Here is a 141,925-nt window from a genome sequence, read left to right as displayed (position 1 = left end):
GATCTACCCTACTTTCCTGAAATAAAAAGGACAAAGCGCCTAAAAAAGCTACCAGAAACAGATGTCATGGTGGTGCAATGGTTAAGACAGGTTGCTCCCATCCAAGAGGGCAGGTGATCAAAACCTGGTTGCAGCCTACCTCATTCTTGGATTCTCCCATTGGAGATGATTTTGTTCTAGCCAAATGTACTGTAATGGAAAGGACAAACCCCCTAAAAAAGCAAAAAGACAGGCAGATGTCATGGTGGCATGGAGGTTAAGACAGGTGACTCCCATCCAAAAGGTTAAGTGATCAAAACCTGGTTGTGGCCTACTGCATTCTGGGATTCTCCTATTGGGTAGGATTTTGGTCTATCCTACTGTCCTGAAATAAAAAGGATAAAGCCCCTAAAAAAGCAGTCAAAGCCAGACTTCATGGTGGCGTAGTGGTTAAGAGAGGTGTTTCCCATCCAAGAGATTGAGTCATCAAATCCCAGTTGTCCCAATCCATACTTGATCTGGAAGTCTCCCATTGGACATGATTTTGATCTACCCTACTTTCCTGAAATAAAAAGGACAAAGCGCCTAAAAAAGCTACCAGAAATAGATGTCATGGTGGTGCAATGGTTAAGACAGGTTGCTCCCATCCAAGAGGGCAGGTGATCAAAACCTGGTTGCAGCCTACCTCATTCTTGGATTCTCCCATTGGAGATGATTTTGTTCTAGCCAAATGTACTGTAATGGAAAGGACAAACCCCCTAAAAAAGCAAAAAGACAGGCAGATGTCATGGTGGCATGGAGGTTAAGACAGGTGACTCCCATCCAAAAGGTTAAGTGATCAAAACCTGGGTGTGGCCTACTGCATTCTGGGATTCTCCTATTGGGTAGGATTTTGGTCTATCCTACTGTCCTGAAATAAAAAGGATAAAGCCCCTAAAAAATCAGTCAAAGCCAGACTTCATGGTGGGGTAGTGGTTAAGAGAGGTGTTTCCCATCCAAGAGATTGAGTCATCAAATCCCAGTTGTCCCAATCCATACTTGATCTGGAAGTCTCCCATTGGACATGATTTTGATCTACCCTACTTTCCTGAAATAAAAAGGACAAAGCGCCTAAAAAAGCTACCAGAAACAGATGTCATGGTGGTGCAATGGTTAAGACAGGTTGCTCCCATCCAAGAGGGCAGGTGATCAAAACCTGGTTGCAGCCTACCTCATTCTTGGATTCTCCCATTGGAGATGATTTTGTTCTAGCCAAATGTACTGTAATGGAAAGGACAAACCCCCTAAAAAAGCAAAAAGACAAGCAGATGTGATGGTGGTGTGGAGGTTAAGACAGGTGACTCCCATCCAAGAGGTTAAGTGATCAAAACCTGGTTATGGCCTAATGCATTCTGGGATTCTCCCATTGGAGAGGATTTTGGTCTATCCTACTGTCCTGAAATAAAAAGGATAAAGCCCCCAAAAAAGCAAGAGAACACAGATGTCATGGTGGCGTAGTGGTTAAGACAGGTGACTCCCAATCAAGAGGGCAGATGATCAAAACCTAGTTGCAGCCTACCGCATTCTTGGTTTCTCCAAAAGGAGATGATTTTGGTCTAGCCTACTGTCCTGAAATTAAAAGGACAAAGCCCCTAAAAACGAAAGATAAGACAGATGTCATGGTGGCATAGTGGTTAAGAGCAGCAACTCACATCCAAGAAGTTTACTAATTGAATCCCATTCCACCCATCAAGATTTGATCTGGATTTCTCCACTTGGAAAACATTTTAAACTATCCTCAAGTCCTGGAATGGAAAGGACAAACCCCCTATAAAAGCAAGCAGACCGTGAGGAATCTTTTTTTTCTGTTAACTCTTTTGCACAAAACACCAAGTCAATTTCCAGTATGGGCAAATGTATTTGGCAATAAAACCCCCTAAATTGATATTTAGTATCAGTGGCGTAGTGGATAAGACCACGGTCTCACAGCCAGTAGGTTGATTGTTCAAATGGCTGTGGCCTACTGCATTCTGGGATTCTCCTATTGGGTAGGATTTTGGTCTATCCTACTGTCCTGAAATAAAAAGGATAAAGCCCCTAAAAAAGCAGTCAAAGCCAGACTTCATGGTGGCGTAGTGGTTAAGAGAGGTGTTTCCCATCCAAGAGATTGAGTCATCAAATCCCAGTTGTCCCAATCCATACTTGATCTGGAAGTCTCCCATTGGACATGATTTTGATCTACCCTACTTTCCTGAAATAAAAAGGACAAAGCGCCTAAAAAAGCTACCAGAAACAGATGTCATGGTGGTGCAATGGTTAAGACAGGTTGCTCCCATCCAAGAGGGCAGGTGATCAAAACCTGGTTGCAGCCTACCTCATTCTTGGATTCTCCCATTGGAGATGATTTTGTTCTAGCCAAATGTACTGTAATGGAAAGGACAAACCCCCTAAAAAAGCAAAAAGACAGGCAGATGTCATGGTGGCATGGAGGTTAAGACAGGTGACTCCCATCCAAAAGGTTAAGTGATCAAAACCTGGGTGTGGCCTACTGCATTCTGGGATTCTCCTATTGGGTAGGATTTTGGTCTATCCTACTGTCCTGAAATAAAAAGGATAAAGCCCCTAAAAAAGCAGTCAAAGCCAGACTTCATGGTGGGGTAGTGGTTAAGAGAGGTGTTTCCCATCCAAGAGATTGAGTCATCAAATCCCAGTTGTCCCAATCCATACTTCATCTGGAAGTCTCCCATTGGACATGATTTTGATCTACCCTACTTTCCTGAAATAAAAAGGACAAAGCGCCTAAAAAAGCTACCAGAAACAGATGTCATGGTGGTGCAATGGTTAAGACAGGTTGCTCCCATCCAAGAGGGCAGGTGATCAAAACCTGGTTGCAGCCTACCTCATTCTTGGATTCTCCCATTGGAGATGATTTTGTTCTAGCCAAATGTACTGTAATGGAAAGGACAAACCCCCTAAAAAAGCAAAAAGACAGGCAGATGTCATGGTGGCATGGAGGTTAAGACAGGTGACTCCCATCCAAAAGGTTAAGTGATCAAAACCTGGTTGTGGCCTACTGCATTCTGGGATTCTCCTATTGGGTAGGATTTTGGTCTATCCTACTGTCCTGAAATAAAAAGGATAAAGCCCCTAAAAAAGCAGTCAAAGCCAGACTTCATGGTGGCGTAGTGGTTAAGAGAGGTGTTTCCCATCCAAGAGATTGAGTCATCAAATCCCAGTTGTCCCAATCCATACTTGATCTGGAAGTCACCCATTGGACATGATTTTGATCTACCCTACTTTCCTGAAATAAAAAGGACAAAGCGCCTAAAAAAGCTACCAGAAACAGATGTCATGGTGGTGCAATGGTTAAGACAGGTTGCTCCCATCCAAGAGGGCAGGTGATCAAAACCTGGTTGCAGCCTACCTCATTCTTGGATTCTCCCATTGGAGATGATTTTGTTCTAGCCAAATGTATTGTAATGGAAAGGACAAACCCCCTAAAAAAGCAAAAAGACAAGCAGATGTGATGGTGGCGTGGAGGTTAAGACAGGTGACTCCCATCCAAGAGGTTAAGTGATCAAAACCTGGTTATGGCCTAATGCATTCTGGGATTCTCCCATTGGAGAGGATTTTGGTCTATCCTACTGTCCTGAAATAAAAAGGATAAAGCCCCCAAAAAAGCAAGAGAACACAGATGTCATGGTGGCGTAGTGGTTAAGACAGGTGACTCACAATCAAGAGATTTAATGATCCAAACCTGTTTGTGACCTACCGCATTCTTGGTTTCTCCAAAAGGAGATGATTTTGGTCTAGCCTACTGTCCTGAAATTAAAAGGACAAAGCCCCTAAAAACGAAAGATAAGACAGATGTCATGGTGGCATAGTGGTTAAGAGCAGCAACTCACATCCAAGAAGTTTACTAATTGAATCCCATTCCACCCATGAAGATTTGATCTGAATTTCTCCACTTGGAAAACATTTTAAACTATCCTCAAGTCCTGGAATGGAAAGGACAAACCCCCTATAAAAGCAAGCAGACCGTGAGGAATCTTTTTTTTTTGTTAACTCTTTTGCACAAAACACCAAGTCAATTTCCAGTATGGGCAAATGTATTTGGCAATAAAAACCCCTAAATTGATATTTAGCATCAGTGGCGTAGTGGATAAGACCACGGTCTCACAGCCAGTAGGTTGATTGTTCAAATCTTCATGTCTCCTCTTTGAAATAATTTTAAACTGGTCAAATGTACTGTAATGGAAAGGACAAACCCCCTAAAAAAGCAAAAAGACAGGCAGATGTCATGGTGGCATGGAGGTTAAGACAGGTGACTCCCATCCAAAAGGTTAAGTGATCAAAACCTGGTTGTGGCCTACTGCATTCTGGGATTCTCCTATTGGGTAGGATTTTGGTCTATCCTACTGTCCTGAAATAAAAAGGATAAAGCCCCTAAAAAAGCAGTCAAAGCCAGACTTCATGGTGGTGTAGTGGTTAAGAGAGGTGTTTCCCATCCAAGAGATTGAGTCATCAAATCCCAGTTGTCCCAATCCATACTTGATCTGGAAGTCGCCCATTGGACATGATTTTGATCTACCCTACTTTCCTGAAATAAAAAGGACAAAGCGCCTAAAAAAGCTACCAGAAACAGATGTCATGGTGGTGCAATGGTTAAGACAGGTTGCTCCCATCCAAGAGGGCAGGTGATCAAAACCTGGTTGCAGCCTACCTCATTCTTGGATTCTCCCATTGGAGATGATTTTGTTCTAGCCAAATGTATTGTAATGGAAAGGACAAACCCCCTAAAAAAGCAAAAAGACAAGCAGATGTGATGGTGGCGTGGAGGTTAAGACAGGTGACTCCCATCCAAGAGGTTAAGTGATCAAAACCTGGTTATGGCCTAATGCATTCTGGGATTCTCCCATTGGAGAGGATTTTGGTCTATCCTACTGTCCTGAAATAAAAAGGATAAAGCCCCCAAAAAAGCAAGAGAACACAGATGTCATGGTGGCGTAGTGGTTAAGACAGGTGACTCACAATCAAGAGATTTAATGATCCAAACCTGTTTGTGACCTACCGCATTCTTGGTTTCTCCAAAAGGAGATGATTTTGGTCTAGCCTACTGTCCTGAAATTAAAAGGACAAAGCCCCTAAAAACGAAAGATAAGACAGATGTCATGGTGGCATAGTGGTTAAGAGCAGCAACTCACATCCAAGAAGTTTACTAATTGAATCCCATTCCACCCATGAAGATTTGATCTGAATTTCTCCACTTGGGAAACATTTTAAACTATCCTCAAGTCCTGGAATGGAAAGGACAAACCCCCTATAAAAGCAAGCAGACCGTGAGGAATCTTTTTTTTTTGTTAACTCTTTTGCACAAAACACCAAGTCAATTTCCAGTATGGGCAAATGTATTTGGCAATAAAAACCCCTAAATTGATATTTAGCATCAGTGGCGTAGTGGATAAGACCACGGTCTCACAGCCAGTAGGTTGATTGTTCAAATCTTCATGTCTCCTCTTTGAAATAATTTTAAACTGGTCAAATGTACTGTAATGGAAAGGACAAACCCCCTAAAAAAGCAAAAAGACAAGCAGATGTCATGGTGGCATGGAGGTTAAGACAGGTGACTCCCACCCAAAAGGTTAAGTGATCAAAACCTGGTTGTGGCCTACTGCATTCTGGGATTCTCCTATTGGGTAGGATTTTGGTCTATCCTACTGTCCTGAAATAAAAAGGATAAAGCCCCTAAAAAAGCAGTCAAAGCCAGACTTCATGGTGGCGTAGTGGTTAAGAGAGGTGTTTCCCATCCAAGAGATTGAGTCATCAAATCCCAGTTGTCCCAATCCATACTTCATCTGGAAGTCTCCCATTGGACATGATTTTGATCTACCCTACTTTCCTGAAATAAAAAGGACAAAGCGCCTAAAAAAGCTACCAGAAACAGATGTCATGGTGGTGCAATGGTTAAGACAGGTTGCTCCCATCCAAGAGGGCAGGTGGTCAAAACCTGGTTGCAGCCTACCTCATTCTTGGATTCTCCCATTGGAGATGATTTTGTTCTAGCCAAATGTACTGTAATGGAAAGGACAAACCCCCTAAAAAAGCAAAAAGACAGGCAGATGTCATGGTGGCATGGAGGTTAAGACAGGTGACTCCCATCCAAAAGGTTAAGTGATCAAAACCTGGTTGTGGCCTACTGCATTCTGGGATTCTCCTATTGGGTAGGATTTTGGTCTATCCTACTGTCCTGAAATAAAAAGGATAAAGCCCCTAAAAAAGCAGTCAAAGCCAGACTTCATGGTGGCGTAGTGGTTAAGAGAGGTGTTTCCCATCCAAGAGATTGAGTCATCAAATCCCAGTTGTCCCAATCCATACTTGATCTGGAAGTCTCCCATTGGACATGATTTTGATCTACCCTACTTTCCTGAAATAAAAAGGACAAAGCGCCTAAAAACGCTACCAGAAACAGATGTCATGGTGGTGCAATGGTTAAGACAGGTTGCTCCCATCCAAGAGGGCAGGTGATCAAAACCTGGTTGCAGCCTACCTCATTCTTGGATTCTCCCATTGGAGATGATTTTGTTCTAGCCAAATGTACTGTAATGGAAAGGACAAACCCCCTAAAAAAGCAAAAAGACAGACAGATGTGATGGTGGCATGGAGGTTAAGACAGGTGACTCCCATCCAAGAGGTTAAGTGATCAAAACCTGGTTGTGGCCTACTGCATTCTGGGATTCTCCTATTGGGTAGGATTTTGGTCTATCCTACTGTCCTGAAATAAAAAGGATAAAGCCCCTAAAAAAGCAGTCAAAGCCAGACTTCATGGTGGCGTAGTGGTTAAGAGAGGTGTTTCCCATCCAAGAGATTGAATCATCAAATCCCAGTTGTCCCAATCCATACTTGATCTGGAAGTCTCCCATTGGACATGATTTTGATCTACCCTACTTTCCTGAAATAAAAAGGACAAAGTGCCTAAAAAAGCTACCAGAAACAGATGTCATGGTGGTGCAATGGTCAAGACAGGTTGCTCCCATCCAAGAGGGCAGGTGATCAAAACCTGGTTGCAGCCTACCTCATTCTTGGATTCTCCCATTGGAGATGATTTTGTTCTAGCCAAATGTACTGTAATGGAAAGGACAAACCCCCTAAAAAAGCAAAAAGACAAGCAGATGTGATGGTGGCGTGGAGGTTAAGACAGGTGACTCCCATCCAAGAGGTTAAGTGATCAAAACCTGGTTATGGCCTAATGCATTCTGGGATTCTCCCATTGGAGAGGATTTTGGTCTATCCTACTGTCCTGAAATAAAAAGGATAAAGCCCCCAAAAAAGCAAGAGAACACAGATGTCATGGTGGCGTAGTGTTTAAGAGAGGTGACTCCCAATCAAGAGATTTAATGATCCAAACCTGTTTGTGACCTACTGCATTCTTGGTTTCTCCAAAAGGAGATGATTTTGGTCTAGCCTACTGTCCTGAAATTAAAAGGACAAAGCCCCTAAAAACGAAAGATAAGACAGATGTCATGGTGGCATAGTGGTTAAGAGCAGCAACTCACATCCAAGAAGTTTACTAATTGAATCCCATTCCACCCATCAAGATTTGATCTGGATTTCTCCACTTGGAAAGCATTTTAAACTATCCTCAAGTCCTGGAATGGAAAGGACAAACCCCCTATAAAAGCAAGCAGACCGTGAGGAATCTTTTTTTTTTGTTAACTCTTTTGCACAAAACACCAAGTCAATTTCCAGTATGGGCAAATGTATTTGGCAATAAAACCCCCTAAATTGATATTTAGCATCAGTGGCGTAGTGGATAAGACCACGGTCTCACAGCCAGTAGGTTGATTGTTCAAATCTTCATGTCTCCTCTTTGAAATAATTTTAAACTGGTCAAATGTACTGTAATGGAAAGGACAAACCCCCTAAAAAAGCAAAAAGACAGGCAGATGTCATGGTGGCATGGAGGTTAAGACAGGTGACTCCCATCCAAAAGGTTAAGTGATCAAAACCTGGTTGTGGCCTAATGCATTCTGGGATTCTCCTATTGGGTAGGATTTTGGTCTATCCTACTGTCCTGAAATAAAAAGGATAAAGCCCCTAAAAAAGCAGTCAAAGCCAGACTTCATGGTGGCGTAGTGGTTAAGAGAGGTGTTTCCCATCCAAGAGATTGAGTCATCAAATCCCAGTTGTCCCAATCCATACTTCATCTGGAAGTCTCCCATTGGACATGATTTTGATCTACCCTACTTTCCTGAAATAAAAAGGACAAAGCGCCTAAAAAAGCTACCAGAAACAGATGTCATGGTGGTGCAATGGTTAAGACAGGTTGCTCCCATCCAAGAGGGCAGGTGATCAAAACCTGGTTGCAGCCTACCTCATTCTTGGATTCTCCCATTGGAGATGATTTTGTTCTAGCCAAATGTACTGTAATGGAAAGGACAAACCCCCTAAAAAAGCAAAAAGACAGGCAGATGTCATGGTGGCATGGAGGTTAAGACAGGTGACTCCCATCCAAAAGGTTAAGTGATCAAAACCTGGTTGTGGCCTACTGCATTCTGGGATTCTCCTATTGGGTAGGATTTTGGTCTATCCTACTGTCCTGAAATAAAAAGGATAAAGCCCCTAAAAAAGCAGTCAAAGCCAGACTTCATGGTGGCGTAGTGGTTAAGAGAGGTGTTTCCCATCCAAGAGATTGAGTCATCAAATCCCAGTTGTCCCAATCCATACTTGATCCGGAAGTCTCCCATTGGACATGATTTTGATCTACCCTACTTTCCTGAAATAAAAAGGACAAAGCGCCTAAAAAAGCTACCAGAAACAGATGTCATGGTGGTGCAATGGTTAAGACAGGTTGCTCCCATCCAAGAGGGCAGGTGATCAAAACCTGGTTGCAGCCTACCTCATTCTTGGATTCTCCCATTGGAGATGATTTTGTTCTAGCCAAATGTACTGTAATGGAAAGGACAAACCCCCTAAAAAAGCAGTCACACAAAGTCAGCATGTTGGTGTAATGGTTAGGAGTAGTGACTCTTATCCAAGAGGTTGAGTGTTCAAATCTTGGTTGAGGCAGACCTAGGTTACATGGAAGATCATTTTCAACAATCCTAATGTCTTGAAATAATAATGATAAAGCCCCTAAGCTAAGACTGTGAACACAGTCTTGGTGAGGCTCATGCTGGCCCTCTACTGGCATACTCAGACACCCATACAAAAAAGACCACTCGTTAACATCATTGATTACAGCTGTGTTGTTTCCTCTCCACAAGTCAGTTGTCTGCAGGGAAGCAGTTGCGAACAGTCACACATTGACTCTCAAGGCAATTAAGGGAAATACAGTAAAACAGAGTGATATTTTCAAGCTAAAGAAGACAATGAACTGAATTATGAACCTTGTCAAACTTCTTCATCACTACAAATAACAGTAAGTGAGCATATCAACAAAATATGCTGGATACTTCAGCTAGTTTCCTGCTGTTGCTAGTAGCAGCTAAGAGTTGAATATGGAAGGAAAAGCTGAGTTATACTTCACAGTGGCAACTGCAGTGGGTCTTAACTTTAAGACACGGACACGTCGACACCGTTATAGAAAAGAGAAAACTTTCGAGAAGTAAGTCTGATACTTTTTCCTTTTTACATTTTATGTCTCTCTAGGTAGCCTATTTGTCGTTCTACTTGGTGGCTTGTTTGCATCCTGATGGCTAACTTTCTGAAAACTGTTTTCAAGGAACGATTGAAGCTGCTACGGGACATGATATGAAAACGTTGTTGCCATGGAAGGAAATCACTTTAAAATGTGAGTCAAATCAATTAAGTGTTGCACCTTCTGTCTCAGTACTAGCTTTCTTCTTGATGACTAACATTCTTAAACTGGTCTTAACAGGAACAGACACCATTTTGCCATGAAAAAAACTTCCAAATGTGAGTCATTTTTCTATGATTTATTTTTCTGTCTCTATCTTCTCTGTCCAGTTTTCTTTGCTAAACCTGATTGCTGCTGTGTTTGTTTGTGTATGCAACTGCTGGCTGTGCTCTGTTGATGATTTGGAGGTTTTACTATGTGATGTGTCTTGTTCTTTATTTCTGTCTGCTGTGTTTTTTTCTGCTGCCTGGGTAGACACTGTGAGTAAGAAAGTCCGCCGAGGCTTTTAAAGTTTTAGAAACTTATTGAACTTTGCATTCAATGGTTGTTCAGAAACCTGTTTGCTGTTTGTGTGGAGGTCTGCTTGCTGTTGGTATGCAACTTCTTCTTGGCTTGTTGGTTTAAATGTAACTTTTCATAAACAAAGCTTCTGAGTTAAAGTTTACTATTCATGCTTTTGACATGGTGGGCTATATTGATAATTTTTGCTTGTCTTTTTACATTGCATGAGTTGCTTGTGAGCTTTTGAACAGCTTGTTCACCACCTTGTTTGTGTGGTTGTTTGTAGCCTGGGTACAAAGTTTGCTTGCTGCTGGAAAAGCTCCTCTTGATTGGTTTGCTAAACTTAGCAGGCCCTGGGTGCTTTTTTTTCTGAATACTACGCTTGTTGTTTTCTTTAAGACTTGATATGTGTATGTTTGTTTAAAATTCCACCTTGAAATTCTCCTAAAAAGTCTAGATGCAATTCATCAGAACCCTGAAACTGTAGCCAAGACTGGACTAAGAGAACTGGATATGACAAAAATTGATGTAACAATACCTCGCTTTTTTTTAAACTCTGCTTTTAGCTTTTGTTATGGTCAGTGTCACCAAGGACAAGGACATTTTCTATTTTCACAACACAAATGAAATAGAAAGAAATATATATATTTAACAATTTGTATTTATTAACTTACTTCAATTTTAATTTAGTAAAAATTTGATAATAACAATCAATCATAAATGTAGGTAATCTTTACATCCCTCCTACCTACTTTGTATTATTTTTTTCCCATCTTTTGCTACTTTTTTCTCTTTCTGCTTTAAATCTCTTTCTGCTTGATTGCTGATTTGCTTCCTCATTACTACCTGCTGTTTTAAATAGGGGATAACAGTAGTTAAGAGGAATGTGGAAAACATATTCAACTGTTGCCGGCATTTGTCTATATTGAGTTACATTAGTATGCAAATATTAACAACAAAAGTGCATATTTGACAATATCAGTAACAGGCTCAATTTCAGGACCACAGGTACAGCTACAACTATCTTCTTTGGTGAGCAGTGTTTCTACTTTGCACTTCTACTCTAGTACCAAAAGTGCTGGAAGTGGTATGGCTGCAGAGTGTATATCCATGGCATGTATGTTGTGGCAGTGTTTTCAGATTGTAACAGGTAGGTATACCAAGTCTATCATATGTGAAAACCTTAGGTCGCCTGTGTTGTCATCTCAGCCACATTACCTCATCATTGCTGGAAACACTTGGAAAAGGTGAGGGGACAGCATCCTCCACAGGTGGATCATCAATGTAGTTGTCTTGTTGATTTGTAGGGTATTGTGCTTCCTCCAATTCAGGTATGTTTTCCCCAGACTGAATACATTCAAGCCCTGGCTGTGTGGTAGTGGACACAGGATCCACTGTCTCAGGTGAGCATGCTGATGTGGCACAGGATAATAATCATCCTCACCGTCCTCTTCTGATTGTTCTGCTTCCTGAACTGTTGCTGTCTTGAACTGCGTTAGTTTTTCTTCTGAGATCGACAGGTGTTCTGTTAGGAGGTTAACTTGTAGTTCCTCTTCCAGGACTTCTTCATTCTGTCCATACCAGAATGTCATCCATAACATTCACAACTCCTTCCAGGTCCTCCAGTCTCTGAGCAATGCATTTCTGGAAAACCTCTGGAGCAGATGACACGCCAAAGGGAAGCCGCTTGAAACAGTACCCACATAAAGGCGTGTTAAAGGTGCACAACTTTGAACTGTCTTTATCAAGTTGTATTTACCAAAACCCATGGTTTGCATCCAACACTGAGAAGACTCTTGCATTTGGCATCTCTTCCACAACCTCCTCTATTGTCCTCAGGGAGTAATGTTCTCTTTTTATGGCCTTGTTTAGGTCATGGGGATCGATGCAGATTCATATTTTCTTGTTTGGCTTTTGGACAGTGACCATGCTATTTACCCAATCAGTGGGTTCTGTCTACTTTTCAACTACACCAAGTTCCTCCATCCTTTCCAGTTTAGTGTTGATTTTGTCTTTTAGTGCTAAGGGCACTTTTCTTCCTGAGAGTGAATAACTGGAGTTACTGTTGGATTCATGTTTCTTCATGCAATGCTTTTCAGGTGGCTTTGTGTAGCCACCTGAAACAGCTTTACTTAATGATAAGTCAGGTTCTCTGAGCAGTCTGGCTCTAACCTGATCATTAGCAACTCCACACAGGATGCGGTCTCTTATAAGTGAGTCTGTGAGGTGGTCAAACTCACAGTCCTTGGCCTTTTTTTTCAGGTCAGTCACATACGCATCAATTGACTCACTCTTGCCTTGGATCCTTGTAAAAAACATCTAGTACACATCTAGTGGTTAAGCCTAGTTTGCCACACATCACAGAAACCAGTCATTTGATAACTGCCAAAGGCATTTGGGACAAACTGTCTGCATCGATATTTTCCTTACCAGGGCTGTATTTGATACCAACATGGAAATCTACCAGTTCTGCTACCCAGCGACACCCAGTCGCATTCAGCTTGGCAGTATACAGAACATGGGTAAGTGGGTTATTGTCACTGTATACAGTGGAGAATGGTGCACAGTAAAGGTAATCACGAAATGTCTCTTTGATTGTCCATTTAAGAGCTAAGAACTCTAACTGCTCGAATGCAGATGGTAAGTCTTCTGAGCTGCAGTTAAAGTCTGGGATCCATAAGCAGTCACATGAAGCTTTCCATTTTGCCTTTGGTACAATACAGCATCCAGTCCCTGGTAAGATGCATCAGTGTGAAAACTCTGGGAAGGAAGGAACAGGAGGTTGAACAAGACAGTCTTTCAATGTTGACTATGTTAACATCTTTCCACTCAATCGGTGTACTGGATGGAGTTCTTCTGCCAGTTGTTTTTTGTTTGCCACTTTCTTTTCTTGTTTTTCGGGGTCTCAGTCTTTACAGGGGCTTTAAGCAGGTCATACAAGGGGCTGGCAATAGGTGAACAATATTTTATATACTGCCAGTAATAACTCAAAAGTCCGACCATGGCTCTTAACTCACCCACAGTGCCTGGCCATTTGTCTTTCAGAGCTCTTACTGCAGAAGTATCTGCCGGATCCATCCTGCTCCCAGCTGCAGACGTAATCCTCCCCAGGTATCTCACTTGTGCTTTAAACCGTTCACATTTTCTTTGTTTTAGTTCATCCCATGCTCCCTCAAATGCTGCAGCACCTTCCGGACATGATCTTCAAAAGTTCTGATAAATACAAGGACATCATCAAGATATGGCACACATATTTCAATCCTTTAACCCACCAAGCACTCCGTGCAGCGCTGAGATGCTGCCAGTGCATTCATGAGTCAAAACGGGATTCTGATCCACTCGTACAGACCCCAAGGGGTCACAAAAGCAGTTAGGGGTCTACTGTCTTTGGCCATGATGGTGGTCTGTCTTACCCTGGTAGAGCATTGAAAAGAGTGTTTCCTCCCAGATTGTCAAAAATGTCCTGTTCTCTAGGTATTGGATGGCAGTCTGAGTGAGTCTTCCTGTTGAGCTCCCTGTAGTCAATACATAATTACAAAGAACCATCCTTTTTTCTAAGAAAGAAGATGGGGAAAGAGTAGGATGAAGTGGACTTTTCTCACCAACCTTGTCCTATCAAGTCTTGTAAGTAGTCGTTCAATTCTTTGTTTAAGGATTATGGAACAGAAAAACACATTTTTGAGACTGATTTTCAACACAGCCTATGTCGTCATTATTTCTGGAGAATGACCCTTCTGCCTGGCATGTGGTTACGGTTATGTCAACCACTTTGACACAATTTGGAATATTCCTGATTTGTACAAATATGATAATCTCCATCCCAACCATATGGGAATTGCAGTCCTGGCCTCAAACTTGTCTTGCCACATATCACAATTGCTGGCTGCCCTGTATTACCTACTTTGAACCAAACTCTCTCTCCCTGCTGTAGTTTAGGCAGGTTTTTTGGCTCCACGATCAAAATAGTGTTTTTGTTTCAACTCTCTTGTGTTCATGTGTTCATGCACTTTCTTGTACAGCTGAGGCTTCAACAGCTGAGCAGTTGCTGGCAGTTTTTTTTTCAGTCGTCTGCCCATTAATAGCTGCGCAGTTTCACAGTTTCACTCCATCCAAAGGTGCATTCCTGTACTCTAGAAGACAAAGATAAGGATCTCCTTGACTCTCTTGTGCTTTCTTGAGCTGGTTTTTTACAGTCTGGATTGCTCGTTCACTTTGTCCGTTGGACTGGGAGAATCCTGGGCTTGATGTTGTGTGCTTATACTCCCACTTTTCTGCAAATAGTCTAAACTCCTCGCTTGCGAACTGTGGTCCATTATCTGACACAATTTCATCTGGAATCTCGTGTCTTGCAAACATTGACTTGAGTGCTGTGATAACATACTTGCTTGTTGTCTGGGACAGTTTTGCGATTTTGGGGTATTTTGAGTAATAATCTACCCTGCAGATATTCACTTTGTTCACAATGGAAAAGATCCACACCTAGTTTTGCCCATACTCTGTCTGGAATGTCATGGCATAAGAGTGGTTCTTTCACATTATTTCTTTTGAATGTGCTACAGATGGCACACTTTAAAACAATGTCCTCAATTTCTTTTGACATCCCAGGCCAAAAGAGTGCATCTCTTGCTCTCTCTGTGCTTTTCACTACTCCAAGATGAGCTTCATGGATTTGTTTGTAGCATTTCTGCTCTCAGGTTCTGAGGTACAAGAAGTCTTGAGTTCTTAAAAACTAGCCCTTCTGAGTGAGTTCTTCTTTGAACGTCCAAAATTTCTTTATTTCAGTCGGAACTTTGTTCTGCTGCTCAGGCTATCCTGATTGAACTGCTTTCATCACAAGCTGTAGTTCATCATCCTCTGCTGTTGCTGTCTTGAACTGCTGTAGTTTCTCTTCTGAGATCGGCAGGTGTTCTGTTAAGAGGTTAACTTGTAGTTCCTCTTCCAGTAGTTTTTCATTCTGTTCTTGCAGAAAAGCTCTGCTCAGTGTATCTGCAATATGCAAGTCTTTACCAGGCTTATAAGACACTTGCAAGTCAAAAGCCTGCAACCTCATCAGCATCCTTTGAAGAGTGGGAGGGGCTTTGTGGAGTCCTTTTTTGAACATTGTCTCAAGTGGTTTATGATCAGACTCCACCTGTAGGTGTTTCCCATACAGATACTGTTTGAACTTCTCACATCCATACACAATAGCTAAGAGTTATTTTTCTATCTGTGCATATCTTTTCTGTGTGTCAGTGAGAGACCTGGATCCATAAGCCACAGGCTGCCCTTCCTGCATTATTACAGCTCCCAGTCCTTCAGAGCTTGCATCCACTGACAATGTGACTTCTTTGTTGACATCATAAAACTTGAGCACTGGGGCATCATCGCTTACCAGTTTTTTCAGACTTTCCAAACTGTGTTGCTGCAGTGTTTCCCAATGCCACACAACATCACCTTCCAACAGTTTCCTGAGTGGTGCACTCACTTCAGACAGGTTGGGAATGAACTTTGAGAGGTACTGCACCATGCCTAAAAACCTTAGGAGTGCAGGTTTGTCATGTCGTTGTGTCATGTCCATTATTGCTCTGACCTTTTCTGGGTCTGGTTTCAGGCCTTCTGCACTGAGAATGTGTCCGATGTATCATATCTGTCATTCCAATCTTGCACTGGTCTTTGGTCAACTTCAGATTGATGCTCCGTATTCTGTCCAGAAGCTGTCTCAGTCTTTTATCATGTTCTTTGTCAGCACCCCACACCAGAATGTCGTCCATAACATTCACAACTCCTTCCAGGTCCTCCATTCTCTGAGCAATGCATTTCTGGAAAACCTCCAGAGCAGATGACACACCAAAGGGAAGCCGCTTGAAACAGTACCTACAAAAAGGCGTGTTAAAGGTGCACAACTTTGAACTGTCTTTATCAAGTTGTATTTGTCAAAACCCATGGTTTGCGTCCAACACTGAGAAGACTCTTGCATTGGGCATCTCTGCCACAACCTCCTCTATTGTCCTCAGGGCTTCATGTTGTCTTTTTATGGCCTTGTTTAGATCATGGGGATAGATGCAGATTCATATTTTCTTGTTAGGCTTTTGGACAGTGACCATGCTATTTACCCAATCAGTGGGTTCTGTCTGCTTTTCAACTACACCAAGTTCCTCCATCCTTTCCAGTTCAGTGTTGATTTTGTCTTTTAGTGCTAAGGGAACTTTTCTTGGAGAGTGAATAACTGGAGTTACTATTGGATTAATCTGAATGTGATGATGTCCAGGTATACATCCCAAACCTGTCAACACATGTTTGTAGTCTTTCAGGATGTCTGCTTCAACTTGTTTTTCCACTTTATAGATTATTTTCATCAGCCCCATTTCTGCACAAGAATCTCCTCCTAAGATAGCTGGTAAGTTGGCTTTAATTATTCCAACTCATGCACTGCAGTTTTGTACTCGCACATCAAGTTTGCCATACCTAACGGCACCACCCTGTGGCGGGAATATGTCACCAACTTGAAGCTGGACTCCAACAACGTTGCATCCTTCCTAGCCACTTGTTTAAAAATGGTGAGGGGTAAGACATTGAAATCTGCACCAGTATCTAACTTGAATTTGAGTTTTTGGCCATTTACTTTGAGTACATCAGTCCACTTTTTCTGTAATTCTGTTTTATTAACTTTTTAAAAACGTGTTGTTTCTTTCTTTGCACTCCTTTTGGTCTCAAGTGCTCCAATAAACATTTCACTTTCTTCTCGTTGAACTTCATTCACGCTTCTCTCCATTTTCCAGAAGCCTTCTCTTAGTTTCTTCTTATCATGTTTATATCCACATTTTCGTCATTGTGCTTAGCTTGGTCACCGCCACTTCAGTTTCGTCATGCAATGCTTTTCAGGTGGTTTTGTGTAGCTTCATTAGCCCTGCAGATATCAACAGCTTTACTTAATGATAAGTCAGGTTCTCTCAGCAGTCTGGCTCTAACCTGATCATTAGCGACTCCACACACGATGCGGTCTCTAATAAGTGAGTCTGTGAGGTGGTCAAACTCACAGTCCTTGGCCTTATTTTTCAGGTCAGTCACATATACATGAATTGACTCACTCTTGCCTTGGATCCTTGTGAAAAACACGTGTCTCAGGTATGATATGTTCCTCCTTGGCTCACAATACTGCCTGGACCTTTCTTTCAGTACGTCAAAATCATCCACATCATCGTTGAAATCCATGGTGGCTTTGTCTCCAGCCACATGTAGAAAAGTAGCACACTTCACCTTTTTCTTTTTATCGGAGATCCCACTCACCTCGAGGTATAGCTCGAATTTCTGGATCCAAGAACTCCAGTTTTCTGCCAGATTTCCCTTGAGGCACAAGCCGTTCTGTGGTTTTAGCTGCTGCATTGTTTACTTCTGACACCATGTCATGTATTGATGTGAAGTATGTGTGATTTGGTTCATTAATAATGACGTAGAGTCCAGCGTGCTTTCAACTAGCTCACGTTACTGAATGCTTCTTCTACAGTACTTGTCACTCTGTAGATAGATAACTTAACAGCACATTTAGTGGTTAAGCCTAGTTTATCACAGAGACCAATCATTTAATAAGCATAGTCTGGCTCCTTTTAAAACTAGTCTTAACTCATCTTGCAAATCATGATCCTGGATTGATGATTCTATCCAAAGCTTTAAGAGTAAATGTAGGAAATCTGAACGCCTTTGGGAAGCTACCAAATTCGAGATGGAGACCAGGTCAAAGGGTTGAGTTGTGACAATGTGTGTTCTCGTCTCATGGCTCAGCTTCTTTTGTTTCAGACACACACATCTCTTTGTGACATAATCCTCTATTTCTCGTTGCATGTAGGGCCAGTAAACGCGATCCCTTATTAGCAATGTACTCCTGTTCACACCCTGATGACCCATCTCATTATCATGAAGTTCTTTTAGCACTGTACTTTTATGTTTTTCATGGAGCACCAGTTGTTTACTGCTTGGAGTTTTTCTGTACAACACTCTAGATCTCTAGTCTGTCCCACTCTCTGAGGAGACAGGTGATCTGCGAACTGAGTTGTTTTAGTTCTGGGCCTGATGGTTTCATTCCATACAGTTTGTACTGAATCACAGGTCCAATAGTTGGATTGTTTTTTTTGGTCTTGTGTAATTTGTCCTGTTGTCAGAGAAATTAAGTACTTCCTAAGTACTAAGAGTTGTTCCTAGTGATAAAATTCTAAAATAATTCTTAGAATCAAGATGTTTTCTAAGAATTAGGACTAGAACCTGGAAGATCCCCATGTTGCTAACATGTCTTGTGAATCTTACAGTGCTTTGTGTACAGTGTTTTCCTGAAATAGGGGCGAATAGTAGTAAAGAGGAATGAAGAAAACACATGCAACTGTGGCCTTCGCTCACCTGTATTCAGTGAGGAAGCAGAGCGCGATCTCCCACTTCTGGAGCCTTGAGGCATTACCAACAGATCACAGAACAATAAACTCACTCATAAAAGCATATAAACTATCTGTATTCCTTTCTTATTAAACTGACTGAATAATCTTAACAACAAATATTTAAATACATTTAAAACATAAAATTAAACAACTTCTAATGAAAAAGTAAAACTATAATAACTACAATAATGGAGAATTAAATGAAACGATTAGTCATGTCTGACACATACTACCTGTCACACTGACTGTGTTCTTGTATATGATTTGAATGTATTGCTCTGGATTGTATCTAGTTAGCTGTGTGCTGTATTGTTTCTGCTGTGTGCACTCACACATTTCGGGAAGAAAGCCAACCGAGGCGTTTGACAGTTTTGAACCTAATTCACCTTTGCATTCAATGGAAGTTTAGACACTTTTGTTGACTAATACAGGTGATTGTTTTTAGCCTGTACAGGAGGTCTGCTTGCTGTTGGTTTACTTGCAAGAGAGGTTGCTTGAATCAGCCGGCCTTGAAGGGTAAATATTTTTAATAAGGATTTTACATAAAATAATTTTTCCTTATTTGGATCATACTTTGTGTTTTGAGCTGCGAAAAGTTGGGATGTCAAATGAAACAGCTTTGTTGTTTCTGCTGTCTGTGTATACTGAAAGCCTGTCTAGGCTTTGAAAATGTTAGGATTGATTCAATTTTGCATTCAATGGTTGGCTGTTTGTGTGAATGTTCCTGGTGATGAAGGTCTGTAAGCTGCTGGTTATACTTGTTGCTGTTTGTTTTTGGTCGGTTTTAGCTAAATGAGTGGGTTTCTCAGCTTTATTAACAGATAACAGTTTGTAAGTCAGGTTTTCAAAACATGCATGTTGACTTTTTTTTGTTGTAAACAATATTACAGGACCTAGCACCAAACCTTATAGCGAGGAACCTCTTTGAATGCATCTTATAATATTCTCCTGCCTCTTTAACTGCATTTCTGGGACATATGACATGCACCAAAACTCACCAAAGAATGCACTGAAATAAAAAGTTTGTGAAATGTACGTGTGAAATTACTTTTGTGTCTGTCTGGTTATGGTATTTTCCCCACATCAAAATATGTGGGGGTTTCATCAAATGGTGCGATTGTGAATTTGCAACAGGTCTGCAGTCAACTTTTTTCAAATCAAAATTTGATTTTTACAAGAATGTACAATTTCTTAATTAAAAATTGTTTCCTCAAACTTTTTTTTCAGCAATCATATTTTCATAAACATTTGTACTTTCAAAATTTGCGATATTATTCATCAAAAAACGAATTTTCATCAAAATTAGCGAATTTATAAATCCAAAAGCGCATTTTCATCGAAAATCGTATTTTTATAAAAATTGCAATTTTATTCATCCGAATAAGCATTTTCGTCAACATTTGCAGTTTATACATCCGAAAGTGTCATTTCGTCAACATTTGCGATTTTATTCATCCGAAAGCGCATTTTCGTCGAAAACCGTTGTTTCGACAACACTTTGCCATTTCGTTCATCCCAAAAACATTTTAGTCGAAAACTGTACTTCCGTCAACATTTGCCATTTTATTCATCCGAAAGCGCATTTTCGTCAACAACCGTACTTTCGTCAACATTTGCCATTTTATTCATCCGAAAGCGCATTTTCGTCGAAAACCGTACTTTCGTCAACATTTGCCATTTTATTCATCCGAAAGCGCATTTTCGTCGAAAACCGTACTTTCGTCAACATTTGCCATTTTATTCATCCGAAAGCGCATTTTCGTCGAAAACCGTACTTTCGTCAACATTTGCGACTTCATTCATCCGAAAGCGCATTTTCGTCAACAACCGTACTTTCGTCAACATTTGCGACTTTATTCATCCGAAAGCGCATTTTCGTCAACAACCGTACTTTCGTCAACATTTGCCATTTTATTCATCCGAAAGCGCATTTACGTCGAAAACCGTACTTTCGTCAACATTTGCCATTTTATTCATCCGAAAGCGCATTGTCGTCAACAACCGTACTTTCGTCAACATTTGCCATTTTATTAATCTGAAAGCGCATTTTTGTCAACAACTGTACTTTCGTCAACATTTCCCATTTTATTCATCCGAAAGCGCATTTTCGTCAACAACCGTACTTTCGTCAACATTTGCCACTTTATTCATCCGAAAGCGCATTTTCGTCAACATTTGCCATTTTATTCATCCGAAAGCGCATTTACGTCGAAAACCGTACTTTCGTCAACATTTGCCATTTTATTCATCCGAAAGCGCATTTACGTCGAAAACCGTACTTTCGTCAACATTTGCCATTTTATTCCTCCGAAAGCGCATTTTCGTCGAAAACCGTACTTTCGTCAACATTTGCCATTGGATTCATCCGAAAGCGCATTTTCGTCAACATTTGCCATTTGATTCATCCGAAAGCGCATTTTTGTCAACAACCGTGCTTTCGTCAACATTTGCCATTTTATTCATCCGAAAGCGCATTTACGTCGAAAACTGTACTTTCGTCAACATTTGCCATTTTATTCATCTGAAAGCGCATTTTCGTCGAAAACCATACTTTTGTCAACATTTGCCATTTTATTCATCCGAAAGCGCATTATCGTCGAAAACCGTACTTTCGTCAACATTTGCCATTTTATTCTTCCGAAAGCGCATTCTCGTCAACAACCGTACTTTCGTCAACATTTGCGACTTTATTCATCCGAAAGCGCATTTTCGTCAACATTTGCCATTTTATTCATCCGAAACCGTACTTTCGTCAACATTTGCCATTTTATTCATCCGAAACCGTACTTTCGTCAACATTTGCCATTTTATTCATCCGAAAGCGCATTTACGTCGAAAACCGTACTTTCGTCAACATTTGCCATTTTATTCATCCGAAAGCGCATTTACGTCGAAAACCGTACTTTCGTCAACATTTGCCATTTTATTCATCCGAAAGCGCATTTACGTCAACAATCGTACTTTCGTCAACATTTGCCATTTTATTTATCCGAAAGCGCATTTTCGTCAACAACCGTACTTTCGTCAACATTTGCCATTTGATTCATCCGAAAGCGCATTTTCGTCAACAACCGTACTTTCGTCAACATTTGCCATTTGATTCATCCGAAAGCGCATTTTCGTCGAAAACCGTACTTTCGTCAACATTTGCCATTTTATTCATCCGAAAGCGCATTTACGTCAACAACCGTACTTTCGTCAACATTTGCCATTTTATTCATCCGAAAGCGCATTTACGTCAACAACCGTACTTTCGTCAACATTTGCCATTTTATTAATCTGAAAGCGCATTTTTGTCAACAACTGTACTTTCGTCAACATTTGCCATTTTATTCATCCGAAAGCGCATTTTCGTCGAAAACCGTACTTTCGTCAACATTTGCCATTTTATTCCTCCGAAAGCGCATTTTCGTCGAAAACCGTACTTTCGTCAACATTTGCCATTTTATTCATCTGAAAGCGCATTTTCGTCGAAAACCGTATTTTCGTCAACATTTGCCAGTTTATTCATCCGAAAGCGGATTTTCGTCGAAAACCATACTTTCGTCAACATTTGCCATTTTATTCCTCCGAAAGCGCATTTTCGTCAACATTTGTCATTTTATAATCCGAAAGCACATTTCCGTCAACATCTGCCATTTTATTCATCTGAAAGCGCATTTTTGTCAACAACTGTACTTTCGTCAACATTTGCCATTTTATTCATCCGAAAGCGCATTTTCGTCAACAACCGTACTTTCGTCAACATTTGCCACTTTATTCATCCGAAACCGTACTTTCGTCAACATTTGCCATTTTATTCATCCGAAAGCGCATTTTCGTCAACAACCGTACTTTCGTCAACATTTGCCATTTTATTCATCCGAAAGCGCATTTACGTCAACAACCGTACTTTCGTCAACATTTGCCATTTTATTCATCCGAAAGCGCATTTACGTCAACAACCGTACTTTCGTCAACATTTGCCATTTAATTCATCCGAAAGCACATTTTCGTCAACATTTGCCATTTTATTAATCTGAAAGCGCATTTTTCTCAACAACTGTACTTTCGTCAACATTTGCCATTTTATTCATCCGAAAACCGTACTTTCGTCAACATTTGCCACTTTATTCATCCGAAAGCGCATTTTCGTCAACAACCGTACTTTCGTCAACATTTGCCATTTTATTAATCTGAAAGCGCATTTTTGTCAACAACTGTACTTTCGTCAACATTTGCCATTTTATTCATCCGAAAGCGCATTTTCGTCGAAAACCGTACTTTCGTCAACATTTGCCATTTTATTCCTCCGAAAGCGCATTTTCGTCGAAAACCGTACTTTCGTCAACATTTGCCATTTTATTCATCTGAAAGCGCATTTTCGTCGAAAACCGTATTTTCGTCAACATTTGCCAGTTTATTCATCCGAAAGCGCATTTTCGTCGAAAACCATACTTTCGTCAACATTTGCCATTTTATTCCTCCGAAAGCGCATTTTCGTCAACATTTGTCATTTTATAATCCGAAAGCACATTTCCGTCAACATCTGCCATTTTATTCATCTGAAAGCGCATTTTTGTCAACAACTGTACTTTCGTCAACATTTGCCATTTTATTCATCCGAAAGCGCATTTTCGTCAACAACCGTACTTTCGTCAACATTTGCCACTTTATTCATCCGAAACCGTACTTTCGTCAACATTTGCCATTTTATTCATCCGAAAGCGCATTTACGTCGAAAACCGTACTTTCGTCAACATTTGCCATTTTATTCATCCGAAAGCGCATTTTCGTCGAAAACCGTACTTTCGTCAACATTTGCCATTTTATTCATCCGACAGCGCATTTTCGTCAACATTTGCCATTTTATTCATCCGAAAGCGCATTTTCGTCAACATTTGCCATTTTATTCATCCGAAAGCGCATTATCGTCGAAAACCTTACTTTCGTCAACATTTGTCATTTTATAATCCGAAAGCGCATTTTCGTCAACAACCGTACTTTCGTCAACATTTGCCATTTTATTCATCCGAAAGCGCATTCTCGTCGAAAACCGTACTTTCGTCAACATTTGCCATTTTATTCATCCGAAAGCGCATTTTCGTCGAAAACCGTACTTTCGTCAACATTTGCCATTTTATTCATCCGAAAGCGCATTTACGTCGAAAACCGTACTTTCGTCAACATTTGCCATTTTATTCATCCGAAAGCGCATTGTCGTCAACAACCGTATTTTCGTCAACATTTGCCATTTAATTCATCCGAAAGCACATTTTCGTCAACATTTGCCATTTTATTAATCTGAAAGCGCATTTTCGTCAACAACCGTACTTTCGTCAACATTTGCCATTTTATTCATCCGAAAGCGCATTTACGTCGAAAACCGTACTTTCGTCAACATTTGCCATTTTATTCATCCGAAAGCGCATTTTCGTCGGAAACCGTACTTTCGTCAACATTTGTCATTTTGTTCATCTGAAAGCGCATTTTTGTCGACATTTGCCATTTTATTCATCCGAAAGCGCATTTCCGTCAAGATTTGTGATTTTTTTCTAATCCGAAAGAGCATTTTCATCAACAACCCTGCTTTCGTCAACATGTGCCATTTTATTCATCCGAAAGCGCATTCTCGTCAACAACCGTACTTTCGTCAACAATTGCCATTGTATTCATCCGAAAGTGCATTTTCGTCGAAAACCGTACTTTCTTCAACATTTGACATTTTGGTCATCCCAAAGTGATTCACAGTTGAGTTCCTGTTCCTCATCTCTTTCACCTTTGGAATGCTGGAGAGGCCAGCAAATCTGGCAACACTGCAGTGAGTCGAGAATATTCCTGTGTTCGAGACCAGCCTGCGCAGAAATGATGGAAGGAGAAGTCTTAAAGTCTGTTCCTCCGCAGACACAACTTCCTCCAAGTCAGTGTGGTTCTGTCTTCGGAAAAAAGCCATAGTTTCTTGCAGTAGCCTATCTTTTTAGGGTCCTTATATTTACGACAATGTGAAGATGATGTGCCAAAGCATGTGTAGTTTCATATAGTAAAGCCCCAACACAACTATGGGATATTTTGGTCTGAATTGCACTTGTCTGCCTTGTTACAGTTTCTAGGTTATGTGCAGAGCCAGTTTGTGTCCTGCTTATTCATCATTTTACAGATACAAGTCCTTGCAAGTTGATATGAAAACTTATGTTGAACAGTTTTTTACCGACAGCACAAGGAAGTAGCCTATTTGCGAAACCTTTACTAAAATAACAAGATGCTCCACGTTTGCGATTTTTTTTTAACCCAGGCGACATTAATCTCGTAAAAAAGACTTTAAAAGTTCTTCTTTCATAATTTCCGCGCAGGCTGGTCTGTAACTCGTTTAATCTCGTAATAAATATACGACTTTATTATCATAAATTTACAGAATAACCATCCCCAGTGGGTTTAGTGATTTTGTGCCCCCCCCCCCTCCAAAATATGTGACTATATTGGATTTAATGAGTAAAAGACAGTCCAGATATGTTTTCGGTTATGTCGGATGAAGACAATCTTCAGTATTTATTCACACAAGGTGTTTCAGGTTGCTCCATTTGTGCTTTCAAATAAAAGGCGCAGGAGGACACTTAATGTTTAATTTATTGAAGTCACAGTCTGGGCTTAAGAGTGTCAAAACTGATTTGTGTTTACATGTGGCTAGTCACTGTTTTACGTGTTTTACTATACAGTGCAGTCTGTTCTTTTATGACCTGCTCCTGTTTTTAAGTCTTGGCACATTGAAATAACCGTCAGACTTTTACAACATAATATAATCAGGCATAAAAAGAGCTTTGGTTTAGGCCCAATTCTTAAAAATGGATGATAATAATGAAATTTACTTTAATTACATAAGTGTAAAGCAGAGCGGCACCTCAAGCGAAACTGTCAGCGACAGTACAGTTTTGACACCGCTGTTTTAGGTGAGCACTTCCGCCCACACCCGGAAGGTAAACCGGATGCTCATGTGTTTGTGTCGCTGGTGCTTTGCTTTTCTTGAATTTTGCAGTTTAATTTCCTATTAGTTAAAAAAAATTCACAAACTACATGTCTTTGAGGTACTTAGTATTGTGTACTGACTTTCTGTAAAGTTTTTGTAGTTTTGAACACGTACGTTGCAAGTGTTCCGCCTCTAGAGGTCGCGCTTTGCAGCCTGCTGCTATACTTGAGATTTGTGTACCCGAGTGTTGTCTTGCAGGCAGGACTTTATTATTATAGTTACCATAAACTTAACCAAGAGCACTTAATTTTGAGATGTTAACTGAATGGATTTATGCTTTCCTGTAAAAACTGGGGAAGAAAAGATGAATAATATTGCACTTTCTTGTATTTTTGGAGGATTCACGTTTGTTGCTGTGGTTCCATTCCTGCCAGGGACCCGTGAGATGTTCAATAAGAGTCGAAGGACACACATGAATGTTTGCTTCAAAGGCAGTTTGACTCAGCTGTATCAGTGACCATTTCTTCAGTCAGTTCTTCTCTCTTTCAAACTTCAATGCTGCAGTATTCAGCAGAGAAATATTGTATTCTTCCTTTTAACTGGTGAACATATAACTCTGCAGAACTTTGCAGTGATGTAAGCTAAGGGTCTTGTGTGTTAAACTGTTGAGGGGGATAGCCATGACAGATGTCTCATTCACATGACAAAATAGGAATCTGCTGGATTTTTCTGAGTTAACCAGTTCCTCAAAATCCAAACTGCCTGCTCTTTGTGAAAATACAAAATGTTTCTTTTATCTTTGTTTTCAGTTTTGCTCACGGTGTTTCTTAACCATGCTAATTTGTTTTGATATGCAACATGCTTTGCATAATGTCGTTTTGCTTCTACTAACCCCGATTGGCTTTTTTGGGAACTGCATCCTGGGCCAAGTGTCTTTCTGAACTGCCATGACAGCTTGTTGGGTCTTTTTTTCACACGTGCACACATCAGGAAAGAGTCAAGAGGCAGGTTACTTTAAACACGTAAAAGGAAATATATTTTTTTGAAAAATGAAATAACAAAAAAAGAACAACATTTCATACAGAAGAGCTGCTTGAGTCATTTGCAGAGGTAATTTACACAGGACTTGAAATGAAAAAACACTTCACCTGAAGTGGAACAGCAGCAGCAGCAGCCGCACCGTACAGCTTATCATTCACGTCGACGTCATTTTTTTTAACACCTCTGAACCGGCGTACCTTTTTTCTACTGAGGTTATGCAGGTGTGGCGGCTTCGGTGCCACTTCAGCTGAAGCGTGAAGAGAGGTTATGTCACATAGCGAGCTTCTTTTGAAGGATTAATATACACTGGCTCGTGGTAATTAACTCGTATGACGTACGCACCATTGAAACATTTACACACAAAATTTAGAGTTATTTTTCTCCTCCCTCAAAAACAAGAATACTCCTTTTTAATATTTTTAAAGACAACAGTTAACAGTTCCAAAACGGTGGCTCTAAGATTGGATGTATCCCACCTACATGAGGCCCTCCCCTCCCACACACACATTCCTATGAACACGGCTCACTTTTGTTTTTTTTCCTAGGAAAGAAGAAAGTGGTTGTCGTGGCGACCCGCCTGGCCAGAGACCAGGGGTCGTGCATAGGTGTTACTGACTTCATCCCCCGAGGCTCCGATGGGGCGTGTCTCTCTTCTTTCTGTTGAGTTTTTTTTTTCCCCAGCTCAGGAGCCGTGTTTAGTGGTCAATGCAGGTGCTTTTTCATATCTCATCATGCCCACAAGAACGATAGTCCAGGTCCACTCATTAGCATGTTGTGTACAGAGGGACAGGGGGGTAAACATAGCAAGAGAAAGTAAAAAAAAAAAAAAAACCGGTGAGGTGACGAGATGCCGTACACGTCTTCTTCATTGTCCATTTTGTGCAAACAGAGATGTAAACATCCGAGGTCGGGGAAAGGAAGCATGGTACAACGGGCTACAGCAACACATGGAAGGACAGCGCAGAGGGATGCAGTGTGCTCCTTCAACAGACTGACAGGCACAGAGGGCCAGAGAAATAAATAGAGGGGTTGCGGGAGAGGGTGAGGGAGGGCGAAACTGCCAAGTTTCCTGTGCTTTTTTGCTTCTCTCAAACTTGCATTTGTCGCTGAGGGAGTCACTTGTCGCCACTTGTAGCAGCTTCTTATGTGCTTCAAAGCTCGGCCTGTTTGTCACAGAGGCCCGAGGAGATTAGAGGGGGATGTCGGAGAGGAGGACACAGTACCACAAGAAGTGCCTTTTAAAGGTCGACACACACACACTCACACACAGGCACCCACATAAGACTGCTTTATGGTCATGCTCGCTATTGCCTTTCCAGTATTACCACCCATCCATCGATTAGAAAAGAAAAGTACAAAATATCTACCACACTGCCCCTCCACTCCCCAGCCGTCGACTATGTAAGGACAGAACCATATTCACGTAGTTTGTAATCATTTATATATATATGTATATATGTACACATCAATATGCCTTTGAGAGTGTTGAGAAAAAGGGGGCGGGGCGGGAAGAAGTCTCTGTAGTGAGGCGTCAGAGTCTTTAGCTTCTTCTCTTCCCTTCTTTTTCAGCAACAGATTATCTACACAGATGATTCTGATGACAGAGACGTGACTCGTGTGGGGGAGGGGGGGGGGGGGGAGGGGGAAGGGGTGTGACCAAAGTTTAGCCTCCGTGTCAGATCAGAGATGGCGATGGCCGTTGAGGGTGACGAGCTCGTTGTCGTTGAGCGTGTGTCAGTAGACCCAGGAGACGGGCACCCACTGGGAGGTGGTGGACACCAGGTCGACGGCCTCCTCCAGCATGCGGATGGTGTCGTCGATCTCGTTGTTGATGACCGTCTGGTCGAAGTAGTGGGCGTAGGTCCGTTGCAGCATCTCGGATTCCTTCTGCAGCCGCTGGAGAGAGTCGTCCTGAGGGGAGCGACAAGAGGGAAGACAGTTCAGTGATGTTTTCTGTTTGTTTCAGTGATGTGCTTCAAGGCTCCGTCTGTGGTCTGGCGTAGGATCGTCAAGATCGCAGAACTTTTATTTTTAAAGCCTGACCGATCATTTCAGTATATCACCTGACTATCGGCATTGACCAATTATATCTGATATACCCCGATACTAGTACATTTATTCACCGGTCAAATTTTTATTTCCAATGAGTTTCATTGTATTACACTAGCAGTTCTCTTTCACCAGCAGAGGGCGCTGATGCACATTCATGCTCAGTTACTTTCCAGTTGTCATCCTTTTCTACAAGTGTTTAACTGAGGGATCATGTGAGTATCGCTGTCGATCTACACATCACAGAAATATATCGGTATCAGAATTCTTTTCTCCCAGTATATCAGTTATCAGTTATCAAATGTACATCACCAGCAGCTGGTAGATAGTTTATAATACTGGTTTCTTCCCGGGTTTATCTTTGAGTCATGGTACTGATAATGATTGTTACGAGTTTTCTTGACATGATCATCTCTCTATTTGTCCTTGGCATGTAATGAGTACATTGTAACTGTAAAAGTGATTTAAACTGTTTGATTGGGGAAGGAGCAAAGCTGCCTTTAATAAGTGAACGACTTGTTGCACAGACCACCAACGCAGGCTTGAAACAAAAGTTCTAATCTATTTGGTAAAAATCGACCTAAATAATTTCCCTTCTCCAAATTCACTCCGGGGGAAAAACAGAAGTAGAGATGAAGTTACACCAAAAAATGAAGATGCACCAAAGAGCCAGCACACAATTAAGAGGATTATTTGGAGGGATTAGAGGATTTAGAGGAAATCACGGGGAATGAGAGTGGACAAAGCTAGACAAACCACTAGAGCTACACACACACACACACGACGAGGCCACACACGCCTCCTCCTACAATACTTCACACTGAACACTGAACCGAGTACTCACAGGCAGTTTTCTGCACCACTTTGGGACCTTTGGGTGAAAATGGAAAAAAAAACAGGCATGCCAAAGAAAAGACAGACACACTTAAAGCATCCAAGAAACGTGCAGTTAGAGAAACTTTGAGCGAAGCAAATTTAAAAAAAAAGGTGACGGGAAGAGATAAGATGTTCACACTGTTGTTTGAATTCATCTGAATTCAGACTTAAATGCCAGCATGGCTGCATTTGAAATGAGTTAGTATGTGCAAATAGATCTAGCATGAGAGAGAGAGAGAGAGAGAGTCTGTGACGGTACCTCGGTCATTCCTGGGGTGATGGTGGGCGCTGCGATGAAGACGACATAGGGAGCAAACTCGGCCGTCCTGAGGATCTTTAGTGCCTGATGAGAGAGAGAGAGAGAGAGAGGTGTAACATATCTGTAACTAGTGTGAGGGTTGTTCTGAGGTACATCGACAGAAGTGAGCGTTTAACATTCTAGCAGCTGTAAATAATCCTTGTTGTTGGGTCAACTGAAGACCCTTCTTGGGGTTAATAATCCTGACTTCCTTTCCTCATTATACCCAGTGGTGCTGTTATCGTGAATCTTTTCTCACCTGTGGTTCCACATCCAGGATGGAGATCATGCCCTGCGTATGGATCTGCCTGATGGTTTCCAGCCTGGTGCCGTACATGGCGTCCTCGTGGCTGCCGTACTCCAGGTAGTCGTTGTTGCTGATGTCCTGCATCATCTGGTCGTGGGAGACAAAGTAGTAGTTCTTCCCGTTCTCCTCGTCCTTCTTGGGAGGCCGTGTTGTGTCTGAGCGGAGACATGGATTCATGGACAAGTCAGCTGAAAGAACAGATGAAGTGATTGTGGTGTTTTGACGGAGTGTGTGTCTTCTTACGAGGGATGGGGTAGGCGAAGCGGTCGGGGTGTTTGGTGATGAGTGTGTTCTTGATGTGCCTCCTGCCAACTCCATGAGCACCTGAATGAAAGGAGACAGTTGAATTGAACTCATTATACATTCATATATCGCCGCTCAGTTTATAGAGAGTACGGCTCTTTTTTGTGACGTGTCAGACTATGAAGCGCTCAGACAAAACTAAGAGATGTACTTTTGTTATTGTAGGTGACATGCTCGACAGGACATCCAACAGAGAAGAACATCACCACGTCAGAAAAGGAGGAAGGCGCTGACAAGGCTGTGAGTATCCCACATCTCCAATATGTTCCACAGGGTTAAAGTGTCCACACTCAGATCCTCATTGAAACAGTCCAATGACCTCCACCAGTCTGATGTTTCACCATCAGTGCAGTGATGTTAATATTAGACTGATCTGCTCTATAATCACTCTTACCTGTTACTGCTAATACTACACACACGTTGAACATTGTTACTGACTGTAGCAGGGTTGGAAAGCAACTGTTTTGGCCTACCTGCCTCTTTGACCGGTAATTTGAGCACATTCATCTGTCACCCACCCGCAAAATAAATTGTAAAAAAACATTATAAAGATGCATTTCTGAGGGACTATTTTCAGCGGTGGATGAATCCCGATTTGCTGCTCTAGTCATTGTTTGTTGCAGCAGGATGTTGTGTTTTTGATCGAGTCCAAACAAACTCAAGCGTGTTTACTGAGATGATCTATAACGTGGAGGGAGAAGAAACATCCAGCTGTGATGCAAACTGAACAGAAATATATTTAGTGCTGGAGGGATATGAAAGTGTTTTTGTACAGTGAACTGAATGCACAGCGGCTGAAGATATTTTTGAAAACAAAGCGTGTATATTTTTTGTAGAAGTTTCAAACAAGAGCTAATTTCCAACCCTAAATCTATCTTATTCATTGTTGTTGTTGCTCTGTTTGTCTTTATTCCAGGTTCAGCGGATGGCTGTTCTACACGAGTCGGGTTTTGCTCGAGGTTTCTGCCTCAAGAAATGAAAACAGAGGGATTTCTTGGCTTTGCAGTTTGCCCCAAGTGGACACTTGAGGAACTGCACTTAAAAAAATAACTTCATGGTAGGCATTTCTTTTTTAAGACTTGAATTATTTCATATTTGACCTCCCTGCATGAACAAACACAACGTTTTCTGTCTCCTCACCAAGCAGCACCAGCGTTTTCCTCTTGAACGACGGCAGTTTGACCACTTCCTCGTACGTCACCAGATCTAGTTGGTCAAACACTGCGGGAGAGAGAGAGAGACGTTAGGTAAGCACGCGGGACTGGATTGTACTCCATGTGAAAGAATGTGTGATACATTTAAATGTTGTTGTACACTTGATAAAGACCAGGACTTTGCATCAGGCTTGTATGTGTATGTCTCTTTAAATAACTCGCGCCTGGTGGACTTCAGCCGTGTCAGTGCAAATGAGATTTATTATTTCCAATGTTTTCTAACAGCCTGATGAGAAAGCTTTAAAACGTGCTCATCTGCACTGACCTTTGTAAGCTGAGTGATTTAAAGCTGACTAGCATCCCATCAAATTAGCATTATCTAACTGATCAGAAACCAAACAAACGGCTATCGCTCAGAAGTCAAGGAGACATAAGGAGGAGGGAGAAAAAAAACACAGAGGCTTGACGCCAGCTGTCTGCAGTTACTTACATGCAGCCATGTCATTGGGTAAGAGACAGCATGAAATATGGACAAAGGGCGGAGGAGCGGAGGGTTAATAAACAGACACCAGAGAAGACAAAAAAAATCAACACAAACTCAAATTGTCAAAAGCTGTTAATTACAACGCTGTTAGTGACTGAAACCAAAAAGCAAACTGAGACAGCAGTAGGAAAGGTCTGTCGGAGGGAGACAGGCGTGCAGCGGTTACACAAACCTGACATTCAAAGGGGATTTGTTAAAAAAGATTCTTACATTGTATGTATAGTTAGCTTAGCTGTGTTACTCTGTTGTGAGGCTGTTCTTTCAGTTGGCTTACCTGCGTTGTGCTTGGCCAGGTACTTGTCTTTGTACTGTTTCTTCTTCTTGCCAAACCAGGTGCAGCTGGCCTGTTGTTCCTGTTTGGTCTTCTCCATCGCTATGCACGCCACACGCCTGTTCAATCCAGACAGGAGTTGTTTTGCTTTAGTGCCTGGGTGTATGAATGCATGCAGGAATCCTGCACAGGTTAAAAGTGATTTTGTTTTTCTCACCACTCTTGCAGCTCAGGCGACGGGATGAGGCCCGCCGTGCCGTTCTTTGTGTTCTCCAGCTTCCCCTGCCACCAGTTGTGATCGTCCTTGGAGATGATCTGAATAATGTCGCCCACCCGGAAACGGATCCCGGCCTCCTTACACGGGATGAGGTCGTCTTTGGATGGGTCATACTCGAACTGAGCACGTACGTAAATCTGCAAGAGCCGGACACGGAGACAAAAAAAAAGAAAACGCTTGACAACAGAAGGAAAGAGTAGCTCAACAGGACAGAAATGTGATGGGCCAGGCTGCCCATAAGACTGCAACATCCGCATCAAATGCAGTGCTGATGCTTCTAATTGTGCGCTAAAAGACAGCAGAGGGAGCATTAAAGCTGAAGCAGGAAAGGGCACAGACACAGCACGACAACAATGATCAGAAAAGCACTGCACCACAACTCTGCCTGTGGCCATATCCACTTTTATATCCACTACCAAAGTCAGCCTTGAGAGCTAGCATGGGATCTATACACGACTACGATGGGGAACCACACTTTGCGATGGGGGCGGGACGAGCTGGGATCTACGTCTACTGAGGGTCCACTTAGAGACATCTTACCTTGATGGACAATTTGTCCTTGATAGCCGGTCTGGAGATCTATGGGGTTGAGAGCATCACACACACACACACTTACACGTATATCATGCGGTAGAAAAATGTTGGGGGTATAAACGAGGAGGATGTCATGAGGGATCCACAAGGGGGTGCTGACGATTAAATATTTCACTGCAGTGTGTGCGTCTGTGTGATCTCGGGGCGTGATTGAGACGACATGAGAGGGACACAAATGATCCAAATCAATAAATGAGAAGAGGGAGCTGAGACTAATAATGTGAACTTCCTATTTTTTTTTTTTTTTACAGCAGTGCAGGAATCCTCTCTGATCCTTCTGAGGCCCGACATTGGTGAGTATTATGATAAAAACAGAAAGAGGAGTAATGGAAGTAAAAGAGTATACAAGTGTACATGCATTGCGAGTGTGTCGTTAAGTATTGGAGCAGAAATCTAGTTTGGGAGTGTCTTTGTGAAGTGAAGGAGAAGCAAATCTTACCACACGCCCTTTAGGCTGGATCGTCGATGGCAGGTCCTGTGGGGGGGGGGGGGGGGAGAGAGATAAATGACAGGGGTTCATACCATCCCATAACTACCATGTGAACTGTTTTCTTTGTGTTTGTGTTATAGGCTGACACCCACCAGGATGGAGCTTGTAACGCTGGCGTGACCGTTTGCCGGCGACTGTCGGGACACATCTGGTGATTCTTTCTGCAACAGAAAATGCAAAAATCACTTTATCCCTCGTGGTCTGTGCAGGAAATGTGTTCAAATGTGCGTTTTTGATTCCTTACCTCACAGGACATGGACTGGGATCGGTAACTGGGAACGATCTTGAAGGTGATGCTCCCCCTCATCTCCCTCTGTGAAAATGCATGTTAGACCTTTGACTCCTCCCACTTTGTAAGAACCAGTACATTCATACTGATTATGAATACTGGATGTGCAAAGTCTAAATGTCTGATCTGTGTCTCACCAGCATCTTCTGGAGCTGTTCCACCGTCTGATTGGCGACGCTGATGCCGTTAATCTCCCGGATCTCGTCTCCGACGTGCAGAGTCCCTGAAGCGAGGAAAGAATGAAGGAATAAACGCTACAAATGAGGCTGTTGACACGGCAACGCCAGGAGGGGTTATTTCAGATGGCTCCAGGGTGAGTTACACTACAACGTTCAATGAGCATACCTTGTCGATGAATCATTCCGCCGTGCATGATGCGAGCCACAATGCAGTGGTTAAGTTCATTCATTTTCAGAGTAATGCCCTGGAAAGAACAGACAGACACAGGGTCAGAGGGTTTTCATGAAGAGAGCGTTTCAATGCACACACATCTAAAAGCTTGTTTCTGTGTACACACCATTGGCTCATCAGTGTTCTTCTGGAACTGGACGAGGCGGACCCTGGTGACGTTCTCCAGGTCCATGTCTCCGTTGGTGCTGTCTGGAGAGTCTCCGTTCAGGTAGGGGGAAGTGGGCGGGGGCGTCACCCTCAGTGCCTCGTCGCTGTACACCTCATGGGCGACGACATCGTGGGTCTGCAGCAACGCCTGAACGGTGAACACATGGTAACGAACCGTGAATACTCATGGATCCAAGTCATTCCTTTTTTAATGTCAAGACAGTCTTAAGTACCGAAGAAAAAAACACTAATGACTCATAAATCAAACAACACAAGTGCTAGTACACAGTATCAGTGAGTGTGTGTGTTGGGCTCTAACATCAGAAAGAGTGTGGCTTACACTAATCCTCTTTGGCTACTAATCATGTTAGTGGCACACAGTCTTTTTTTTTTTTTTTTTCAAACACAGTTTGCAGAATAATCGCATGTGCCGCAGGGCAACTGTAAAGAGGTGTACCCTCTGACTGGAAATACAGCCATGACGCTTTGCAGCCTTTCTACCAGTTCTGGGGTAAAATATCTACCTCTATAAAAAGGTCCAGGTACTTTGGAGAACAGGGCATGCAGCCCTGAATGTCTCTGATTGGTCAGGCACAGCAAGGTTTAAGATCACCCACTGTGTTAAGACTGCAGCTGAAAGCCCCCCAACCTTTATCTATAATCAAAGTCTGGCTATTATAATAATGTACAAAACATTAATTTAGATGAGGCATGACTGAGCCACTCCAGAGCAACAGAGACAGGTGCTTGACTATGTACCTAAAACCTCTTGAGTCTTTCCTTTGGACCGAGACCTTTAAAATTCATTGTGTCCTAATAAGGTCCAAACCCACGATCTGTGGACTCCAAGTCCTCCCTCTATCTCCTGAGCCACAGAGACAGGTGCCTGACTATGACAAAACTACACCTATGACGAAGAAATTAACGAAAATGACAGACAAAACGTACATACCTATGAATGAAAGTACATACATGTTATGTTTGTGTGTGTGTGAGATTCTCTTCTGTTGCCCCCTGGTGGTGGAATGAACTACCAAACTCAATATCATTGATGATGATGATGGTAATGACGATGGTTTTTGTTTGATAACGACGACTTATAAGATGGTTTCTATACTGATTAGAGCTCTCAAGAACTGCCCTCAATGTTGTGCTTTGCCTCTGGTCACTTCCTGTCAGCACCTGTGTGTCCAATCAGACTCAAAGCTGATCGTTTGCTCTTACTCACGTTGTTCCCTTTTTTTCTAGATCCTTGCTTGTGTTGTTCTTGCTCTCTGATGTACGTCGCTTCGGATAAAAGCGTCTGCTAAGTGAATCGTAGAAGTTGTGGATTGAAGTTTTTTGATATTCAAACGTATTAGACTGTTTCAATTTGGAGAGTGAAAAGAAAAAAGTGCCCCCTCACTCTACATGTGGAGTGTCTGAGGGCAGCCAGTCAGGTCAGAAAGTGAGATGGGCTAATTGGATTTGAACCAAACTTGAGGCATGACAGCCCCATTAAGCGACACTGACTGAATCATGAGCGCAGAAAAAAACAAAAGAAAACACCTCCGCCTGCTGTGCTCTGACCCTAACCCATCACAGTGCATTGAACAATGAGTATACAAAACCACTTACCTTGAGTGAAAGGCTCAAATGAGACTTTTTTCTATTCTACTGTTCTCATAAAGGCCCCCAGAAAAGAAGCTACACACGTGTTTTACCTTGACATGATGATCTGATGACACCTCAAAACACTAATCCTGATTTTGATTTTCCTTCGGGTCTCCGGTCAATGTGAGCAAAACAACAACAACAAAAAAAACCAGCTGATAGACACAGTGGTGCTGTAAGTAGTACATCTTCTCTTCCTGCAGTTCTAATGCTTTGTGCCCCTCTTCTCTGCATGCCCGAGGGCTCGCCAAGCTCAGGTGCTAAGCAGCTTTGTAGCCGAGGGACTTATGCGGTTTGTCAAAGAGGAAGCATGCTCCGTGTGTGTGTGTGTTTAAGTTATGATATCCTACCATGAAATGTGGCTGTGTGAGAATCCTCCTGAGCTCCTTGGCCTCCATGTTCTCTGGATAACATGAGATGGTCTCCAGTACCTGGTGGGGAAAAGAAGCGGTTAATCCACTGAATAATATAATTTGTTTTCCTGGTGGTATAACGTTAGGGTTTAAACTGTTCCATAGCTTAACCAGTAACCCAGACTTTACACCAGATATGTGTGCCCTGCTACCTGTCGGAGCTCTAAACCGGCACATTCCCCCCTGCACTCTCAGGTGTACTGATGCAAAGCTCGACAGGACCGCTCCCAGAGCCGCTTCCACCCTCTGGACCTCACTCCCCCTCAGTCACTACCTTCAAGAAATCCCTAAAAACTCTTTGTAAACAATTATAAAACATCAAATAAACGGTGCCAAAGTCACATGAAGGAGAGCGAAAAATTAAGTTAATGTGTGCGCAACGTCTTAAATTGTGTGTGTGTGTGTGTGTGTGTACCTCTTTGGCTCTCTGCACTCCATCACTTGGAGGGTTCCGGATCTGAGGGGAAGACCTGGTGTTGATTTTATCATAAAGCTGAAAAGAAAAAAAACTTAGACGGTAAGAGACAAATAAAAAAAATAAAAAAATAAAACAGTTCACAACAGGCTGTACAAGGTCCGATTATTGACCTGCAGTGACACCTACTGGTCACTTAGTGGTATTACAGTGTACTCACATCCAACAGGGTGTGGAGGTGCTGATCCTGGAAGACGCTGTGCAGAAAGTCCATGTCTTTCTCGCTGCAGTCCGTCAAGGCGTGAATCTCCTCTAGACTGTCCAAAACCTGTGACACTGCCCCTGTACACACACACACACACAAACACACACACACACACACACACAGAAAAAGAGGTTATACTTTAAATACTGGCTTCTTCAAACACAGACAAACTGACAACACCGAGCAGTCCCTGCACACATCCAATGACACGACACTGAATGCAAACACTGACCACGAGAGACATGAACACACCACCTGATACACAAACAGGCAACAGACAAACAACAACAAGTCAACAACAACACACACAAACACTCAGACCCCTCCCCCCCCAAGTACCTGCTGCATCGCCCACACATGCAGCAAAAACCAGAGAAACAGCGGTGACATGGCGTCAATAGAACATCAGGGAAAAAGTCAGTTCAGAAAGTTACAGTGAGGGTCAAAGGTCAAGAAGCAGTAAAAGCAGAGAGAGAGAGAAATTAAATGTGCTGTGAAGGAAAGGGAGCAAAGTGAGAATAGATGTGCAGATCAAAATACGTAGAAGGAATTGGAGATGTGATGAATGATGTCAGACGTGTCGATTCAAGAGTTGTCGAGACTGTTGCCGTGGAAACACACGATTTTTACGTCAAAGACCACTACATAAGGAAGCGTGAGCTGCTTCTGAAAGCTGCTGTGCTGTTACTGTAAATTACACTCGGATACATTAGCTCGTCTGTAAAGATATTGTCTTCCTTAGGTCGGTTTCGCCCGGTCGTCTTGACTGCGGTCAACTCGGGGGTTCGTTTTCATCGGGGTGGTGGTGGTGGAGGAGTAGGAGAGAGAATCACTCCCATGATTACCCCGCCAGCCTCCAAGTCATCGATTGTTATTGTTTTGATTAAGAGCTCCCTGGTGGCCGAATCTACTTTAAACTTGAATGACGTTTTGTGTTTTATTACAAATTAAAGCTTTTTTGTGCAGAATCCTGATAAAATTCGGCTGTAGCTCATTTTCTTCTGAACCTTTTGTTTCACGGCGTCTGAACATGATGAGAGTGTGTTTACGGCAGCTCATGATGCAGACGCATGAACAGAGCGTCATCTGTAGGTGCTCTGGATTAGAATCACAGGCAGACAGGAGAGAAGACAGAGGGAGCCTTTTTTTTATTCCAGGATTAGGACCTAACATCATCCAACACTAAGAGAAAGATGCTCATGATGGTGATGATGATGATGATGGGGGTCATGATGGCTGGGGAGGGGAGGGGGATACGTACTTTCGGCGGCTAGCAGTCCTAGAGACAGCACGCGGGCGTAAAGAAACAACACCAAAGAAAGAGAGAAATTAGAGGAGGGTCACAGCAGCTACGGGTGCACAGTTTAACAGCTCACAACAAGAGAGAGAGGCAGACAGAGTCAGAGAGGTAGCAGGAGCGCAGGGAGGGAGTAACAAGAGGTTTAAGGAGAAACAGAACAGCAGAGAGAAAATCAACAAAAGCAGCCAAGTCTGAATAATCTGCCAAAACTGCTGCAAGCAATCCACTCCACTGCATACATCTAGAAGCAGGCGCACGTCTGGGTTGGTAGGAGAGGGGGCGAGGGGGGACGAGAGAGTCTACAAAAATAAACCAGTCACCGGGAAGCATGACTGTGCCAGACTGCCAGCCTCAGCAGAAAGAACATACGTGTTTGTATAAGTGCGTCTGGCTGCAGCGGCTCCTTCTTAAACCGAGCAGAAAAATATGCAGAGCTTAGCTCATTGCGCTGATTCATGAGGTGGGTGATGTAACTCTCTGCTCATTTTTAGGCTCTGTTTTTTTTTTTTTTTTTTGTGATTGCAGAGATGTAAAAAAAAAAAAAAAAAAAAAAAAAGGGGTTCCAATGGGAAGTGAAAGCCGGGAACTGAGACAGGGAAGTGAGGCTTCTTTGGCAACATCTGTCGTCGTTCCCAAAACGGACGTTTGACACAGAAAGACTCGAGTTGCCTTTTAGAATAGAAACCACAGAAAGTGAATGAACGGAATTCTGCGCTGCACATGCATGTTTCTGTTTTGACCTCAGACAAGGTTACCGCAGATTTTTATTAGAGTTCAATTTAAACACTTTGCAGGCACATACTGGGCGACTGAAACAGACTAGTACAGAGCGTTAAAGCCTGCATTGTCTCTATCGCTGATGACGAAGTAAAATAATCCGCTAGAAACACCGACTGTGACAGTTCTGCACAACCATTTTTTAGGACGTCAGGTTACAATCGTGGTGCGTGTTCGATCTTAGCTAGGAGTCCTTCCTAGATGAGAACTGTGTTCCTTTTCGTGTGAGTTACCTGAGGAGGTGGGGTCGTCCGAGAAGTCGTGCATCTCCTCCGGGGGGTCGCCGTAGTACGAATTGAACTTGTGGCTGGAGACAGCAGCCAGCACTGCACCCTGGGATACGGAGACGGGAGAACATGTTTGTTATATAAAAGCCTCAACGGAGGAATGGATATTTGATTTCAAACCACGCGGAATCATTCAGACACATCGACTGAAAATAGAGCCCGACCGATTCATCAGCCAGCCGATATTAGCATATCAAGTCATCAGTATCAGTTAATTTTTTATAGCAGATTTGCAACAATATTACTAGATTTATTTACCTGTAAAACAGCATTTAATTTGAGTTTCATTGTATTACACTAGCAGTCCTCTTTCACCAGCAGAGGGCGCTTGCACGATGTGCAGTTACTTTCCAGTTGAGTGACCATCTAGTCTTCCTTATATATCTTTTCCACAACTGTTTCATAACTGCATTTGAGGGATCAAATACCTCGATCAATATCTCGGGCTTCAGTTAGTCGGGCCCTAACTGAAGTGTTCCTCGATCAGATCATATTTGAACATACACATGGTGAGGAAACAGGCACTCCAGGCATGCAAAAAAAAAAACGAGGAAGGAAATAGTTTATTGGACCTCACCATGATCATGACAGCCTTGTGAGTTTTCTCTTCCTTATTCTGGGGTGCGTTGTGATGTGTGGAATGTTTTCCCCTGTTTGCAATTTTTCTCATCTACTTCCAGCCCCCCCCCCCACCCCACCCCACCAACCCCAACCATTCACTTTTTTGTCATATTTTCACATAATTTGTGGTTTGCACTGATGACACAAATCGCTCTTTAAACAACCAGTGTCCTCTGAAACTGATATGACATGACAGTGCCCTGATCAGTTACCTTGTTTGTGTTGTTGTGTGACCTCGCTGTTTTAAGGCTCAGCTCATACACGACTAAATGACACTAACTAACTAACAAGTCCAGGCCGACTAGGTAGGCGAGCACAGTCTGTACTCTTTGAGTGTTTCTGTCAGTGGAGTTTGGGGGCTTTTGTGCTTTTTAGCGTGCAGAACGTCAAATAAAGAAGATAAAAATATGTGGGATAAGGTGCAGGAAATCCCCTTTAAAAGGATCTTAGAATATAACTAGGTCATAAGAAGCAGCTGCACGTTGCGGTGGGAGTGGGGTGGGGGGTGGGGGGTGGGGGGCGACGCTTTCTCTCATCTGTAAAATCTCGTAACTCCATCACAGTGCTAACCTTCAGCTTCCTCCTGGCGTTGAACTTCCTCAGCTGCTCCACTGTCTCGGGCAGGTGGATCTTGTAGGCGTACCTGTCCCTCTCCTGCACACACACAAACCCCCAAAATTCCACGTTAGTAAGAGAACAGACGACACACAGTGGTGGACGTGATGCACACGTACTTTCACAGAAACGGATGTAGAAAGCTGAGCTGTGGTTTAAAAAAGAGGAAGCTCTGCAAGTCAGAATTCAAAGGGCCGAAAATGACTTTTAAGGTGCAAAAGGGTTTCCAGCAGCTGTGTGCGTTCATGTGCTCTTGCCTTCAGCCAGGGGTGGTTGAGGGCCTCGTAGACGGTGATCCTCTCAGCGGGGTCCAGCATCAGCATGCGTCTCACCAGGTCCTTGGCGCTCTCCGAAATGTGGGCCCACTGTCGAGGGTTCATCTGCACGAACAAAAGAACACAAACACAGGGACACGGGGGGGGGGAAAAAGAGGCCATTTTATTCTAAATATTTCACCAGGCAGAAAATGCAGAGTGAGCAGAAATGTATTAGTGTGTGTTTGTGGTTCAAATGGATGAGCGTTGGCAGCAGCTTGACGCACGACACCACAGCGTCGTCCATCAAGCTGCCTGCCGCGGCTGCATCTGCTACATGTTAGTGCAGCGAGCAGGAAGCTCAGCGCTCTGTCTGTCTCAGCCCTTTTTTTTCTCTGCTGAGTGACACGCTTAATCTTCACCTTTCACACTCTTTCTAAAGGCGAGACGTGAGCGGCATTTACCGTGACGATGCACTGCCTCGCCTTCGGATGGCGTGGGTTGTGGTAGAAGAAGAAATGGCTTAGAACAGGTATTGATAGGTATTCTAGTTTTGGTGGCATATATCCATTACTGATGTGAAACACAGAGGTGATGAGGGATGACCGACTGGAACACTCTGGTGATTCTGCTCCTACCTTGTATTTCCCTTTGATGATGGCCTCAAACAGACGCTCCTTGGTGCCGTAGAAAGGAAGGCAGCCAGACAGGAGGATGAAGAGGATGACTCCGCACCCCCACACGTCCACCGGTTTGCCATACGGCTCCCGTTTGACCACCTCCGGCGCCATGAAGTGTGGGGTACCCACCCGGCCTGATGAGAGAACGCAGAGGGGCGCGAGTTAAAGAGCGATTGGCTGCATATTTTGAATGATCCTCCCTGCACAGATTCACCTTTTATGATTTCTTTTTGAATTAAAAATAACCATGACGACGCTCCATCAGAAAACCCAACTCATCGAGTTGAGCTAATCTACGTGTCATTGGAGCGTGGGAACATTTGGAGCTGCTGTGGGGGAACATGCATGATTCAGGTCTGAAATATTGCTGATCTTGCAACCACAGGCACATTTTCTCTGACCGTTGCTTACGAACTCTGATCCCCAGCCAGAGTCCGCTCTTTGGACATTTAAATGAGCAACTGATCTTCACCAGACACAAGAAAGATCCTTTTTCCATCCTCTGATTAACGGTCGAACAATTCTGTCTATTAGAGGAAAAATCTGACTTTACCTCCAGCTACTAATCCGGACTCTCCCAGCTGTATAGCCACTCCAAAGCCTCCCAGCTTGACGGGGGCAGAGTTCTCCTTGGAGGCCAGCAGCACACAGTGAGGCTGCAGAGAGGATACAAGAGGCGGGTTAGATTGATGGAAACAAGTCAAACTGTAACAGTTAACGCTCCATTAAGAGTGCAAGCAACCCACAGCATGTCTGGCCCCTAAGTCCAGTTTGTTTTTTCTAGTGTGAGTGAGCACGGTGCACTTCCTTAGCAAAGAGGTGGGCATCGGCATTGGTGCAGTTACTAATGCATGAGCAGAAAGCATGGGCATGCAACGTTGACATGAGTATAATAAGAGAGTGAGAGCACCCTCAAACAGGTGTCATGTGTGCATCAAAAAGACAAAGTGGGATGATGTGCACTCATCAAAGTGCAACTTTTATCAACTGATAACGTGATTATGAATTGTTCTTCCCACAGACAGAGGAAACATTTCACAGCAGAGCTTTGCTTTCCCCCTCTGTGCAGAAGTGCAAGATCCCTTGTTTTGATTAGCTGGTGAAGCTTTAGTTTCACAATAGCGAGAATACATGCTCATCGGTAAACCACGGCTTTCATTGTGGTGCTGCTGAAGACAGGAAACAGAAGTAGAAGTGCCGATGTGGAGAGTTAAGTGTTGAGTTGCATCCTACTTTATTTAAAGACATTCAGTGTAGTTACAGAGTCAGCAGGTTAGCCATCATCGACACCTCGACCTTGAGATAGCTGGTGCTTCTGATCTCAGTTGAGCTAGCAAACGCACCCCGCCCACTCAGCAGAGCAACAACAAGGAAAACTCCTAAGCACCCAATACAGGGGAAATGTCTTGTTTTGTATTCTCAAAAAATTGGACAGAAACTTCTGGACAATGTGTAAATTGCACATTAGTGCACATTGTAACAATGGCGACATCTCAACACCAAAACCTCGACAATGTTTGCCTGAAATTAATTGGCCGATATTATGATATCCAATGGTAATCGGTATCGGCTACTTTTGTTGTAGATATGTAAGGATATCAGTAGATTGATTCACCAGTCAAAAAGCATTTCATTTGAGTTTCATTTTATTTAAATTGGCAGTTCTCTTTCACCAGCAGAGGACGCTCTATGGATTGCAACAAGCAGTATAACTCTCCAGTGTCGAGAGGTGAAGCACGTACATGCTCAGTTACTTTCCAGTTGAGTGGCCAAGTCTTGTCTTCATTATAAATCTTTTCCACAAGTGTTTGATAACTGCATTTAACTAAATTTACAGATCCAACACAGAACGATATCGGCCGGTATCAAAAAATGTTGCTTCCTAAAATCAGTATCGGGATCAGCACCAAAGATCCCATATCGGCCGGGCCCTATTAAGTAGTCACAACTGATGGGCTAAAATAATGATCAGTCAGGTAAACCCTAGCTTGGTTTCACACCAGAGTTATTTTGTCAAAGGGACGGATTCCAACGTGTTTGGTTTCAGATTCTTTCCCTCCCCAATATTGATATCTGTATCGGCGGCCAAAATCCACATCGGTCTAATTTTTCCTTTTCCAATATGTATTTAAACTTCATTGAAACGTCTGCAGCACAGATTTCCCACTCGAGCCCTATTTGTACAGGATTAATATTGCAGGGGAGGGTTAGGCTATAAAATATCTGCTGCGCCCCACAGTCAGTAAACCCACAGGGCAGCATTAGCCGACGCTAATTTACAACAGGTGGTTCATAAAACACAATCAATTCACAGGGAAATCTTTGTGAGCTTCATTGTCCGGTAGGCTTGTGAAATAACTCGCTTGATATTCTTGATATTATAGTTAATTTAATGCTCAAGACTCACTAGGGAGCTGCTGTGACCTGACATTACTGGACTGGATTTCAGGACTTTATTTCGAGGTACAGTGCAGGATTGTGCAGGATGTGAGTGTGAAGTAAGCAGCAGCAGTGGTGGTTGTGGGCTCGCTTCCTGTCCACATTTTTGTAACTTCTTGTAATGCTTGGAGGGGTGGAGCGCGAACGATCACAGCAGAGCGCAGTCTGAGAGAAAAAACAAGAGGCAGAGGCGAGAAGACGGGCAGACCGAGCAGACTAGTGAGTAAGCAGCAGTGAGAGAGTGGAGAGCGCTTTTTCGACACAGACATTGAAGAATAGAGGAGGAGGAGGAGGAGCAGAGCACTGTAGAGAGGTGTCAGCGGGATTTATGACTCATTCAGACACAGAAGAGAAAGGTGAAGACGGCGATAGAAGAAGAAGTGTAAAGATAACATCTTATAACCACAGTTTTTGAATCCTTAAATGGTATTTCTTTGCTCTAAATTGCAGTTTAATGGAGGACAATAACACACTGGGCTGCTCTGCTGTCATACCCTCCTGCTCATTTAAACTGCAGCCGCGCTGAAGGGAAGACGAGACATTGATGGTGAGTGTTTTCTGCCTGAATTCCAAACATCTGTGTGTAGCCCTCGCTTTGATGTGAGAGGGATGAAGGGGTGAAAATCCAGCTTGCACACTTTAAACAAAAACGACATCTTTCAGAATCTTCTCGCGTTTTTTCACATGGCATCAACGAAACTTACAATATTTTCCATTTCACACTGAGCTCGACACCTGTGACCTTTACTTTACTACAACCCACAGCTCTGTGCATTACTCATGAAAAAAAAGTAGTTTCCCAGAGTGAGCACTCAACCTTTTCTTGACCTTAACCATTTAAAGAACTCTTGCAAAGAAAGCCATCACTGCCTACATGTGAACTTCTGCATCAGGATGACATTTCTTGGGCCGTACAACCGAAAGCTTTGTTGTTGTTTTCAGTGACGCTTAAACATTCATTTTTTTAACAACACACGGCAGTATTAAAGCATTCTTAACATTTCTGTAATTGCTTGTTTTTGTCATTTTTTTTGTGTGTGTGACAATTAACCTACAATTGTGTTTTTCTTACTTTCTTTTTACAGACACAATGACGACATCCTCTGCCTCTTCAACCCCCTTCGCTTTATCGGCCAACTCCTCTCTTCCTGTACTGATGTCATCCTTCTCCTCCGCCCTTCCCTCCATCTTCACCTCCTCGACGGTCACCCCAAACCAGACCGTGTGCTCGTTTAATGACTTGGCCCTCCGCCTCCCGCTGGCGGTCTTATACTCGCTCTTCTTCCTTTTCGGGCTGGTTGGGAACCTCTTCGCCCTGTGGGTCTTCCTCTTCCTACACTCAGGCCGCAACTCAGTGCGAGTGTTTCTCATCAACTGTGCTGTGGCTGATCTGGTCCTGCTGACGTGTCTGCCCTTTAGGGTCTTCTACCACCTAAATGGCAACAAGTGGGTGCTGGGCCCGGTTGCCTGTAAACTGGTGGGGAACCTGTTTTACATGAACATGTACATCAGCATCACGTTACTGGGGCTCATCAGCCTGGACAGATTCTTGAGGTTGAAGGGGAAAAGCAGAGCGCGCAGAGGTTTGAGGGTGACACTGTGGGGGTACAGCTGGCCCTGGAGCTGGGTAGCTTGTGGGGCTCTTTGGGGTTTTTCCCTGATGGCACTGGTGCCCATGATCGCCACAGCAGAGGACAAAAACGACGCCAACCAATGCTTCCAGTACAGACAGCGCAAACAGGAAGCCAAAGGGAAGGCCTACTTCAACGCAGTGCTGGTGATGCTGTTCTGGCTCGTCTTCGTCATGCTGGTGGTCTCCTACGCAAAGATCGCCTCCCAGTTGCTGAGAGTGTCACGGGACAAGCCGGACCTCCCCAACGCTCAGAGATATGAACGGACAGCCAAGAAGTCCTTCTTCGTCCTCTTCCTGTTCACAGTCTGCTTCGGACCGTATCACGCCTTCCGCCCTTTCTACATCTTCTCACAGCTCAGTGAATCAAAATCCTGTGACTACTTGAAGCTCGTGGACCGCACCAATCAATGAGGTGATGCTGTTGCTGTCAGCATTCAACAGCTGTCTGGATCCCGTCATGTACTTCCTTTTGTCTGGCTCAGTGCGGAAAACCGCCATGCAAGCACTCGGAAAACGGCTGACCTTCCTAACCGACGCAACATCAAACAGCTCAACGACAGAGTTCAGACGAGCATCCGTGCCCATCGCTTTACCAAACACTGGACGAAATAACCCCTTACTCACCCCAAGAACAAGTATCTGTGTCATCAGCTCCAACCTCCACCGCACAGCACTGCCACCTACTGGCCAAAAGTGATCACAAGTTTGTCTAAAGTAAGCCTGAAAACTGCAGAAATATCTTTGACTTTCCTTCTTCTACATATATGTACTTCAATTCTTAGTGACAGTGTTGAATAAATGATATTTTCTGAGCTGTTCTTGTGTGTTAGCCTCTGAACATCTGTAGACCCTGAGGAGATGGACTTCAGTGAACCGTGTCAGAGAAAGGGTTTTTTAAGAATGGGATTCCCACGAGGGAGGGTTCTTGAACATCTCAAGGGGCATATATAAACGTGCAGTGAGAATGCAAGAGAATTTAGTGGGTCCTATTTTTTTTTACACTTTGTAGTGGTGAACTACTTTAAAAATGTTGTGGAGTTGGTCAGAAAAGCTGCTCAATCAGAAGCCTAAAAATGTTCGTTTTTGTGACTGGCAGGTTCAGATTGTCAGTCTGTTAATAAAACTGAAAGGATAAACAGATCAACTTTTGACTCATAGCGTAAAATTCCTTTTTCAAAACAGAAACAGCCGACTCTAAGGTCTCTTCAAAGCTACCCTCCTAACCCTTAAACCGTACCCCCTTGCAAAACCCCATACATGCATGTGTACCTCTGCATTGATCGCTTGGGTTTTTTCATCTTTGTTTCATTGTGATTTGATTTGAACAAATATCGAGCTGGGTCTGAACTCACCTTTTTAAACACCAACGTCAAACAATAACAAACCAGCAGACATTTATTAAACAGCGTGTAGTCTAGACCTGTACCTGTTATGAGATAGATTTTTTTTTGGCTCCAGAACCAAAAACATATTGATAGCCACGTTAAGACGCTCATTGTTGTCAGTGGAATTCGGGCGTTTTGAACTGAGTGATGCAAAGGATCATTTCCTCCATTATATTTTTACACACGGAAAATAACAATCTAGAATTTTTTTTTTTTACTTTCTTTGAATACGGCACATTCACCCCCAAGCGTAATGTTGCAATCATTACACTGTGAAGCAGCTGACGGCGATCTCTTATAGCAATTCTTAGCCTCTGGTTAGGAGAAACTGGATTAAGATGCCTTCTATGTTTATAAGTAGAGTAATTCAAATCTCTGAAACCAGGACCCATATTGAAGCCCTGCCTCTTTAAATACCCTTCATGTTGGATAAAACAGTGGCAGGTGTAGTAAACTACAGATTAACCGTCAGTTTGAAATAGACCTAAAACCTTCCAGACTCTTTCTGAATTAGCTTGATTGTGTTGGACATCACCCGTCTTGCACATTCAAAACAAACGAGTGTGTCCCACCAGCACACAGAGCCATTCGTTTACACTGAAAACAAGGCTGTGTTTATCCCATTTGGGGGTGGGAGGTGGAAAGTGTTGGTAAATGGCTGGTGTGTGGATCAAGGGCCTGCTTCAGGACTGCTCCATCTGGTGCGGTGGTGTTTGTCGCCTACGTTAGATTGCTAATCCCGCTGAATCACCGGTTGATGCTAATCTACGGCGACCAGACTGTCACTGTTTGTCCAGGATTGTCCCGGTTACACGTTGGGAGTCCTGACAAATACCACACTTAAACACTTAAATATCCCTGTTTGACACACTCAGGGCCAAACTGACCTACTTTTCAATACATCAACATCTCTTAGATATGTGTGTGTCTTCGTAAAAGGCTGTTGGATGACTCACAGGTGAGCAACATAGCCTACAGTGTTTGAGGCTATTCATGCTAACAGTTAGCCGTGATTGGAAGGAGAAGGATGGTTTTACTAAAGAGCTCCAGGAGGCTTTATTACTTTATTTAGATGTGTACACCTAAAATGGCTCCTACAAGCTTCAATATTTATTGAGTTGTTACACTCTGACTTTGTATTCCATCATTTTTCTAGAAAGTCACCATCAGCCATTGCACAGGACCTGACGCATTCATTGTGTATTGCACACCGACCAGGCTGGCTGCACAACCTTTTGACATCTTTTCTCCCTCGTGAGTTCATAATCATGCATTTTTAAGAAAATAGTTGTTTAGTAAATAAACTCTGTGGAGTGCTCTTTGATAAAGAATCATACATTAACATTGACTCGTGGACTGTCGGTCTGTACTTTACAACTTTCACTGCAGGCTGAGAGCTTAACTATTGTACATTTGGTGGTTCCAGAGGGAGAGAGCTTACCTTCACATCCCGATGGATCACATTGTTGTCATGGCAGTACCGAAGCGCCTCCAGAATCTGCCGCATGTAGTGGCTGGAGGATAAAAGAGAGTCGGGGAGGTTGTTACGGGCATCGACAGATCTTTTTCAAGCGTTGTTAATATTGAGAAATGTTCAACAAACTGTTTAGCAGACTGTTAAGGCCTTACCTTGCTACTGCTTCGCTGTACACAAACCCAGCATCAGCTCTCTTCACGATCTCGAAACACAGGTCGGCACCATCCATACTGAGAAGAGAGAGAGAGAGAGGAGATCGGGGTAAGGGGTTTCTAATGACTTATAGAAAACAGTTTTACACAAAAGCAGACGACAACTTTCAGAATAGTGTACCGAACAGAGTGCGTCAATCTACATACGCCTGAGGAGCGTTTTTCTACGACCTGCAGTCCCTGGCATAAACACAGAGACGCCATATTTTCCTCATAGCACCTTTGAGCTGCGACGCTTCCCAGAGAGGCTTTGAGGGAAGATATGGGATACAGATTTACACCATAAAATCCACACAGAAGAAACTAATGAGGTGGGCGAGTTGATTAAAAAATGATGTTTACTGCACTATCTTGGGGGGGGGGGGGGGGGGTAGAGAGCGTGTTTTCATCATTCTCTGCCATCTCCTGTGGATTTTTATATTGAACAGCTTTAGATCACGACATGTTATAATCCTCATTACTGGGCAATTAGGAAAAGCTGCAACACAACACAATCTCTTATCTCTCTTAAATGTAGAGTCAAAGTATTTGTAATAAATACATATTTTGTTTCAGTCGAGGCCCTTAATATGTCTGCAAACACTTATACAGGAGGGGGCTGGTCATGTTGGTGACAGCGTGTGAAAGAAGCCGTTGAGCAACCTTCCGCTGTGTGCTGTTAAATTTAGTTTGTGGCTGTTAAGTTGGTCTGCGTTTCAAGACACTTAGGAAACTCACCACAAAGCATTTATATCCTCTTTTACATTCTACATTCTAAATCACACGTCCATATATATATATACATAAAGCATTATAGCTGAAAGAGTGCGCAGCTTGGACTCACAATTCAAAGACCATGTAAAGCATGCCATCAGAGCTGTATGTCTCCAGCAGCTCCACAATGTGGGGGTGTTTCAGCATGTGGCAGATGCTGGCCTCTCGCTTCAGATCTGCAGAAAGGAAATCAGACAGGGCATGGTGAGACATTGTTCACATCCCACAAAAAAAAAAGGAATTCACTCCACAGTAAAGTTCAGGGACGGTGTTTCTAGAGAGAAGTGTTAATAGTTGTTTCTGTCAATGGGAAAGCACCAAGAAAATCAATGTAATGTGTTTTCTATAGCATTTGTTGATCTGAGAAAAGGAAGGCTGCTCTGCTGAGTTGCTCAGTTGTTGCTTTGTGAAATCATTTTGTGCCCTTCGGTGATGTAAAGCAGAGAGGACACATCCGACATGCCTCCATCCTCCCTTCACACCTCAACATGCCACTTCACAACTCCACCACCAGAGGGAGTTACAGAGCATGAACACACAAGAGAGTAGAGACACTGAGGCTTTGTTTCCCCAAGATTTAGCACCACGAGAATAGGATTTTAATTGCACACATAAATGCACATCTGGCTCCCACTCATCAGCATAATCCCCTCTAATTATCACCGTATGCAGATGACACTGCGAATACAATTACGACATGACTCTGGCATTCCTTGTGCTTTGATTGCTTCATTAAAGGGAACGGCACCGAAGGGGGTGTACAGGGGTTTTTTCTTCTCTTTAAAAACACAATATTGAATATAATGACCGACAAGTGATAAGACAGGGAGCGCTGAGGAAGGCAGACAGACATAATGTGCAGTTGTTGAGCTCCTGACTCCATAAAAAACTCATTTACACACTCCACTCCCCATCTGCAAGTCTACTGATCTCTGTGTGTGCGCTCATCGTGTCGTGACAGACCACTATCATTATGCAACACAGAGAAACGACGCTGTGTCCCTACTACAGAGCCCCCATTCTACTGTTCCCTTGCTTTCATTATTTGCTCTGCTCCTTACGCTCGTCCTCGGCCCGTCTCGTCGAGTATCTATTCTCAAGTGTAACAATGCTGCCCTGTGTCGGCGCCGCAACGAAGACACCGCTTAGACAGAGGGAACGAGAGAGAGGGAGGACGGCAACAGTCTGAATGAAACCAGTGCCACTCGCTGGGCCAATTTCAGATCAATTCTTACACTGGAGGTCAAGGCAAGACTCTGCTTTTGTGATGCAATGTTGAATCAATTCCCTGAATTTCTTGTATGATCATTCTGGGGAAAGGGTTTTTTGACATTCATATCGGACCTACTCCTCCAGACTCATAGATTGACTGTTTGGCATTCATCACTGGGTTGCTACGGTTTTACAGAAGATATTTATATGATTTTCTGATGTGCTATTCTGAAGACTTCTCTTACAGAACACATGTTCGAGTTGATGAGGACTGCAGATGAATCGCCTTTTCATCATAATCGTGATAAGAGCGTTTGATGCAACAGAGATATTGCCAAAACTCTCAATTTATCCCAATTAATAAGGGAAACATATTTTATGTTCACGATCAGTGCTTTTTCACTCAGCATGAGTACTAGGGCCTAACTGATATGTGATTCTTAGCGCCGATATCGATATCGATAATGGAGAGAGAAAAACAAAATCGGATACTGATATAATAGCCGATATCTTTCTTCGCTCTGTAGAGATAGATAGACATAGATTTACACATGTATTGCATTGATTCCTCAAATGTAGTGATCTAAAAATTAAATGCTTTTTGGCCGGTGAGTAAACCTACTGATATCGCTGCATATCTACAACAAAATTACCGACAGCCACTGGATATGCTAATATCGGCCAATTATCGGCTGGCCGATAAATTGGTCGGGCTCTAATGAGTTAATTTGAACTATTAGATGGAGGCCTGGGTAGAGTGGCCATGCTTCACAATAATTAATCTTTAATTCAGTCGTCACAAAGCCTGCATGTTGATTGAGAGCGCTCACTAGTTTATATACTCTATATTTATGTGTCTAAAAATCCAGACACTCAGTCAGTCTGCTTTTGTTCAATACTCCTCGACCCTTAATTACACCATTAATCATTTGCACGTCCAACGACTCCCTCACCGAGTCAAACACACGCACAAATATATTCATATTTAACTGCAGTGGTTTGTTACTCAGCTTGTAGCACTTCAGTCTCCTTTTCACTTACATTTGTGCTGATGTATGTTCTTTTTAATAAGGTATGTGGTCTCAGGAAACCACTCTCCACGTCTGGCTGCTCTCCAGTCCTCTACTCTGACGGATTTTCTGAAATGTCAGAAATGTGGGAGTTTTTTTTTTTTTTTTCCCTTTCGGTGTAACTGTAGGTTAGGTAAATCTTTAGGGTTCATTGAGAGGCACATATTTTCATCTATAACAGATGAGCTCCAGTTGAAGGCAGGATGCATCTGAGTACCATTTCTATTTGTTTTACTCTACCTTATGTTTGTTGTGTGATGTTTCATTTGACTTGTGCATAGAGAAATCAAGATGCTACCCTTTCTTTCAGCACTGAGCAACAATTTGTAGAATATTTATATCAGACAAATATTTGATGAGCCAGTTAGTCTGCAAACTGTGAATTAATCAGCAACATTTCAGTCTTTACAGAAGCTCTATGTAACATACTAAATCTATTTGCTTACAGTGATCACTCTGATTGCTTGGTGTACAAACAAGCAACCTCTGCCTTCCCCTTGGTGCTGGAGACATGTGATGAGCCTTTTTCAAAGTTCTTGTATTTTTTTCATGGGTGTTCATGATGTCAAAGTTTGCTGCTGTGATTGGTGTCTTTCTGTGACTCTGTGGAGCTCGGTGGTTGTTCCATTTGATCAATTAGCTTGTTGACATATATATATATATTGTTGAGGACAAGGTGTAGGATATTAGTATCAGTAAATAAGTAAAGAGGTTGTTCCCAAAAAAAGCAGTCCAGTGGAAATGTTCTGAATTTGCAGCATTTGACCTCAAGCAAACCCATGTGGTCTGAAGCTGGACCGATTAATTGAGCCGATAATATCTGCCGATATTAGCATATGTAATGACTATCGGTATCGGCTAATTTTAGCTCAGATATGCGCCGGTATTACTCGATTTATTCACCCAGTCTAATATCATTTTGTTTGAGTTTCATTGTCTCACACTAGCAGTTCTCTGTCACCGTACATGTGCAGTTACTTTCCAGTTGAGTGACCGTCCTGTCTTCATTATATATCTTTTCCGTAAATGTTTGATAACTGCATTTGAAGGAACAACACAATAACTGTGTATCTATTGAACATAGATCTAAGAAAGATATCGGTCGATATATCGGTATCAGATTTCTTTCTCTTCCCAATATCGGTATCGGCCCCAAAACTAACATATCGGTCGGGCCCTAATGTTGGCTGTAAAATGTATTTAACGTCTGTGGCACCAGTCAGTACCTCGTGTTCATTTCAGGATCTAAAACAGAGGCACACAGCTCAGCGGGAGAAGTGTGTGGAAGTTGAGAAGTTGCACACAGAGACCACGCAAAATGTTCAGCTTAGGTCCAAACAACATTAGTGGCATAAAATATATCGAAGTCATGAATCAGACGGGGTGTTAATGATGTAATTTACGTTTTTTTCCATACGCCCCTGCTCTCTATAACAGCCCTTTTTCCATCTCTTCCATGGATTACCTTTCCATAACAAAACGTGATAAAAAACTCTTGTACATTTTGACAAAGCTCACAGTGAGTTCAGTAATATTTTCCATCTCTGATTATTTTTTCAATGTTAGGAATACTTCCGTTATTTATTTTTTGACCATCTGGTCGCCACATATTCTTCTGCAGGGTGAAGCAGAAAGGTAAACCAGGAAAGCAACTTCCTGTTTTAAATATACAACGTAAGAGAACGTATTCAGAGTTATTCAGCCCGTTTAGAAGAATACCTTCAGTATAAGAGGATCATGATTTTATGCTAACACTCCAAATTATTTAGGACATACATCGGGTAAATCTCTTCTTCACCTGTTTCTCCTCCATTGGGTCATTTCCTCCTCTTGCTGTTATTGGCTACCAGGCTAATCTCTGACTGGGGCATCACAGATGGCACAGAGTGCACGCCAACATTGGCACCAACACACTCAAACACACACCTATGAGCTGTCTCCGTTGCTCCATGGCACACACGGGTAGACCGCAGCATGACAAAGCACTAAACCACACGGTGAGACATGCTTTAAAACACGCAAGCTCACCACCACCACCGACACAAACGGGCAAACCAAGGTAGTTTCAGTGTATTGCTCATCTCTCTGAGTTGTACGGCTTTAAGCCTCTTTAAATTGTGCATGAGTCTGACCTTTGTCGCTGGGCGGGCTTGGAGAATAATCTTTATTTTTTATGTATTAATCTGAGATTTGGGTGAGGTGAAAGATATTTGCTTTAAAGCACAGGAAGCAACTCCCGAGTAAGTCCAACTTTCCAGAGATGTAATTAAGTCTGCAGGAGTAACTCTCTGTGATTGACAACATCCCTGACTGGTATCCTCTCTCTCCTCCTGGCTCTGTTGACACCACCCATCTGGCGCCACGAGTGCACAACAACAACAACAACAAACGCTGAAAAGATTCAATCATGGGCAACCATTCCAAGCGGGGGTCCGTTTCGCGTCTCCCACCTTCTGTGCTGAGTCCGGGGCTGGAGGTGAAGCTGGCCACGTCCACGATCTTCACGGCAAACTGCTGGCCCGTGTCCCTGTTGATGCAGCGCCTCACCACACTGAAGGGACCCCTGAAACACACACACAGGCAGAGGAATCAGAAACATGACGCGTCAGGAGTCAAACACAGGAATGCCCTTACATTCAGTGAGTTGGTGATGTGTGCAAACATGATGCCGTTCTTGGGTATATTTGTCTCGACGTGCAGTGGTCGGGTTAGCTACGCGTCTTAGCCTCTTAACGTTTGTGCCAGTGAGAATTACAGAGCGGTGGTGTGCAGCACAGCTATAAAAGCTAAAAGGAAAGCTTTATTATAGAGACCTGAGCGAGGGAGACCTAAGCTTGGAGGTTTATTTTTCGGGGAAATGAGGTGGCATGTTTATAATGAGGACATAACCGCTGTTGGGCTGACATATGGAAGCTGTAAAGCATGTTTCAGGTCCTGTGGTCAATAGGGTGCAAGGACTTTGGATATAAGAGGTGAAAGAAGCATTTGCTCAAGTTTTTTGGAATTCACAGAGCGAGGGATAGAATAACACGTTTGATCCTACACGTTCTTTGCCCATGTAGAAATGACACCAAGAATAAAACGACGACTACAAAACAAAAATGATGTTACTATCAGGAACAAAGTTGTGGGAGCAGACCCTGACCATTTTCTCTCCTCTGGCCCCATAAAGGATTATCACACACACACACCCACACACCCCGCCGTGTTCCAGCTGTCCCCACATCTCCAACGTCTCACAACCGTCAGACGCAGAACCAATGCTACTGGAGAGCCACTCAATAATAACACCCACTTTGGTTAAGAAAGGGAGGGGACTGTTAGCCGCTGTTGGTTTAGGTGTCTTAGCAAAATGAACCAGCTGACAATGTTGGTTTGAAACAAACACTTTAAGCGTGTGTGTGTGTGTGTGTGTGTGTGTGTGTGTGTGTGTGTGTGTGTGTTGCGAGTGCAGGCGTAGCAGCTGATTCGCTCTCACATTCGTCTCTCCACATCTGCTGTAATGGTTAACCCCGCTCAAACAAACGCAGCCAGCATGTGTGCGGACAGAGGCGTAAAACACAACACTCTAACTCTTCAGGGTCCATGAGAATCCTGCTGATGATCTGACACCCCCCGCCGCCGACCTCTGACCCTCCCTGGTGATGAGCTGCAGCAGCTGTGTTTCTTATTAAAAACAATTAAAGAAAAATCCCCACATCCTAACCACAAAAAAAAATCACCGCCAGGCCTTTGCATTCTTCTGCTCTGAGCCAAACATTAACTTAGTTTGTTTAAAGGTTAAGATTCCTGCAGGGGTCCATCCATCCTGAGGCCCCCCCGACTAATCCCAAACAAACGCCTCCAGAAATGAAACCACTAAATTACGGAGAACGAGAACGATAAATCGGTGTCACTCAGACATCCTGCAACAGACACAGGAAGTCGAGAGAGGCTGAGGAGTGTGTTGCAGCCAACAATAGTTCAGCTTGTGTCTTAAAGGAATAATGCACGACTTTCAGAGAAGAAGCCCTGTAGATGTTGCACTTTAGCTCCGGCCACTAACCAAAACAAAGCTGTCCCTTCAGCGTCCCCTCCTCGCTGACCCCTCCCTCACTGTTCCGACTGAATGCAAGCCGTTTATGAGGGCTGATCTGCATTCAGATATTCAGCCCAAAGTTCATCCACTTCTTGATTCTTTGAAGTATTTTATACCCCAAAAAAAAAGTCTGTTGTGGATCTTCTTGAATTGTACTCCGACATTATGCCTCTACTAACATCGTCCGAGTGGGCGGGGCCGTCGCTCTAACCCCACGAGGTGGCGGGCCCATCGGCTGGACAGGGAGGGGTTTACATGTTAGAGCTTCTGGGCGACACATAAACAAGCTGAAGGACAAAAACTGCCGACTAACTGCAGACGGTTAGATCCATCCCTGGCGAGCAAAAATGTCCAAACTGACCGTTTAGTATACAAAGGCAGCGACCCAGAGTACACAAATGATGCAGTGAGTGTTCGGCCATCTTGGCACTGATCTAATGTGTGTCAATAAAACTCATTACCGCCATTAAGCAATAAGGTGAGGTTGGGTGAACCTGCCAGATTTTATGCATCAGCCCCATTTGTAATCTTGGCTGTCAGTTCAAGGGAGCTGCAGAGAATCAATTCCCGAATGGGCGTCTCTCTAGAACAGTTGTGTGTTGGTAGTGAAAGTGGTGGGGGGGGGGGGGGTTGGGCGGCTATTTAATTTAATAAATTAGTATGCAATTCATCTCATCATCTGGAATATAAAAAACTAAACGACCATTCAGGCATGTACAGTAGCTATTATAGAGGCATTATGAGGGAGCAAGTAAGTGTTACACACAAAGCCAGAGTGTGTGTGTGTGTGTGTGTGTGTGTGTGTGTGTGTGTGTGTGTGTGCAAGGAAGTGGAAAGGCCGCTCGCCGCTCTGACATCACCGCAGCTGTGCTGAGTGGGCTCCTACAAAACGCCCACACATGGCTCACATCCGACAGCGGCAGTCATCAAACATTAGCCCAAAGTGGCGATCTTTACAGACGGCTCCTTGGCTCATTTCAGCGCCCCGCTCTATGTAAATCAAAGGCTGGACGGATGGATGTGAGGAGCATTTTTTTTTTTTTTTTTTTTTTAGAAGATCCGTGCTGGACGGGCGCCATATTTCTGCTCAAATTGTCACAGGGACAGGACACATCTGTGGCTTCAGACTCAACGTCACCAGGATGGTTCTCCTGAGAGAAACCATCCCTGCCTCGAGCAGCATTCTGCTCTTTAGCTATGGCGAGCATATTTCACTTGATTAGTTTGGGTAAAGTTTGGGGGGGGGGGGGGGGGGGGGATGTTCAGTTTTAAATTATACACCAACAAAGACAGGAAGTACTTTCAGATAGGCAAACTTTGGCTAGCTTCCACACTGGACCTTCATGTAGACACATTCAGTTTTGCATCTTTACATTGCTAGTTCATCAAGAATGCTACTCCCACATGGCTGCATCGCTTGAGGAAATAGTAGCCACGCCCCTTTTGCTAGCTAGTATAGTGCCGAGACGAGATCGAATTAAAAAGCTTTCGATTCTGATGCCAGACCGCGACCTATTTCGAGAACTACAACCACTCCCATGTGCACTAATGTAGAAAGATAAGGACGCAATCCATCGTGATATCGAGTCCAATGGAATGAATCGTGGGACCAGTGAAGACGTATTCCTTATTACACATTCGTGGAGTTTGCTCGCGATTGTTGATGGAATCATTCCTCTCCTAAACACCGGTGTTATGAAATAGATGTGATTTCTTCTGAATCCTTAGGTGCTTTTAAAAAAAGAAAGAAAAAAAGTAACAGAGATTGTCTGTCCAGAAGAAACACTGAAATACTCAAGTGAAAAACAACACAGTTAAAATCAATATGTCTGGAAACATTTGGCTTCCACATACAGGTTTTGGGACGTATATCGTCTTTGGAATGAATGAGTTTTCTGTGATGCTTGTGAATACAGAGAGCCAACTCGTCTCTCCATTCATTTGCAAAGAGGCCGCTGCTTTCACAGAGAAAGGAAAAAAAAACAAAAAACGATTCCAACAGGAGGCGTTTCGGCTAAGTGCCGTCTGCCCTACTGCCCAAACTGAGCTCAAGAGCAAAACTGTTAATTTAACAAGTTCAACAAAGTTCAGGGCTGTTCAACTGCAGTCTGTGAGAGTCTGAGCAACAATACACCAAAGTCTTTTTTTTATGCAAACTAGAGACACACACAACCCTTTGATTATTAGCAGGGAAAATTAGCATTCTGTCTGCAGCCTTAAATTTAGAGCAGAGATACCCCTCAGGAGGTTCAGAAGCTTTGAGAGAAAATCCTCTCCTCGGCATGAGAGGAGGGAGAGGAATCCAGGTTTGTTTAAACTCCACTCGGTGGAGTTGTGGCTTATATTCGACAAGAAAGCTTCAACTTTACACCATCCGTTCACGGCTATTGATCTGGTGTGTGTGGGCAACTGAAAGGGAGAATACAGTGTGAATGGATTTCGAGTTCACAGCACAGACGAGATGTGCGCCCGTGAAAGAAAAACGATCAAGTCTGCCATCCTGAAAATCTGTGACGGAGCTCAAAGAAAACAGTCTTGACAGAACTCCAACGTGGCACATAAAAACATATTTTACTGTTAAAGCAAAAGCAACGACCTGAAAAGACACAGACGAACATCCCCGCCCCCTGATGGATCCCTCTATGAAACAGATGGGAAGATGACACGTTCAATAATTTGACACGGTATTGATCCCAGCAGGGATTCAGTGTCTTGCTTCGGGACACTTTAGCTGAGCGGATGTGTGCAAATCAATGTACACCTTGATTTACTGCCCGTGTGTACTTAAACTGTGCATGATAACTAGTTAAAACTGCAAAAAACAGGACTATTAAAAGTGCATCCTACACATCCAATTTGATGGTCATTATCTTTGATTTTGGACAATCTAAATTTCCCTCGGGATCAATAAAGTATCTATCTATCTATCTATCTATCTGAAGCAAATGTTACGAGTGGCTTCCTGCAGCAAAAGCATTTTTTGTGTCACGTTTGTGTGCTAAAGATTGCATCTGCGAGGGGAGAAACTTGCATCATCAGTCCATTAACAGCGATAAAGCCATGAATGAAAATGTAAATGTCGTCCAAGCAATTTAATTATCCAACTCGGAATAAGCCAGAGGACTGATCACTTCATTGGGTTTTTTAGAGTGAGTCGCACATCCCAATATTCTTGGCTCTAATGAGCGCCGCGGGGCTGAAATAAAGAGCACTGTGACTCGGATAGAGCTCCTCAACAACCTAAGTCCTATTCAAACAGAATCATTACACACACAAATGGAGTAAATTGCCTCAGCGCTTTGCCAACACTTCAACTAGAGCTGAAATCCCAAAAACAGGCCTGTGGTCGGGGCACTGTGTTCACATCACATCATCGTCACATATTTACTGAGTAAACTTCAGACAATGGGCAAATAATGAGAAGGGCCTGCGCCGCCGACGGCTCCACGGAGGCTTGTGTAATCTTCCAGTGGAGCTAATCCAATGAGAAGTTGAATTGACACCTGACCTGCCTGATCTCCCTCTATTTAAACAAGACTACTAAAAACCACAGAGGAGTCGAGTGAACATTTACATGCACGCTCGACGTCCACATGTCGCTTTGCTGCAAACCTACATGGACGTTTGCGTTGCTCTGTTGCCATGCCAACCGTAAGCCCCGGCAGAATCAGAGGCCCGACTTGCAGAGAAGTTCAAATATGTCTCACTTTTTCTTCTTTGGCTCTTGGCTCTGAAACCTTGCAAAAAATCTAAGTGCTGCCAGCAACACAAAAAGCACATCTTACTGCAGAAAATAATGAGGAGAAGACAACGGCAGCGCCGAAGGAGAGGATCCCAGCGGACAATGGGTCCTTGTCTTAGTCCTTTTGTGTTCTTTCACACAATCAGAAACCAAAGTGCTATGCTATCAAAAAGACCAGGAAAAAGCAAATCCTTCAGGAAGGCATGACCAAAGAGGGAAATGTCCTGAAATCACACACAAAAAATGTACGTTCTCTAATGAACTTACTGACCGTCTCTCAGTAGAAATCACCCTAAACATGGCTCCTGTCACAATCCTCACAGGCGATGATGTCCCCAGGGCTCCCGATCCCACCCAGCCAGACCGCTCCTCTTTGAGACAAGCCGATCAGGGGACAATAATAGAAGACGTCACTGAGCAACAATGGGAGCCTGAAGGTGGGACGGCTCCGGATAATAGGGTTTATGTGCGAGTTTGAAAGGAGCCGGAGTCAAAGGTTACGACGAGACACGCGAGCGCACAATAACAACAACGTCGTCAATCGCTGTGACAGCTCATACACTACACGGCCGGGGCTTAAGGAACAAACTAATTAAATCAAACTCAGTAGGGATTACGTCATCTCACCCACTCTCCATTACTGTATTTTTCAATCGGATTGACCTGATTACATAATGCTGATGACACTTTTTGTCTCAGTGCCAGGTTTCTTTTTTTAAACAACACATAAAACTTGTGACCTGGAGATTTCTGATTAAACAGTTGGGCTGGGTAAAAAAAAACAAAATGTTGATTGGATTGCAAGGGGGGCATGTTTGAGTGTGTATGGGTCGAAATAAACCTTTAGGTCTTCACTTTGAAGTGTGCATACGGTGTGTTCAAAACATGTCAACCAGATGAAGGATTTAGTCGTTGGACATCTGGAAGTTTAATGATTAACAATTAGAGATCATGATGGCTGCAGCTCAGCAGTCAAAGAAGTGCACCAAAGAGTGTGTGTGTGTGTGTGTGTGTGTGTGTGGGGGGGGGGGGGGGGGGGGGTGATTGGCTCCTGGTAGAAAACCTAATTTCTAACCCCCCAAAAAATGGGTCGATGGTGCCTTCCATTTATCTTGGAATTCAGATGTCAAGGCAGGGAATGGCACTTTGGTTTGTTAGCTAATTCCAGGTGATAACAACACACTAGGCGTGCAAAGGCAACAACACGACAAGTCCACAGATAGGACAGTGGATAGAGTAGGAAGTCAGAGAGAGAGAGAGCGGGAAAGGAGCCACAGGTTGGACTTGAACCATCCAACTATACCCTCTGTACATAGGACGCAAACCCAATGGCTTGACCATCGAAGAATATACAATAGATCAGTAGGAGCTAGAATCAAGCTTAGCTCATTGAAACAAGCAGCTGGGCTCAAGTCCATCTGGATGTCCTGTTTCTGTTTCAAGAGCGTCCGACAGACTGATGTATTACATGTTGTTTGTGTTTTTCTGTAGACCATTTTAAAGAAAACACAGTCCTAGATTTAGCAAATGTCAAATTCACCATCGTCTCAGCATCGACTTGTTTCTCTAGGCTCTGATCATTATCAGAATACTCTTCAAGCCTGCAGCGTTTTTTTAAATTATATATTGCGATAAATATTTATTGTTATCGAGTTAGAAATTCATGATGATCATAACTTTTTTTTTGGCATATCATCCAGTGTTCAGTGAACAGATCTAGTTAGGAAGTCTAACAAAAGACAGAGTAATGAAAGCCTGGAGGAGGTCTTCATGATCAGAACACTATTGTCAGCCAGTTTAACCCGATGGAAAGGACAATTATCACCTTGCCTTTGATCCATTTTGTGAGATAAATCTGCCTCTCCCCTTAGGTGACAACATGGTGCCAGGAAAGACACCATGGAAGGTTTTAGGATGCTTTCCTGTAGCTGTATTTCAAATTTGACTGAGTAAACACCATGATGTTTCCGCTGTTGGCCATGTTGTCCACTTCCTACACGAGGGTGAAGACAAAGCGGGAGATGGCAGAGTGCTGCAGTCAACGTCTGCTGGCATTATTTATACCCTCAGTCTCAGGACCATCCCATTCCCAACTCCACTTGTCTCCATTGATCTGCCTCAGCATCCTCCCCACACACCCACCCTGGGGCCTGAGGAAAAATGATTCCCCCCCACACTACACTACCCTACCCCCCTTCTTCCTGTTACACATCCCAAGACACCAGGACTCAACACACTTGATCCATCAAATGCAGTTTCACAAAGGAAGTGGCGGGATGAGAGGGATTCTTTTCTGTGACATAAATGTGACATCTCACTTCTTTGCTAAAGCCTAAGATTACCGATTACTCTATCTATACTGACCCAACTGGACTACTTGAACAAACCCTGCCCAGTGTAATTAAGTGGCTCTGCTCATCCTGTGTATGTCAGTGTTTGCTTTTGGCTGCAGTGGGTCAAAAACATGTACGATGAAGGCCATAGATGTCTAAAACCAAACTATTCTTCACACTAGTAGAGGCCGATATTGCAAAAGAAAAACATGATCTTGGCTGTTTTTTAACAACACCTATATTTGGATTCCACTCTCGGTTTGAAGAGTGTCCTGACAATGTCAGAGACTTGAAGAAACCAGACAGTTCAGAGTTTATTAGCATGCACTAGAGTTGCACATTCTTTTATTCTCAAACGGATAGTAAATCAAACAATTTCAGGTTTAAAAAAAAAATCATTCATTCGTCCACACTCTTCAGAGGAAACAGGGTGTCCAGGCGGCTCCAAGAGAAGCTTCAGTTACTGATGGGTGTTCCTCATTCACATGACTGTAATGTAAACGGGTTAAACCGCAAAATTAAGGAGTTCGGTATTGAAATCAGAGTCTCTCTGAGGCTCTTCAACAGACGCAGGTCATCAGCATCCACCTCTAAAATTAACTGTTTCCAAGAGCTCAGTCAGCTTGACTTTTGGGAGGAAAAAAAGTGTTAAGTGCTTTTTGTTCATGTGTCAAATTATTTGCAGAGGTCTCCTCTTCTTTAGAACAAACAGAGCACCTGAAAAAACAAAACTTTAGAGTTGCTTTGGGTTAAAAGTTAGCAGGACAACGCTTAAACCACGCCTTCAATCACCTTGACAAGCCTACTTATACCGAGCCGTTCCACTCCACCACGTTTGTCTCACTTCTTCAACCCTCCCTCCCTCACCTTCCCTTCCTCTCATGAATTCAACCTCCTTCCTCATCCCTTCATCTGGACTCATCCTGAGTCTCCCTCTGCCCTGCAGTCAGTCCATCCTCCCAGACCAGCAGACACACAGCATCCTCTTCCATCATAATCATTATCTTAACATGCATTCATCTGTCTCGTCATTCAAACGCTCATTAAATATCTAAAAAGCATATTGTTGTGGTGCGGTCCTCGCTAGTGAAGTGTCTCTTGGTGGACATAGGCTGTCTTCTTGGGGGGGGGGGGGGGGGGCTAGACTTGCTGCCACAAGCATCCACATAATTCATGTCATTTTACTATTTTGGTCAAAAATGTCCTTCATTTGTGGAGAAAAATGGGAGCTCACTCTCACTGATGCTTTCATGGCTCTCGTTTGCCCCTCTCTAGAACACACCCACTTTCCTCATCAGCTGCTCAAACAATGCTTTCTAGTGGGGAGTGGGTGTGTGTGCTTCAGCTGGAAGCAAAACATCTGCTTGTGACCGTCTCTGCCGTGTGATCCACGTTCAACACAAAATGTCAACGGTAATCTTTTCAATCAACTTAAATGTTATCAGAACCACTTTATCAAATTGTTTTATCACCTAGGACCTTGTTCAAACCGTTTCCACGTCAACTCCTAAAGTGGTTCATTGTGTCAGTTACTGGAACTCTTAGGTAGCCGTCCCGGTCACACCATCAATTAGTAACCAAGCAACAGGAAGATTGTGAAGAAAAGGACAGAGCCTGAGGGTCTGCAGAGAGTGTGCCTCTTTCCCCTAGCTCAAACTTAATGGACCCTCAGACCTCCAGTGAGTTAGGCTTGCAGGGCGGGAGGGGGGAGGGGACTGACTGGAAACTGAGGACTGTTATGGGCCTGTCAGTCTTCCAGTAGGAGTGGAGCAGCCATAAACTGGTATAAATAAGAGACATGAAAACATGAAATGAGGCTTACAGGAAGTTAATAAGAAGGTGAAAACTTTATTATTATTATTATTATTATGCACAAAACCAACCCAGCTGGTGGAGGCCTGGGAGGAAGAGAGGAGAGAGTGATGCTTGAGTGGAGGCTTCCTGAATGAGCTGACGCCTGCTGGTTGACTAAAGCCCCGCTTCCACCAAGAGGTCAGCTATGGTTCAGTACATTTTGGTACGGATCTTGCTTGTGTTCCACAGCAAACCGTACCCTTACACATCCCTAAATCACAGCAGCGTGACATTAGACGGCAAATAAATGAAGAAGAAGAAGAAGAAGAAGAAGAACGTGACACAGTAAAGAAAGATAAATGATTCCTTGGAACGTCTGCATGCCGGAGGTTCTCCATGGGGCGGTGCTATGCGCTGACAATAGCAAAGAAAAAAAAAACAGCCTTGAAATGACTCTCCAAATCCACAGGGTATTGAAACATAAAGCTTTTTATGTTTGTCTTTTATTGCCCGGGGAGTGAAGACTTCTTTCGACCAATCAGTGGACTGCAGTGTGTCTAGCAGCGACCTTTAGGGTCATATCGGAACACTTGGCACCCCAACAGAAGGGTACCAAAAAAGTAGGACGGGTCAGTTAATTTTGGTACCCTTCCTAACTTTTGACAGTGAAAACGCCAACAAATGTGTAACGAACCAAACAGAACCGGACCGCTTGGTGAAAACGGGACTTAATGGTTACACCTATTACTGATGTTCTTCTTGACTCTGTTCATTGGCTGCTGAGCCAGAAAGCTAAACCTAAACCATGTAGGCAGGGTAGACTTAACATAGAAAGTAACATGCAGACGAATGCATGACAACATCTTACATTGGTCTTATCTCCAGGGGTTTACACAAAGACACAATCTGTGTGTACCTTGAAGAGTGCTTGACCAGCTTGCTCCTGTGAGCAGGAAGAGCTTCTGTCAAACAGGGGGATTAGGAGAGGGAAAATCCTGTTTTCCGACACTCTAGATGTGCAGCCAGATGATTCTCGCACATGTCCTGTGTTGCAAGCAGATTGCCAGTCTGTCAGCTATCAAAACAGCGCTAATTCATTCACCCGCTGCAATTAAAAAGGCATTAGAGCAGAGGTACAGTCGAATCCTGAAGCCTTTCAACAACACAGTGCATTTTAAAGACAATAACAAGACAGTTGCGCTCCAACTTCTCAGCCTTGTACGAGAAAGGTTTGTGATTCACTAAGGTCGCCAACATTTTGGAAACCAAGTTCTTCAAAACGATACGACGTGTGTTATTGCAATGCAAGATCAAAAAAAGACCCCAGTCTATTTCCTTTGACAGGTGTGCAGAAGAGGAGTGAATCCATCAACAAACAAACAAAAACAAAAAAAAACTCCGGCAGCATTTCAGTACTGAAACATTGCCAATAGTTGTGTGCAATTTAGTCAGTGTGACGGAGTTTGTCTGCAATTTTTCTAACACTTAAAAACCCAATATCAGGTCTCCAGGAGTTCTGTTTTTGTTGCCTTGGTAACAAAGCAGTAGTAGACATCATGTCATTTCCACGAGAAGCACAGCAAAGTTTAAAATTCTGATTTTAGTGTGGACAATCCTAGTCAATAATGCAAATAAGAGAGGAAGGGGATGCGTGATTGTTGATGGGGAGCTCATCTCACCCATGCAAGTGAACTTTCCCCCCCTTTTGGAAGAAAAAAAAAAAAAAACCCGTGCAGGCCTTTTAACATCAAAGCGACACCCAGTCACCAAAATGAAGCATGGGGCGCTTTGCAGCTGTGTGGCAAAAAAAAAATGAGTGAGGGGAGGGAGTGAGGAACACCCAAAATAGTCAAAAGACAGCCAAACAAGGAAAATGGTTCATTACTTACTTGCCAATAACCTCACACAGCTCGTACACATCCTCGAACAGCACGTCGTCGTCCGCCATGGTCATCCGGGTTACGCGAGGATGCTCTCCTCGAGGTGTCCCACCCACACTTTGCTTATGAAGAAATCAATAAAAAAAAAACGTATTTTTCTCACCACACCACACCACAGTGTCAGTAAGCACACGCTCGGAAAACAAGAAACCCCCCCCCCGCAATGTCAGTGGCAGTGGAAAACCCACTCGGTAGTCCCGAAGTTAGCCACGTTAGCCTGGCTGTCACTCCGCGGCCCCACCTTCACTTGGAGCGGCTCTCTCCCCGGTACGGCTAGCCCAGCAGCAGCAGCGAGCTAGCAGCTACACGGTGACCACAGAGCAGCGGACCCCGGGGCGTGGAGATTTCCTGCAGAAAAAACACCCACCCCCACACCCCCCTTTTTTTTTTTGCATGCCTCGGGTTTGACTCTCACTGCAGGGTCACAGCCGGGATGCAAGTCTCCCTCGGCGGCATCCACAAACGCTCCCCCCCCCCCCCCTGCCGCTGCTGCACCGCAAGCTATAAGAGCTAGCTATCGATGGAATAACCGGTTTTGCCTGCGCCGTTATGGCGCCGTGCACACCCAGCAGATGGCTTATCCCGCTGGAAAAACGTAATGACACCGGGGCTGCGGTATGCTTCAGCTTCCCGAGCCCAAATGGAAGACAGTTACGTGCATACCGACGTCTATATGTTGCATACACCGTGTATATTATATCCAACACAGCCGAACCCCCCCCCTCTCTCTCTCTCTCTCTCGACCACCGTTGCTCCAGTTCCTCCGCTGGCTCAAGATGCTGCCTGGCTGGCTTTGACTGGCTGTTCCTCCGACTTCCAGAAACGCCAGGCTCCTCCCTTTTGACGTCCGGGAAACTGGGCCGGACGGACCCGAAATGGCACCGCGAGAATATGGGGCCCGGGTTCTTGTTTCAGGCTGTTTCTCGAGCCAAGATGGCGGACGATGAGGGTCCGATTTAAGGCGCAGTTTCCTAATCTCCTCCCGACGGTTGAATCCAGCGTTGCTCTGCGCAGGCGTCGAGCATCCCAAACCCCCATCACCTTACGTCAGTCTTTCCCCTTCTTATCTCCATCCTTTTAACATCCACTTTATGGCTTTGTAAATGATGTCATGTGATAGGAATCCCGTATTTCCCAGATATGTACTATCAGCTATATTACCATTGTAATAACCACGGAGGACATTAAAAAAGGTTACACTACAATTTCCAGTGATTCTCACAGATTCCCAGGTGTCCTCAGGGAGGTTCCTCTTAACCTCAGAAAGATATAGGATGTTATAACATCTCTTATTTTATTCAATTCTCCATGATTTTATAATCTGCAGCTCTTATCCCCTAGGTATTACTAAGATTATCTAGGAAATCTCAAGCTTTTTTTCTCTTATCTAAAAGGCAACTTTTTTTTTTTGGCCAATGGCCCGAGAGAGAGCCGATTAGTGTGTAATAATGCGAGGATTAAGTCGATTTGCTTTCATGTAATCTTTGTGCAGGTGCAGGAGTTCCTCGGGAGCAGGTGGCAGGTGCAAGGGAGGGACGCAGGTGCAATTTTCTCAGGTGTGGGGAGGACAGGCCCTGAGATGTGTCAGTGGCGCCCCCTGGAGGTGATGGAGAGAATCAAATAAAACCCAAATGCATGATTTAGAAGATCAATTCTGTCATTTAAACAAATTATGAGGGAATGAAATATCTGCAGATTTTAATTCACAATTCGACCAAATAATAATAGATTTTAAAAATCAATAAAATTAGTTAGTTTGTCCCTGTGTGTACGTTTGTATCGAGACTCTGTCCTGCAGTTTTAAAAAAAAAAGTATAAATCTTACCTAAAACAGACAACCTGTGGTGTAGTGTTGCCTGAAGAAGTGTGGGTATGGCTTGTCCAAAAGGGTAAACAGCCCATGTTATAAACCATGACTTGTAAGACTGCTCTCGCATATTAAGTCAGTGCATACTCGAAGACAGAGCAGGGTTATGGGAGGGCCGTCCCTTCACCATCCTAGGAAATAAAAATGACTACACCACAGCACCAATTCCACAATTGTACACAAACACTGTCTGACAGTATAGCGTCATAAATGAATATATACTGTACAAAATATTGCTTTATTTTCATTTCCTCTAAGCCTTATTCCACACGAGTCAGCGGGACGCCTCATATGTCTTTCGCGGCCTGTTTTTGAGAAGTTGAGGAGAATTCTCCTCCTGTAAACAAAAAAATATCTCACAAAAGTGCAAAAAAAAAGATTTTTTTTTAACCTGGCAAAATGTTCTTTAAATTAAAACTTTATACTTTTAGTATCCCAGGTTTAAACAGACAACAGATTTGTTTTTTTAAAGAGTCAATTTTGGACTAATTTCTTTCTCTCTCTCTCTCTCTCTCTCTCTCGCCCTCGCCCGCCCATAAGAGAGCTAACCAAAACTGAGCTGGAAGAACTGTAGATGAAGTGCCTCAAGGCAATAAAAGTTCCCCGGATCAGAATGGTGAACTCCTCCATGCACACAGGAATAAACAGAGACATCTGGTGCCACTAGAGTGCGCTGTGCTCGTACGGCTCACCTCCGCAGTTTCCATGGTGCACCATCCCTTCTGCTCACACATCATCTGCAAGCTTCACCCATTGGTTGAAGCCCCACCAGCAGCTACCCACAAGCTGATTGGCTGTCGATGTGGTCATCATACTGTATATGTATGGCAGTGTATGTGCCATTGAGCAGCCCCTCCATTCAATTCACAGGTGTGTGCGAAACACACACTCGTATGCACAAATGTTTACCTCAGGGCTGAGAACAATGACAAGCAAGAGGGGGAAAAGGAAGATTAGATATGAGAAATAAGGGATGATTTACTCTTTGAAAAGGACAGAAAGAATAGAGGGGGAAAAGCGGGGAAGCAACATACGTGGGGACAAAAAAGAAAAGAGCACAGTTTCCATGGTAACAGGGAGGGGATGGTGTTGGTGAATCTTGTAGCTCATGAAACATGCGCATGCCTCGACACAAATACACAGGGTTTTTTTGGCCACTTGACAAACCCATACTTTAGCCTTCACATTAAAACACTGCACAATGCCTCTGAAGTTTCCAAAATGTCAGAAATACAGCTACACAATCACAACATATGAGATAAGATGAGATAAAGCTTTATTGATCCCACAACAGAGAACACACAGTATGGTAAATATTGTAATATCAAATGATATGCAACAGTATCTGCTCATTTAATCAAGTACATTCAATTTTAGCATTCTTATTGAACCTCATGGTTGGTTTAAGGGGTGTGGATGAATGAGCAATTCATGCAGCTTGAATTATCCTCTTTTCAATAAATGATTGAATAGTGGTAGGATATGGAGGACTAAAAGTGCCAAAATGAAATATATAAATATATAATTAATTAAATCATTAAATGTGTCATCAATTATTTAATATTGGAAATAAATCAATAAATATATAAATAAATATATAATTATTTAATTAATCAAATGCACGTGTTATTAAATAATTAAATAATTATTTAAATGTGTCATTAATTATTTAAAATTGGTAATAGATAAATAACTAGATAAATAATTTATGAAATACATAAATAATTAAATAATGTTTAAATAATTATTTAAAATGTTCATTCATTCTATGTAAAAACACATTATTTATTTAATTATTTCATGTTTCCTGCTCCATAGTAGGAAATATAGTAGATAAGTGCAGTCTATTTAATAGTGATTTAATGTTTTTTTCATCTTATAATTTACATTACTTTCTTTATTTTATTATGTACAGATTAAAGATTCGTAGTAATTGTTTTTCTGTGAACAAAAAAAATAATCGTTAAAAACATCTCAGAGTCCACTTCCTGTTTGGGTCGCTCTGATTGGCTGTTTCTAAGCGCGCAGACTGCTGGGAAAGCGCGATGTTCAAATTTGTTTCCGGTTTTTGTGCTGCTGCGGCCGACACGCCAAACATGGAGCGACATTGTACCAGGTAAAACTTAAAATCCTCGACTATTTCGATATTTATAACTGTATTTTCTTGAGTTATGGTTTCGTTCACGACAGCAGCAACGGGACAATTAGCAAAAAAGTATGTTATGGCTGCACTGCCTCCAAAAGTACGCGTTCAAGTCAGTACGAAGAGGCTGTACGAAATGTCGTTTGAAAATCGTGTAATTTAAAGTTGTTTCGCTTCTCTTTTAATAACCGTACTTTGAAAAATGTTTGTAAAGACATTTTAGGTATCTTTGGCTTTCGATGTTTAATTCGGCAATCATCCATTAACAAAAAAATACAATGTACCACACGAAATGTCCCAGTTTATGCTTTTAATGTCTTAACCTTTCACAATAAAACAGCTGAAGGAAAGACACACCTTTGTTATTGGTTTTGTAATTACAGGCTATATTTATAACTGTATTTCATGTCATATCATAAGAGTAAACATGCAGAATTATGAAGGTTTACGCTGTGTATGCTCACTTTAACATTTTCCTTATTGCTTCTGTTACAAGGTTGTGATAGTTTGGGAATTTCCATTAGATTTAATTTATAATTCGTTGTTTTTATTTTGTAAAATGCTTAGTTTTAGTTAGTTTTGTAATCCGAGAAACTTTATTTATTATTTGAAATAGTGACAGTGCACATTAACGCACTTAAAACATGTAAATATGGCAGATTGTGGCTCGTTTCCATCTGTAGTCCCTTTGCAGGTTGCTGCGTCACATGTATGCAAAATGACATAAAACCACAACAGCACAGCATGCTCATGTGATGGATTCTGTTTGTTTGTCAGTGTCACAAGGACTCCCCTCAACAGCGTTCGAGTTCAGAGGAGGAGCAAAAGTAAGAGCTACAGGCAGTCAATCCGCAGCTGCTTAGGTGCAGCGTCACGGCTCGTTTTGACTCCGGCTTTGACAGCGCGCAGACTCAACACCAGCAGAAAGGCTCCGAAGTCACTTGATATCACTGTGAGTCGAATCGGGACGTCATTTTCTCTTCTGCTAAACTGATCCCAGATAGGTCACGTTCTGCCTCGTCGTCTTTCCCTGTCCTAGGAGAAGGTGAACCCGGAGCAGCTGAGCTTGCTGGTGAAGAAAGAGTGGCAGCTGTCCTACGTCACCCCGCTCTATCAGTTCAGACACACGCAGCTCAAGAGCTACTCCCGGCAGCTCTCGGCGTTTATCGCCGCGGAGAAGCAGCGGGGGCTGGCGGTGGAGGTGGAGGGAACGCATGGAAGTTTCAGAGTCTCCTTCGGTGTGGTGCAGGGGATGTCAGAGGCGGATGATGACGCTGAGACTGTGCTCGTACAGGTAAACACAGCATCTTCCTGGTATCAGTATCGGCACCAACAGTCCCACATCGGTAGGTGTCCCACATCGGTAGGTGTCCCACATCGGTAGGTGTTCATGAAAGAGCTGGGTCTTTAGCTTTTTCTTAAAGGTGCACAGGGACCGGGGGGAGGCGGCGACAGAGGAGAAGAGTCTAGTTAGAGACTTAGGGTCCTTAATCTTAAGTCTGCCTTGTTTCCTCTCCCTCCTCAGATCTACTCGAAGCCTCTGTTCGCCGTAAAGGACGAGCCCCCGAGGGCAGTATGGAGCGGCTGGCTGACCTGCATCAACGGCAGCCCCGACTACCTGCGCTCGCTCCCTAAAGACTTCACCTGCATGCCGCTCTTCTGCAGCAGCGGGGCCGACGGCCTCACCTCTTTGGTTAAATCTTGGTTCCAGCTGACCTTCGACTGCTGTTTCGGCCCGTTGGAAATCAGCCACACGAGCCTCCAGTGGCTGGTAGCTTTGTGGACTAACTGCCACACAGAGTCCGCCATCAAGCACCTGAAAATGATGTGGACTGTCCCCGCCGCTTCTCCGCTGAAGGTCACATACACGGTCAACGGGCCGGACGCCTGGCAGCTGTGGAGCAGCGTGAGGAAGGAGCGACACGACGGGAGCAACAAAGAAGAAGAGGAGGAGGAGGACAGTATCGATATAGAGGAGGTGATGAGGTTCATGCAGGACCTGAAGAGCCACTTTTACAGACACTTCAGGACGGATCTGTCGGCGGGGAGCCTGGATCAGGTCGCCACCGCTCTGGGATCGGCGAAATCCAGCGGCAGGATCAAGGTGCGACGTCTGACGCAAACAGCTCTTTCTTATGCGAAGTAAGGAAAAGTATAAAAGTTTGACTTACGCTTGTTTCCTTTTGTTTCAGATCGCCAACAGCAAGTACATGATCACCACGCTGACGCTGCTGACGGAGTGCGCCCTCCTTAAAATGCCCATTTAAAGGCACGGAAAGACAATTTTTACGCAGATTAATTTTTTTTTTTTAACGTTTCTTTTTTCATGACATGGCTTGGAAGTTATATTTCCTTTGATCAAGTGTAGTAGAGTCACATCTTCCAGCATTTCTACTTCAGTAATCCTGCGACCATGATGCTCATTATTCTGCCGCAACATGCTCAGGATTCCCCCTCGTTGTAAATACTTGTCTTTGTAAATATTCTTCTCCAGCTGTTCTATATTTTACTCTCTTTTATAGTTGTAAATAAAAGCACAATTTCACAAAGAATTCAGGGTTGTGATTGGTGCATATCTTATGAGTCGCTGGGCTGCTTACTAATCCAACGATCAACGAGAGAGAGAAACTAAATGAAGGAATTCAGGAGCTGTGAATATTTGGATGTTTTAAATCTGGCATGATGGAGAAATAAGTGAGTGGATGAGTTTGTAGAGTTGGGTGAACAGCTTGGCTTGGTGTTTGGCTTTTACTCTGACTACGGAAGAGGATGAGGGCCACTGAGAAACATTTTTTTGGATTCTGACTTTAATCTCAGAATTCTGAAAAAAAAGTGGGAAACACAACATTTTATTTTTCCAGTTGCCCTCATCCTCCATACTGCCTTTTGCTCCGTCTTAAACAGATTTTTGTACTTTGCTTTTTGAATTCAACCGTGCTTTTATTTTGAAATTAAGTAAGGACCTTTCTGGTAGTTTGAAGGAACCACAGGAAAAGGAACCCAAACATCTCAAAGTGAACGGTAACAAAGGTCGATGTGTGATGTCATGAGGTGGGTGTTACTTTGTACTCGTCAGCTGAGCGGTCTGAGAGTTTGTTTAAGAGAAATGAGATGTTCAAAGACGCAGCAGTGTCGTTTTTTTTTTTATCATTGTGACGCTGAGGAGGGCTATCTACGGTGTGTCTAAAGGGACAAACTAGATTTGTTTCACATTAGTAACCAAGCGCCCCAGAAAAAGAAAAACATGACAAAATAATTCAAAACATATCAGGAAGCTTTATTTTGAAAGAGACACTGAACTGCTTCATACAGCTCTATTAACAACATTACAATGAGGAAATATGAGCACACAATCTGCCAGTTAAAGACATAACAAGCACTTTCAACCCTGAATAAAAACGTAACATATTGCATCGGTAACAAAAGGCAAAAAAAATAAAAATAATAAGCAACTTGTGATCAACTTCAGTGGACACTAGATGGTTAATATGAGGATATAACTCGGCGTCTCTTGGTGTCCAGCTCTCGATGGGGGTAATTAAGGTGCAGCAGATGCTCCCCGGAGCAAGGGATTATGTAGAATAGAGGTTATTCACAGATGGAACATTTAGATTAAATCTCATGATATGTATTTTATAAACGAGGGCCCGACCGATTCGGGGTCCCACTCTGGTGCCCTCCCTCTTCTTTATGTTAGATTGTTGTTTTTTTTTTATGTGTGGGTATTTACAGCTGTATTTACAAAAGCAGCGCCCATACGTGCCAACTTCCAGAAAGTCTTCACAGTTCAGTCCAAGCACCCAAAACATATCTCACCTCGGGAACCCTTTAGCATGTATTGATTGACACCAGGGAGTAGATGGAACACAGTAAATGCCACTGTCACAACAGATCATGCGATAATGTTCAAAGTAACCCCCTCCCCCCCCCCCACACTCCCTGGTAATGTGCAGAAAAAAAGTGGAGCTGAGAGGTCCCATGTAGAGGGAAGTGACCCATGTAGTTCAAAGTAAGTGAGTGGAGTGTGTGCCGCGGCTTTAGGAGGCCAAACCCAGGAAGAAGCCGCCGACGAAGCCGCTGGAGAGGACGATGTTTCTTTTAATGAAGTCTGTAGCCTGCACGGGAGGGAAGAGAGAGTGGGTGAGATCTTCAAAACACAACTCTCTGTTCACTAGTTTGAAGAGTAGCAAGAAAAACTGTGAAAAGGCGCTCTTAAAGCAGAATTCTTGGATTTGAAGCCTGGACTTAATTTCACATATTTTGAAGTTTAAATGATGAATATTAACCAGCTGTTCTCTCTACCCCGCCTGAAACAGGACCTCCGGGTGACGCAAAACAAACACAGCATCTTCTGCCGTCCTCAAGGTAACACAAAGGATTTTGTCAGAGGGGTTTGGGTGAGTGTGAAACATAGTCAAACATAGTTCATGAAAAAGTGTTTGTGTGATGAGGACATGATTGAGCCATGATTTGATTTTGAATTTAAATTCAAAGCTACATCACTCTCTGATTTTAGCCGGTATGGAGTTCCAAAAGTGTGTCGCTCTAATAGAGACGGCTGATTTGCCAAACTCAGAGGATCTGTGCTGTATAACACAATCTGTTGGCACACCTAGTTGTTCTTCCTCCATCTGCACGCGGTGATATGAACTCTTTTAGTGGGGAAGGAGCCAGACCATTAATAACTTTATACACTCGACAAGCATCAGCAAGACCCACAACATTGTCAAAGGTTAGGAGGTTATACCTCTGAATGATGTTACAGTAGTGGTAACTTGTTGGCTTTTTGTCCAGTGCCTTGAGTATTTGCTTGTACAGGGTTTGGAGAGGGGCGAGTGTTGTTTTACCTGCTTGCGACCAGCTTGTGATACAATATGACATGCGTGAGAACATCATTGAGTGCACATATAGCTTTGCTGCATGAATGGGTAACTGGTTTTGGATAAACCTGAAGTTCCTTAGGTTAAATGTTATAGTGTTACATAGTTGTTCCACGTGTTTCTTAAAAGACAGTTGCGAGTCTATTAGGATTCCTAGGTATTTATAATGTGAGACTGTCTGTATCCTTTCACCGTTTACACTGATATCTGGTTGAAATCCATTTTTCCTTATATGTATATAATGTATATAAAAATACATGCAAGCTCTTTTGCTCACATTAAGTGTGAGGCACATTGCTGACATTAATTTGCTTGCAACTTCTTCCCTGTTTTTACCATGTGTGTAAATGACAGTGTCATCTGCATACATCTGGATTTCAACTTCTGGGCATACAAGTGGCAGATCATTGACATACTGAATAAAAGAGGTCCTAGGATTGAGCCTTGAGGGACACCAACACAGCAGTCAACAAAAGATGAAGTCCTATCTCCAACTCGTGTGCATTGCCTCCTCGTTGCAGCAGCCATTTCAGTAGAATATTTTTTCCTAAAGCCAAATTGCATGGGATGAAGCGAGGTTTGTCCTGAGTTTAAGAAGTCAGTTAATTGTTCTGAAACTACTTTCTCAGCGATCTTGGATACTATTGGCAAAATACTGATGGATCTATAGTTAACTACATCAGTTGGATCTCCTGTCTTAAAGATGGGGATAACAACAGCATGAGGTGTTCAGAGTGTCACGTTCATACTGTGTGTTCAGAGCTTAGGATGTGACATCTCTTGCCTGCGCCCTGAAGTTAAGAGTTCACACTCAGACTGAAGGGGGTCCAGAGGGTCTGCTGTAATCTTGTTGGCAAAGCAATCTATGGGAGCATTCTTCATCTTGTAGTACCAATCAGTGGTGTAGTACTCGAAAATCAGTCTTGGTCTCTCAAGACCGATCTCATTACTGAGTTTAAAAGGAACACGGCCCTTTCTAAAAGGACAAATCCCTTCAATTCTGGATCCTGGAGAAAGTGGTAGCTAATAAGCTGTGTGACTTTCTCCACCGGCTGGTGCTGGTGTAGACCAGCTCTTAGTTATGCTGCTATAGGCTTAGACTACCGGGGGAATTGGCACCTTGAGCTCCTATCTCGCTCTCTCTCTCTCTGTGCATATACAGAACATCATATTACTGCATGTATCTATCTGTAAATCTCAGTCACTAACCACCTACTTTCCTGGGAGCTCTTGAGCTCTCTTAGGCTCCTCGAGATCGTTGGTTGACGGCCTGCCAGAACAACCCCCCCCAGATTGTTGATGGACGGCTTGCCTCCCCCACCCGCTTGCTCCCTATCCCTCTTCCTACATCTTATCCCATCCCCGGTTACGGCTGCAAACTCGTCTCGGAGCACTCTCTGGTCTTGGGTATGTCTTAGTTAGTTTGAGTAGTATCAATGAACAAATCCAGAATTCTCCTTTAAACTTGCTGTGTCACAGTGAGCAGCTGTAGTATTGCTTACAGAACACTAGAGGGCGTTGCAGGTTTGCAGATGACAGAATAAAACCCCAACCAAAACAAGCAAGTTGATTAAAAGTCTGTCGAGTGCAGGGTGCTTATTAACCAGAGTGCATTGAAGGAAAGCAAAAAAAGCAAAGAGCAAGCTTTGTTACAGGTACCTTTACCTCCTCAATGAATGTGTTTATTTCAGGGGCTGCTTTGTTTGCTTTCTTCTTCAGGTGCTTCTTGGCTTTGTTCACGTCTTTCTCCACCTTCTTCCAATCCACCTGCACGTAGCCGCTGTGATTGGCGATCTGAGGGAGAAGAAAAAAATGCACGATTAGAAGGTAGCTGCTCTCTGACCTCATTGCTCTCCTCCTGTGCTCCTGACCTCTCGTTTCGTCTTATCAGCCGAGTTGCTCTGTGCTATATCGCACCATCTGGCGGTTTACGACACGTCCCACTGACACACAATCTGTGCTTTATTGACATCATATAGAGCGGTGTGCAAAACAAAAAACAAACTTCTGCACAAAAAAATCAAAATGCTATGTCTGTCTTCTGTTAGCAAGGAGGGCTTCTCCAAAAATGAAGATGTAGTTCAAGTGTGAGTACAGAGGGTTTATGAAGCTCAAAAGGTGCACTTGCCTGTAAAAGAAGAAAACCTCCTCCAACAGCGGTAGCAGCTATCTTCCCAACTCGCTGGAAAAGGTAACCAGCACACCTAGAGAGAACACAGGGATATTAATGGAGACATAAAAGTTAGACGAAATAGTACAATCACATGTGTTTGTGGTTTCCACAGTGTTTGTCCGGATACTTTTTTATGATCCATGAGCAGTGGTGATACTAGAGTCTAATGGGGCCCTAGGGAAAACTTAATTGTGATTCAGAAGGTCACCTATAAGATCATTATTGTTGTCTTGTCTTGATTCAGATGTCAGTGCCTTACCATCCAGTCACCCCTCCCATCATGATCTGCGTGGCCACGGAATACTTCTCAGCAATCGGCCCGGAGTTGTTCCCAAACACCCGGCTCCACCACTGGTGTCTCCGGGCATATTCTGTCAGGTCCACGACCTCATACACCTCCTCTTCACTCTCGGGGTCATCCTGACCCGCTGTTCACATTTTTTGAAGAAAAGATGGAGAAAAAAATCAAAAGGCTTTCAATTCAGTAACAGCAGCCCTTCAAAAAAAGGTATATGTATATACCGGTGTTATGGTAAGAACTGCATCCCTGAAGTGTTAGAAAACAGGTTTTTTTTATATATAAAACCGGGTATTTGTGAAGAAGCATTTTTCATAAGCTTGCATAAATGTCACCTGCAAACAGTGTTTGACTCTGATGTGCATATACGGCAGTGTAGAAATTGTGTCTGCCGTATACATTGTTTTTGGCAGGCATGCATTTCTCGACATAACACCGGTATACATTGTTTTCGGCAGGTATGCATTTCTCGTCATAACACCGGTATACATTGTTTTCGGCAGGTATGCATTTCTCGACATAACACCGGTATACATTGTTTTCGGAAGGTATGCATTTCTCGTCATAACACCGGTACACATTGTTTTCGGCAGGTATGCATTTCTCGACATAACACCGGTATACATTGTTTTCGGCAGGTAATTTCTCGACATAACACCGGTATACATTGTTTTCGGCAGGTATGCATTTCTCGACATAACACCGGTATACATTGTCTTCGGCAGGTATGCATTTCTCGACATAACACCGGTATACATTGTTTTCGGCAGGTATGCATTTCTCGACATAACACCGGTATACATTGTCTTCGGCAGGTATGCATTTCTCGACATAACACCGGTATACATTGTCTTCGGCAGGTATGCATTTCTCGTCATAACACCGGTATACATTGTTTTCGGCAGGTATGTATTTCTCGACATAACACCGGTATACATTGTTTTCGGCAGGTATGCATTTCTCGTCATAACACCGGTATACATTGTTTTCGGCAGGTATGCATTTCTCGACATAACACCGGTATACATTGTCTTCCCCCAAATATCGATGTGCATGTAGGCCTCCTACAACTTAAATTTAAATAACTTAAATAAACTAAACCAGAAGGTGACCTGTCAAAGCTATTAAGCCTATTAGAAGCAACTAGAAGCTACTTTATCCCATATAAATTAATTGAGACGCTAACATTAGCTGCCTAGCATCTAATGGCTACCAATCCATAATAATAGAATTCATTCAAGATTTTAAAAAGCGTAGAGGTAAAAACGCTTCACAAACACTAAGCGGTGTGAAAAACAATGTCAAAAAGTCGATATTCTTAATGGTTATTACGGCGTTGTTGTGCCTAACATAATAACGAACCTTCTCTGTTATCCACCGTCGCCATTTTGGAGAGACTGATTATGTCACAGGGATGTTGACAATGTGAAGCCACGCCCACTTCGTGACGTCAGTTCAAACCATAGACTAAAAATAAGATTCGTATTATAAAGATATAAAATATAGTATTACCGTTGTTATAATATCATTATAGATTATTATTGTTGTTACAATGGAATAATTGATTATTACTTATACTAAGTTTTACTATTTAATTCTTTGTCTCTCTTTATTTTTATTTTATTTATTTATTTATTTATTTATAACAATTTTTTTAATTTATTTTTTACAAACACCCATGTAGGTGATGTAGGTTTGTTTGTCTTTTAATCTGAAACATTTTTCTCTAAACTCGCTGTCAGTCTTTTTATATCTGTGAATCTGTAGCTCTGGATTTATCAACAGGAAGTGGAGGGCCTTGTTATATTTTGTTACGTATTGCATCTGACGTAGCGTAGCATGTGGCTTAGCATTAGCATGTAGCCTGTCGTCTGTCTGCAGCTGTTACTGAATGAGGTATTTTAATCGTCTGCAGCCGGACACCTTGAGTATTATGAGTGTCACACTGCGCTAACTTTGTCTGTTTGGTGAGGGATGTTGGATTAGCAGAGTTTAATAATCCAGTGAGTCAGATCAACAACTAACCACCAGAGGGCGCCCTTTCTATATAAAGTGATTTATAAACAATAAAATGCATTTATTTTCAACCTATACCTTTTAATTAGAGTCTTGCATCATTGTTTGCTAAATGATTTATATTAAAGCTGCATTTTTTACCTTAGACCTTCTCCTAGTAGCAGAAATTAAAAGGAAACATTTACAAGTTAAAAAGGTTCTTTTAAAATTCTTCTTCCTTGCCTTCATTTTATTAACTTTCATATGCTCATAACTCTAATAATGTGTGCATGTATGGGTCATTTACTGCGCTAACTTTGTCTGTTTGGTGAGTGTGACCCTCATTGTCTTTGAATCATCAGCTGCAGGGAGCAAAGAGATGGTCCGCTACATCGAACGAGTACATTCAACGACCCGTTTGATTTATTCACCAGATTGAATAAGGAGTGAAAACCTTGAAGATTAAAGAAAGAACCCTCAACCTAACTTATAAACTTCCTGTAGCAGTCCCTGAATGACCTAGATGCAGACAGTGAAATTTCCACATCAATTCTTTCTTGGTGTTAACATATCATAAGTCATCCAACACTCTTCAGGACGGCATAGTTTAAGTAAGTCATTAGAATGGTTATAAGTAGTAAGGCAGTAAGCCAACACACTCAACTAACTTTAATCCAACACTTCAAAAAAAAAAAGTGTCTGGAAAAGAATCTCCACACACTTGATTTTCTTTTTCATAGTCCTGAGTCCTGATAAGATTTGAACCCACAACCTCCAGACTCCAAGTCCTCCATCTATCTCTTGAGCCACAGAGACAGACGCAGACTGTGTTTCTCCTGCTGGATCTGAATGTTGTTTCGTTCAAGTCTAACATTTTATATTCTTTTTAAATATATGTTAAATAAATGATTTATATTTATGGCCTGCAGTGTCCAGACAAGAATAAACAGCAGCAGCTCACGACTTGCTTATGCAGCGGTCTTGGACGTAACATCCCGTGTTACAATGATAAACATAGTAGTGTCTGTCATGACGCTGTGACGCCCTCTGTCTGCACTTGTTTGGCTTCCTGGCTTGAGTCAGGAAGGCGATTAGTCCAACTGGGTACACCTGAGTCCATCAGGACTCTGCTTAAAAGTGGCTTCCAGTCTGACTTGTCTCACCTCTCTTTCTCTCAGGCCTCCACCAACTGGTTTGCTTTTGTTCACACTTTACAACCCTACACTCATCCACACATTGCATTCATGACTGTTAAAAATGCCTAACTTGGAATTATCTGTTTGCCTAACCTGTTGTTTTCTTTCCCACCAGGTCTGAAGTGCTTGTTTCGGGCACATATGGAGGGAGGCGTCCACATGAAATTGTTTCTTGGCTCTTTTCGTTTTCTAGGTCTTAGAAAAGGAAGAATTTGTTTGGTGGTTGTGGGAAAGGAGTAGCATTTGTCCTTGTTTTGATCTTTTCATCATTTTGGTTTGAGTGACGTCTGACTGTTTGGAGTTTTGTGGTCTAACGTGTCTCCCCTCTCTTTCTCCCAGGCCTCCACCAACTGGTTTGATTTTCTTCACACTGTACAACACTACACTCATCCACACATTGCATTCATGACTGATTTACATAATTATGATTATTTGATAATAAATTGACTTCCTTTTAAACCTTGTTTCACGTGTGATACCCTTCATTTGTCACTTACTTTGAGCCAGTTTGACACATCCTGCAACAACTCTAAAATGAAGGATGTGATGATTCTTTTAGCAGAATATATAAAATATTGAAATTATCATATTCACTTTTTAATGTAAAAACTACCTCATGTTTACTTCAGCATCTTTGCACCATTATCCTATTTAGCCTTGTACATATTAGTCTTTGCTTATATTTAATATTCTACCTTTGTACAAAGAGAGCACAGTTTACAGAAGGGCTCACACTAATGTGGTCGCTACAAATGCGTGTTAAGCGGACATGTCACCGGGATGTTGACAATGTGAAGCCACGCCCACTTTGTGACGCTTGCCACGTCAGGTCAAACCAAACGCTTTGATTGGGCAGCAATTTGGCGACGTTATTGCCAAAACGCAGCAACTTATTCTCAGTAAAATATCTATTATTTAGATTAAAAAATATTTGAATAGATTTGTATTATATACGAGTTACTTTTCTTTATATTCATCTGCGTATTGCCGTTGTTATAATATCATTATAGATTATTATTGTTGTTACAATGGAATAATTGATTATTACTTATACTAAGTTTTACTGTTTCATTCTTTGTCACTCTCTCTCGATATATTTGTTTTTGCAATGTTGTAACAAACAGTTTAAAAATAGAAAAGGAAGTAACTTCATGAGTAATAGCAGATTAACATGATGTTATAGGCTCCATGATACCCATGTGTCAAATACCAATAATAATACAAATAACCGAATATGAGATTGTATTTTATGTGGGAATTTTCCAGAGAACGAACTTCCTTTACTTTAATTCAAATTGGACTGAGATGCTAAATTGATATCCCATGGGCTTTTCTTTACTTGAGGATATCAAATGAGTCACCTTGTTTTGGGACAGGCATCATAAAAAAATAAAAAAAATAAAAACAGGGGGTATATACAGTACAAAATGAATGATGAAGTTAACTGGGGGGAATTGAGAATTGAGACAGTATTTGCAGATAATGACAAGATAAAGTGACAAGTGATGATTAAAGTGACTTGGTATGATAAATAGCAGCAAGTAATGTAAACAGCAGAGAAGAGAGGCAGTGTTGTACCACAGTAATGCAGAGAACGTCCTCAGTTATGCCAGAAAGGATCTTTTAGCTGTGCAAAATAAGGATATGTGTGTGTCTTTTTAACACAGTTTGCCAACCTATCTTGGATGATCTATGTTTGAGTCCGGCTGCTTTGAGTCAGGCATCTAAAAAGCAGGATAGTAAATATTTACAGTCGTAACTTTGGATAGGCTTTGTAAAGAAGTTTAAAGGTGAGTTTTTTTTTCAATTTCCATTCAGAATAATTGAATAATAATAATCATTTCCGCCAGTTAAAAAAATAAAAATGAAAATAATAAAGTCATAGTAATGAGATAAAAAGTCAAAATTATGAGATATAAAGTCATAATAATGAGATATAATGTCAAAATAATGAGATAATTCAAAATAATGAGATAAAAAGTAATAATAATGAGTTAAAAAGTCGAAATTATGAGATAAAAAGTTAAAATAATGAGATAAAAAGTCGTAATAATGAGATAATTCAAAATAATGAGATAAAAAGTCATAATAATGAGATAATTCAAAATAATGAGATAAAAAGTTAAACTAATGAGATAAAAAGTCATAATAATGAGATAAAAAGTCATAATATTTATCTCATTATTATGACTTTATATCTCATCATAATAATGAGATAAAAAGTCGAAATTGAGATATAAAGTTGAAATAATGAGATATAAAGTCATAATAATGAGAAAATTCAAAATAATGAGATAAAAAAGTAATAATAATGAGATATAAAGTCGAAATTGAGATATAAAGTTGAAACAATGAGATAAAAAGTCATAATAATGAGATATAAAGTCAAAATTATGAGATAAAAAGTCACAATTATGAGATATAAAGTCACAATTATGAGATAAAAAGTCACAATTATGAGCTATAAAGTCACAATTATGAGATAAAAAGTCACAATTATGAGATATAAAATAATAATAATGAGATAAAAAGTTAAACTAATGAGATAATTCAAAATAATGAGATAAAAAGTCATAATAATGAGATAATTCAAAATAATGAGATAAAAAGTTAAACTAATGAGATAAAAAGTCATAATAATGAGATAAAAAGTCATAATATTTATCTCATTATTATGACTTTATATCTCATCATAATAATGAGATAAAAAGTCGAAATTGAGATATAAAGTTGAAATAATGAGATATAAAGTCATAATAATGAGAAAATTCAAAATAATGAGATAAAAAAGTAATAATAATGAGATATAAAGTCGAAATTGAGATATAAAGTTGAAACAATGAGATAAAAAGTCATAATAATGAGATATAAAGTCGAAATTGAGATATAAAGTTGAAACAATGAGATAAAAAGTCATAATAATGAGATATAAAGTCGAAATTATGAGATAAAAAGTCACAATTATGAGATATAAAGTCACAATTATGAGATAAAAAGTCACAATTATGAGATATAAAGTCACAATTATGAGATATAAAATAATAATAATGAGATAAAAAGTCAAAACAATGAGACTTTATTATTTTCATTTTCATTTTATTTTTTTACCGGCGGAAATGGGCTTCCATAACAAGTGGTTTGCAAAGGGAGAAAACGAATATTTGAGATAAAGAACGATATAGCAGAGGGAAGTCATACGGTGAGTTTAGGGCACTCCTATTGGCTGCGGCGAAGGAGGGGGGGGGGGAAGAGGGCGTGGCCAGAGCGGCGCGTGGGTTCGCTTGGGTGACACAATTACAACAACTTTTTACCTTCGCGGCCGAAACGCGTTTTATTGTGAAACACTCACATCGTCGGATTAATGCACTCAGCGACGCGCGTTCAAAACAGCGGCACGGAGTTTCACTTTTACGAAGAAAAATGTGACGCTTTAGGAGCTACCCGGAGAGCGCTTCTGTAACCCCCCCCCCCCCACCACCCCCTCTCTCTCTCTCTCTCTCTCTCTCTCTCTCTCCCCCCCCTCCCTCCCCCCCTCCCGAAAGGATTTACTACATCGAATCGCATCTTTTCATCCTGGAAAAAAAAAGTTTTTGATCATTTTATTTACTTCGGTTTTTCCTTTTTTTTTTTGATTCGGCGGAGAAACCCCCCCCCCCCGCTCGGTTCCCCCCTGCGTCGCGATTTTTTCCATGCAATCGTGCGGCGTGTCTGTCGCCGCCGCCGCCGCCGCCGCTGCCTGCGCCGCCGCTCGGAGTCTCGGCTCGGCTTCTTCTGGTGGTGATGAGGGAAAGAAAATGGCGGCGGGAAAAGCGAGTGAAACAGAGGAGGACTTTCCGACACTGACAGCCCAGGAGAGGGACAGTTTGCTCGGGATCGACAGGTTCGGAACAGCGCACCCCCTCCCCCCGTGCACTCACACTCACACACGGATTAAAAAAAAATGTTTTCTCCCCTTACAACGTCGAAAAAATGTCAACCCGAGTGCGAGTGATTCTGAGCCGCCTGTGTTGTCTTCTTGCTTGCAGCTCACTGTTTGGATTTCAGAAGCTTCATGAAGATGGCGCCAGAACGAAGGCCCTGTTAATGAAGGTATCACATCTAACCTGGGTGTCTTTTTTTATTTATTTTAAACACTCTGTGCACTTCTGCTCCACAGGACTCAACAACAAACCTCTCGCTTATCGCGCACGGCTGCGAATTTGCTCTCAAAAAAAAAAGCGAGTCGGAAAGTGGCCCACTCGCCAAGAAGGCCAGCTTAGCCCCCCTCTTTTAGCCACTCAGCTAGCCTCCTGTTTAAGCTACTCTCACCCGACGACCAGCGGAACTATCCCCCCCTCACTAATCGTTACAAACTAGTCGTCTCTCTGCGTATTTAACCAGCTTGTTAACATCTACTTTTGTTGGCTAGGCAACCGCCCTTCCCCGTGCTAGCTTAAAAAAAAAGAAGCTAACCAATGCAAGTGTACCACCAACAACATTACGTCGTCACCGTTTTGTGCGAGACATTAATGGGAATATCAACTTTTTAGGGGAGTTAATGTGGCACAATCGTTGTTTTATTATCACCCCCACTCTCTCTTATAACCGTGCAACCACATAAAGAGCATTATGAGGCTACGACTGTTTCATAATCGTAAGTGGAAGTAGCGTTGCAGCCTTTCGGGGTGCACCAAAATATTCGGCGTACCCAGTTATCTTGTGCCAGCAGCCGCTGGGTGATGTAGGGCCCCCCCCCCCCCCCTTTTTGCAGTGCTATGTGAAGGTTTCTTCGCGTTTTTTTGTTTTGGTGTTGAGGTGGATGAAACACACTCCCGGGACGTGCCGTGGGGTCGTGTGTCGTGAGGAGTGGACGACTTGACAAACGTTACAAGTAATATGGTTTAATGGCTGGCTTGCTCGTCCAAGATGGCGGGACATGGCGGAGGTGACATCGATAGCCATGAAAAGCGGTTTTGCTTGGGAATACATCGGCCACTTTGCTGAAGTGTGTGTGAAGTTTTCCACGTTGTGAAGACGTGTTCCTCCTGTTGTCAGCGTCCTTTTTGTTTACAGTTTAAACCCCCCACCACCACTCTTGCATGTGCATGTGCAAGAAACCTCATGTCACCTGTGACAAAACAACAAAACACCTTTTTTAATGTGTGTTTATCTTGAACTGGGCACGAGAGAGAGAGAGAGAGAATATGAGGTTGACAGCTCGTGGTGTAAGGGCCCCATCCACGATTCTGCTCGCTAGGTGGTGTGGGATACCTAGGAAGGAAGTGTGGCTGCACATCTAGCACTAGCTGCAGACTTCCACTGATGCACTATTTTTTTTTTTCTTCTTCTTCTTCTTCTGGGAAATATGCACTGTGTGTGTGTGTGTGTGTGCAATGCAGTGAAAGTACTGGGGCTTGAATGGGACTGTGCAGCTCTCGTCTTAAAGCAGGACTCGCTCTTTAACATGTGTTACCTGGTCTCACTACATTTCTTTTCTAACGCGTTCGTTGATGCATTTGAAAGTCTCTTGTATTCTGTTTTTGCCCTGCAAATGCTTTAATTGCACTCTTGTTGTAAAAAAAAAAAAAAAAAAAAGTTCAGTTTTGACTCATAATCTGTGAAAATGGTTTACTATTAGACCAGTCAGACAAGCTGTTCTGTGCGTCTTGTCAGCTCTTGCGTCGTCGTTTGTGTCTGTTGGTAGACCGTCCCGTTACAGTCCTGCTCTCGTGTGCTCTCCTACAGATGGTTGTCCAGTCCAGCTAATTCACGGCCTCAGCTGGCTTCATGCGTAGTGTGTTTCGCGGTCAGACGGGGGGCCGAAAGTCTGTTACATCAGGAAGCTTGCGCGGCTTATATCAACGCCAGGTTGAATACAATTGAGAAGTAGTTTCTTGATGACGCAGAACTGGGCCTCGCTAACTATTTAACTCGCATCTCAGATGGTCTTTATTTTAAAAGAATCCGTGAAAAACCTTTCCCCGGGAAAGAGTCTTACTTTTTGTTACCGCATTCTTAATTTCTGCTTGTATCTCACATTTGTTTTGTTACGTCTCGATTCATCCTGTCCTCTGTCTTCATGCCGATAACATTTCTGACACATCTAGGTCACTGTATCGCCACCAGTAACGCGGTAGAAGTGACGTAAACTTGGAATAACCAGACGGAAGATACCGCTTTGAAGTTGAATTCCCTCCTGTAGTTCCTGTTTTCCATGTCATCCCGTTTGCATTATACGCTGGCTTGTTTTGAATGCAGGAAAGGGGGTCTCTGGGTTTAATCCCGGGGGCTGTTTTGGGTGACGTTTGCATATTCTCCTCGTGTATGCATGGATTTCCTTCAGTTCAGGGAGGCCTGCATGTGAAGCATTACGACTGCTCTACAGTGCCCTTGATTAAGTAATTAGCCGGACCTCGAGCTGTGCTTGACTTGTGCTCTGAAAAAGTTCAGCAAGGTCATACGCAGAGGACAGTTATTCCCACAGGGATTAAGAATTTGAATAATAATAGACCATTACGCATGCTGTTTTTTTTACCGGGATTCACACGCGATAGAAATCTATTCATCATGGACAGTCGGATGCTTTTGGTGACGATGATGCGTGGAAGTAAATCATTTCTTTCGGACCTGTCTGGGCTCAGCGTTACCAAACATGTAGGAAGTACAGCGATGACGTCACACAGGGCAGAAATGATGCAAAGACTTCCTTGAAAGCTAACCGCACAAACAGTCCAGTTACACAGCTACCGTTAGAGCGGTCTGTTTTACACAGCTGCATTCGTGAGGAATAATATCCCAACATGCATTGCGATAGTCTGATTTTATCACATGAGATTGGGAAAATGATTGCATGAAAACAAGCCGTACCATTTTAACCCAATAGGATGGAGTGTAATGGTCATGCTTTCACACCATTTATGATCTCGATCAGAAGAAGCTCAAGCGCGATCAGCTCCCCTCAGAGTAATCAGTGCAGGTTTAGAATTAATGTAGGCTTCAGGAGTGATGTGCACATATTGATGTTTGAAGTCTAGGTGGTGAGGTTTTATCTCGTGATGTCTGGAAGGTCAAAAGTTGAACCACGCCAAACACACTTTCAGCAGAGATAATGTGAAAGAAGAGACAATGTAGTCTGTGTGTAGCGATGGGCAATAAAGATAACCCCTGTTATCTCGAACATTGTCGTAAAAAATGTTGCTTCCACCTCCGAAGGGGTCTCTTTCTTCTACTGCTTATTGTTCGTCAGGTGGGATCTTCAGCGTTTGGCCCCCGAACACGTGAAAGGTTATTGTCTCTGATAGATTTTAAAACCATACTTTTGCAGTGGTGGAGTCGGCCTCAATGGCAACATTTTCAGAATCTTGCGTAATGACACCTGACGAGCCAATAAATTCGACCCAGTTTTCAACTCATGCATAGACATGTAACGCCTGATAACGCCATTTGTCTTTGTGGGTAATAGGGTGTCACATTTTTCCAAGTAAATCCGGATAGTCTTGCCTAACATTGAGGAGAACGATTGGGAAAGCTACTGTATTGTTCGTGCATTTACCTGGAATCCATTTTTTCCAACCAGTCATCCATGGAAAATGAGTTTTCATACATTGGTGTTGAATTCATCATTGTGTTGGTGACAGGACCTAATTATTGGTGGGGACATTTCAGCACTTGCGGGGAGGCAGAAAGAGGCGAGTGCCGGGTATCGGTCCTTGTTTATCCAGCGGCGTGTCGATGCTTCTTCTACCTCTGCTGGCTGGGCGCATCACGTCAACACTGCTGACTTGTTAGCTTGTGCGTGTGGTTTTTTTTTCGCGTCGGTGTTTGCGTCGCTGTGCGCGTTGGCATGAACTCAGAGGCTCTGGTGTGCAAATCAGAGAAGGCATATTATCGGATGTACCTGAGATGACCGGCTGAGCATGCTTAAAAAAAAGCATTTTGGAGAGGTCGAGCTAACTTTGCTTCAGTTGTAACTGTTTCGAGTGTTAGGTGTGACATTGACAAAGCTTGTGAGCTACATTTGTGCAGAATCACTGCAGTCATGGAGCAGCTGAGGACACTTCTTACAATTTGTCCCCTTTTCTGCGTTTGTATTTGCACATGTTGCAAAAGAATTTCCATCGTCAGGCTACAGATTACAATCTAAAGTGAATGTGTCATGTTTTTTTTTTGTTTGTGGGCTAATGGGTAACAACAACCCTTCCCACCAAAGGCCAGGGCTATTTTATGTATTTAGGGTTAAAGGTGACTAATAGGATCTCTATAAAAGCTGACATGAGAGGTGGAATATTCCTTGGTTCCTCAGTTTTTCGTTCCCACATGCAGCTGCCTGTCTTTGGCTGTGAATGTGCAGAGCAGCACTCGGCTCTGCAGACCAGCCGAGCTATCTTAGATGTGACGTCAGTGTGGCACCAGAGGGGAGGGCGGGGGGGGGGGGAGCACCAGCGTAGGTCACTCTCGGGGTTTATTTGCCTTCCTGTGGAAAGTGGCATGGACGATATGTGCTCGGTTTCTTTTTACAAGTTGGACAACGTTAGCGGGGCTCGGTGTGTCGACGGCTCCTGAGTTGTGGTAAAGAGAGACCAGCATTTGCACCATGCTCTCTGACGTCGGTGCTGAATATATCTGTGCTTTTTTGGATTTATTTGATCTTTAAGATGTGGATTTAACAAGTGTGTGGTCCAGTGTTCCCTCCCCCCTCAGAGCCTGAGACTTTGGGGTTTACATTTACAACTGATATCATTTCAGCATCATCCACACACTCATCAAACACCGCTGAACTCACCGTGGTAGTTAAAGTCCCTGGCGCTACGTAGTCTGCACATAAAGTCTTCACCAGTATCCAGCTGAGGTTGCACCTCCCGCTCCTTGAGGCAGAGTGCATTAAATTAGGGATGTCCTCAAGTGACCCTTCAGTGAACTCTGCTGTGTTTTTGTTCCCCTCAGCATGCTCGTGTCGCCGCTCTTCATAACGATAAACTATCTTTTCACGGTGACCACCACCGCTCCGCTTCAAACGCCTCCAGAAAACCAAGTGGTGACATCACTGGCACTTCATCGGTGTTGTCTCTGATTTGACCTCAGATATGCTCGACCAGAGAAACTTCTGAGTCCAGTTCTGTCGAGGTTAAAGCTTTACTTAAACCAGTGAAACACTTGCACTGCCCCTTTAACTTCCTACATCCTGTAGTGTGACTCCAGCAGCCGTGTTTGTGTCAATCAGAGAAATCTATATCGAAAGCCCCCAAAGCTAACGTCCTTATCTGCAAACTTCATTCTCGCAAGTAAGACGAGCGCTGATGTTTATCTGCTGAGAGAACGGGAGTCGACTTGGCCCGAATTTTTGGGCGCTGACGTCAACTGTGCTTTGACTTTCAAAAGTTAAAGTGACTTTCTCTCACTTCCCCCCCTCGCTCGATTCCCCTCCTCTGCATAATACAGATAGGGACATTTTTTTTCTTTTCTTTCTCAAGCACAAAGCCTGATTGCAGTTTTAACACACACACACACACACACACACACACACACACACACACACACACACACACACACACACACACACACACACACACACAGCTGAGCCAATTTGTTTTTGTCTTCTCCCCCAGGCTGTCCGCTGCTACGACTCGCTCATCCTTAAGGCCGAGGGCAAAGTGGAGCCTGAGGTATTCTGCCAGCTCGGCCACTTCAACCTCCTCTTGGAGGATTACCCAAAAGGTGAGCGACCTCTCCTCTTCACCTACACTCAAGAAGTGCTTTGTAGAGTCATCGTGGGGTTTTTGTTGTCGTCACATGGTCACTCTTTCAGTTTGTGGATTGATCCAGCTGGCAGCCGAAAGACGGGCTGTGGTGTTTTGTATGTAACTTTTCAGTGTGTGCGCCTGATCGGAGATTGACTAAAAGTGTCTGTTTTGATCAACAACAGGCTCTGAAATGTGCTTCAAGTACCAGATACTATCACTTAAAGCACTGCAGTAAAAAAGAGCCCTAATTTATCCAGATAAGATCCTTATCTGTTGGTTAAGCCACCAGACTCCATTGACAAAAACGCTGAATGTGCCGGTTTATCTTTGCTTTGACTGCTTGGTTTGTGTACCAAACTGTGTGTTGCTGTGTCACGTGGTCTGGCAGCTAGCTTTTTAATCACCATAGCAACACAAGAAAACAAGCAGGGTCACAGGCGGATGCCGCGTTAGCGAGGCAACTCCCGTGTTGTGCAAGGTAAAATCGACCTTTTTCGTGGATGCAGTTCTGTGGCTTTGAAGAGCGTTACGAGGCGGCCCCAAGTTTGATCAGGACGTTCACTTGACGTCCATACGGCGTAGACAAGCTGACGACTAACGAACTGTTTCTCACCGCTACCGTCGTATTGGACAAAAATAAACTCAGCTTCCCTCTCCTTTCATTGACAGCATTATCGGCATACCAGAGGTACTACAGTTTACAGTCAGACTACTGGAAGGTAAGACAAACACACACACAGGCACACACGTACGTGATGCTCTTTCACACACATTCACTTGCTCATACAGGAAGTCTGTATGACTTTGGGGTCAGATTCTGTAGTGAAATGTGGTTTCCTTGTTGTTGTTGGAGTCATTTCTAGTGTCTCACATGATCAGCTGGTAACATGCAATGTTTTTTTTCAAGGTTTTTCTGATGACCTAACTGCACAGATGTAGAGTACACAGTTTAATGATTACATTTACCTTTGAGGCTGTGTCATAACGCCCTTTCTCTCCCCCCCCCCCCCCTCAGAATGCTGCCTTTCTGTACGGCCTGGGAATGGTCTACTTCCACTATAATGCCTTTCAGTGGTGAGTACAAACTGTCATCACGTCATAACAGCTTCTCCTCTCTTGAACGACAAGTCTTCAACCTTCTTTGAACACACAGTCAAAAAGGGGGCGTTCTTGTTTTGAAGGTTTTTGGATGAGTATGTTGTCCTGACATCATTTGTGTACAGGAGTCACCAGCTAACCTAGGCAAGCATGACTTCAGAGTGTGAGACTGTGCAAGCTGTGATTCAAACCAGGAACCTTCTTGCTGTGCGGCTACAACAATGCAGCCATGTTTTCCCAAAATGTCCCGCTATTTAGCAAGTCTTTAAAATATGAGTTATGAAAATCTATTTACGAGACTTCAACCACACTGTCTGAGATAAAGGGGTTTTTAGGCTGGACTATTTCTTGGCTGAGGGCGGCTGCCTTTCAAACAGCCAGAGACTGACGAGTCAGAGTTGTTTGCAAACATTTCAAAAGATGGAGACGTTGTAGCTGAACAAGATCAGAAGTACGCACTCTCAGAATCCACATTTTATTTATGTCAGGGAGAACCTGCATACTTAAGGAATAGCTGAACTAATTGCTCCAGTGTTTTCAGTTTGATTGCGATCAAAGCGAACGCAGATCAAAGAAAGATTCAAAAGATCGCTCAACCGTTCTCAGACCTTCTGTGGCTGTCGAGTCCGACCGGCATCACACGGCTCATCTGTAGTCTGTGTATGTTTTTCTGTTTGTTGATAACAGCTGGAGAGAGAGAGAAAAAAAAAAAGTGCTCGTGAGTAATGCTGTCTCATGACGTTTCCATGGTAACAACACTGCCGAAGAGTACTTAGTTCTGACTGAATTACCAAGAGGAGTGCAAGCATCAGCAAAAAAACAAACAAAAAAAAAAAAAAAACACGGCTTTTTGTTCTCCAGAGCTGCAGGAAAACTCAAGTCAGGAGGAAAGTCGATCAGCTCGCTTGACTGCTGTGAAACACAAGACAACAAAGGAGCTATAAGTAAATAGAAATAGCGTCTGCTGCAGACTTAAGCGCCGTTCAGACAGGACGCGGCGTGTGCTGCGGAGTAGGGCGCAGAGCGGCAACCGAGCAAAATGCAACAGCGCACGTTACTAGCTACTTTTTTTTGATTCACGGTATGTTTTAATCCAATCCACTTTTCAGTAGAAAAGCTCAGATTTTTCTTCTGCTGAGGAGGCGAGCAGCACAGAGGGAGACGGGTGTGTGGTCATGACATCCTCAGGGATGTAAGGGAGTTTAGGCTCGTCCAGGAAGTGCAGCTCGGCACCGAGAACATCACAAGCGTCACACATCTCTGCTGCAGTTTTAAACACACCTGGCACCCCCAAACCTTTTTATTACAAACTAGAGATTTCTCTCCGATGTCCCGCTCGGGCTGTAAACTCGAGCTCAGGCTTTGTTGTGATCCCTCCTATCACAGAGCGCTGCGCCCAAGTGTGAAGTGTTTAAACTGACACGAAGCGCAAGAACAACAAGCGAGACCTTGAGATGCGCTCTGCTCATTAACGTATGCGTCCTATCTGATAGGCCGTTGCGTTTAGCTGCAGCTTTGACAACAAGGAGTCGATGACAAACGAGGTGCTTCCTCAGCTGCTGTGGGAGGGGAGCGTCTTTTTGGTGTTCAGCGCAAGACGGCACCGAGCGGCAATGTCTCACCAACAGAATGTACAGCACCTGAGGTCAATAAAAGATGGCCGTTCAGTTTAGTCCCCAGGAAAAGAAACCGCACAAGGTCGATATGTTGCTTCTGCTAAATCAGTGTTGTTGTTTTTTTTAATTTCGCCTCGTTCCTCCGTGCTTTATCTTACTCTACTTTTGTCTCCGCAGGGCGATCAAAGCATTCCAGGAGGTGCTGTACATTGACCCGGGCTTCTCCCGCGCCAAGGAGATCCACTTACGTCTGGGTCTCATGTTCAAAGTCAACACAGACTACGAGTCAAGCCTAAAGGTAGGTCCAACTCAACACTGAGCACACAGTAACAGCCATGAAGTCTGAGGGGTTTTTTAAGGGGTCAGTTCTTGAAGCCCCGACGATGGCGATGTGTTGTTTTTAATCTTGGGCTTCAACGACAAAAAACATGCCCTGACACACCAAGGAGGTCGTCAGCCATCAGTCCGCCCTGGTTTTTGAGGTGTGTCCAGCTCTGGGGGCGGTTGGTGAGAGGAATCACTCTGATTGGCTGTTTAGCTTAGTGAATCAGAAGAAGAAAAACGGAAGTGACAAAAGCAATTAAACGACTTTTTACAAGATATTATTCTCAATTAGAAGTACAAGTGGTGAGAGACAGCTTCTCGTATCATAGCAACGGTTTATACATCAGCATTCTTCTCCGTCCTCTTCACCCTTTTTTATGTCGATTACAGACTACCGCCGCCTGCTGGCATGGAGAGTTATTTCCTCTCAATTATGCGCAGAACGTGCGTGGTGGTTGGCCGTCGGCTGTAGTCTTTGCGGTGTGTTCAAGTGTAACTTTTTGGCTTGGTGTGTTGGGGCAGACCCCCCCCCCCCCCCACGTCTTACATACCAGATTTAACATTAGGGAGAAGACTAGAAAAGTAAAAAAATGGATTCATGTTTGTGCCATTTACTGATTTTCACAATTTTTTTTTTTCTTGCAGCATTTTCAGCTGGCTTTGATTGACTCCAACCCCTGCACTTTGTCCAAAGCTGAAAGTAAGCCCCCCCCCCCTCATTGTGTATATCACTCACTCATTCACCTGTAATCCCGTTACCTTGATGTATTGACTGATTAGAAACCTGAGAGGTTTTCTTCATTTCTTTCTATCCTGCACTGTCACAACGTTTGATCCCCGAGACGTAGAAGTCTCCTGCATCTCCTCAGCCTGTAAAAAATAAATAATAATCAGGGGAGTAGTGTTCTCTCTCTCCTGTGCAGCGTGTTAGATTATGTTCTTCTGCCTGGGTTCAGCTTGGATAGAGCACCAGCATTATTTGATATGCCGCTGCCATCTCATCTCTCCCGCCCCGGCACCTGTTACCTTGACGACAGTAATATCCATTTTTTAAGCCCGGGCGCCTCGCTGTTTGCCTTTTCCTCATTGTGTCCCCCCCCTCCACCCCCCCCTTTTCGTTCCTGCTCTCACTCTCTCACACACACATAGCAAGGGCAGCCCCCGTCTTTCTTCCCCTCCTCTCCTCTCTCTCTCTCCCTCCATCTGCTGAGAGTCACTCAGGCAGCTTAGATCAGACACTGCAGCGCTCCAGACAAAGGAAGGTGCCGCCAGGAGCACAGCTACCTATCTGTTCTGTTCCACTCAGTGTGGACGGGCAACCTTGGGCTCTCTGACGCCCATTTATTGACACGGCAGCACTACTTTTGGAAAGACTTATGAGGACGACTAACTCTCAGGAAGGGTAGGAAACCTTTCTGAAACACTCCTAATTATGCATCTCTTTTTTTTTTTTGTTTCTCTCCACAGTTCAGTTCCACATTGCTCATTTGTATGAGATTCAGGTAAGTGCTGGCTCTTTGATTTAACTAGTTTTCAAGGACACATTGGTTAGCTTTTTGTCATTCGTCTGCGTGATGAAGAAGAAGTGTTTCATGTGGATTCGATGTGGAAAATCGAGGGCTGTCATTGTCAAAATCAGCGCGTCTAAATATGGGGGGGCAGCCGGATTTATTTGTATTTCCAACCAGGTGCTGACAAATTGAGGAGGGAGTCCGAGTGGGTGGCGCGCAGGGAGGGGTAGGAGATTACTCTGAGTCGATGGACGGGGTTGCCACGGAAACAAGAAAAGTCTTGCCTCCGTCTCCCCCGCCTTCCTCTTTTGTATGCTGGTGGTTTCTCTCTCTTTATGCCGGCTTCAGTGGGGAAGTACAGTAGCTCCGGGAGCACTTCACGACTGATGTGTTTTTGTGCCTCGTCAGAGCACGACGCCACAGCGACAGTCGAGCTTAGGAGGCCATTAAGCAGCAAATCTTTGGAAGTGTGACTAAATATGGAGGAGGGAGGGAGGGAGGGATAGGAAATGTGCGTCTCTGGAATTCCTGTTTGGGTTTTTGAAAACACCAGACATGCTGCTTTAACATGCCCCCCCCCCCCCCCCCTCCCCCTCCTATCTACTTTGATTTCACTTCCTTTGTACACTCCTTCTCCCTCTCTCTGACCTTCTTACGCCCCTTCCTCTTTTCATATCCAGAAGAGATACCGGGCTGCCAAGGAGGCATACGAGACCCTCCTGCAGACGGAGGATCTTCCTGCACAGGTGAAGGCCACTACCCTGCAGCAGCTAGGTAAGAGTGTGCACGTTTGATGGGCTTTGCTGTAGATTTCAGATACAGTTGTATTCAGCTGATATTTATGTAAAGATGATGCAACACCTATTTGTTCCCAATGCATTTTGCACCATTTCTTATGCAATCATAGGAACACTAGTCTTTGCAGAACTGTGGAGATGGAAGTTCATTTTTATGCAAAAGCAATGCCTAATGGATGCGTCTGATGTTCCCCCCCCCTCCCAGGCTGGATGCATCACACAGTGGAGCAGCTCGGGGACAGAGCCAGCAGGGACAGCTATGCCATCCAGTGTCTGCAGAAATCTCTGGAGGCCGACCCAAACTCCGGACAGTCCTGGTACTTCCTTGGCAGGTACGTCCCACAACGTCGGTTGAAGGCGTTCTTCTGTCATCGTACACCACGTGGAATATGATCGGATTACTGTCTGAATTTCCAGAATGATGCTACTACATCTTGAAAACTAAAAAAACTAAAAAAATAAATAAAAGAGCGGACGACATGCTCACAAGGAATGTGTTAACTCAGAAGTCATTTGCGTAGAGAATGAAGTCAATACTGGAGTTCCCTGTGCGATTAAGTAATCGGGGGAAGTTTACAGAATATGTTCAACAAGTTTGGAAAGCCTTCAGGAGCGCCCTCTGTGGGCAAGGCCTGATGAAAGTGAAGAGTGTTTTCTGTGTCTGTCTCCCGCCTTCAGGTGCTACTCTAGTATTGGGAAGGTCCAGGACGCCTTCATCTCCTATCGGCAATCCATAGACAAATCAGAGGCCAGTGCAGATACCTGGTGCTCTATAGGGTAAGGTGTTTGTATTCCCTTTTTAATAGTGTGAGTAAGATGGACATTTCACTTAATCCCGCCCCTTTTTTTTTCCCAGGGTGCTGTACCAGCAGCAGAACCAGCCCATGGACGCCCTGCAGGCCTACATCTGCGCCGTGCAGCTGGACCACAGCCACGCCGCCGCCTGGATGGACCTGGGCACGCTTTATGAGTCGTGCAACCAGCCGCACGACGCCATCAAGTGCTACATAAACGCCACACGCAGCAAGGGCTGCACCAACACGCCGGCGCTGACCCACCGCATCAAATGCCTGCAGGTGGGTGCAGCGAGGAACTTACAGAGTCTAATGTTTGGATGCATTCATCCTTTTTTTTATTTTTTATTTTTTTTTATGGAGAGCAGTGCACAGAACTTTAAATACAGTTCTTCAACAACAGCAGTGTTTCACAGGTGTGGTGCACCTGTAGAGTTGGGCTCAAATAGAAGAAGAATGAAGCTTAAAGATTGATGAGAAGTGGGGCTGTTTAGTAGATAAGTGTTTAGAGATGATCGGTGAACATTGCTCTGCATACTGAAAAAAAAACACAAGTCGTCATTTCTTGAATCTGCTGGCGGCCGTTTATTCATTTTACGGGCTCCACAGGTCACTATTTGGCTAATCTGTTGACTTGTACTATTTTAACAGAGCTCAGTGTGACGCCTGGGAAACCCAGACGAACAAACAAACAGGCTCAGAAATGTGACAGGATTTAAAAAGCACATCGGGATCAGTTTGGGACATCCCTAATTGAAGCTCCTGGCTGCCTTCTTTTTGTTTGGGGGTATTGTTTATGCTGCTCTGCGGTTCACTCCAAAGCCGTTTGGTGCAGCTGGTGTGCGCTGAGGACAAAGAGGAGGAAATAGTAACAGCGCTACCGCTATCTCAGGACACGCCCACTCTGTCGGGACCTTAACTGGGGATTTCATTATTTTCAAACCTGGGACCTTTTTGAATACATTTAGCCACTAATATGCACACACACAAAAAAAAAAACACAAGACATGCACCGTGTGAAAGTTAGGGCCGTTTCACGTTGCACTGCAAAAGCGCAAAAGGCACACCACACACACCACTGCTACACCTCGTCAGCTCTCATGTTACACGTTCCCCACATTACGCCTCTGTTCCTACCTCTGATGTGGGATGCCAACGTTTCCTGTCACGTTTGAGGGTTTTTCAGAGAGATGAATGGAGCTCAGCTGTGAAGTAAACTATCTTAGCGGCATTAGATTGATGCGACACATCAGACAAACATCGGCTTCTACCACATGATTTGCAGCGGGGCCGATATTGGCCAACAGAGACGATAACGCCGGATGCCGACGTTGACCAATACATCACAACAACAGTACAGCTTTTGCAGCCAGAAAACATAAGGGCCCAGGTTGAAATTAATCAGTTTCCTCTTTAACAATACGGAACAGGAAAGGATAAATATGGAAGATCAGAGAGAGAGAGAGATCAGGCTCAGTATTGCCCTTTATCTCGCATGTTATTTTAATTCATCTCAAGCAAATGTTGTTGTTTTTTTCCCCTTTACATATGCATGAAGGAACGTCACCTGTCCACTGGTTCTGTTAGCGTCAAGTCCTGGCATTAAGACAAGCTCAGCTGCTTGTTTTAATGGAACTGTGTTTTACTGTTGCTGCTGAATGTCAATCAGAAAAAGTGATATCCTCCTTGTGTGTGTGTGTGGTTGGTTCTGTACGTGACGATAGCCAGCCCAAAGACACAAGTGGTGTTATATGCTCTTTACCATTGCTGATCATTTCCTTGTTTTGAGATCATCGTTTTTTTTTTTTTTTTACCTTCCAAAAAAGAAAAAAAAAAAAACCTTGTCTTTATTATTTTTGTTTTTTTGTTTTTTCACGTCGTTTTCCATTCCCCTATAGGCTCAGTTGAGTAATCCCCAGCTCAGTAGCCTTCAGGGTAAAAGTAAAATGCTCCCTCTTATTGAGGAGGCATGGAGTCTGCCAATCCCAGCTGAGCTAACCTCCAGGCAGGGAGGCCTGAGCAGTGCACCACAGCAGGTGAGACACCAGATAGATACACCTCCCGCCTCCCTCCCCTCCCCCTCCTCCCCCACCCCCCCCACCCCGAGTGCTCACTCAGACACACAAACACTGTAATCGTAACACGCAGACACACCTGCAGGCCGACGCATACGCATGCACTGTTGTACGTACTGACTGATGGGTAACACTTGAGCTTAACTCCGCCCGCCCCCCCCCCCCCCACCCACGCCGTGTGCAGAGTTCACAAAAAGTAGTCCCTGTGAAAAGTTGAACACGGTCGCACTCCCATTGGAGACCCTTTTTTTTTTAATTTGATTTTTTATTAAAACATGAATCAGTTATTCTCCATTTGCCTCATGTCATGGCCGCTTTCTCTATTCCTGCTCTTTCGGATGAGGAGGGGTCCAGCCAAGTGTTACCCACTCCTTCACTCCCTTTCCTTTCTCCACAGCACAGTCGTCACTCGGCTTCACCCATCATGCTCCCTTCACCAAAACAAAACAACAACAAAGCACTTGTGCTGGCTTTTTTTTGGTTAATTCCCATTCAATTTCTCCTACTTTTAATCCTCATTTTAATCTAATGTGGTATTCAGGATTACCCCCCCCCCCCTCCCACACACACACACACACACATGCTTGACAGGCCTGGATTGTTATTAAAACTGTCTGACAACATTATGTAAAGGATCCCTGCAGTGACTGTGACCTTTTTTGTTAAGGTAGCACTTCTATTGATCCTTCCATGAAGGTGATATCCTCCAGCCACAAACAGCTGTCACATCTGGTATAACTACCACCAGACCGCCATTGATTAAAAAAAAACCTGTATTTTTATCTCATAGAACATGTCAGCTGCTTTTGAAAATTGAGGCAAGCAGATGAGGAGCAGCATGGATGTTCTAAAAAGGTTAAATCACAGTTTTTGTCATTGGAGTCTGGGAGCGAGGATTGGAGCTGAATCTTCTGTTTAAAAATGCATCTTACTCTTTTAGAAAATGGCACATGTCTGCAGGGATTCTTTGACTTCTGGTGTTTGGAATGGTAGAAATACAAATCTGAGCCTGTCCAGAGCAGCACTAAACAGTGAATTAAAAAAAACAAAAAAAAAAAAACAGTTTCAGGTGGCAAACTTGTTGAACCTGCACCCGCCTCTGTTTGCTCTTAATCTGCTTTGACTGGGAGAGCTCGCCCTCTCCAATAGAGATTAAAGTGCTTTAATTCTTAAAAAATCAAGCGGCTGTGTTTTATAATCCTCACGCTTATTCAGTCTCTTTTGGGGGGGCTTCTGACCCCTCAACCCCCCTCCCTCAGTGTGATCGGTGAGGTCGTGCTGCCGTAGAGAGTGAACACCCAGGTTTCCCATTGCCTCTGTCCATCATCCTCCACCTCCCCCTTCCTCTCCTCTCCTCTCCCCCCTCCTCCCCCCTTCAGTAGTTGACCTTAGATGTCCTGCAGCTGCTCTCAGAGCCTCAGCAACGCCCCCTAGTGTTCCATCACCACCACCACCACCACCTCTCTCACTCACTCACGCCCTCATCAGACAGTAGATGCAGGTAGCTCCGTCATGTCCATGTGTGTGTGGGAACTTTGTCGTGTTGCTTCTGACAGCGTTGATGATTAATTGGCTTCATGGGACGTCGATCTCAATCGGTCAGACGTGTCTCCATACCTCTCCATGATGGGGAAATTAAACGAAATGCAATGAACGAGAATAATCAGGAGTAGAGTTGACATCCTGTGCAGCTTCAGGCAGATAGTACAAACAGAACAAAGCTTCAAGGGGGGGGGGGGGGTCACTTCCAAGGCAGGGAACGCCCGTCCCAGGGTCCAATAAAATCCACAAAGATAGACGCTATTCAAAATCCAAAGCGAAACAGAAACAACTCAAACGTGACTCTTGATGCCAATCTGGGTGACGCAATGATTTTTTAAAAAAAGCGTGAAACGTGACGGTTGTTCAGCTTGAAACGGCGTGTGAAGCGACTAAAGTTCAAGTATTTCATGATTCTACATTCATAGTATATCATGCAGTGATTCTGTTTGCGCCCCCCCCGCCTCCCCTCCCCTCGGCTTATTGCAGAACATGAATGTGTCATGACCCTGAATCAAAGGTGAAGCTCGATTTGATTGAATCTGATTGTTAAGAATTGTGACACCTCCCCCTCTACAAGCTCGTGGTCCGTTGTTGATCGAGGTGAGTTCTGATGCTGATGTCCCCCCCCCCCCCCCCCCACACACCGTCGCAAGTGCTTATTCAAGCCTGTAGTCCAGAGCAGAGCGCCCCCTACTGGGCTGTTGGTAAAGTGACCCCCCCCCCCCGTATACACCGGGGTCTTTTTCTCTGTATGTCCTTCTTGTTTGTTCCAACATCCAATCACAATATCCGCTCTCCATGTTTCTCTTCTCCTTGTTCTCCATCCCTCGCTTTGCTTTTACATTTCACCTCGTTCCCTTTTTGACTTATTTTCATTTTCCTGCTTTCAAAAAATATATAATCGTGCTTGATTGCTTCTGTTTGATTTTTTTTTTTCTTCCCTTCCTTATTTTTATGCCCTCTCATTTACGTCTCTGTTCTTTTTATTCCCCCTCCTTACGTTTCTTTTGCCCCCCCCCCCCCTCCCCTTTTTTTATTTTCTTTCTCTCTCGCCTGCTCCCCGCAAACCTCCCCGCTCCCCTCCCTGCCCCTCCTTCTCCAGGCTTGCAAGCCCAATCACAGTGCAGAGGGCGGGGGCTCGGGTCCGTCTCTGCCCCCTCACGTTGGTTCCCTAGGCTCGCCGGAGGACCAGTCCTGCCCGGCCAAGAGGAGGAGAGCCTCCAGCCCCGGAAAGGTAAAAGTGTGGCCCTGTTTAAAAACCATGCATTGGGATGTGTTCTGCGTTCTTATTGGATGTAACACCTTCTTATATTACACCTGTGTGTGTTTTTTCTTCAGGCTGATTCTTGGGCCAGTAACTCAGCACAGCAGCCAGTCCCCAGCTGGTACCTCTCCCCACAGAAGCTACAGGTTCATAACATGTCTCATGTTTTTTTTTTTCTCTCTCTGTATTTATTGTTTCTGTGTGGATTCAGCTCTGATTTATTTTTGCTGCATTCCTGTGCTCAGGTGCTTGAACAGTTGCGGAGTAACCGGGCCAGCCTGAAGCCCCCACAGCTGCAGATGTTGGGGCAGCTGGAGGCTCAGCTCACCATGATGCAGCAGCACCAGCACCAGGTAAAAAAAAAAAACCCTGATCTCTTTATTTTGCTCTGGTCAGACGTGCTCCTACAGCTCCTGTTAATCCTTCTATACTACTGAATGTGAGTGAGTAGTGCTCCTAGCAGCTAATGTGGCTAAAGTAGAGACTAATGCACACCTATAGCATTAAATATAAAGGCAAGCGGTTATGTCGCACACCCATTCAAGGAGGCTATAGTTAGAATCCGACCTCGGCCCTCTGCTGCATGTCATCCCCTGCTCTCTCTCCTCCCAACAATTCCTGTTTCTCTTCAGCTGTCCCCTCTAATAAAGGTGAAAATGCAAAAAAAAACAAAGAGTTAAAAAACAAAATTAGTTAAACAATTAACCAAACAGAAACTGTGCAGAATGAAATACAGGAGAATATTTTGAAAGATGATGATGACATTGAAGGGTTAACGCCTAACCCACACTGTAAACACTTTGAGACTCATCATCCGCCCGTAGTATTCAAATCTGACCCGTGCGAGTCCCTTCACGCTGCGTTTAGGTGTGTGTGTGTGTGTGTGTGTGTGTGGAGGCGTCGGCCCGCTGTGGTTTGGCACGTTTTCTTTTTTTCAACAATACAAGCGAGTACAGGAAAGTGTAAACAGAGCGAGTTCGGAGTGTGAATGTGTTAGCGGTCTTTGTAGAGCTCACTCATCCTGTTCAAAACTCTCACCTTCAAATGCTCTTTATCCTCCAAACACAAAGCGATATGATGACCTCTGTCAGAGAGAGAGAGTGGAGTGACATGCGGCAGGTCTACAGGTCGGATAAGAACCCAGTGCGGCCTCCGTAACCACTAGGCTGCCACTTTGAGCTAATTTAACACTCCTTTGCTTTTGTTGCGACATTTCAGTCCGTTTCCAAACCAGATAAAAACTCCTTTCTCCTTCCCCTCTGATTGACGGCTTTTTCCTCTCCTTTCACAGATGAGACAGAACGCCTCAGGAGGTCAGGTGCGCCCCTCCCTCCCCAACGGCCCCACCACCAACTCCCTCCCTTCCCCCAACCCCAGCCTCCACGCCATCCGCCCCCACCTGGGACCCCACCGGCCCCTGTGCCCGCCGCAGCCGCTGGCCAACGGTCCGGTGGGCCCCGGGCCACACGGACACTCAGACTCCCTCCCCGGGAGCAGTAACAGTAGTAATAATCAGTCAGGACCCACGGCCACAGGACCCAACGGAGACGTGCCTTACCTGCAAGCTGCCGGCGGCGGCGGCGACGCAGCACTGCTACCTCACACCTGCACAAGCACGCAAACACAGGACGCCGCGCCGCGCCAGGCCCTGCACCTAAACTCCTCTCAGGTCAGGACGCCCACACACTGATACGATGTGCTCCAACACTCGAGCTGAAATGAGATTTTAAATAAAAGTCCCTCGGGCTGTGTTCAGCTACTCAGCTCAGAAATGAGGATATAATTCGGTTTTATCCCACTGACCTACTTGGCTGTGGAGTAAAAAACTGTCAGAAAGCGTTGAGAAAAGCCGTCAAGTGGTTTCAGGAAATCAAGCTGTGAAATCCCTCCCATGAGACTCCGGAGAATTAAAGCAGTGTCATAAATATATCTGGTAGTGAGCCACAAGATGGACGTAGAGATTCACCTTGCAGGCCGGGTCTCCCCCCCCTCCCCCCCATGTGGAATCATCCAAACATGTTTACTGTAAAGAACATAGTAGAGGAGAAATACATGTTAGCATACCTCACTGTTTGAAAGATGTCGGCTGTATAACGTTTTTTCCTTTTCTTCCCTCAGGGGCTTCAGAAGGGGTCTGCTCCCCATGCGGCGAGCTCCAGTACCGAGGGGACCCCCTCTCACCCCCAGATCCCCAACTCCACCACCTCCCTGCTCCCCAACAATCAGGTTGGACATTCCATTAACGCCCCGTCGCCACGGCAGCAGCAGCAGCAGCAGGCCCACAACCACCTCCCCTCCCCTCCCTCCCTGCCCCCCTCCTCTACCTCAGGTGGAGCAGCACCCGGTGCGCCCGCTACCAAAGATAGCAACACAGCCCTCGCCGCGTCGCTCGGAAACGGCGGCTCCGAGGGCAAGACGCCGTCGCCGCCGCCGCCGCCACCTTCGGCTGACGGCAAGGCGGAGCAGGCGGACGGCTTGGCCAATCACGTGCACTCGGAAGAGGGCGGCAAGGCGGCCGAGGGCGGCGAGAAGCTGAGCCTTAGCGCAGACAATCCTAGACTATCCGCCCTGCTGGGGGGGAAGAACCCCGAGGAGGGCGAGAGGCCGTCAGAAGGGGCCGCGTCCGCGGCGTCAAGCACGCACGAGTCCCACAAGAAAATCAACAACATCCACCCGGCGGTCCTGCCCTCCACCCCCCACGCGCAGGGCAGCTCAGCCGCTTCCTCGCCCATCTCAGCCATGTCCACCGCCACGCCATCGCCCAAATCTACAGAACACACCCAAACAGGTGCCCAAAGCCCCGCCACCACCTCCACCTCCACCTCCACATGCGCCGCCACCGCCGCCACCACCACCACCACCACTACCGCCACGTCCACTGTTCCTGCAGTGAACGGTAACGGCAAAGGAGGAATATCCGAGGACTCTCAAAGCCCGCTGAAGGCCGAGCCGCCTGCAGTCACCAGCCTCAAAGCCACACCTCCACACGGACACAGCTCTTCCTCGTCATCGTCATCGTCGATATCCATCTACCCCAGCTCCACAGACGTGCTGAAGGCCTGCAGGTAAGACTTTTGAACCCGTGTGCGTTCTCTCCAGAGGGTTAGAACCATTTTAGCGCTCTCTCTCTTTTTTTTTTTTCTGTGTGAATTTTGAGAGAACACCCAGACTGTTGGAGAGCTGGTTCTTGACACTGTCCGTATCTCATTGCCTTCTTGGTATTCCCGCCGTTCTGTCGCTCAAAACCTCCCTCCGCACTCGCATAGTTTGACTCCATTTAAGAAGAAATCTGATGTTTCTCTCGCCAAGCTTGTTACATTATTAAACATCAAAAGGTTGAAAGGCTTTTTGGCTGCATTCAAAAACTCTGCAGATGTAGAGAAGGCATGTGTTTTTGTGTGATGATGTCTCCCCCTAGTGGATTTGCAGAGCACCTACAGAAGCAGAGGCACATAGTTATGTAACTGTAAACAACACCCGAGGCTACTGGGCAGCCTTGTTGCCATGCAGATATTATTCCGCACCGCTTCAGTTGGTTGGACTTTGACTTTTCATCGGACGGCTTTAAATCGAGTTCTTGTTAGATTTTAATTTTTTTTTTGCATGATGCTTGTGCAGGAATCTCGGGAGGAACGGTCTCTCCAACAGCAGCATCCTCCTCGACAAGTGCCCCCCGCCCCGGCTGCCCCCTCCACCCTCACCAGTCCTACCCAAAGACAAGCTCAACCCCCCGACACCCAGCATCTATGTGAGTATGAGCCTCTGAAACATCTGTATTTAACCAGATCAGCAGGTCCTTATATCCTTTAAACTTCCTGTTTCTTGTCCGCAAACCAGCTGGAGAACAAGAGGGACGCTTTCTTCCCCCCTCTGCACCAGTTCTGCACAAACCCCTCCAACCCTGTCACAGTCATCAGAGGACTGGCTGGAGCTTTAAAACTGGGTAAGTGTTTTTGCTTACACTACCTGTTGTACGTGATTATTATTATTTTTTTTTAGTGTTTCAGTCACTCAAGTATTCTTTTGGCTTCCGTTTCTCCGCAGACTTGGGTCTGTTCTCCACAAAAACGTTGGTGGAGGCCAACCCGGAGCACCTTGTCGAGGTCTGGACTCAGCTCTCTCAGCCCGCAGACGAGAACTGGGACCCGAGTGGGGTCAAGAAAATGTGGCGCTGCGAGAGCGCCCGCGCCCACACCACCATCGCCAAATACGCCCAGTACCAGGCTGCGTCCTTCCAGGAGTCCCTACGGGTCAGTCCTGTGTCCTTTCGCTTCAGGCATCAGTTTTGACATGGGGGGAAAAAAAAACAAACAAACAAAGAAGACGAGTTGGTTGCAAACTTTCCTGTTTCTTTTCAGGAGGAAAATGAGAAGAAGGCGCTGAAGGAGCCGTCGGACGCGGAGCCAGCATCTGCAGAGAGGTAGCTCTTTGTTTTTAACTTCTTTAGCTTGATTGTTTTGGGCTCATTAGAAGGCTCCAGACTCTGAGATTGCATTCGGCCCAGCAGAGAATTTGGTTTCGCTGAATTGTTTTACGGCTTGAGTAATGGTTTCAGAAGCCAGACGATATCCAGTCTCAGTTTGGGGGTTTTGGGAGTCACTGCCCACATAATTAGCTTTGAGACACTATGTCATAATCTTTGGCAGACGTTCCCATCATTTCTGCTAACCCCCCCCCCTCTCCCATTTCTTAACTCGACTTGAGTTGTGCGACTGACGATTCTGTTTTTGTTTCTTTTCAGTGTTGCACGCAAAAGAAGGGGACCGTTAAAGCACATCAAGTTTGGAACAAACGTCGACGTGTCGGATGAAAGAAAGTGAGAGCACGTCTCGTCTCGGCATTTTGTCTGATTGTTATTTGCTGTTGTTTTTTTTTTTTTTTTAAAAAGCTTCAAAATCGCTCGATTAGGATGTTGTAAAGGCCGCTTGTCTCGTCTGATCTCCACCAGGTGGAAGCAGCAGCTGCAGGAGCTCAGTAAACTCCCGGCCTTTGCTCGAGTCGTATCCGCCGGCAACCTGCTCAGCCACGTCGGCCACACAATCCTGGGCATGAACACGGTTCAGCTCTACATGAAGGTGCCCGGCAGCAGGATAGCAGGTACACACACACACATACACACACTGTATTTCTGGATTAGTCAGGGATGTGATTTTCCAAATTGATCCTCAAAAGCACGGATGCTACAGCGGCAGGCTCAAGGCGAATCATTTGGAAATGGCCAAAAGAAATGGCCGACTCCTGAGCTGCCCTTCATATATTTCCCTGTCTTTCATTTTGTCGCTCGTCAACGACTAAACGCCTTTGCGTGCGTCTTTTCCAGGTCACCAGGAACACAACAACTTCTGTGCGGTCAACATCAACATCGGCCCGGGGGACTGTGAGTGGTTCGCGGTTCCCGAGCCGTACTGGGGAGTGATGAGCAACTTCTGTGAAAAGTAAGACCGGAGGAGAGTGTGAGCGCAGAACGTGGAGGAAAAACAAAAAAAAGGGGCAAATCAACAACTTCTGTTCCCTCCCTCACATTCAGGAACAACATCAACTTCCTGATGGGTTCGTGGTGGCCCAACCTGGAGGACCTGTACGAGGCCGACGTGCCCGTCTATCGGTTCATCCAGCGTCCTGGAGACCTGGTCTGGCTCAACACGGGCACCGTGCACTGGGTGCAGGCCATCGGCTGGTGCAACAACATCGCTTGGAACGTGGGACCTCTCACCGGTACGTGCTGGAATGTTTGGACATGTGGTTTAATGTGAACGGCGGTTCGAGCAGCTCGCTGTCTTCTCATGTTGAAGTGTTGAGATGCGGCATGGTGCAGAGCAATGTGCTCGTGATACAGTAGGGAAAATAGTCCTGGACTGAAGGGGGACCACAAGTTGTGTTACCTCGAGATGGGACAGTCGACAGAGAGAGTGGGGAAGGGGTCACAGGTCAGACTCAAACCCGGGTCACCCAGCCCTCTCGCGCACCAAAACCACCAGGCGACCGGAGCCCCCACAGTCGTGCGAATCAAAAAGAAAAATCCACACGACGTATTAAAAGCATTTTTAGAAGATTGCTTGTTGTCATGGTAACGGGCATGAACGGAGACTTTGAACAAATCGGTTCGTGATGCAGATGTCTCTGAATGCTCTCAATCTGTGCATTTAAAAATGAAAATCACTGCGGATCTGTCGTCAGCCGGCCGTGTGCGTCCGTCGTGTTTCGTCACAAACACGGACGTTATTGTGGCGGCGTGTAGCTTCACGACTGATAACTTTACGTTTCTTTGCAAACAATAATGAGTAAAAAAAAAAAAAAAGTTACCCTGCTAATTGTGCCGGCAGGAATGATGATATCTGATAGGCTGACCTTTCCCTGTGTTTGTGTGAAACGCTCTTTTAGCTGATTGGTGACCTTTTTAAGCTGAGAACGGAGCTGATTACAGCAGGTCTCATTTCCTGTCTGCAGCAGGTGCACACCTTTCAGTCGTCTGTATGCTGATGGCATCAACACACTTTGACATTAACAAAAGCGTTTTCCCAAATACCTCGCCCTCCACTCCTCAAAAACGTCCTCACAGAACGCCCCAAAGACAACTCTCTGGTGCGTCTCGTAAAGTCAAATGTGTTGTTCTGTGTTCGCAGCCTACCAGTACAAGCTAGCCGTGGAGCGCTACGAGTGGAACAAGCTCCAGAGCGTCAAGTCAGTGGTTCCCATGGTGCACCTCTCCTGGAACATGGCTCGCAACATCAAAGTGTCCGACCACAAGCTGTTCGAGATGATCAAGTGAGTCGCACGGCCCTTCACTGTCGCCACTTCGTCCGCACCACCTGTGAGGATGTTCTTGTGATCTGACCCGCCGCCGTTCTTTTGGTGTCGCAGGTATTGCTTGCTGCGGACGTTGAAGCAGTGCCAGTGGGTGAAGGAGGCTTTGACGTCCGCCGGGAAGGAGACGCTGCTGAGGCCGAGGACGAGGGACGAGCCGGCCCACTACTGCACCATCTGTGAGGTCAGTAACACACACACACACTCGGGGAACATTTCAGCGTCAGGAGTGTGAAATTTAACACGATTTCAGTGTAAGCAGCTCACACTTTTTTTTTTTTCTTTTTAGTATATTTTAAAAAACGGCTTAACGTGTGATTAACCGCTCACATGCTGAGCGACACTTCCACTCTCAGAGCGATGCGTCTCCTCGTTCTGGACGCCGTCAACACTTGTGATCAGTCGGTCGATAGAGAATGAATTAAAAGCCGTCTCCGTCTTTGTCCAGAGTAATTAGCGGCTATGCTAATTGGTTTATGTGAATGCAGGGCTTTTATTCAATGTGTCCACATCCCATTAAATGTCTGCTCAGTAATCGTTCTGTTATTCTCCGTCTGTGCAGCAGCTGCAGGAAGTGTCTCTCCTGCAGCTTCGATGAAAAGCTCAGGGGTCAAACTGTCCTCTCACATGTGCTGTGTTTTGTGTCGCGCAGGTGGAGGTGTTCAACCTGCTCTTTGTGCGCCGCGAGCTCCTGTCCAAGAAGCAGCACGTGGTCCACTGTCAGGACTGCGCCCGGAAAGGCAGCGCCACGCTGGACGACTTCGTGGTGCTGGAGCAGCACAGGATGGACGACCTGATGCAGGTCTACGACCAGTTCACATTAGTAAGTCGACACGCAGAGGGGGATGAACACTCATGACCGTTTCTGAGAGTTTACTAAAGGAACAACCTGAACATGTCACATCAACGTCTGTGTTAAAGATGCCGCACGTTCTAATTAAACGTTTCCAACCAATCAGAAACAAGGGGACTGACTCTGTGATGAAACGCGTCTTTATTGTCAGTGCGCAAGAAGCGAACGATGACGTGCTTCGAGCCAGATGTGCAGACAGGCCGTGAGGTGCAGAGTGATGATGAAATAGATTTCTTGAAGGCACAGATCAACGCAGTAAAGACAGATCATTCCTCTGCCTGCAGCGCTTAAAATGAGCTGCTGTGATGTCAGATATTGGGAGAGGCTGTGATACATGCAGCTGTTTTAATATCAAGTACCGGGTGTGTCCACATGGTGGTGTCTTCCTGCAAAACGGGGCTGTTTGTAGACGGTCTAGGGACACGTTAGTGAAACATGGTATAGTGTGTTTTGCAGGATATGTGACCTCTTTTTAAGGGCGCATTCACACGAGTCAAACCAACGGGACTTTAGGGGGGAAGCGTGTGTATACAAGGCCTTTTTGTGAATGCATTTTAAGTATTGAACAACCCTAAGATGAAGCCCCTAATTTCCCGTGTCCTCTGATGATTGCGGACCTTCGTCGAGTAATTCTACGTCAAAGGAAGGTGTTTGAATTAAAGAGCCCTTCTGTCATGGCACATGGACCTCAAAGTGATGACTTACTGGGTGTGTTTTCTTCTCTCCCCAGGCCCCTCCTCTTCACTCATCTTCATCTTGACATTAGGCGTCACCTCCTCCTCCTCTTCCTCCTCCTCCTCCTCCTCCTTCTTCTTCTTCTCCTCCGGCTGTGGAGTCATGACGCCCATGTTACAGGAACTTGTATTAAGATTTTCAAACAAAGAACAAAACAAACATCCACATACGCGGACCATTTCTGATATTCAGGAAAGCCGAGGCCGTCTCTCTAACCCCTCCACTCCCCCCGCGTCCCGCCCCCCCCCATCCCCCGCGTCCCACCCCCATCTTCTCACCGACGGCCGGAGGCTGAGGCGGCCGAGTGTGTCTGTCTATGCAACCTGTTGTGGAGCGAAGCATCCGGAGCCTCACCCCCTTTTGTCCAGAGGGGGGCGCCGGGCGAGCTCGCTAACAGGACTTATTTTTCTCTCTTCTCCCTCCCCTTACCCGGCCCCCCCTCTAGTGACAATGGTTCCGCCCTGTTTTAATGGAGGACTTAATCAAAAACCGGTTGGGAACAGAGGGGGGAGGAGCTTCTTAATGCGTGATAAAGAATTGTTTTGTAGATACTTGTTAACTGTCACAACTGGCAACACCACCCCGTAAAAGACTACTGACTTGACCACCTTTTTCTCCCTCTCTTCTTCTTCTTCTTCTTTTCTTTCGATTCTGGTAACAGGATGAAAAGTCGACTTTGTTTTCTAGAAATGTCCCCTACATGTTTTCTTCCCCCCCCCCCCTTCCAAGGAGCACTAGCCGGAACTTTTTCTACGGTAGATCGTCGTTTTCAGACCGCAAAATTCTCCCCCCCCGAAAAAATTTGTAATGTGAAGAGTTTAGGTGATTTTCTTCTTATTCTTTTTTCTTTCTTTCTTTCTTTTTTTTTTTTTTTTTTTTTACAGCTTTTATGTTTTATCTTTGTCTCGTTCTTTTCAAAACCATGTTTGTTTCTTAGGTAAAAAAAAAAGAAAATAAAAAAAAGAGGAAAACCTTAGGAAAAAAAGCGTACTAGCCAAGTCACAAAGAGAATGGGTTGCACATAGACTTATGGAATAAAAGTTTAATTTGTGATTTTTTTTTTTGTTTCTGTTGTTTCTAATCTTGATGTAAATTTACACTATTTATAAATACATATTTATTGCTTGAAAATATTTGTTGATGGAATGCTGTTATTTTTTCCAGAGTACCTGCCATTCAAAATTTGAAGGAGTTTTGTCATTTTAACACGACTCCTCTTACATTTTCTATATATAAATACAAATTGCTTAGCAAGCATTGTACAGAAACGGACATTTAAAATTGTTTTATTGTTTGAAGAATGTTTTATGAGTCAATAAACACAAAGTTGTCAAATTAAACATGCGTCCGATTGCTTCCTCAGTTACACCGTTTACAGCATAAAACACTTACAAAAAAAGATGATGTGTTTGAGTACAGGCCTGAAACCCAGCAGACAATGTAGCTGTAGACTGACACACACAGAATCCTACACTGTATGCCAGGTCCAGGACTTCCCCAGCATCTCCAAATGTCATCATCATTTCAACTTACAATTCCTGCGGCCACCCAGACTACCCACAAAGCCTCGCATTGACCCTCCTCCTGACACCGTTTCGACTTTACAAATCAGAAAACATCACAAGAAAAGCGCTCCAGCTTAAAGGAAGTATGTGCAACTTAACGAGTCGGGTTTTGATGTCATCATGGCCACCAGCGGAGACCCAGTAGCCAGATGTAGCTGCTGCCAGCCCCACAGGATCTACACTGACTACTGAGCAACCGCTACGCAACCCAGTGGCTCTTCGGAGCTCCATTCTGAGCCAAAATGGCCGCCTCAGGAGCTACGTTTGAGCCATGACGGGAAAATGAGGAGAATTGGATTGACACAGCTTCAACAAGCTGGGTCCCTGGTGTAATAATGCAGGTGTAAATAATAAAACCAATAATATAGTTACAGTTAAACAAAACAATACAATTCAAAATACAAAGAACGTAACGCTAAGAAAAAACACTCAAGTCATCGTAGTTTTATACAGACAGAAAAGAGAAACGTTGCAAACAATACAGCAATTTTCCCATTTCACCTTCACCTTTAAATGCTCCGTCAATATTCTCTACATTGTGGTTTTTAATTAACAGGGAGATGATTCATTGAAAGCATCTCGTATTTAAAATTAGAAACAGATTTGATGTTTTGTGTCTCTGTGAATCGTGCGTTACACCTGAGAGGTGGCACAGACGTTAACGTGATGCATTTCTGCTACGTTTTCCGAGCTTCACTCTGATATTACTTTGTCACAGAGGGGCCAGGCATGAGAAACAAATAACGAGAAGAGCAAGATGTTTTCGGCTGTGTGCACTTTGAGAATAAAGTCAAAGAGTGGATATACAATTTCAAAAATAAAGTCGACATGTCAGGAATAATATTCTACGGTGTCCCTGAAGTCGTAAAAAGTAAAAAAAACAACTAGTTTTTTACTTTTTGGGGCTGAAGGGACTTTGGAGTATTTCAACCTTATTCTCGACATTTCTACTTTTTTCTTAAAAAGCATTTTGACTTTCTTCACAACATTTTGAATTCTTCTTGACATTTAGACTTTTTTTTTTTTAACTCAAAATTTAAACTTTTATCTCAAATGCATACCCTACTGAAAACAAATCTTCCTCCTATCATTATTTACTTCTCATGTCTGGTCTTAAATCCTGGGCGTACGGATTAAAGTAACCTGAACTCTCTCTGAAACTCTACAGCTGAACCTCTATGGAGGTAAAAGTTAGCCGACATAAAAAATAAACATTAAAAAAAATAAAGGTCATTTTGAGCCCCCCAAAAAAGAGGCAAAACACTGATAATGATGAAAGATTTTAAAACAACTTAAGTGTATTTTAAGATACCATTACTTTTTTTGACTTCATTTGGACTGTTAGCCTGTTAAATACACACAACACTCCATGTTTTGCATGCTACCTAAGACAACCACATTTCCCATGAGCCTCTGCTGTTTTTTTTTTTAGAGGTTCAGGACATGTTAGCATGGTGGTCCACAGGGAAGTATGTTTCCACACACATGCTAGCAGTGTTCTTATGTAGTGCTAGCATTACTTTATTTGTGTTTATTAGCTTGATAGCAACCAACATCTACTAAAAAACACCACAAAACTGTTAGCACTCATCTGTAGTTTATGGCTATCTGTCAAAATGTTAGTATGCTAACACACCTCAAACTAAGCTGGTGAACAGGTGAGTGTCTGCTGAACAGGAGCTGGATGGCACAGGTGTCAGGTTAGCATGCTTCTGTTAGCATTTAGCTCAAAGCAGCCTCACAGAGCTGCGTGCAGAGTTTTTGACATTAACACTTAAGCTTTAAAGGCTTTATATGCAATCTGGAAACACAGTTAAGCAGTGAGTACAGTATGTTATTCTTCTTTTCTCTCGTCCCTCGATTAAACAACTTTTATACACGAGGGGAGGAGTCAGCCGGCTGTATGGGCGATGTAAACAAACTGAAGATAGGACTCTGAAAGCATCACAGACAGTGGCACTCGGGTGTTACACCCATTGTAGACAGTCATGACTCACAGAGTTATTTTCAGAGGATAAACTTGATTTATATTATATTTAAGTGTAAAAATCATAAAGACTTTAACCCTAAAATGGTTTCTGTATCCGGGGGGATTAAAGACATTTGACATGGGTGGGGTTGAGGGCCGTTAAGGGGGCTGCACTTAATACCCTGAGGTACACTAAAGGGAGGGTTGGAAGTTCTCAGGTCATGTGACTTTAAGCCAACATTTAGATAGATACAAATCATCTGCATCATAATCCAGAATGGCAGCATGCGGTGACAAAGACACCAACAGTGAACTTAGTGCTGTTAGTTTTTCATGTTTGTTGGCGTTTGGTGGGATTTTTTAAGAGGTGAGAAATATCAATTATTCTTGATTTGACTCATGTCTGCTCATTTTGGCTCTAAGGTTTTTTGTTCTTCTGTTTCCTCGCAGAGCAGCATGGGGAAGATTACCTGAGATCTTAAGGGGGGGGGGGGGGGTTTAAGCAGATGTAAACAGTACGGAGCATTTAAAGGATAAGGTGCATGTGAAAAAGAAGATAAGCTGTCATTTCCCCCCCACCCCATCATCTTCTTCTTCCTCTGCTCCTCTCAGTCCTTCTGCTCCCACGCCGAAACCAAGATGGCCGTCAGAGCCAGATTGACGCCCAACGCACACGCGCACGTACGTCCATATTGACGGTCACAGATGGACGCAGGAGGACTTTCCATCGCCTTTCCCGGAGGGTCCATCTGCTGTTTCGATGTCTGACAGGAGCCCTGGAACGACAAAGATGTCACAGTAGGTTTATTATTTAAATATATTTCAAGAGTTTCACTGTGGAAAAAAAAAAAGACAACAAGATGGCCCATGGGAAATCAAGAGGCAAACATTTAATATGCAGTGGTTGAAAGCAGCGATTAGAGCGTCGTTCTCCGCTGTGCTGCGGCGTCTCTCTAACATTTTGACTCTCCGCCTACTCCTCTTTGACAATTTGTTCGCGTGGGCAGAAAAACTTGCGATTCTAGGAAACAAAATGTTCCTGTTTCAACACAGGAAGTCTTCATCAGTTAAGACGACGAAGACTTCCTGTGACAACAAAAGGCAGGAAACTTAAGTTTGGTGATACATTGACAATAATGTGTTTCAAAAAAACAAAGAGGGTGCACAGGGGGATGCAGGTGGGAGCGATGTTACACAATAAGCAGAGGCGACTGACTGGGTAACTGGGTGACTCAACAGGTAACTGACTGGGGCCCCGGACCAGTAGGGGGGGGGCCCCGGAGGGCTGACAAACATAAACCAAAGCAGTGCCCCCAAAATGTGCAAATTTTTGCAATGACAGTCGGAAACCTCCCTAAGAGGGCCCCATCTGACAGCGCTCATTCTCGTCGCCCTGCTGCTGTGAAAACCAAAGTTTGTCAACAAATGAAGATAAAGAGGAATCATCAAAGAGAAAATTGAAACGTGAGGAGTAATCGTCGGGACACTGGCAGATATGATGGTGATGGACGCTGGTTGGAGGGCGCCCCAATTGAGGGCCCCACCAGACTCTAGAATCGCCCCTGCCAAAAAGTAGATCTGTTATACTGAATATCAGCACGGCTGGGATTCCTAATGAACATGATACAAAGCAGGAAAATAGTGTCCTTCCAGTTGTGTTTTTACAATAGTGATTAAGTTTGGAGGGTTTATTTGCCCTCTTCTGTCCATTATTTGTCACTATCACTCCTGGGTGGTGGTGGTGGGGGGGGGGGGGGGGCTGTTATTCTGAACATTGCCACTGCGTTTGTACAAAAACAGGGTGAAAATCTACGGCTATTCCTCGCTCGCACATGAAACATGCTAACAAAGAAAGAAGAGTTGAAACACTCCTCTAACTTTTCCGCTCCACCTTATATATCCTCTGTGCAATCTGGCAATGATCCAGCAGAGAGGTATGTGAACTCTGCCTGCACCGCGCCACAGCCCCCCCCCCCCACACTCCCTCCATCCCACCTCCCCTCTCCCTCGACAAATCCACAGCGCCTAACAATGTCTCCCTGTGTCGCGGTGAGGGGGGGGGGGGAGTGAGAGAAGGAGCAAGCGAGAAGGAGTTAAACCAGCAGTGTGATCATTGCCCTCCTCCTCCACGCCGCCCCCTCCTCCTTCCTTCCTGTTCCCCCCCACCCCCCCACCCCCCGCCGTCTCAGCCCGGTCTGCGTTTTGCATTTCCGCTTTTTTGTGAGAGACAGGCAGGTGGCCCTGACTACTAATTTTACTCGTTCCAACTGTCTGCCTGCGTTTCCCACAGCTATCTATAGACGCCTGCAATAAACCAAGTAGGTCAGTGTGTGAGACGCAAACACACACACAACACACACACACACACACATCAGGCCCTGACCTCTAAAAATGTCTGACTCGTCCATTCATCCCACCCCTGTTGCAAAATGATCCTCCCTGATTTGCTGTTGGTCTCAGCCAATGGGAGAGCTTCCTGCTGCCCATTCATAAAACCAGGGTCATTGATAATAAAGTAGCAGGGCTATACCGTCTTTACATTTCATTATAGTGATCTGCACTTCTTCAGAAGTTGTACTATCCTGAATGAAGAGTGTATTTTCTCTCTCTTTGTACCGTGTGAGAAAGTTCTCTTTAGAAGAATATCTGACTTTTATCAAGATTTTTGCCTGGAGCTTCTTTCCGTTTTGGGCATTTTGAGAGTTTGCGAAATTCATCTCGGAGTCGAGTCCATTACGTTTTAAATAAATAATTTTCGGCGTTCGGCTTCATTTCTCCTCACACACAGACGCACGACATTCCTGTGTGTTTAATGAGTAATGAAGAGAGGGCCACTCAGGACTCTGATAATCTCCTTTTTTGTCGGCCTATCGCTCGGTTTCTCCATCTCTCTCAGGTTTGACGACACGCTCGCTCCCTGAATCCACCGCTGTGTTTTTTCTGCCCCCCCCTTAATTACAGCCCCTGCTCACTTTCTGACCTGTTCCAGTGTTGAGTTTCACGTTTAAATATAGGAACGTGTGACCGTGTCAGAGTGGCCCACTCATACGGAGCCTAATGTGTGACATCCAGAGCACAGACCTTTAGCACTCATTCATACGAGCTGAATGGATCCTTTTTATAGAAACTGGGTGAAACGTTTCCACTGAATGCATCCCTGATCAACGTGTTTTCACTTTGTGTAGTCCTCCTTGTCCATCTGTTCTTACAGAAGACAGTCATGTAAATCCAGCAAAACACATTCAGCTCAACCTGAAAACCCCCAGAGTTTTGTGCAAGTGTGAACAAGTCTTATACCTCCGGGTTATGAGAAACAGAAATGTTTTTGAACACAATTTGATGTTAAAGTTTAATTCCTCCCTATTCATCATACTATGATTTTGTGCGAGCTGCAGGATCAGTGTGTTACCGACTGAGTGCAACACTCAGTCTCAAATTACAGCTCTTGACATTTAAAGCCATTGGTGTCTTTAATGTCATACATAATAACACAGAAGCATCTATTTGATGTTTTTAATGATATTGTTGATAATTCACAACCGCATGAGGACAGTCTTCTTGAAATTACTAATTTAATCGATCCCTATGTGTCATTGTCTAAGTATAAAAAGACTCAAAAACGTCTTTGAAAACACATTTGGAACTGTATTGATACAATGCCATACGATAAGATATGATTTGATACGACACCCTCAATTTTCCTACAATGAAAGAACTGGAACATATTTTGCTGCATTTCGACCATGTTGTTTCTGTAGTACTAATTCCTGCACTTACCAATTTGTAAACGCTGATATTTAAGTAGATTTGTTTTCCCTTAACGTCGTCTTTTGGATGTGAATTTTCATAAAAGCCATTTACTTGTTTTTTATAATCAAACCCACATATTTGTGCATTTATATTTCTTTATAAAAAATATTGAAAACATGGCATATAAATGGACAAATTCATGAGAATCTAAACTTCTATACCAGGACTTCTTTGTGAAACAGGAGGATGGACGGAGAAGTTGTAGTGTTGTAGAATTCAGCTCGAACGTTGTCAAGTTGTTTAACCCAAAAGATCCTCTTAAGACGGATCCCATTTGGGTGGAAACCATTTCACTGAATCAGTGACTGACGTTAAAATCACAGATTTATTGTAAATGATATAAATAATACGACATGAGGGTGTTCTGCTCCTTTAAGAATTACAAAAGAAAAATGGTTGCTCTTCAAAATGTGGTGGTGAATGAATGCTGCTTTGTAAAAAAAAATCCATCCTCAGTCCAATGATTTGATATGTTTGCGAATGAGCCGTCCAAGATAAAAAAAAAAAGAAAGAAACCGAGGTGCTACCCATCGCTATGGAAACGGGGGGTAATTAGCACAGAGTGGTGTTCAGAGAGAAGGAGAGAGTGAGAGGCAGCGTGATTTTTTTTGTATGTGTGGGATGTTGGCCTGCTTTCAAGAGATGAGCAGAATGAGAGGAGGAAGAGGAGGAGGAGATGAAGGAACGGTGGACTCAGTGCAGGTTTCAGGTGTCGTTTCAGGCAGAATAAGACAATTACTTCTTCTTCTTCGTCTTCTCGCTGGCTCAATTTGCACAACTGAAAATGATTAGGAAATTAGCAGTGTTTTACGAGGACAGATTTCCTCAGATTGTCTTTACTCAGCCTCCCCCCCACCCGAAGCCTCGCTGCATGTTTAAACAGCGACCGAAACTGAAAATCTGGGTTCAGCTGTTGATCTGGCTCACGCTGCTTCAGTCCCCCGTGTCCTACGGATGTCTGTCCATCTGTTGGTCATGTGACGCGAGTTTCACTGATTTGATTTCTGATGACGGCTGGCTGCAGCACACAAACTCACATTGTGTTCCAGCTTTTCAACAACAACCTTTTTAAAAAAAAAATCAGAGTCTCATAAGGTCATCGTGCTTTGTTAATTCAGTGCATGAGGGCAGGAATTTAGGATGGGCCATTGTGACATTTTAAGATGTCAACCAATTGATTACCATGGAGGGAAAAGTTTCAGTTTTGGATGACAATTTTCGAAATTGTCAACCTTTTAATTCACAAGTTAAGAAGGTGAATATGTCTGTCCTTCTGAATAACAAAGAGAAGTAAATATAGACCAAACTCTCATCTAATTTTTAAACTTACAACTTCAACTGTTCAGACTGTATCTTGAACCTTACCCGTAAACATTTCCCAAAGGCTGGTATAAGTCATTCATCTATGCTTGAATTCTGAAATAGATGGAAGTTTTTTCCAGTCATAAAACTATTAAAGACTTGAGGAAAAGTGGTTTAAAGTCTGTGTTGGTGGCAGCGGTTGGCTATATGTTGCACCCTGTATACATCACAGCGGCCATGAGTTTGAATCTGACCTTTACTCTTTGCTGCATGTCGTTTCCTGTTTCTCTTCAGCTGTCCTATATAAAGGCAAACAAGCAAAAAACATGTTGTAATCACTAAGAGTATGTTTTGGTGTGTGTACAAGTTGAGCAATTTGTCATAATTTTCGCCGATACTAAATTGTACCAGTGCCTGGCACCATGCATTATACATTTGCTTGTTTCCAATTGTGTCCAGTGGCCACTTGTGGTACTGCAGCTTAAAATCGTCATGATTCCTCATCCATTAAAACCTTTTATTCATTGATGTTTTACATTTGTAAACTTAACCAGGAGTTGAAAAGTAGTTTCATTCTTAGACAATGAGAACTGGTTTGAAATGGGTGAAATCATCACAACTTTAAGTCTTACTTGATGTACAGTATGTGCAAGGAAAGTAAAGCACTAAATTCATGCCCGATATCCTTGTCTTGATACATCCATGGCTGTTATAAATACCCCTTTCTGCACCTTTTTCCCCTCTTCATTTCCACTTATATGTACAGCTGCAACAGCAGCGTGCTACTGGTTGCTCAGAGCTAAAGATTATCCGTCGAGTACCTTGCTCAAGGGCCCCTAAAATGACCCCTGAAAGTCCTCCATGATCCGCCCCCTCATACAGCTGCTCTGTCCCCCTGCATCAGTCAACAACAAAAAATCTAATCCAAAAACAATCCTGACAATGCTTAGTGCATTTTCACACTGCACACACTCACACACACTCCAAACACCCACACAGTTGGCACACAATTTGCTGCTGTTCTTCAAACGTCGAGCGGCCCCTCAATCACTCTCTCCTCCACAACAGCTAATGGCAGCCAGGAGCCCACGGGCGCGTATATGCTAAGAACAATTATGCAGATGTGCGCTAAAACCACTTTGGTGGTATAATCCAACAATCAGTCCATTACAGTAATTGTCATTAGCGAGTGGGCGATTACGGCTCCGACAGAGATGCTGAAGAACAGGCAGAGCTCCGCTTGTTTTATGCAAATGTGGCAAGCCCCATTTAATGTGTCAAATGTAATGTGGCTGTATTTCTAAAGTTAACGGCAAACAAGGGAGTGTGTGGGACCACCTGAGGCTGAACAGACAGGTGCTGCTAACAGTTAAAAAAAGAGTTTGATGGAAATTAGAAAGGTTTCTGAGGGACTGTAGAGAGAAGTGGGGCCAGAACAGGGGGAGCGTTTTGTTCTTTTTTTTAATAAAGGGTTGAGGTCTGTAATGTTCAGGAGACAAGGTAATGGCTTAAATGATCCCATGCTGTAGATTTACATGGTCTTTCATTATTTTCTTGCACAAGAAAGAATGAATAGTAAGGTTAAAAACAGGATCTTTGTGTGTGTGTGTCATGAATAATGATAGGAATGTTTCTCTATATGCAGACGATCACAGTTATTCCTGTGTAAGGAGGCTTTATGTCCATGTGTTAAAGAACCACTAAAATCTTTAAAGTTAATAAAACTGTTGGCTATTGGTAACTATTATTCCTGTATGATTTGGGCTATCTAAAAAGTATTGATCAAGGCAACTGTAGAGAGGCATTTACATGTACTGCAATGTAAATTCACTGTTTTTGTGTGGATGATTTTAAGGAGGGCGAAAAAAAACAGCCATTTCTAATTCAAATAAAGTATCCTATCTTGACAAATAGTCTGTAAGGAACCATTCTCTTAAAGGCAGGGTTGGTCGTTTTTGAAAACAATTTTCAAAGTGCTCCCTCAAAAGCCACGCCCCTCACTTACATGCACGAGCGCCGTTGCTCCAGAAGTGGACCTCAGCTCATCGCTCTATTGTGTAGAAACTACGTCTTCTCATGTCTCATTCAGTGGTTAATAAACTCACAATAGAAACTCTGTCATCGGTGACGGGGTAGAGAACGAGCAGGGAGGCGTGATTGGTTCATCAGATTGGTACCTCGTTGGTCAAAGTTTTTACAAGCTTACAACTGCTACAGATGACAGATTTTCCTTGTTTCTTTTTCAGAGAACATGAGTTATTAATTTCTGTCAGGCCCTAAAGACAATTTCAACCAAAATCTTAAAAAGTGGATCTGGAGAAAATTACCAACCCTGCCTTTAAGTTACCAAACACTGTGTTGGATTTGGGTTATGTAAAATGGATTGCTTGAGGCAGCTGTAGAACAAGGTAGAGTTCCCTTTTATCAATGGCGTTTGGTTGCTTTGAAGAAAGCGATAAAACGGCCATTACAGGTTTAATTAAAAGTATTCTTCCCTGACTAACAGATGTATCTCTGTAGGGATTCTTTCTGTAATGCTGTTTGGCCATTTGAACAACAATCTGAGCCTGACATTAGTAGAAACATGCACTTTGATCACGCTTTGATTTGCCGTCCACATAATGGCTCGCGATTAACTACTGCTAGTCATTTTTCTAGCACAGCTGAGTTTGTCAAAATAGTGTCTAGTTTAGAAAAACACAAAGTTTTTTTCCAACGTGATCGTCGGTTTGTGATTTAAAAACCGCATTTCAATGCATAAACACGGCAAGAATATAACTTTTAAAGTCCAACCTGATTTTCAGTTCCCCATGCCCACCATAATAACTTGAATACAGTCTTGAATAAATTTGCAAAAAACATTAAGAAAGGAGAACGTTTTGGGACAAACAGCTGGTAGACAGATACATGATGTAATGTTTTGAATGGCTGTTAAATGTAGTTCCTTCCTCTATAGTATCACAACAGTGTCCTTTTATTGGGACTTGGTGGTTTCCCTGTTGTATCCGTGTGTCATATTTGGAGGCACCGAGGTCAACTGACCACTTTGTCCGGTTGTAATGCACCAGCCGGCTGCTTATGGGTGTCATGTGAGGAGGCAACATGTCAGCAGCTCCAATAATGTGGTTAACTTAAAGCGGAAGGCGAGGAATGTATCCTAAACTCAACCCCAGTCCCCATCACCTCCTCCTCCTCCCCCCTTCAGTCATGGGTTCTCCGCTGGGTAATCGCATACCAAAAACACAAGAATTTCCCCCTCGCTCCTCTCCAGGCAGGGGCTACCTCCCCCCCTCCCTTCCTCTACAAGCGTCAAGCTGGATGCATTTAAACAGGAACAAACCGGAAGAATGTTAGTTCTTTACATTTGAAATAAAACCCTCAGGAATGTTAAATAAATCCAGGTTTAGCTGAATATTTAAGGATTTAAAACGTGTGTGACTGGTGAATTAAAAACCCATTTCCAAACCACCTCTGGTAGATATTGTAGAAAAATGACGTGATAAATGGTTGGCCAAGTTGGCGACATCTGCGTCCAATCAATAATATTCATTGCAGGAATTGTAGAGTTGATTGACAGTTAACTGACAAAAGACATTACTATCAAATACTGACCTGTATTGTACTGACATCTGGTGTTCCAGCTGTTTCATTTGCACAATTACTTTAAGTTTCTTAGTTTTTCTGAAAAAGAATTGTGGGAATTGCCGTTTTTTAAGCTGATCGAGGAGTATCAGTATTTAACAGTCAGGCCTTTTCATTTCTTCAAATTAAAGCTCCTGTGAGGATTTTTTTGTGTCCATTTTTTGCAACTCCTATATCGACTTGCTTTTTTTTCAAACAGTCAAATATATCATCCATGAAGAATCTTGGCCATGGAAAAGGTTTTAAAAAGACTGTACCGGCCTGGCGCAGTGAATTACTTAGTTGACCACCTACCCGGTGCCAGGTGATATGCGGGCGCATTCCAATTTTAAGGAGAAAGGCTAACCTTACAGAAATAGTTGGTCTTTATGTGATTTTGTTTCCTTTCATTGCTTGTAAAGAGGAAGCAATGTTATTTTCAGTTTATTTCATAACCACTTAAATCTTAAGAGGAGCTTTAAGTCAAAATTGTACATTTTAAATAAATATTTTTCATTTACTGGATTTAGGTGGAAGTGACCTGCTGCTGCCAGCATTAATGGTCTAATGTATGGGACAATGTGGGAAAGTATTTCCTTTGTTTGCGTCACTCTTGCGAGTCTTTCTCACTTTTATTGTGAAGCACGTAACCGGAAGTGTACGTTTACGTGCTGCTGACTTGCCGCTCGTGGCAGCGGTTCAGACATTGAGAGCGGTTCCCCAAACGGCTCCTAATGTGAAAAATACAGAGAAAACGCCGGGCGCATTCCTGAGACCCAGAGACATCCATGCCCGAGCCTGACACACGGAGCTGTGTGTGTGTGTGTGTGTGTGTGTGTGTGTGTGTGTGTGCGCGCAAGCCGTGCGTCTCTGCGGGGGTGGAGTGCTTGGAGACCACACACTTTGCGCATTGCCCCCCCTCACACACACACACACACACACACACACGGGACCAAGCAGCACACTTTGCCCTCAAAGTAGCGAAAACATTCAGAAAAAGGAGAAACACAAGTGACTGTTCGATAACGCTGTAGATGTAGATTCAGGTGGAAAGAAAGGAAGAGTTCGATTTCAACCCAGTGAGGACTGAAATGTGCTCCTGGATGAGCCCCGCATGGCCAAAGGAAAGCCGAACTGAGATGATGAGGTAGTTTTTGGCAAAAAAAAAAAAAAAAAAGTGAGCGATTAGTACTGACACTAGTCTCCCGTTAAGATACGAATACCGGGTTTTGACGTTTTCCAGCGCGATCACACGCCGCGTTGCGCAATCGGCACGGAGAGGCTGCGATCGGCGGACGAACGAACGAGCAAAAAAGTCTATCAAACTTCCCTTTTCTAACACCAACCAACGACTCGCCGAGCCCGGGGAAAGTTGTTACTCCCTCTCGAGGGAGATTAAAGCGTCGTATGAGAAAGTGTCTCCACTTACCGTGGCTGCGTCTGCTGGCCGCATGTCCCCGTGAGAGCGCCGTGCTGCTGTGCGTGTGTGTGCGCGCACAGGACGCATACCGATACTAGAGGTCGGAAGCGCAGCGCGACACGTCAACGCGTGTTTGCTTCCATATCATAAGGGGGGGGGGAGGAAGGGTGGTGGGGAGGGGGATACTTCAGCTGCTGCCTGGCTGAAGAAGGGGGGGGTGCAGAAAACTGTGGTCCGGGGACCTCCAAAGGAGCCACAAGTGAATGTTGTTTAAAGTGATGAAGAGGAGGCAATGTTGCGTGAAATCAATGTCAGTTCATTAGAGATCCAATCCCTGCGTCTGATAGGCTGTTACTGAAACTTCTAATGGAAGTCCCAGCCTGAAATGGGAGAATTGATTGGAAAGATATGGGATCAATTAGGACGTGCGTGTGTGCAGCTTCTTTACATTTTAAGCGTGTTTGTGTCTCTGAAATGACATAAAAATACAGTTTTCATACATTTTCTTCCTTCATCACATTATTACATATTATCCACTGAATTGAACACTTCAGTTTCAGCTTGTTGCTGCTTTTCTTAATGTTGCAAACTTGAGTTTTTCGTCCTACCCGTGCGCGTTAATCGGAATAGAAGGGTGTCAGATTGAAAATGTCTCCGTGTAATTCAAAGAAACCCGACCAACATTTCGAGGATGTTCTGAACGGTGGCCTGCGTGGGTCACTTTGTGCTTTCAGGGCTTCACCTATACGAGGCAGAATGCATCATCAGCAAATGCAGCTGCAGCTTTGTAACGCTCAGCATTGAAGGTTGAATCACCTAATGTCAAAACGGTAGATTATTTAATCCTGCCATAGAGGCTGTTTTTTCTTTTTTGTGAATGATTTTTTTTTTCTTTCTTTCTTGAATTTTCAGAACTGCCTGCAAAGCAAGCTTTTTGACGGCTCTAACGTCCCATATGGGATTTATTCAGCATGTGATGGAACAATGCAAAAGCACCACTCAGTGTGTGTGTCAATCCCTCCTACAACATCACACCGACATCACATTCATAGAAAAAACAAAAAAAAAACGCCAAATCACGCTCAAACACGCACGTTAATATGCAGGCGTCCTCTCTGGTTTCATCCCTTCTTTTTCCTCCCCGTGCGACAACTTGGAAAAACGCAAACCAAAAGTCTGTGTGAGGTTTTCCCCACCCTGACACCTTCCCAAACACACACACACACACACACACACACACACACTGGACAGTCTGAATGAATCCTGCAGCAGCAGCAGCAGCAGCAGCAGCAGCCTCGGAGCGTGCTGCTGTTTTTAATTGAACAGATAACAGACTGAATGGTTTTGTCTGCAGTGGACAGAAAGCCTAGAAGGAGATTTGTGCCGCTGCTGCTGCCGCTGCTGCTGCTGCACCGTGGAGACAAAACATCCCTCGCTCTGCAGTGGCTCAGAAAACACCGAAGCATGGGCAGCACGAGACCATGGGACAGGCATACAAATGGGCACCGTGCACATACACACAGCACGTAGTAAAGAAGACAGAAAACATGAAGCGCTTACCAGCAGGCTTCCTCCAGACTGTTAAAACCCAGGGCAACCCCAGACGCCGGCGTGATCTGCCTCTTTTATTTTCTCTCACTTTCTGCTTCTCTCTCTCTCTCTCTCTCTCTCTTTCTCTCTCTCTATCCTACAGGTATCCTCCTCTCCATCCTTCTCTCTCTCTCTCTCTGCTCTCCACCAGTCCCCACACTGATCTTTTAAGTCGACCAACCTCTCCTCTGATCAATGGGCAGCCGGCGAAAAGCGAGCGCTGCTGCCTCCACCTCCCCCAGCTTTCTCTGTGTGTGTGTGTGTGTGTGTGTGTGTGTTTGAGTGTGTGTGTGTGTTTAACTGCGAGGAGAAAGAAGAGGCTCCCAACCCACACAGCACTCTCCAGAGCTCTCAGCCTCCACAGTGCCTCATCAGTTGACCACTCCACACCCCTACGCATCAATTGTGTGCATGTGTGCGCACGCCTACACGTACAAACACAGCAGGGGGGAACATCACACACACACACACACACACACACACACACACACACACACACACACACACACAAATAAAAACCACATCTCTCATGTCACCTGAAGTTAATTTTTCGGGGGTTGGGTGCATTTCTTGAGAAGAGGGCAGAGCATCCTCAGCAAACATCTCTGAACACCTGTGACTCATCTTGACTCTGGCAGAGGAGCATGTAATGACTGTAGTTACAGCCATTACATGCATTAGCAGGTTGAATAGGCAGCTACAGGCCATGCGGCAACCTTGATGCACAGCTTATCTTTTATGCAGTGAAATAAAACCTTAAAAAAAATAGATTTTTTTCTGTTTTTGTTGTTGCATAAAACGACACAAAAGTGTATTTCTCACACCTTTTTTTTAAAAAAAAGCACTTTTGCCGGTTACAGCGACTAATTTGAATCGAAGAGAATCTGTGCAACCTGCACTGCAACGCGGTTTATAAATAGGGCTCTGGATTCATCTTGTGCTGCATGCTGTGTGAGGGGGAAGAAGCTATCGGATGAGAATAAATGCAGGGCCGTCCAACGGGAGGCATCACGAGGGGTTAAATCTAATAACGGCAGAGAAATTACCGGTTTGAGGCCCCTCGAGTGCCACGCGTCGAACGAACACCAGCACCTGAGAAAAACAGAACTTCAGAGTTTTGAATAATACGGCTTTTAAAGGATTTCATGCAGCAGCGAGCGGTGATTGGCAGCATGACTGAACGAGAAGGAGGGGAAGATTGACAGCTGACAGATGCCCGCTGGAGACACAGTAATGACGGGCGCTTTGCTGGGAGAGAGCTGCGATCGACTTTTAATATAATAACAGTGATATCAGAATCCATCTGTGCAAAACGGTCGAAGGGAAAAAAAGTAGTTCCCAACCCACCGAGTGATTCCAACATGGCAGCGGGGAGATGAGATCAGAAATCGGGTCCATTGCCAGATACAGTTACACATACGAGGAATTAAAAAATTGGTGTTTGAGCGATAAACAAACGGTGATTAGAGGAGTAACAGCTGTGCAGGAAATGGAATATTTAGGTGCAACTGTACAGGAATGTGCATGATTAAGGTTGAGTGCAAATATCTTTCCACCTGTCGTGCACAACGGTTAATACGTCCAGCGTGCACAAATGTAACGCATGGAACTGATTTTGTCAGATGGTTCTAACGCCGTGGGGGCTAATGGTTGCACACAGCATCCTCTTGTTCGTAACGTGGGAGTGGGATGGAAATCAAGTCTCAACAAGGTGTCTAGATATTCCAGTCTTGATTCACAGCTCTGTGGTCGACAAATTGCCCCTTGTGTGTCGGAGGAAACAGTATTTGTCGCTGTATTATGTTCTCTGGCAACATTTTCTTTACTTTTTTTTTTCACAACCAGGAAGTGTGACATCCTTCTTGGGAGGATGTCCTGGTGGGTGTTGCAGTAGTTAGGGCCTGGCAATACAAAACTTGATTTGGTCCTGAAACTGTAGCGGGTAGGGGATGGAGTTGCCAACACCTACACATGGGAATAGCATTTATTTACCCTTTCTGAATCCACTTATCATGCATGCTTCAATTATGACATCAGAGCATCATGCAGATGGGGATTTCAAAATGATATTTTTAATTAAAATGGGGTGTCCATTTCAAGGTGGGCCCGGGCCCCCCCCCAGCCAGGCCCTAGATCTGCCCCTGCAGCCATACTTTTTTTTAAGCAAGATTCTGCAGCTTTTGTAGTTTTTAATTGAATCTAGTTTTAATTAGCATACATCTTTTCTGTCATGCCGATGAGATTATGTGACCATGAGACAGACAAAGACGAGAGGTTGACTGACGGAGTGTTTCGCTGTTTTTCTCTCTGCGTCTGAGGCAGGTGAAAACACAAGAATAAAAAAAAAAGAAAAGGCAAGGACGTTGTGAAAAGCCAGCGGCACACAGGTAGTCGGTGCTGCGTGGGCGGCTTTTTTTTTTTTCTCAAGCTGAAAACAATTTCAAAACTGCAGGAGATCACGGATGAAAAAAACAACCCTCCTGTGGTCTGTGTGCTAGTTTGTCCACAGGTGTTGGTCTGATGAACGGGTCAAATTAGACCGTTCACTTTACAGTGCACAGAGGAGGGAGAGCGTGTTCGACATCACTCGCTTCATGAATGGCATGCATGAGTATTTATCTGAATACATGTAATGACAGTGGACAACATAAAGAGCTGGTTCAATTGGAAGATGTCAAAAAAAGCATCTTCCTCCAATCCATGGTGGAATGTACGAATGGACAAACCTTCAGATAATGTCATCACCATTGGGATTATCATTCTTGCCATGTTGTGGACGCTGAAGCTTCAGTGTTTAGCCAGCTCTGCATCGGTACTGCTACATCGGACACTTATCTGAAGTTTTCCAAACCCCTATAGCTCGTCTTGAACACTGTGCTTGTAAGGTTCAGGGTTTGTTTCGTAAGGCAGGCTGAGAACAATGCATAATGAAAATGTGGCACGGCCAACCGGTGGACAGGTTGGATGAGCAATAAAAGGAGCAGTTGCCTCCACCAACACACAGGCCTGATCTTGCCCAGATCCCCAATCTGTAATCTTAATGAACCGGCAGTTACATAAGAAAACGAAGTTTTCAACAGTTTTAATATCATTTTTATCCATTACAGATCCCATATTATCCTCATTTTCAGCTTTCATGTGAAACCTATAGAGACTCATCACATGATTTTGCAGCTCAAAAATCTCATTTACCTGACACTGGTGTCTGTAAAATCCCTCTTTTAGCGACTGTCTCTTTAAGGGGGGGGTTTCACATCCGATCCGAGTACGCTTAACCCCAAAGTCTGGTTGAAGTATGAAGAACAAACGTACTGTACTGTACTGGGATACTGTGCCCGAGTCTTCTGTGCGTACATAGAGAGGCTCGGTTTGACATCGAGGAATTATCGCGCAAATCGCAGAAAAATCTGTTTAGCGCCCTCTGCAGACAGACGACCACATGTCCATGCATGCATGTGTAAGAAGACATTTGATATTTAAATTTATGAGCCTCTTCATACGTCACACACTGATGCACCTCAACACCATTTCCCAGTCCTTAAATCTCAATCATGTTAAGGCGTCACATACGACATGCACATTCATGCATTTGCAGATATGAAGATGCACAATGCAACACATGTCCCTGAACACAACCCGTGCTGTGTGCATGTGAAAGCTCCTGTTTAGTCCTGATGTAGGAGAGGTGGCTCTGTAAAGCGCTTGTCTGAGCCCCGAGTCATTAACATAGGTAATGGTAGGGGATAGTGCTCAAAAAAATGTGCGGGGGTGGAAAATATACAATCCTCCAGCAGCATACAAAAACAGCCAGAGAGAGAGAGAGAGAGATGTAGGTGTCAGGCTCCTGAAGCGTTCTAAAATGACGGGTAATTACATTTCAAATTACCGATGGGAAGAGAGCGAACTCCCTGACTTTGGTGCGCCGGGGAAATGCATTAAGAGCGCTGAAATCAGCGAGCAATCGGTAATTTTCGAGAATTCCTGTGTTTAGGCAGCGCTGATTTGCATAGCTGAAAATACCAGCGTAAAGGGCCACTCCACCAAAACAGAAAAGCAGAGTTTAAAGCTGCACTACCAAAGAGTTTTACATCAGAAAATAACACGTGTCATGTTTGGTGGCAGTGGTAGTAGTGGATACAATTTGATTACATAATTTGAAACAGCAACAGCGTTAAATTAAAGCTACCCTGTCAATTTTTCCCCCCCCCAAAGATATTCATGTTGACATCTTTTATTCTCAAGCTTAACGAGTCATGTTATTCCTGAAAACATTCAAAATCGTTTTGGTTTTCAGAAAAGTCGATTTTTCGCATGCAGGCACTCTTTGCACCGTGCGCAATAACAGTATATGAACGTCACCCCCCCCCCCCCCTCCCATTGGCTCGCGGTGAATTCTCCGTAGAACATCCTGCTGCGTTCTCACATAAAGCTCCTCAAATCAGGATTTTTTTTCCAGGAGTTTTTCTGCAAGTGTGAAAGCCCTAAAAGAGCCTGCCTCAGCTTTAATGAGCAACAAATGTTTTCACATTTTGTTGTTTTTAAGCTTTAGTTGTCTTTAATACAGGCTTTTAAAAAATCACAATACTTATGCACGAGTGGTGTCAGGTCATATAAGGTGAGAAGGGTTGAAAGGGTTTGTGGCTTTACACTCAAACCGAATATTTGCTGCCGAAATCTCCTCCGCGAGTGTCTCTATACCACCCAGAGGTGGGCTGTGAGGTTTTTTTTTGTTTGTTTTTTGCACCTCACTATATTTCTTTTCATTTTTTGCGGCTCCCTGGCCGAGCGGTCAGATTGTTGCTATGGAATGTGCTGTGGGACAAAAGGAGCGGAGATGCAGAAAAACTCAGTGACCTCCTGGAGAGGCCTCCCTCCCTCTCTTTCTCCCCCTCCCCTCCCCTCTGCTCTCTCTCTCTCTCTCTTTTTTTTGTCCACTTTTTCTGTTTTTATCCTCTCTCCTCTTTCTCTTCTCTTTTGTTGTCCTCTGTCAGGCTGCTGCACTTTGATGTGTTCTGGCCCAGGTACTCTTTCTTCCTCCCTTTCTCTCGCCTTCTTTTACTCCAAAAAAAACACACAAAGCGTGGTTACATCTTTCACCATGCAACAACACAAGCTCGTGCATGCACACCGCCAGCCACACAAACACACACACACACTCAAAAGCAGGAATGTGTGGGAATCTCCCTCTGGCTACCTCTGTAACCTGCATCTGAAGCTGGTGAGGGGCCAAGAAGCCAGCAGACCCAGGAGACGAAATGCAAATAGCGGAGAAGCTGGTTGGCTGCCTGGCTGAGATCAAAGATCCTCTCCACATAGCTCCCCTCTACTAGACATGCATGAACAACATTTTGCTTCCACACACGGGCCGCATGTGTGTGTGTGTGTGTGTTTGTGTAGGTGTGTGAGCGTGCAAAAAAAACGGCAGCAGGATTGCGGGGGCAGCAGCCTTCATTTTGACATGAGTTCATACTTTCAAGGAATTTGTGCTTTAGGCAAATGAGTCACGCTGAATAAATGATCAGTGACCTTGGAGGGAGTCGGCATGCGCCCTCAGGTAAATACATGAGATCAGGACCAATCTTTTTAGTTCTCTGCAGACAAATATGCCTTTAATTACGCCCAAAAGCTCGCCAATCGTTTCATCTGCCGCAGAAAAAATTCCACTTCACCTGCGTTTTTTGTTTTTCCAGATAAACCTGTTAAAAATCAATGACGGATCACAGAATTTACACGTTTATGACTCGAGATGAAGCAGGAGAAGTTGCTCTTATTCACACTGAGGGAATGGATTGGGGCGGCTGTGGCTAAGTCCATTTACCATTGGGTGGAAATGCTATCGTTTAAATGTTTTTTTTTATCCCGCTCCGAACGATCTGAATCTAGATCCACTTCTTTTCCATCCGGGATCTGGTCCCCATCTCTCTTTGGTCGCAGTTTTTCAAAATAAAACCAGCTAGATCAATCTTATTCAGATACCGACTTTCTAGGACTGACAAATGCTGCATTAGCAGAGCTCCCAATGGGACTTTCACGTGTCGACATCAGTGCTAAAATAAGAAAAAAGTGTCTGCAGAAAGGTGGCTGAGTGAGCGGTGGAATGAAATAATCGAAGCGTCTAATAAACCTAGATTAGAACGCGACATGATCAGACTGTGCTCAGTTTCCTCGTCGAAGCGGTGGCCTCGGTGACTGAGCATGTGAGTGTGACACACAGGAAGAGAAGTCCGGCTTTAATTGGATTTAAGAGCCTTAATTGAAAAACAGCAAACAGTTTAGATGTGCAGTGATGCACTTACTGTGAACTGCTCTGAAAACACTCCGGACTAACAAAAATAAATGTAAAGCAGCTTTAAGGCACAAGTGACATGGTTAAATGAAAACCTCACTTTTGTGAAGTCTAGATATCTTTTCACCCTGTACACTAATGATTGCGCTAACAGCCTCCCAGGTCTTTTCCTCTTTACATTTTCTGATCACTGCCATTCCCAGCCTGTTGTACGAGGACACGGACCCCACAGCGTATTTCACTGAGGTGCAGACTTTTGTTCAGTGGTGTGATGATGTGTGTGTAAATGTAGTTAAAACAGAGGAGCTGGGGCTGGATCCTCGATCAGTGGGCGATCATACCCCTGTTTTTATCAAGGATCAACCAGGTCAGCTCCTACAGGGGGGCTGGAAAACTCATGTGGATCATTTGTGTTCTTGTTTACAACAAAGGCTGTTCTTCTTACACAGACTCAGGGTGTTTATTGTTGACCATAAGATCATGTTTTTGTTTGATCAAGGCCGTGTTGGAGAGTATCCTTGGATACGGTATGTCAGCGTGGTACGGTAATCTCTCTGTTCAGTTCAAATCTAAGCTTGCTCGTCTGTTGCAGGACTGAAAACTTCTCCCTACAGATAGTATTCGAGCAGCCTGTTCTCAGACTGGACCAGGCAGTGTTGTCTGACCCGTCTCACATCCTCCACTCTGAGTCCGAGCGTCGACCCTCCGGCAGACGATACAGAGTCCCCCGATGTAAACTGAACCGCTTTAAAAACTATTTTTTGTTCCCACAGCGATCGAATTTCTGAATAATGTTTCCTAAGGCTGCGTGGATGGTGCAATAGTGTCACAGTGTCCCTGTATGCTTTTTTTAATACATTCTTATCTTTGCTATTTTATCTCTCATGCTTACTCATAATAATGGGTAATGTGCAATATATGTTGTGTTGTTCTCCATTGGCATGAGCCTTTTTGTTTTATGTGTGGATCTGGTTTTTCTATTGTTTTTATTTATTGATTGGAGTGGAAGCAGCTGAATGTTTGGCAGCACTTTGAGTCCAAGACAAATCTCCCCAAGTGTATCGTATTGTTAAAACTGACAATTCAACATTCGGTTTACATTTTGTAAAAGGGCTCTAGCATCCCAGCTGCGTTACCATCATGGCCCAGTGGGGTACCACAGCCAAAAGTTTGAGAATAACTAAGGATTGTCATTTGTAAACCACAAAAAGGATCCCTTTTGGCTTTCCATTGTGCCAACATGTACATTTAACACAAACAGAATATTAAAATACAGAGTTGATATAGCTCTGTGAGACCGATAGAACTCTGATTACCCAGAGTACATTGGGACCCACCACCAACACCTCCATAACATCAAGTTACCCCCAAAGATATGATTAAAATGAACTATTTGTAGTGTAGGACATGTGGCCCAACACATTTACGGTATCTTATCGTATTTAAAAGTAAACATGTCTTTAGCTGTTCAAAATGCTCCTATTTGATGTCTTGGTGGCACCTTTCCCATCAGTTAGAAAGTCCAGAATTGATCATCTTATCAAAGTGTAAATTTCTCAAACTGTCCTTGAATGCTTTTTTAAATGGTCTGATAGTTGGTTGTTGGCATGATTTTTATTTTTTATTTTTTTTGTGTGTGTGAGGAACGAAGAAGCTGGAGCCGGAGAGAAAAGATTAAGTGCCGGAAAATAACAAAAATGTAAAGGTCACAACTCTCAGAAAAGAAAAGCCCACTTCTTCCTGTATTGGGAATGAACATCGGCTTTGGCTTTTGTTGGTGAGATTTGGCATTGTGAGGTATCCTTGAGATACAGGGCTATATTTTAACACCTGATGAATGCCATTGGCAATCTTGTTTTTACATAGACTTTATTATAATATAATACAATAATTTGCAGGAATAAGAGTATAAAGCTGTTTTTTTATGGATCAAGTTTTGGTATTGATTGTAGCAATTCAAAGCAGTTGGTAACGACGTTGGCTCTGTCTTGCCACCATAAACCAATTAAGGTTTTCACAATTAGATACATTTATCAGCATATTTCAACGACAGTTCTTACTGTTTATGGAGGAAATATAGTCTTTGAAAGGGAAGGGGTGGGGTTAATTTTTGTAGAAGCATGTCCAGACTCTTTGGACTGCTTTATGTAGGGATGGTGTGAAGTTTGTGAGCACTTCACTGGCTGTATATAAAGATGGATGATGCTGCTCCACCCACTACCGTTGTACAAAAGTGAAAGAAAGATGACATATTGTGCACTTGGACCAAGAGAGTGCAAGGTCGGGATTGACTGGTGGAGCCATTGGTGTTGATATCCCGCCCCTACTTTTAACCTAGAAATAAATAAGCAAAGATCTCTCGGGCGGGAACAGTCCACAGAAGTGTAGATTCTTGTACGGCTGTCTGTGTTGTTGTCTGAGCTGTGTTTACATGGACGTGCGCCGTTGTGTATAAAAGCTGTTTTAGTCCAGGACTAGAGAAAAGAAGAAGAACATACTCACTGATTATTTAGATTTCATGTCAGGGTGTGTAGACCTCGGTCATTCTGAGTCAACTTATGTGCAATATGAAGCTGCGAGCGAACTGAAGCATGCTAACATTAGCTTGCTAACACAACAATGCAGACCACATGGTGATTGTGCTTGATGGTGCTTAATTAAGGTGCGTTCTAATTGGTAACTCCTTCATTTGAACTGGAGTGAGGAGGTGTCAGAATAGCGGCGGTGTGGCCAAACAGCAGTTTGTTTTGGTTTTCATGCTGGAACTCGAGGGCGACATCTACTGGATTGAAAAAGTCGCAATTCACTGTAAAAGCAGCAACAGAACAATGATAATGGAGTAAGAGCTAACAGCGGCGTGTTACAACACAGAGTCACATGTTGGGTTGAACTAAATTTCTGCCGCTGACCAGGCAGATAGCCCATCAGAGATTAGCGTACATAGGTGGTCAACGAAGCCCATTTCTACCAAGTGGTCAAGTTCGATTCATACAGTACGATATGCATTTCAAAGAGACCTCAAGGGGGCCCAATGCAACCTGGGGCCAACCCCTTTGACATGCCCCTCCTTGGGGACCTGAAGGTGGCCACCCTCAACTTTCTGCCCTAGGCCCCTGTAATGGGTTAGTCCAGCCCTGTGTGATATGCTTTAACAGTGGATAGAGTCAGAAATCAGAGAGACGGGAAAGGAACCACTCGTCAGATTTGAACCTGGGCCGCCACTCCGCCATGTTTTTTTATATATTCTTTAACCGTTATGAACATTTAGTTTAAAGGAAGAATTGTTAGTATTCGTTCTAAAGGAAGGAAGACAAGCAAGCATTCTGTGAGAAAAGTAGATAGCTAGAAAGATTCTCTGATACACTATTACTGATTTTTACAACATCATCTCCTCCCACTACGAGGAGCGATTAATCACTGAGCAGAGTATGAATTTCATGTATATTGAAGCGTTTCTCTCTGAGTGCGTGTGTGTGTGTGTGCGCGCAGCTAAGCGAAGAAGAACACATGGGCCGCGTGGGTGTCTGCTGGCAAAGAACAGCCACATTGCCTCTTTTTTTTTTTTTTACAACAAAGACAAGAAAACGCTACATTTCATATCTGCCAGGAAGATTCTCGACACGAGGACGAGAAGCCGTCACAAAGTGGATCTGGTTTCTGATGGATTTGACTCTCGTGTAAATGTCGAGCAGCGTCTTTTGGATTGTGAAAACTTTAAAGACTTGATAGAAAAGAGGCAGATTGAATATATATGTATATATATATATATAGAGAGAGAGAAATACATGTTGCTCACTTTTCCAACAGTGTGAATCTCACAACTTTTCAGGGCCAAATCCTTGGTTAATCCTCTTTTATTGGACCTCCTGCTCGTCCAGAAAGACATTGTGTTGAACTTTCATATGCTTGTTTCCCTCGAGAGGGTGGACAAACACAAATTTCGAACACTCAGTCTGCAACCTGACACACACACACACACACACACACACACACTTACTTCCCGGCTATTGCGTGCAAAGTGAATCATCGTTCCAGACAATATCTTTGTCAAACACGGCGGCCTTGACGGATAGACATCGGCAGATTCGTAAGAGCCATGGCAACAGTCAAGTGTGAGTCCCCGCTGATGAGAAAAGAGTGTGTTTGTGCGCTGCAGAAAATTGGTTGGTTAATTCCTGCACAGAGTGTGCTGTGATTGCCGAGGAAAAGCTGCCAACGCAAATAACAGATAGAGAAATTAAAATCTAATAAATAGAAAAAAAGAAGAAGAAGAAGCGGTGCATTGTTGGCGCACAAGGAGAATTCACAATGTGAGGGAAATCAGTTCATTAAGGGGAATTACGATTCTGCTCAACCGTGCAGACAGTTTGAATTTCTTTTCATTTTTACCAATTTTGATGAAAAACTCAAAAACCAACATGGACTTGGTCTAACTTTCTCAGCCATGCCAGCTTCTCTTTTGGTTCCTCAGAGTAGAGCGGTACGCCTTCTCTCTGGAGGTTAATCACATATTTAAACAGCTATTTATGGATTCTTTAAGGATGATTATTTACATATGTGTCTGCTTCTGTTCTGCCAGTGAACTAAAGGTAGACTTAAAGAAGAAGCCTATTAGGAGCAAACACTGCAGAGCTTTTAAATCAAAATATCAAAGACTATGTAAAACAGGGTGAAATGTAATAAAGTAGCACACAAACACGCTCACAAGTACACACTCACTCACTCACTCACTCACTCAGGACAAGAGTCAACAAAAGCTGAGCGTGGGAGGAAGTGGTGAAGAGGAGGAAAAAGCAAGAGGAGGGGGAGGGGGAGGAGGAGGGGGAGGCAGGTGATGAAGAAGAAAGGCAGCTCCAGTGTTTTCAGATCAGGTTTGATGCCGGGGCGTTGAAGGCTGAGCCGCGTTATCTAACAAACGGGGGGGAAAAGACTTTTGGTACCAACGTTGGAACGTTTCTTTCGCAAAACGATCGAAGGCGAGCACGTCAGAGCGTTTTGAAGAACGTAGAAAAGACGAGCGCCCCTCTGAAGGCCCTGACACACTCAACATGTTGAATCGGCTGGAAAGAAAGGCAGACGGCGGTCTGATTGGTAGGGACGGAGCTGGACACACCGCAAAAACTAGGGCGACGATTGCTCCCCGATCTCCGTAGTGTGTCAGGGCCTTAAAGGGTCGACGCCCAAAAAGTGCTTTGGTTCTAAGAGATGTGAGACCGAGACCTTCAAAAAGTGGTCTCCAGACCAAGACCACTTTTGAGTACTTTCAAGATCTAGTATCGGGATTCATCATTACCGTGTTTAATCTGTCATGGTCTGAAGGGAAACTGCAGATAACTTTAAAAATGAGCTAGTTTTGGTTTCAGAGCTTCAAAATTAGAGCGACATCTCATGTACGCAGTTTTTGCAGTTATTCAATTCTCATCTCGAATTAACAGAAATCTAAAAGTCATCCTACCCCGGCTGCAGAACACCAATTTTTCTGGAGTGCATTCAGTGCTCTTACAAAAGTCATTTCTGCACCAGTCACGACTCAAATCTACATGTGTGTGCGTGTGGGCGCACACTTTTAAACTCTCGCCCCCTTTGAGCTACCCACACCTGCGTGAGTGTGTGTGTGTGTTGTGTGTGTGTGTTTGTAACAGAGTGGAAACAGCAGAGTCACCGAGTGGTTCAGAAAACAGAGGAAACTGAGGATAATTTGCTGTCGCTTTGACTGAGACGTGCAAGAGGGAGAAATAAGAGGATGTGATGATGATCAAAAAAGACAGAGAGAGGAAGGGAAAGATGAGAGAAAAGAGCAAATGAAAGCCGAACCTGTGTAGAGATCAACAGTGCTATGAATAAACATGTCCGCCCACACTTATCGCTCCTCTTTACCTCTGTTAAACACACAGAAACATATCAGGACATACACTCCGTCGGTTTTTCCTCAGTCACATTCGTCTCAAATTCCGCTTTAATAAAGTCGATTTTTCTTTTCTGTTTTTGCAGATATGAACTTTTTACCCCCAGATGCACTTAACGCCCCTCAATACGATTCTGGCGAAGGCTGAAATCTCGATTCCATGAATTTTCTCTGCCGTTTCCAAGATTATTTTAAAAATCCAAGCCATAGAAAAAAAAAAAAATCAATCGAGTGCTCAGGACTGTATTGATTTTTCTCGGGTCATGGCATGTGCTTCTTCCTCTTTGTTAAGTATCAGTGTCAGACAGTGAAGAGTTTGGCTTTCAAGATTTAAATAAACACACAAAAACGTCTTTTTTTTTCTCCAAAAAAAATAGATTGTGCTCCCATCAAGCACTGCTGTTGCCACGGCAACGGCTGAAGAGCAGTCATAGGTGGGTGGCGATGCCCGGCAGCGATCCTTCTGGAGGGCTCTCATTGGCCTCTCGACGCGTTCCCACAATGCTTTGCGGCAAAGCTGCTCCAACTCTCCCCATTTTCACTTCTACCAGCTCCCCCCCCCAAACCCCCCACTCCCTGAAATGTGACCTTATGAGGAGGTCAGAGAGGAGATGAGTGTGGAGAATATTTTGCATATTTTTTTGGCTGAGGTAACGTGATAATCTTGTTTCGCATGGAGTCGTAATTGATGTGTGCGACAGGATGGATGAGACGGCTGCAGAGTGAGTTTGGAAAGGAAAAATACCGAAGCAGGAAGCGATAATTATGGAGAAAAGTGTTCGACAGAAAGAAAGATGTTAAAGGATGTCAGCTGAGGTAGACTCAAAGTGATATCGGTGTTTAAAAGTGTAAGCTTAGATCCAATAAAACTCCCTTCCATATACAAACTAACCTGTCTGAGGCCGTGGTAGACGAGCTACGTTTATGCTGCTTTTCTGAATGGAGTTTGGTGGCTTTGAAAAGAGAGATGTGGATAACAGCTGTTTCCAATGACACATGAATCCTTACACTCCAAAAAAAAGGTCTATTTAGGAATGATGTCAGACAGTTTTAACAACAATATGAGCCTTTCAGTGGCAATAATAATCACTTTTAGTGGATTTACTTGGATTTGCAGTCTATTGAGGCCCTGGGCAAAAATTAATTGGTGGGCCCTCCAACCAGCGTTCATCACCACCAGTGTTCCAACACTTACCCTGCTTCCTTTTTGTTATTCTTTCTTCGGTGTTTGGTTGTCAAAACAGCAATGCCTGCTACGTCTTAGCAAGGCAACGAGTGAGTGCGTGCTGTCAAGATTTTGCACATTTTGCACATTTTGAGCCACTGCTGTGTTGTAAAGTGTGTCAGCCCTCAAGGCCCCCCTATACATGGCCTGGGGCCCCAAGCACTTGCCTGTTTACAATCCGCGCCTCTGTCCATCCATCTGTATATCAAACCATTTATCGATCTATGTTTCGATACATGATCAACCCCTCCATCCATCCAGTGATAAAACAAGCCATGAACTCTTATTAGAAGCAGCTTTTACCTCTGTACTGTACAGCGGTTGCTGACGCATCTTTGAACCACTTTCAGAGGTTTTTATGCAGACTAATCAAGGAAAATTCATCTCTTCTCACCACTGAGGTTTCCTATTATGTTCAGTCTTTTCTGTGTTTTTATTTCGTTCAGTATTGCAAGGCTGTCCACATTCCCCAAAGTAATTTTGTTCATGGCTTGTTTTTTGGTCTGCAGAAGGATATTTTCCGATTTTGTTATACAACTGAGGAACACACATGCTTTAGCTTATTGTGCTGTGCTTTTAGAGCCGGCATATTGTGTTTCTCAGTTGAAGACGCCAGGAAACAAATACCAAGTTCTACTTTATTCAATATATTGTCTCAGGTGAATTCCAAGGTGAGCCGGGTGATATTTGCGCTGCTGAGTCGCTGCAAATTCTCTGTGATCTCAAGGACTCCACATGAAGGCGTTTTCTTCGATGTATTTTCGTTCTGCCCGGTTTCCCACGGCGGGGTGGTCGCCCGGTGTCCAGTTTCAGGTAGCTCGGCTGTTCTCAGAACGTGAGCGGGGCAGGAGCGCCGGGAGCCATACCGGGACACTCGGGGATCAGTTAAATTCCCGGCATTCCTCGCATAGTCCCTTTGAGGGGGAAAGCAAATACAGAGGGGGTTCAACAGCCCCCCCCTTCTCACCCGGCCAAGCAGGCCGAGGACGGGGAAACAAAGTGTTGGTATCCGAGCTTATCACAAGATAACAGCAGTACCATGCAGGGCCGGGGTCAGTTCCCCTTTAAATCACTTACTGTGTAGTTCAAGAGGAGGATTTGCTTTAAGAATGTTCACACTTAACACAATGAGGTTTCTATTTTCACGTGAGCTGCATTAACATAGAGTTGACTGAACTGAAAGGAGTTTGCAAGGCAGACGTGAAGGAAAAAAAGTTGATTTCTGGGAATTCTTCGGCGTTCTGGAGAAAGTGTTGATTTGTCTGCAGTTCAAGCAACTTCCAACTTGCGCCGCGTTGTACAGTCAAGTGACAGGATGGCAGGACAACAATGTCTGGTTGCCTGTTTTCAGCACTATGTAACTTTAGCAGCGGGCCGCGGTTCTCTTGTGAGAAGTGCGGAACGTGCATGACCTTGCAGTACCACCCATTGCCTGCAGGTGTCCCAAATATCTAAATCCCAGACGTTATTGTCTTGCCTGTATATTCGCATCTTTGAATTTTTGTTTTTTAACTGGTTCTTTAAATCAATGGTACTTCACCAGCTGTCACAAGTCATTCAAACATTGCAACAGCATGGAAAGGGAAACAAACAGGAAGTACATAACCGGCTTAAAGCGTTGAACACAGTGTTGCTGTTGGTGGCTTCATACAGTCGATGCAATCAGAGGCGATTGTGCTGCCCACGAGCAGTCAGAAGGCGAGGACTCATCAGCTGAGTCACAAATGTGGGCTTTTTCAGAGTGGAATTTAAAGAGGCTTTGTTTGGACAATACGTTAACGATTGCAAAATTACAACGCCGTCACACACTGTTTGAATGGCGATAATCTAAGGCATAGACGAACACGAGGAAACATAATCATGACGGGGATTGTGTCAAGCTGTTGCGTGATAAAAATAAAGAAGTCCTGAGATTTGAGCTACAAAAGATAAGACAAAACTTTTACCACCCTAAATAGCAGGGAGAGAACACGGTTTTAGTCCCGCCCACACTCTTATGATTGACAGGCGATCTCTTGTAAGCGCAATGCAAACACCCAGAGACGGATGAGCTCCGAGTGCCAGACAAAACAAACACAGCAAATAAACACAAATAAAGAACGGAGGGATTACAGCTTTAAAGGAGGGTTACACCAACAGGACTTTTAACCTCGATTGTCGATAAGTTAAACTGCTTGAGCTGAAAAAGTTAAAGGACCATTTGACTTTTTTTCCTGGATTTCTTTAGGGTCGAGGCTTTGAGTTGAACTCTACCCACAATGACGTCCAATGAAGTCACAGTTACAGAGTGTTTTCAGGAGGCCAATTTATTCATCCTTTCTCCCTGCACAGTTTTCTCCAGCTGGTATTTTTTTTTCTGTCACATGTTGCATGTGACGGCACACAGGATGGCTAGTGCAGCATGCAGAGAATCCAGAGTCTGTGTTTGTGTGTGCATACCACACACTGCATACCAATTATAAAATGTGCAGCACAAAAAAAGAAAACTGCTCAGCACATTAATCGGAACGCACGGTGTAACTTTTACATCTGTCGCCCAGTCTGCAGTCTTCTGCGAGTATGTTAATGCTGTTTGTGTTTCAAAGTTTCTGAAGCGAGCACGATGGAAAGTTAGAAGAAAGTTTAACAAAAAGAAGAAAAAAAAAAACTACAGGACAAAATGATCACCAAATACAGCTTAAAAGAAAATGCTTTGTTCTCTTCTGCCCACTAGTGGAGATGAAAATAGATTACAGTGCATCTGCCAAGGTTGTTACTGTGCAGTTTAAAGCCTGCAGCACTCAGACTCTGAGCAAACACTGCGCGCAAATACTGAAGTGTTTGCTCTTCTCTGCTTTCAGAGACACTTGAGGAGTTTGCCAAGAAAGGGAAATATAGTGTTTGCATAAGAATTCAGGCAATCTAAGACATGCTATAATAAGACACAACCACATCTTTCTTTTGGAAGTTTCAACTGTGCATTGAAGCCAGCCATCTTATGGTAGATACGGTAGGTCAGAAGAGCCAAAAGTAAGACATATGGCATGTTGATTTTGCAGACAGACGAACACAAATGATTTAACACTGAAGCTTTGTAGCACAAAAACTCTCCTGCAGGTTTAAAAATGCTCTGCCTCCCTCTAGTTGTCAAAAAGAGACTTGCACAGAGCTGCACTTTTAAAAAAAAAAAGGCTTACTGTGCAAGTTTCAGAGCAGATTTTCACAAGTGGCCAAGACGGAGTAAAAATGTTTTTGATTCTGAGACCGAGACCTTCAAAATTTGGCTTTGGGACAGATGATTTTGAGTACTACAACACCAAAGAGCATCATGGATGAGACTCCAAAGCCCACAGCATTAACAAACCGATGATGTCACTCAGTCTATGTATCAGACTGATATAGAGGATGATTGCCTGAAGGGTCACCAGATTGTAGAGGAAATTAAAATGCACTCAATTATTGTCGTCTTCAGGCTGTCTGGATTCTTCACAGTTGGTGCCTGAGTGATGATGTCATTTTTTTTTTCACTTCCATTGTTTAACAGTGAAAAGCAGATTCCACATAGACAGACATCTGGATCTTTTGGTGAATAAATAAATCCCTGCACATTCTGTATTCTCCACTTTAAATGGCCATATCTGAATCATAGTGTGGAAGGCGGACGGACTGATTATTGTAATTATAAATGTGAAGTCGAGCAGCTCTAAGATTCACTTTAAATAGCTATAATAA

At 43.7% G+C, this 141,925-nt stretch overlaps 5 protein-coding genes and 1 long non-coding RNA gene across 24 annotated transcripts; 3 read left to right on the top strand and 3 right to left on the bottom strand.

The window, feature by feature from the left end:
- Positions 1-26,447: 26,447 nt before the first annotated feature.
- LOC109995105 (peripheral plasma membrane protein CASK-like) lies at positions 26,448-66,836 on the bottom strand. 17 transcript variants are annotated; one of them, XM_065951727.1, is made up of 30 exons: positions 65,787-66,836; positions 54,401-54,513; positions 49,739-49,844; positions 48,856-48,933; positions 48,668-48,740; positions 42,323-42,425; positions 41,728-41,903; positions 41,554-41,574; positions 41,093-41,215; positions 40,791-40,874; positions 39,546-39,645; positions 38,497-38,514; positions 37,191-37,312; positions 36,971-37,048; positions 36,493-36,573; positions 34,449-34,637; positions 34,277-34,355; positions 34,069-34,154; positions 33,887-33,955; positions 33,735-33,803; positions 33,592-33,627; positions 33,099-33,137; positions 32,499-32,695; positions 32,285-32,400; positions 31,453-31,533; positions 30,253-30,333; positions 29,962-30,164; positions 29,664-29,747; positions 29,373-29,399; positions 26,448-28,390 (listed from the first exon to the last, which is right to left on the bottom strand). In XM_065951727.1, exons 1-30 carry the CDS (start codon positions 65,849-65,851, stop codon positions 28,214-28,216), a joined length of 2,874 nt encoding a protein of 957 aa, XP_065807799.1. In that variant the 5' UTR covers positions 65,852-66,836; the 3' UTR covers positions 26,448-28,213. The 17 variants fall into 17 exon arrangements, with proteins under 17 accessions (XP_065807799.1, XP_065807798.1, XP_065807801.1 ...); XM_065951726.1 differs by having other exon boundaries at positions 37,191-37,316; positions 38,498-38,514; XM_065951729.1 differs by having other exon boundaries at positions 31,453-31,518; positions 37,191-37,316; positions 38,498-38,514; positions 65,787-66,835.
- Positions 44,412-46,659, top strand: LOC109995106 (probable G-protein coupled receptor 34). The gene is given in 4 exon segments (XM_020648712.3): positions 44,412-44,564; positions 44,659-44,755; positions 45,294-46,246; positions 46,248-46,659. Coding segments are annotated over 2 exon segments (1,239 nt in total). The 5' UTR covers positions 44,412-44,564; positions 44,659-44,755; positions 45,294-45,298; the 3' UTR covers positions 46,539-46,659.
- Positions 66,837-69,717: 2,881 nt separating the features above from the next.
- On the top strand, positions 69,718-72,399 carry cenpl (centromere protein L). Its single transcript, XM_020648716.3, has 5 exons — positions 69,718-69,820; positions 70,625-70,799; positions 70,887-71,141; positions 71,373-71,951; positions 72,040-72,399. The coding sequence occupies exons 1-5, from the start codon at positions 69,750-69,752 to the stop codon at positions 72,112-72,114; spliced, it is 1,155 nt and encodes a 384-aa protein (XP_020504372.3). The 5' UTR covers positions 69,718-69,749; the 3' UTR covers positions 72,115-72,399.
- A 704-nt stretch (positions 72,400-73,103) lies between these two features.
- Positions 73,104-78,633, bottom strand: LOC109995111 (FUN14 domain-containing protein 1). 2 transcript variants are annotated; one of them, XM_020648717.3, is made up of 5 exons: positions 78,561-78,633; positions 77,160-77,328; positions 76,856-76,931; positions 76,387-76,521; positions 73,104-73,962 (listed from the first exon to the last, which is right to left on the bottom strand). In XM_020648717.3, exons 1-5 carry the CDS (start codon positions 78,583-78,585, stop codon positions 73,885-73,887), a joined length of 483 nt encoding a protein of 160 aa, XP_020504373.2. In that variant the 5' UTR covers positions 78,586-78,633; the 3' UTR covers positions 73,104-73,884. The 2 variants fall into 2 exon arrangements, with proteins under 2 accessions (XP_020504373.2, XP_020504374.2); XM_020648718.3 differs by having other exon boundaries at positions 76,393-76,521.
- A 5,020-nt stretch (positions 78,634-83,653) lies between these two features.
- LOC109995113 (lysine-specific demethylase 6A-like) lies at positions 83,654-110,861 on the top strand. Of its 2 annotated transcripts, XM_020648719.3 has the most exons (30): positions 83,654-84,269; positions 84,415-84,478; positions 89,974-90,082; positions 90,778-90,827; positions 91,124-91,182; positions 93,000-93,120; positions 93,792-93,846; positions 94,614-94,648; positions 95,338-95,431; positions 95,660-95,786; positions 96,133-96,231; positions 96,311-96,530; positions 98,147-98,284; positions 100,968-101,099; positions 101,204-101,275; positions 101,375-101,482; positions 102,421-102,798; positions 103,248-104,194; positions 104,748-104,877; positions 104,967-105,072; positions 105,174-105,379; positions 105,488-105,549; positions 105,871-105,945; positions 106,078-106,226; positions 106,450-106,564; positions 106,657-106,844; positions 107,753-107,894; positions 107,991-108,117; positions 108,586-108,756; positions 109,517-110,861. In XM_020648719.3, the coding sequence occupies exons 1-30, from the start codon at positions 84,079-84,081 to the stop codon at positions 109,544-109,546; spliced, it is 4,500 nt and encodes a 1,499-aa protein (XP_020504375.2). In that variant the 5' UTR covers positions 83,654-84,078; the 3' UTR covers positions 109,547-110,861. The 2 variants fall into 2 exon arrangements, with proteins under 2 accessions (XP_020504375.2, XP_065807861.1); XM_065951789.1 differs by lacking the exon at positions 98,147-98,284 and having other exon boundaries at positions 83,656-84,269.
- On the bottom strand, positions 110,792-125,384 carry LOC136178142 (uncharacterized). The gene is made up of 2 exons (XR_010665503.1): positions 124,769-125,384; positions 110,792-113,831 (listed from the first exon to the last, which is right to left on the bottom strand). It is a non-coding gene; the product is annotated as an uncharacterized lncRNA (long non-coding RNA).
- Positions 125,385-141,925: the final 16,541 nt, after the last annotated feature.

This window comes from Labrus bergylta, chromosome 24 (genome assembly GCF_963930695.1).
Source record: "Labrus bergylta chromosome 24, fLabBer1.1, whole genome shotgun sequence".
In the NCBI taxonomy this organism is placed as follows: domain Eukaryota; kingdom Metazoa; phylum Chordata; class Actinopteri; order Labriformes; family Labridae; genus Labrus; species Labrus bergylta.
Note: the sequence above shows the minus strand (reverse complement) of the source record. Positions and strands in the feature narration are given on the sequence as shown.

Excerpts from the sequence above, each read along its gene's own strand:
- LOC109995105 (XM_065951726.1), bottom strand. The coding sequence starts at position 65,851 with ATGACCATGGCGGACGACGACGTGCTGTTCGAGGATGTGTACGAGCTG. Across the intron at positions 41,904-42,322 it reads GTCCGGATTAGTAGCTGGAG|GCCGGGTGGGTACCCCACAC; the intron begins GTAAAGTCAGAT and ends TTCTCTCATCAG. Across the intron at positions 29,400-29,663 it reads TCACCCCAGGAATGACCGAG|GTCCCAAAGTGGTGCAGAAA; the intron begins GTACCGTCACAG and ends TTTCACCCAAAG.
- cenpl (XM_020648716.3), top strand. The coding sequence starts at position 69,750 with ATGTTCAAATTTGTTTCCGGTTTTTGTGCTGCTGCGGCCGACACGCCA. Across the intron at positions 69,821-70,624 it reads ATGGAGCGACATTGTACCAG|TGTCACAAGGACTCCCCTCA; the intron begins GTAAAACTTAAA and ends TTTGTTTGTCAG. Across the intron at positions 71,142-71,372 it reads CTGAGACTGTGCTCGTACAG|ATCTACTCGAAGCCTCTGTT; the intron begins GTAAACACAGCA and ends CTCCCTCCTCAG.
- LOC109995111 (XM_020648717.3), bottom strand. The coding sequence starts at position 78,585 with ATGGCGACGGTGGATAACAGAGAAG. Across the intron at positions 77,329-78,560 it reads GACGGTGGATAACAGAGAAG|CGGGTCAGGATGACCCCGAG; the intron begins GTTCGTTATTAT and ends AAATGTGAACAG. Across the intron at positions 76,932-77,159 it reads ATGGGAGGGGTGACTGGATG|GTGTGCTGGTTACCTTTTCC; the intron begins GTAAGGCACTGA and ends TGTTCTCTCTAG.
- LOC109995113 (XM_020648719.3), top strand. The coding sequence starts at position 84,079 with ATGCAATCGTGCGGCGTGTCTGTCGCCGCCGCCGCCGCCGCCGCTGCC. Across the intron at positions 95,432-95,659 it reads CACTACCCTGCAGCAGCTAG|GCTGGATGCATCACACAGTG; the intron begins GTAAGAGTGTGC and ends CCCCCCTCCCAG. Across the intron at positions 108,118-108,585 it reads ACTACTGCACCATCTGTGAG|GTGGAGGTGTTCAACCTGCT; the intron begins GTCAGTAACACA and ends TGTGTCGCGCAG.